Raw genomic sequence first — 143,374 nt, forward strand, 5'->3', positions numbered from 1 at the left:
GGAAAGGCGTGCTGGGGCGTCCTCTCAGCAAGCCAGCTGGCAGCTCCAGATCCCACGTGGCGCCACCCAGTGCTGAGCCCAAGAGCTCCTCCCGTGATGGTCCACGGCGCTCGCCTTTCTGAGCCTCACTGAACTAGTGGAGGGCAAGCCCCCCATGGTTCCCCTTCACACCCCAGCACAGCTGAACTGGGTGTGGCTCTAGGTCTAATTCCCGGCGGGGGGGGGGTACATGCTGCCACCCTCCTCCTAGCCCCAGGGTACACCAGGGACGGGAGGCCTTTTAGAAAAGAAACATGGCTTAAGTCTCTTCAGACACTTTGAGGTCCTGAGACAGTACCACGGTCTAAGTTCCTGCCTTTGCCTCTCAGGTGGCCACAGAGCCAAAATTTCGGTGTCTCAAATAATGGAGCGAATGCACACCATGGTCTCAGAAGGCTCAGGCGTTTCCTGGCCAGTCCCTGCTCTCTCTTATCCTGGCCCAAACTACAAGACAGCTGGTTGGTGCTTATTTCTCTGGACACGCAGCTGGTCACACAAAGGTGTGTTAGAGGACATGCGCTGGGCCAGGGTGGCGAGGGAGAGGCCCAGGAGGCTGGTGAGAAGCACCACACGACTTAAGTGTAAAAAGCTTGGTACCTAGAGGGTGTGCGTCAACTGTCGGGGCAGGCTACAGAGCGGGGCGCACAGCATCAGGGTAACTTCCGGCAGGGCCCACTTCTGTCTCCAGCATTTTCTTAGCATCTGTACAGCGTGCGTGCGCTGCGGGGGCTGGTCGGGCTGTCACAGATATGAGCGGACAACAGAGTTACAGCATTTGAGGGGTGCTTCAGGTGAGCAGTGAGAGGTGGGGACGGGCCCGGAGGCAAGGCCTCGTGTCCAGCCTCTGCCTGGGCTGGAACCTCACAGAGCCCGAGAGACGGCAGCTGAGCGTTATCTATAAAGTATCTTCTCTTTATTTAAGTTAAACAATTTCAAGGATGGTTTCCATCTATAAAATGGACAAAGTACAAGCTCTGTACAGCAGTTCTTTTTTTAAAAATCAACTGGAAAAAAAATTACCAAACTATATTTTGAATTTGCAAAACATACTCACAGATACCATCATTTTCAGCTTCACGGAGACGCAAGGACCACCACAGAAGACGACCACCTTTGCCCGCGTGCGCCCAGAGCTCCTGGAAGGTCTTAGCTTTAGAAACAGGAGTGGCAGGGCGGCACAGACCCGATGATCACAAGCAGTGCAAGCGCGACGGGTCACTTTGGCACACTCATGTAAACATGGCTTGCACGAGGCCCGCCCAGCCCCACTCTGTTCAGAGGCGGGCTGAGCGGGGCCCGGTGGCCAATCAGATGGTGCAGGTGAGGAGACCGCAGGGTGGGGTGGGGTGTGAGTGTGTGGCCGGGCGACTCCACTCACACCCTCGGTTAAAAACAGCCCATGGAGCTTCACATCCATTTTTCACTCTTAGAATGGTGGCGCAGAGGTGCCAGGCTTCATCCGCGTAGACTATGTCTGGACTGCTCCAGCGTGCTCCTGCCTTGTCCTCCACAGCTCTGCACCCGTACCTGTGAGTGACCGTCCTCACAGCCTACCTGGAAGGTGGACATGTGTGGACTTAGACACATGGGCACCTGTCTGTGACAGCGCGTCTTTTGATGGTTGCTTGGCAGGGGTAAAAAGACAGAGTCAGCACCGGGCCGGGCCTTCACAGAGGGTCCGTGGCCCTGGCGTGTGCGCACATGGAGTGCCTCCAGTAGAAGCGTAGCCACACCCCCTCTGGGCGCAGGCGGGACCCTCTGAACACCTGAAGCTCTGGTCCCCATGATCTCTGGGACAGCGGAGATGTGGGCACAATGGTTACCCAGGCATCCCTTCCCCTGCCTGCGCTCAGGTCAGCTCTGTGGCTGACGCCTGCCTAGGTCCTCCGTGTGAGTGCAGGGGCCTTGTGGTCTGAACTCTACCCACAATTCCTGTGGATGTACCTGGGGGTGTTACCCACACCAGGGCTGCAGACATGTGGGGTCCTCCTACACGCTGAAAGCTCTTCAGTGCTCTGTGGCAGCCTGCTTAGTATCAAAGGGTCTCAGCCACTATGAGCCTGGGGAGAGCATGTGACAGCTGTCAGTGTGCCTGGCCTGTCGCCAGGCAGTGGGGTCCTGCTGGCTCACACTGGTTAGAAGCTGTAGGGTTGAGTTTTCCTAAAGAACAGAAATCTAATTTTAAAAGAAAACCCAAAGCAATGCTTGCCAAAAGGGGTAACCTATTTAGGCGGAGAGATGACAATGGGCACTAACGGACGCCTCCGGCTGGAAGAGCAGTGTGGGTGGCTGGTGAGGCTCCGGGGACAGCAATGCCACCTTTGCTCCGGGAGCACAGCCCCTCTGCAGGGCCGAGCTGCGCTGAGGGGTTCACAGGGTGATGTGGGAGAGCACGGGGAGCAGACCATTATTCTTTCTATGAATCTCTAGTTAGTGGCCACACAGGAAAGTCCATGTCCTAACACAGCGAGTATGTCAGCTGGAGAGGGGACCATCGGAGGCCAGCGAGCCCAGAGGTGCAAAGACAGGGACAGAGAGGAAGCCTGCAAGTAAAGGGCAGCTCTCTGGGCATCGCTTTCTTTTGTTTTCCCTGGACAGAGTCTTGCCTGCCTCAGCCTCCTGAGTGATGGACTTACAGGCACTGGCCACCATGCCCGGTTCACACACACAATTTTGGAAAGGTAAAAAAACAAAATGGAGACTGTTGAGTTCTTGCTGTGAGGGCACTTGCCCTGCCCCCTGTCCTCAAAGAAACATGCTTGCTGCTTGTCCACTTGTTCCGACCAGCACTGGGCTGTTCTGCTGGGCGTGAGCAGGAAGTGGAAAGTGGCAGAGTGCGCCAGCCTTGGGAGGGAGCCTCTGTCCTGAGCCCCAGGGGCCCGTTTCCTCTTCTGTACAGCTCACGCCTCGCTGAAGACTTGAGACTTTCAGATCACGATGGAACACTGAGGTATATAGTTTTGCGGAAAGTGTCAGAAACAATGCTGTGATGGCCAAACGTGGCTGGTGTACAGGCAGACGGCGGGGGCCACCTATTGCTGCAGGTTAAGTGAGAACTTCCACTGCTGTGACAGGGCCGGGCCGCACACCTCCACGCTCAGGCCTCCGCTCTTGGCTGTGCGGCTGTCCAGGCACAGGTTGCTGCCCACGTGCCGGAGCTTGGAGTTGCCCTCGATCTGCTCCCACTTCTGCAACAGACAAGAGCACAGATGAGAGCACAGCCAAGGCAACAGACAAGAGCACAGATGAGAGCACAGCCAAGGCACAGGAGCCCAGGGCCAGCGCAGGGCCTGCAGGCTGCTTTGGGCACACACCTGCTGTCTGCACACACCCCTGCTCATGAGTGCCCACTGCCCTCCGTGCCGCTCTTTGGCACACGGTACACCTACAATGCTCTGGGGAACGTTAGCACACCAGAGCCAGCCACAGCCAGCAAGGCCACCAATGCGCTGTGCTGTGCACAGAGCCCTAATGGCCTCAAGAAGCCGGAGGCGCCCTTGTCCTGCTGTTTAACAAGCAACATAAACATCCTCTTTACACATTTATACTTTTGTTTTTTAAATCACACACTTTTTCTCCCCACAGCTCCCCTTTCATTAACAAGGCCTGTGGCTCTAATTTTTTGTACATGCATTACAGCTCCTTGGAGTAAGTATTTCTGAAAAGCCTTCTCACAGGGAACAACATTTTCTCACTCTTGCCTCCTCTCCCCTTAGACTGTGCAAATGCACACATACTCGTGCCTGGAAACTCAAGGCTGCCACTGGTCAGTGTAGCACCACACTGAGGCATGCCAAGGAGCTGCTTCCCGGTGGCAGGCCAGGGGGCAGAGCATGACCCAGGGCACGAGGCTGACCCTCCAGAAGCATGGTGACGTGAGCGGCTCTCGGCCCTGGTTACTTCCCTACCTGCTCGCCCAGTTCCTTGCCAACAGTGTGAGCCGGGGCAGGCGGCCTGAGAGGCTTTGCCGCCGCACTGTCTCCTTCTGTCCTGGGTCCTGATGCTAGCACTTTTCTCATGTCCCCCTCACTGCCACGGAAAGCATGCTTGGAGTCTGCCAAGTCCTCTGAGCTTCCTGACAGCGTGAGGTGAGCAGAACCTGACTCTGGCACGTGCTGAAGCGTCCGCTGGACAGCGGTGCTAGGAAGCAGTGCAGGTGGCGTCCCTGGGGGTGGTCTTCAGCGCTGGCGCCGACCGGATGCAGTGTGCGCTGCATTTACTGAAACGCTTCTCCCTACCCTCAGAGGCGGAGGCTCACAGCTCTGCTCATCACCCAGAAGGACCGAGTGTAGCCCCGTCTTAGAAGCTCAGGTACGGACCCCAAGAGAAACACTGGGGCAGGTGTTTCTACTGCCGCTTACGGCAACAACTTGTTTTCTCTTTTAAAGTTTTAGAGACCAGATAGAGGTCTCACTTTATCACCACCTTATGTCAAATCACCTCAAGGCCTGGCTATGTTCTAAGCAGGTCCAGGGGACAGCGGCCTTCCTCGGTTCAACACTCACAATCTCATCCTACAGGGTATGACTGAAGTCAGACAACTGTGCCAACAGAGATGACACAAGAGAGGGTGAGCACAGGGTGGGCTGGGCTTCTGCAGGACAAGGACAGGGTACCCAGCTATGGGGCCAGAAATGACCCTGTGCAAGCATTTCTCTCGCACCCAGGACCTAACCAGGAACCAGATGCTGGCTGTGCGGCACACCTCCAAGGTGGTGGTGGGTAGGGAAACAAGGCCTCTGCCTCCCTCTGGGAGAGTAGGTGGATGGAAGGATGCTTGTGTGCGGCTCTGGGGGCCCTCACGCCCACTTTCTCCATATACTTGTCTTCTAGGGAGGGAAAGTGGGCAGACTGACCACACGCCAACTGCAGCAGGTTAGAGGGGACCGCCAGGCCTGCACGCTGCCACTAATGCCAACTGTCACCCGAGGGCTCAGAGAGGTGGACTGTCCAAGATCCCCAGGGAATATGTAGACAAAACAAGCCAGCTTCCAATAAGCTCTGCCCCAGTGGAGGAAGTAATCTGGAGACCAGCAGGGAGCTGAGGAGGCTGCTGTGGCCCTGAACCTCAGGAAAACATTATGCTACAAAACTGCCAGCCATGGAGAAGATCAGATTCCCACTTCCTGTTGGGTATGGCCCACTCTGTTGGTAAGTCTATGTGTTAGGTCAGACTCAGCTCTTTAACCATTTAGACTGGAATTTTTGTAAAGTTAAGCAGAAAAAGCAAGTAGTTTATCAATGTTTTTACGAAATCACGTGATTTCACATCAACGTCCTGTGGCCTGAGGAAGGGAATGAGGCTGGGACTGTGGACACGACACCTCTAGTGCAGGACAGCAACTGGCCTTAGGCCCTAGTCACTGTCCCCGCCTCGAAGGCTTGCTCCCGAGTGACACACCTGTCTGCTATCGTTCTCCCGGCAGCCCTGCAGCCTGATGAGGGAGCCAGGCGAGCGGTCCACCACAGTAAGGCACAGGTCCATGTGCTTCACCGACTTCTCCTTCGTCAAGGCCCATTCCTGGAAGAGACGCCAAGTCAGGGCAGGCCTTCGGACTTCACTCAGGACCCCGGGCCGAGCGGAGCCGAGCGCCACAGCCACCCCTGGCTGCTGAGCCCGCCTCGGAGGGAAACGCGTTTGCATACACAGACCCCTGCAGACGTGCACAGTCCTGCGGCCTCAGCTGCAGGCCCTGGCAGCCATGACCAACGGACCCTCCTCCCAATCCAGGGGCCAAAATAAACCCACGTCACTTCTGTCAGGTATTTGGTCACGTTAGCAAGAACAGCAGCTAACACAGTGACCAGAACGAGCTGTTTCAAAAGACTGCCATGGTCAAGACTACAAGCCAGAGATCCAGGTCAGCTGTCCTGCTCTAACCCACAATCCCTCCTACGTTCTTCTGGAACGACTCTGGGCTGAAGTAGGTTGACTTTGTGAAAACTCTATTCTTGACACACTGTAGCTTTCGGCGAGTATGTGCACCGCTGAAGTCTGTGGGAGCTGCCGGTGTTATCAGTCCTCTGAACCTGCAGGAAGTCTGCTCCTTAGCACACAGCACGGCTCCTCCTAACTGGACTCTCCCTATGTGCCGAGCTGTCTCACGCCTCTTCACAGGAGCCACGGGAGGGTTTTGTATGTTACTTTGCAGACAGGAAAACCGGGTCTGAATGAATTTAAATATTCTTGCCTATGCTTTTAGAATTCAGACACGTGTACACGCAGAGGGCAGGGCTGCCAACTACCTCCTTGAACGATAAACATGATCATGTAGAGCCACGGAAGATGGGGGACAGAGGGAGTGCCAGTTATGGTGGCAGCGGCTGGGAGAAGGCCCTATGTAGGGATTCCTAAAGTCACTTAAGAACCCGATCCTTTTAAGGGTTTGGGCAACCCACAGGCCCCCAGGATCTAGAAGTGGAGGCCCCAGCGAGCCCAGTACCCCCTCTGACCTCTGTGTCCCTCAGTGGGAAAATGAAGATGTATGAATGTATTCTGTAAGTGCAACAGGGATTGCATGTTCTCCTCCAGGCCACAGGCAGCGGAGAGGGAGACACGCAGTCACCAGAGAAGCCTGGCTTAACTTTGAGCAATCGTCTGCTGGCAGCAAGACACGGAAACCCAATGAGGCAGAACTCCCACTTCAGGGCTGCCGTGGGGACATGTGGTCTCCACACTCTGAGAAACGCACAGGGTGGGGGTGGGGAGCAGTGGAGGGAAAGAGAAGGGGCTGCAAGGACAGAGGATCTGGTGCAGAGTCACGGAGTAAGCCTTCTGGAGTCTGGCCTCCCCAGCGGATGGTGGACAATGTGACCAGCTTCCTCAGACGCTGTGATGTGCTCCATGGAGCTCGAGTCAAAAGGAACCCTTTCTCTCCTCAGCTGTAGCGGCAGGTGCTGTGTGTGTCTGCTAGATCCAGGGTGCCTGCTTCCAGACGGGCCAGCGTGTGGAGATGCAGCTCTAGGGTGTGGACGCCCGGGACCCTGGCCCACCACACCCTTGTGTGGCCACAGATGCTTATGGTCAGGAGAGTCACCGGGACCTAGACTGTCTCCATGCAATGAGTGTGGAAGATGCTGGGAGGGCCATGGCCGACCAGGAAGGTCACAGGTCACATTGTGTGTTAAGAAGGGTGAGACACTGAACTCCCAAGGTCCGCTTGGCCATGCAAGCAGCAGTGGTGGCCACCTCCGTGCTGGTCCTTCAGCAACCTGAATTTGTAAAATACTTAGGAAGTGCCTTTATGAGCTGCCATCCTTAAAAAGCATGGCCGTCAGTTCTCTCATTTCCTACATGCCACTGAGGCTCAGACACCAGAGCCCCATCCACGCTGCCAGCACTGCCAGGAGGAAATGTCTCCCACCCCATGCACCTGACCCAAAGAGCTTCACTCTGCATCAACTCAGAGGGGACTAGGTCACGTAGGGACAGCTGCTGCTGTCATTTTTGCCTCTGGACCCCTGCAGGCACTGGAGTGCCAGCCATTGCCACACACGGCAGCCCGGATTTAAATTCAGCAGCGTTAAATGAAATCGAAGACCGGATCCCTGGCAGGCCCATCACAGCACCCATGTGCTCACGCTTTTCCATCATGGCACATGTGTCTGTGGACAGCACTGAGGGCCGTGGGGTGAGGTCTCCTGGGTGAGTGGAAAGTTGGGTCAATCACCAAGTTGGCTGAGGATCAGAATCCAGCGTGTGCTGGTCTTCACCATCAGTGGTCCTCCAGCTGAGAAGGCTGAGGCTGAGCACGCGCTGAGCGGGACCAGGCAGTTTATGACGGGAATGCACGGGTGCACACGCGGGCCGGCACAACAGCAGTGATGGCGCCAGCTTCCTCCAGTGAGCCCTGACCTCTGCTGGGCTGCAGAGCTGGGCTGCCCAGAGCAGGCGCGCAGCTCAAGGTCTGTCAGTACCTGCAGCACCCCGGCTGGCTCTGAGATTGCTGCAGCATCGGGGCTCTACAGGAAGAAGCCCAGAACTCTAGCTGAGGACTCCGGGCCTGCAGGGGAACGCACGCTGCCCGCCTACCTGGTTTCCTCCAGCGTTGTGACACTCATAAATCCCAACAACTCCGTCAGCAAAGTGTCACGCTGCCCGCCTACCTGGTTTCCTCCAGCGTTGTGACACTCATAAATCCCAACAACTCCGTCAGCAAAGTGTCCCAAGGTGTCCAGGCAGTTGGTTCCCTGCTGCAAGGCCCCAAAAGCTATGTCCTGGTGGTCTGGAACCCTGAAAGGAATTTCCTGTAAGAGCCAAGGCCTCTGTGGGCCTGCACTTCCTGCTCAGCCCTCTGCACATGGTCTCCACTGAGGCTTCATGTCACTCACACGACGAGGCTACAGCCTCTGATTTCTAACTCTGAAGACTGAGTGGGCCAGGCATGACGGCGTGTGCCTGTGACCCCAGCATTCAGAGGGCTGAGGGAGGATTTCCATGAGAGTTTGAGGCCAGCCTGGGCTAGAGGGTAAAACCCCCTATCTCAAAACAACAAAACCACTGTAAGGGAGCCATTTCCTTGTGCTCTGGTAAGGGAGAGCGCTACCCACAGGCTGGGCTGTTGCTTGCTGTCTTAGAAAGCCTTGTATTTCTCCACAGGCTGAGACCTTGCCTGTGGGGCACAGCTGGCGGGACTACGCCACTCAGTGTGCACGTCCAGATGGGTGGAGGGAGACGAGGTCCGCCTGGCTGGGCAGAGTGTATGCAGGTGTTGGGTGCTCAGGCAGGAGACAAGTTGGCCTTACCTTTGAGAGGCACTGGCTGTGGTCGCCTGATTTTTTTTTTTTCTTTCTTTCTTTCTGTTTTATTTTGACACAGGATTTGTGGTCACCTGATTTTTTCTTTCTTTTTGTTTTATTTTGACACAGGATTTCTCTGTGTGGTCCTGGCTGTCCTGGAACCAGTATGGCCTTGAACTCAGAGATCTGCCTGCCTCTGCTCCTGAGTCCTGGGATTAAGGATATGTGCACCACACCTAGCCTGTGGTCTGCTGATTAAGGGTCACGCTCTAAAACTATTTCTCCTGTGTGGAAATTATTTCAGGGGCATGCCATGAAGACGAAACAACCTGGCAGTACCTGTTACCAGAGGCGCACTGGTCCTCTGCTGGGTCAGAGGTGTTCTTAGGACACAGCTCTGGGCAGCTCACAGGAGGAGCGATGCTGAAGGTTAGGCAGGGCATTTCCGCTATTCTGCTCCTGTAGGAGCTGGTCACTGTCAATCTTACTCTACACTCCCTAGGAAGGTAGCCCTGGGAGAAGACGGAGCAGGAGCAGATGTTGCTCTGGAGACACCGCCTCAAGAGGGGACAGAGCAGACCAGGAGTGCTCCGGGACTCTCCCAGGCTCACGCCGAGCAAGCGGAACTCTGCATAAGCAGGGTACCTGTGGGGTGGGAGCACGCGTCTCCCTGCGAGCCAGCAACCTGGTCATCTTTTCCCCTCAGCCTTCACAAGGCACACTCAGGCCTCCAGGACTTACCTCAGCTCTGGGTAGACATTGTCCAGGTACCACTTGAAGGGCTTGCAGCCCAGCTTTTTCCTGAGCTCCAGCCTGCTCTGAATACTGGAGAAAAGGGGGATAAGATTCAGTCCCAAATTCGGGTGTGAGTGAGGTAGCCTAGTGGTGTGGCGGGGGCTGTCCAGCCTCTGGTGCCCACGACCTGCCCACTCCCACCAGACCCACCAGAGCCTTGCTGGCATGGACTAGAGGCCCCCCAGTGCGCCAGGTCCCCATTAGAAGGGCCAGGGCGGGCAGCACTCACTTTCCATAGGGCACATTTCGGGCGGAAGGCACTGCTGCATAGTAGAAGTTTTTGTACTCGTCCATCCAGACCTCAGCTGCCCGCCGGGTGTTCCTGAAAGCGGAGTAAACCCGCCTGAGCCACAACTCCCGCCCTTCCCCGAGTCACCTGTCTGTGCACGTCTGCCGGAGCGTGTGCAAGGACAGTGGCCGCGAGCATGGCGCCGTGCAGCAGCAGCTGCCTCAGGGTCTGTGGGACGTGCTCACGGTCTCGGAGCCACTGTCACAGCACAGGTTATCAAGAGCAGCTGCACAGCCGCCAACTGAAAACCTGCCCTGCCACGGAAGAGAAGGTGCTGGGAGAGCACAGCACGAGACTCCACCCGCCTTCCACAGCGGGCATGGACGCTGGCATGCCGGGACGGTGAACCAGGCTCCCCTAACTCTGCTTTCCTTCTCAGGGAACCTCAGAGATGACAACGTGGAGAGCTCACGCCCATGACACCCAGGGAAGCCGCTGCATTCACAGTCAGCGGCAGGCCTGCTCAGAGCAGGAAGGGCAACTCGGCAGGGACTGGCCGCCCTGTAGGTGGAGCGCCTCCCTGCAGTAAGGCCTTCTGAATGCTGAAGCTGCCACACAGGTTTCCACCTGGAGCTCACGCTCCCCATAACGTGACACACGTTCCTGTTGTCCCAGAATAGGGGAGGGGCAGGTAACCCCGGAAACTGCCCTCCAGGTTGACAGGACAGGGAGTGAGAATGTCCTCAACTCCCAGTTTGGAGTGGAAAAACGCTGATGAGCTCTGACGCAGCGCGATCACAGGTGTAGACTGTGCCCAGCTGACTGAGACAGACTCTGGGTCTCGTGTGTCACTAGGTCACAGTGTGGTGGCATTACCGGGAGGTGATGAAAGGCTGTCTGCCCTCCACGTCCCCTCGCCCGGCCATGAAGCTTCCACACGACACTCCTACCGGGCTCTGTCTAAACCTCGGACGAGCCTTTAAGGGACACATCTGCTCCCAGCCAGCACCGCCACGGTGGAGCACACCGAGACAGCTTCCTTTCTCGCTGGAATGCCACCTTGCACACTAGCTGCTGCCCCGGTCCTCAGCTTGGGGTCATGCATGTCAAAGGGCACTGTCCCCCACAGTCTGAGCAGACAGAGGCCGGGCGCCGGCCTCTCACTACTTACCGGGCAAAGACAGTGCCACTGCCGCCTGGGAATGTGTAGGGGTGCTGCTTCCGGAACACATGCCCCACACGGCTGCACGGAATGATCTCCAGGCTGCCGCCACACTGCCACACGCGGAATGAGATCTCTGGTAGGAAGGAAACTGGGTAACTATCAGTGTGTCACAGCTGCTGTCCTCGTGGCAGCTGCCCGGCCTTAGTCATCTCCATACCTCCCTCTCAACAGTGAGGCTGCTTCCCAGAACATGATCTGGAGCTTACGGAGGAGCCTGGACAGGCCAGCGCCCTAGCATACCTGAGACCATACATGCTCGGAAAACACGATAGGACAACAGGCCTTCCAGACTAAGTCTGTGCACCCCAGCGACACCACAGCTGCCAGCTACAGACACATGCACAGAGCACATTCACTGTAAACTGAACATGTACCAGGATGCACTGGGCTTTCCTGCCAGGGAAAACAGAGGCCCTGCCTATTGCCCTCATGTGTCAGCAGGTCCAGATGGCAACCAAGTTTCCAGGGTGGGGACCAGGGACAGTCACCTACCCTAAGTTTAGCAAGACACTGTTTTAAACAGGAAGACCAAGTGCCATGTAAGAGCAAGCTTGTCTAGTCTGCGGACACAGTCCTTGCATGGGCTGGTGTGGTGAGGAATCTCCAGAGCTAGCACAGCCACCAATCGGAACAGAGAAAAACCGAGGCAGGATCTTTGTAGACAGTGTGGCTGTGGAGGGCTAAGCTTTCTAGAGCAGTGTGCTGTCACAGAGGCAGGGCAGCCTGAAGCCCTGCCCGGAATGGGGGAGGAGAGGGCAGGCTAAGGCACAGGAGTGATTCCCTTGGGAAGAGCGGCCAGATTCCAATTCCCTTGTGTGGCTAGCACCACCTGAACAGACAGGTGCAGGGTGCTGTTCCCAGCTCTTCCAACAACACTTTGAGAAAGATGTGCCCCGCATCTCAGGAAGAAAACTCAATATGCTGCAGAAGACTCAGCCTGGAGCTTTCGCGGCGGACATCTGCTGAGCCAGCGGGCAGGCTGGGAGCCAGGTGGGCTCAGCCTGGGCAGCCCCCTTCAGCCCCAGGCAGGGAGTGTGCCTTCCACAGCCTCCTTGACAGCATGGGACCACACCGCCAGGGCCCGCCTCAAGGAACAGCTCTGTCCCCAGAAGTCAGGCACCCTTACTCTCCTTTCCATACCACAGCCACCAAGCCTGCGTGGGCTGGGAATGCCAGGGCCTGCATGGCACCAGCAAAAGGAGCTGGGAGCAGAGGTCTGCACCCCCAGGGGCAGACGACATCACACCTCCAGGGAGGGAAGGCCTTCTAATGGTCTGACCTCACCCAGGCCCGAAAGCCTCCTCCATCACACCCGTTCCTCCTGGGCTTCAGGCCAGGTCACCTTAGATGCAGAGCAACCCTGTAGGGTGACACACAGGATGCTGGCTGAGTATGCCTGTCAATTTGTGCTCTCAGAACCACGAGGTTCCTGAGGTGTGGCCTCCTGCGACACATGCTGGCCCACGGGGTGGCTCCAGCCCCTGTAACCTGTTGTGCAGAGGCTCAGGGCCCTCTCAGGCCCGCTACCTCAAAGCCTTTCTTGCTCACGAAACTCCACCCGAGGCCAACACTGCATTGGGACATGGGAAGGAGACTGACTCCTTTGCCTCCCCATGGAGCCAGAGCTTTTCATCACGCTGGGCAGAGGTGTCCAGACGAAATGCCTTCACCAACTTCAAAAGACATGCCCGGACGACAGGCTAGCTGAAGCTGTTCTTTTAAGCTAACAGGAACTATCAAAGTGTCTGTCACAAGAAAAAGTACTCAAAGTGACAGTGGCGTCGTGCTCGCTCCCTCTCCTTGTCCCCGTTCCTCGCACACTTGCGTAAGGACGAGAGAAACTAAACTCTTGATGGTGAGAGAAGTGAGCTCTGAATGACAAACACTTGAAATCAAAGGCTTCAAGTAAAACAAGAAGCAAAGCCCAAACAAGCTGGCTGCAGCCTTCTCATCTGTCTGGTGAGGCCCTGAAGACAGCGGCCTCCATAGACCACCACCTGTGAAGCGGCCGTGTCCCATTCCTGGGCAAACACAATGTTCACGGGTCGTTAAAAACACGATTCCTGAAAGCAGTGGAGAAGGCTCTGAAGACCTTCCACGTGCCCCGCTCTGTGCCATGCGTGACAACATTCGGCCACCCCAGCAGCTGCCCAGCCCCGTCACCATTCTAGTTAGCCAGAGCCCGGGCACAGCTGTGTTTCTGTTTCGGAGGGAGGTGCACATTCCGGGTTCCCCAGGTCAAGGGCGTGACAGCGGCTGGTTTCTGAGCAGGGATGGCTGAACCCTCGCCTCCTCCATCCCGACACCAAGCACACACCTTACTGTCGCCCCTGTGGTCAGGGTGTGTGCCGTGTGCAGGAGCCGGTCTGCCCACTCAACGCCCGCTCGCGGCCTCCCTACTCGCTAACGTGGCAGCGTGCCGCACCCCTCGCCACGGCAGGGCTGGCGGATCGAGGCTGGGGCGTACGTACCGAGGTTCTCGCCCCCCCACACATCCATCATCATGTCGTACTTCCCAAGCTCTTCAAAGTACAGCTTGTCCATCACGAACAGGCCGCCGGCAATCATGGGGGTCCTGACAGGGAGAGGAGAGCCAGCGTTAGCCCACCACCGGCGGCCTCTGCGGTGCTCTGAGGGGCCTTTCTCTCTCCGCTGGCCTCTAGTGACCGTCTAGGACCTTCGACTTTCAGGAACTGCGGGCCTGACCATAGGGACAGCACACCACCCCACTCTGCTCCAGAAAAGACTACATCGTAAACAGGAGGCGACCCAGACCCCCAGCAGACGCCTTGTAAGCAGTCGACTGAGGAGAGAACCTCGGGTCCCGTCACTGTGCAGCACGGGCAGATGCTGGCCTAGGAGCGGCCGGGGAGCGGGGGTGGAAGGCCCAGCGGCCGGGCCTGCACGGCGCGGCACGCTTACTTTATTGGGGCCACCGGGTTTCCCTGGCGCGACCGTCTCTGCTCCGGCGTCATGTAATCCCACTTGAACACCAAGTTCCAGTCAAAACCTGCCGGCCGCAAAACAAACAGTAGTGAGGAGAGACGGGCTCTCACTGGCTGCCGCCCGAGCCGCCTGACCATGAGCACGTCATGAGAACTTGCTGTCACCCAACCTAACGACCGAGGTGAAGGGGTGGGGAGGGGAGAGAAGTGGGGCGGTGGGTGTACGCGGACCTCCGAGAAACCTTCCCAACCCTCCAAAGCAAATGGAGGGCCGAGCTTTCTTCTAAAAAGACAAAACCGCACGTGTGTCTGTGTCTGCGTGTGGCTGTGCACACGGGTGCCAGCGTCCAGGCGACGCTGGAGCTGGAGTCTCACTCAGGTCGCCCGGTCTGAGTGCCGGGACTCCAGGCCACGGAGTGCAGTGTGTGCTCTTCGCCTCTGATCCGTCTTTCCGGCTGCCCTAACCTTTTTTTTATTCCGACATGGGGAACCACTAGGTAGTCTGGTCAGTCTTGAACTTGGAGCACTTCTGCCTCAGCCCCCGAATTTTGGGACTGCAGATATGCTCGACAATGCCTGACCGGATTTTCTGGTATTAAACTGTGTAAAGACAAGTGTGAGGCCGCTGCAGCCACCAGAACTGTGCACACAGACTGGGGGCCGGGGGACGAGTCACAGCTGGCTCCTAGAGCCACGGTGCAGCACAGAGCCCCTCTGGGGACCCACGGCTCTCCAGGCACGGACCAGGACCGTACAGGCCCGTACTGTTGACCTCACAGTAACGCAATCTCCCTCCCACTTGAGAAGCACCAGAGCCTCAATAACTCTTAAGAAGCAAAGGAGAAGCTTGGACAGATTCCTCCAGGGTCCCTGGAGGGGAACCAGAAGGTAATATCTGTAGGCTGTGTGGCCTTACAAGACACTGGTCCATTCACACAAAGGCCACCCGCGGTAAAGCAGGCCGTGTCTCCGTGGCCGGGGAGGAAGGGCCAGTGTCTAAGCTTGAGCTCAAGGTAGGACTGGTGCCTGGTAGGTGGGCTGCGAGGGGTTCAGCAACAGGATGGCAGGACTCCAGGGCATGCAGGCTACAAGAGGAGAGGCTGGAGCAGGCAGAGGAAACAAGGCCGGTTTTGGGCCCAGCCTAAGTCCTCGGCTCTGTCTCGGGCCCTGCCTCCTGCTGGTCATGGCTCTGGAGTCTCTCGGCCCAGCCCCCCCAGTGGGTAGGGAGCCCTCTGTTCCCATCTGCAGGGACAGCGCAAATTCCCCCAGCTTTAGTCATAACATCTCCCAAAGAGAGAGGAATGGGACAACAGGGTGGACAATGAGCTGCTGTTTCTGCCAGGGAAGCAGGTCCAGTCCTTTCTGTGAAGTGCCAGTCCCAGCCCACACTACAGCGTGAATTCTGTGTCACTGTCATGGCCGCTGCAGGACCGCAGCGGTCAGAGGCCTAGCCAGTCACGGACACCTACCCCCCTTGAGGTCGGCAGAGGCGCCCACGTACTGGAAGTTGTCCATGTTAATGACGTCAATGATCGGGGACACCACCCGCGTCCTGTCCTGAGCAGGGACAAAGGGAGAGGTTACGACCCCAGCCAGGCAGGAGCTGCCGTCCCAGCAGGCCTTTCTTCAGACACCACTGTCCCACATGGGCTGGGGAGGGGTGGCATGACAGGGGACAGCTGGCGGCGGGCACCTCGGCTCCATCTTCTCCCGGCCAGAGGCCTAGGCCGGGCAGTGGCTCCAGTCCTGGATTTCACCCCTGGGTAGGTTTCAGTGTCACCAAACCAAGTTCAGCCACATCTGCCTGTCACCCTCTCATGAGCTGCACCAAGGCAGCCCAGGAAGGAACTGAAGTGCCTCCACCACAGAGCCAGGGATGACTTCTGGGGGCAGGTAGTCTGAGATGTTGGGGTCACACACATACAACCACCCCCGCCCGGAGTTGCAGTCTGTCCTGAGCAGAGCTCTCAGAGCCTAACTCGGCTCCCTGGGGAGTCTGCCAGCCCTGCCCACCTCCCATGGACCCTCTTTTTCAGGCCACAGTGCCACTTTGCCGGGACCGGGCACAAGGCCTCTGACCTCCTCGGACCTTCCAACCCCGCGCTGCCTCGCGCTGACAGTTCGCACGAGGGAGGACATGTGGTCCTTGAGTTACTCAGAAAACACCTGTTAGCTGAAGAAAGACCCAGAAGCTCAGCAACAGGCTGGGCAGAGCTCAGGAGCACACAGGGTGCTAGTCCCATCCTGCCTGCTTGCGGGGTGAGGGGGGACACAGCAGTCGCCACCCTGCCTCCCATCAGGCTGGCCCGGGAAGGCTGGGGTCAATCTGCTTTACATTCCTTCTGCTGAGAAGAGTCACAAGAACCCACGTGTTGGCCTGCTCCCTCCTCTGCTGTGGGGCACAGCCAGCCAGCTACGGGCTCAGTGGAGCCGGCATGGCAAGGCCATGTGGTTCTGCATGTTACTAAAGCCCTGGAAGCTGAGTGTCCTCACTTATGAGGTGAGAGGGAGCAGCCAGCGTGCTGCTGAGCCCCATAAGAGGCACAGACAGGCCTCTGGCGCCTTTCGGTCGCTCGGTACTTTGTGACTTCCTGCCTGTTGCTCCTTGTGCCACAGTGGCAGGCAGCACGTGTTCACGCTGCTTCCTTTCATTATGTCTGCTTCACTGCCCCAAGGAAGCACTTTCACAAGCAAAGAAAGTCAGTAAGACAGGCAGAAGGCAAGAAAGATAACACTGGCTAACACAGTGCCAGTGGTGATGCCTCAGGAAGGCAGAATGTGCCCGAGTGCGGTCAAAGACCACGTGGCAAGCCCACCACGGGCGCTGCAGCAGCCTGTCCTTAGCACGGCAGACGACTATCACTGCCAGTCCTATCCTGGACTATCACCCCAGTCCCCCTCCCAGACATCCCACCAGATGGCACTTCCGCTAGCCACCTCGCTGGCCACGTATCTTCCTGTGTGTATGTGTGAGTGTGTGTGGGCTCCTGTGACTTCCTCTATGTCTGTGGGTGTGTGTGGGTGGTGCTCCCATGACTGGCCACCTTTTCCTCCCAGGCTCCTGCCAGCCCCATAAAAACCTATATTCCACTGGTAAAGTGACGGTTCTGCACTGATGGGACAGCATAAAACAAGGCCGAGGGCATCATGTCCTTTCCATGGGTGTGCAGCTCACCCTCTGACCGAGGCTCACCTCAGCGACCCGCTCCAGCAGCGGCTCCAGCCATCGCTCGTTACACTCACAGTGACTGTCCAGGAAGGTCAGGACCTTGGCCTGAGCAGCGTCAGCACCCCGGACCCGAGAGCGCATCAGACCTGTGGAGTAAGTTCAGAGTGCGTGAGGGGCGAGAGCACGCCCGAGAGCCTGCCTGGCATGGCCGGCACCTGTGCCGTGACCCAGAGGGGTTGTGGGCGGGCCAGCACTGCTCCACAGCTACCGTGGTAGACCCCCAGCAGGACTTCATCAGACGCTGGGAAAGACAGCTTTCCTAAGGCTGCTGCCCCTGAGGAAGGCTTCCACCTAGTCCAAAGCACCTTGCTGCCACACTACCGTTCCCACGTGGCTGGGGTGAGGAAGGCACCACTGCCCCCCTGGGAGCTGGTGCCGCCACGTTTGGTGGCCACAACGCCTACAGCTGCACTGCAGACAGCGTTGTCTCTACCACAGGGTACCAGGGCGAAACCAGCCGTGTGGCTGTGACACAAATGTCACTTCCGGCCCCATTCTGCGTGCACAGCTTGGGATGGGTTGTGACATCATCAGCTGTGTCCTGAGCTGTGGGAGACACTACACCTGGACGGGACGCAGTTCTTCCCGACAAGCAAGGACAAGCATTTCAAGTCCCCTTTTACACAGCAAAATGGATTGTCAAAGACTCTTATCAACTGTATGCTCTCAGGCACAGAGAGGAGACGCCCGCTCCATGCCACACAAGCCTTTGCTCAGGTAACAGCTACAGCCGTGTAGCTAGTGCCGACGACGCAGTGGAAGCTGAAAGGGCTTCGAGGAGTCACTCAGAGAAGAAACAAGGGAAGCAGAGCTTGACAGCAGGCGTGGCAGAGTGAGCCGGGCGGGGCTGCACCCACCCGCTTGCCCTCACTGCCCGGTGCCCACCATCTGCTGCGGCGTACTCCTCGCAGCCTGAGGTGTCAGTGGACCACGTGCAGGGCTTCTAGGTGGCTGGGAAGGGAAACGAACAGCCCCCAGTCCTGTGACGAGCCCCCGAGGCCTGTGGCCAGAGAGTCACAGAAGCAGAGCAGCCCAAGGACATCCGTGGCCAGAGGAGCCAAGGCTTCAGCTGCTCTCCACTCCAGTGGACACAGGGTTCGAACTTGAACTCTGCTGAATAAACGGAGTTTGGAAAACACTTCTGCCCTCCTACGGAAATTACAGGATCCCATTTAGGATACACCTGTTCTGTGAGTAAGGGATCCACCCAAAATGCACTTGCCCGAATGAAGTACAGAGAAGCACCTACATCATGCGTAAGGCCCTGGCTTCTGCCAGTGTGTGACAGGGACGCTAAGCCCACGCCCGCCCCATGAAAGCTCGTGTGTTGAAGCCTTGGTCGCCAGCTGGTGGTGCTGAGAGGCAAGAGGACTGTAAGGCTGTCATCTTATCAGTGAGTAAGCCATCGATGACAGAATCATCATTTGGTGGCACTGTGGGAGATGGAGGTGGTGGCAGATAGGTAGGGCCTGGCTGGAGGAAACAGGCCCCTGGCAGGGCACAGCTCCGCAGCTCTTCCCTGCTCCCTGACTTCCCTGACCCGCCACACAGCCTTCTAAACTGTGCTGTTCCACCTGACCTCAGGCCCAACGACAGGACCAAGTGGCATGGACTGAAGGCCCGAAGCTCTGAGAAAAATAAACCTTGCCCTGTAGTGAGAACTGTGGTTTCTTTAAAAACACAGAAATGTTATGTGAAAATGTTTTTGTTTTAATCCCAGGTGTGGGGATGTAGGGCTGCTTCAGATTGTCCACAGCAGCTGACTATGATCTGCCGAGTGCTCTAGCCAGGAATGGTTTTGCCAGCTGCAGACAGTTTATGTTCGGATTTCTGGGGACTCTTCAGAGGGTGTATAAATGCCAAAATCCATGAGAAAAATGGCAGTGGCGGCTGCTGCTGCTGCTGCGACGGGGGCTTTTGCTTGTTGAAGAGATTCTCGCGATGAGGATCAAACTTGCCCAAGGAACTTGACACCCCTCATCAGCAGGAAGAAGTCTACCAATACCAAAGCCCCTTTACCTCTAACGTTCTTTCTCTCCTACCCAGTGTTGGGGGTTGGAAGGGATGGGGTGGGGTAGGGAGGAAGGACAAAGAATGCAATAAAGCATCCGGAAGTCCAGCCACATTTCCCCTGCTATGTTCCTTTTTGTCTCAGAGGAGAAGAACACAGCTGGTAACTGCACTGCCCTGAATATCAAAGGCTAATATTCTCTGGAGAAAAATGAAATGACTCAGAGTATCTACAGTACATCATTCAGAACATCCACCATCCACTGAAACATCAGTAAACAGAAGAAGGAATAGAGAATGTGGAACAAACCCAAGAGGAAAAACAGAAACCTCAACTGAAAGTCACCCTGAGAGGACTCAGATTTAAAAACTTTAAAAATTTTTAAAAATCTTAAAAAAGATTTACGATTTGAGAACTCATGTGAATGACGGTGTTCGTGAGTGAACGGGTGGGAAACCTTAGCAGAAGTGAACGCTGTGAGCACAGTCGAACGGATATCCCACACTGAAAAGTGAGATCACCTCCAGTGGGAAACTCAGAGCTGGCAGGAGACCAGGGAGCCAGAGGAGATCAGCAGAAACAGGTCACCCGGAACTGGAGACAAAAACACGAGGAGCAACAGGCTTAAGTGACTATGCGATGTTACGACGTGGTTATGTGCAGCCAGAACTGAAAAGCGAACTGGAGTCCAGCTGAAGAGATGATGGCCAATCACTTTCTAAATCTGTGAGAAACATCAACTTATACATTCAAGAGGACTCTGGCAAACCTGAAGCAGGATAAATATAAAACAGCGAGGGCTAGGTGGATCAAAGCTGACTGCAGAGACAGCAATAAGGACTCAGGAGGGCTGCTGCCAGCAACCTGTCACATGCAAGGGACAACATGTGTTATGACTATGTTCTGAAAGAAAAGCAGCTGGAAAAATGGCTCAGTGGTTAAAAGCACTCTCTGTTCTTTCAGAAGACGGGGGTTCGGTTCCTAGCACCCCTATCAGGTACTTTTCAACCATGCACATACTCACACACACCATTTGCACACCATACACACAGATAAAACAAAGCAAAACAAAACAGAAGACAGAGGTACACCCCACAGAATTTAAAGGGCTCAAAGAAAACTTTCAGTCAAGTCTCTTTAACAGTAAAGGAAAGAGATTCTCTGACTGAGTCCTGAAAGAACTGTCTGGGCTGAAGGCCAAACACCACCACAGAAATGTGAAGGAGGAACAGACAACTTGGCCAGAGTCTCACCTCTTTTTAATTTCTTTAAAAGATAACTTTTTATCTTTAAAAATAACTTAATTTCTTTCAAACAAATTTAAATGTTTAAAAGATAACTTAGTATTTTTTTAAAGATAAGAGATTTTTAATATTGCATTATGTGCATTATGGGCTTTACAACCTAACAGATGAAGGTGGCAGCCATGGAACAAGACAGGACAGGGGGACCAGATTGGAGACTCCTAGGCACAGGACAGTAGCACCAACGCCAAGATTACCCAGTCTGTGTGCTTCCTTAGAGGAGCTACAGACGTGGCTCCTGGGACCACGGTCTCGGCTGCTAGTTCAGTCATCTGTGCCTGGTTCACAGGCGGGGCTTGAGGTCAGTGTGCATACAAGCTCTGAGCAGGGTGTGCTTTCCTGCTCAGCTGTCACACATGGCCTGTTCCACCCCAGCCATGACCTGGCCTCCGCACTCTGACCACGGACATGGCACAGAGGTGCAGGCTCTTCCCAAAGGAACACCTTAGCTAAAACAATGCAAGAGCTAACGTTTAGGTGTGCTCTTCTGCGTTCTAAGTGACCAAAGCACTGTCTCCAGCTAACGGGATTATCAGTTACCGACTGGCACAGACACGTCCTTTGCTCCCTCTTTCCTCTGCCCTCCACACTCTTGTTTCTTGTCTAAGCTCTTGTTGACCTTTTCCCTTTTCAGGTTGGGAGAGTGTGTGAAAACGGAGTTGAAGCCAGCTGTTCAGGGACGAACTCGGGGAACATCCATCTCTGGTTCACTACCGCTTCAGATGACAATGGCTTCATCATCTGTGTGGTGTGGGCTGCTGGCTGGGGCTGGGTAGCAGTGGGCTTAGCCACAGCACTCACTGGGGTCCAGTGAGCCTTCTGTTGCTTACAGCTGTGCCTGGGCCTTTCTGGTGAGAAGGCCGTCTCCACTGTAGAGCTCACGCCCTTGGTGCCTCCTGAACGAGCCTTCTCTGACTGTCGCTGCTGTGCCCCGAGGCCCCGTGCAGTGACTCATGTGCTGCCTGGTCTTCGTTAGAGCTTCGCATTCGATTTCCAAAATTAAAATGCAAGCTCCCTAGGGCGGGGATAGTAACTTTCACATAACCCTCGTCTATCTAGCACAGCGTAAAGCACAAAGTAATCAGCTAATGAATGTACTTTTTTTGTGGTTGTTATTTTTATTTTTCTAAGATTCTGGGGACTGGAGAGACGGCTTAGTGGTTAAGAGTACTCGCTTTTCTCCCAGGGGACCTGTGTTTGGTTCCCAGCACCCAACCTCCCATACCTCCAGCTCCTAGGGACCTGATGCCTTCTTCTAGTCTGCATGGGCACCTGTACTCATGCAACATACCCACACACAGACGCACACACATATAAAGTTTAAATATTTTTTTTTAAAGAAAAAAAGGTCCTTGCTGGGCTGAGGTGATGGCTGCCCGTCCAGAGGACCTGGGTTTGAACTGTAGCACCCACATGGCGGCTCACAACTGTCTGTAATCCAGCTCCAAGAGACTGGACACCCTTTTCTGGCCTCTGCAGGCACCAAACTCGCATGCAGTACGGGGGCATGCACGGAAGAAAACACACCCAGACACTTTAAGCAGAAAGAGAAAAAGAAAACAAGATCCCACCAGAACACCTCCCTGCCTGGACTGGATCCGGAAGACAGAGTCTTCACTGACTGTGTCACAGAGGCCAACCCAGGTCCACGCCAGCCTTACACAGCACAGTGGCAAGTGTCACCACACTGTAATGCTCGAGGCTGGAAGAGGGTGCGCCCAAACAGCAGCATACCCGAGATGCCCGAGAGGCCTCCAGACCCTGCAGCGGGAAGGCAGTCTCTTCATAACACCCACACTGATGGGCTGGCATCTGCAAAATCACATCAACAAGAAACGACAGCTCTCTCCCCGTGTGGGACAGTTCTCCTTCAGCGGGCTGTCAAACTTGAGTCTGATTATATCGCCTGCCTGGAACACGGCGACGCTGTCCTCCTTATGGCTAAGCCTTAATGTGTTCCCTAAACCTCTGCAGTCAAGCCACTGACGAGACTTTCCTGGCTGTGAGTGAAAGACAGAAGCCAATTTTCCAAGTGTGTAAACACAAATGTGGTTTGAAAATTTGGCCTTGTGTACAAACAATCCCCATCGGTCAAGCCGCGACCGTCCTTTCTGCATCTGCTGGGACGGGGCTCCCAGGTGGCCCTGGTGGAGGGAGGACCACTGCTGTTCTGTGGGAGCACGTCCACCAAGCCAGGAGAGGCGGGTGGGAAGTGGGGTCCCCGAAGAAGCCGTATCTGTGCACAAGGCCATGCTGACTGGCTCACTGACTAGAACTTCATGGGGAGTTTGCAGATCACAAGCCGCTGGCCTTGCTTGTTTTTACTAAAGTTTAATTTTATGTGTATGGGCACTTTTGCCTACTGTATGTGAATGTAGGCACCCAGTGCCTACGCCCTGAGGAGCACAGAACAGGATGTTGCATCCCCTGAAACTGGGGGTTACAAATAGCTGTGAGCTGCCATGTGTGCAGGGATTCAAATGTGGGTCTTCTGGAAGCGCAGCCAGTGCTCCGAGCTGCTGAGGCAGCTCTCAGCCCCACCGGCCTGTCTGCTTCGTACCAAGCACGGCATCTGACCACGCAGCCAATGACCGCCGTCTTCTGCACACCACTGCTACCCACCATCCTACGACCGCCGGTCTCCTGCAGATAAACTGCTATCCACCGACACAGGCTCCTCTGCTCTGCTCTGACTTGTCTAATTAACGTTCCCGCCAAGACACTTGGTAAATGGCATACGGCAATGTGCTCTGTGACTAAGCTCGTGACCCCTCTTCCACAGTGGGTGTCATTCAGAACAGCCTGATGCGGCGTTGCTAGGCCACGGCATTTGTACTCGACTCAGAATAAACCAGTTTTCCCTCTCCTCTGAAACAGGACCAGGGCCCTGCTCTTAACACAGGGTCTAGCCTGTGATGGTCAATCTTGACTGTCACCTTGACGGGACTTAGAATCACCATGGAAACATACCTCTGGGTAAGTCTGAGATGATTTTTCTAAGATTAGGTCCAAAGTGGGTGGCAGCATCTCATGGGGTGGGGCCCTGGACAGTGTAAGAAGTGAGCTGAGCACCAGGGTTCACCTCTGTCTGCTTGCTGCAGGCCCACTGTGTGCTCGCTGCAGGCCCGATGTGGGCAGCTACCTCACATTCCTGCCCCCACAGTGGACTGCATCCCCGGAACTATGAGCCAAAACAAACACTTCCTTCTCTAACTTGCATTTGTTACACAATGAAAAAACGACCAACACACACCATCTCAAAAGCGCCACAGAAAAGGACTTCCCTACCTTCTCGTCGGTCGTTCCTGAGGACCCTCACTTTCTCGATCTTCCCCAAGAGGGCCCCGTCCTCAGCTAAGGAGAGAAAAGAGGCGAAGAATGGTGAACCCTGAGTCTACACAGGGCTCTAGGCCGAAAGGCACACACTCAGTCACCTGTGGGAAGCCCCTCCCCAGAGTCTCTGGAGGACATCTCTCCTTCCCGGGGTCTCTGGAGGATGTCTCTCCTCCCCGGGGTCTCTGGAGGACATCTCTCCCACCCTAGGTGCCTGCATTAGTCATTCCACCCAGACACCCCAAACCAGGCCGGCTGACGCGGTGACTCACGGTCATTGCTGTAATCGTCCACCAGAATTATCTCCTTGATGAGATGGGGCGGGCTCCTCTTAAGGACGCTGAGGAAAGAGAGGGACAGGGCCTGGTAGGGAGGAGCGCTATCCTGAGCCTCCTCTCTCTTTCGGTCCCCAGCCTTGCCAAGAGGAACCAACAGCTCCTCCGTGCCCATGCTTGGCAGCCCAGGTGCCCCAGATCCCCCCCCCCCGGGAGAGGCCTCACCTGACCACCGTCCGCAGCAGGGCCGACCTGGCTTCATTGTGAAAGGTGATCACCACGCTGGTGGCTGGCAGATCCACCCTCCACTGCTTGCGCTGACACCTGAGGAGAAAGAGAGACTGTCCTGTAAACGATGGGCACGACTGAGGGCTCAGCCCTGACTGACGAGGAGAGCAGAACGCGCCGCCAAGACCGGAAGACTGCGCTCAGCCTGCCAGCTGTGGCAGGTTCTGGCCCAGGCGGACATATGGAAGCAGAGGAGACAGCCAGGGAGCTCTGCAAGCTGTATGAACTGAGAACAGATTTGTACCGTGTAAACCACGTGTTCTAAAGCATCGGATTCCTCCTACTTTCAGGAGACACCCCCCAGCCATGCCCCTGCCTCAGGTCTCGGCTGACAGATGCCACTACCTTTTTCTCACCTTGTGTTCTGCCCGTGACAGGCACATGCGGCTTGGGAGACTGGCTCTCTCGGTATCCAGGGACCCCACTGACTTTAGTCCTTCACGCTGCCTGCCAAGCCTGCTCCCAGTAACGCTGTTCACGGAACAGGACTGGCAGGTGTGCAGGCACATGAGGACTAACCCAAGCTTAGGGCTGTTAACGACTCAGGCCCGAAAAGGGGGCAGGTGGCACTGGACCTCTGCATTGGACGCTGTGGATGCCTGTCACAGGAGACTCTGAAGGACAGTTGTAAGGACACGCCCCTCTGGGCCCCTGGCTGAAGACAAGTGCCACAGCGAGGAGGCTCCAGCCAGCAGAATGCATGTGCACACTCCCTCCAGGCCAGTCCGAGGACGCTGGCACAGAACATGTCTCCACACAAGCCCTCGGGAGCACGAGAGGCTGGGGAGAGGCTTGGGAAACTGTTGGCTGCATGTGAGTCCTGAGTCCCAGCAGGGTGGGGAGGGCGGGCTGAACGGAGCAGGAAACCTGTAACCAAGGCTGGCCCAGGCCCTGTCCCCGCCCTCCATGCCCATGGCATCTCTTCAGGTAGCACAGCCTTCTGTGGCCCACACACTGAAGACTCAGTCTACCCTGCCACTCCATCGACTGCAGCTAGTGTGTATCTCGGATGGAGATCGGTGGGAAAGGAGGCACCCTGGAGCTCAGCCACAGCGCAGAGCACCGCGCAATGAGGGGCTGCTGGACGCCAGCAGAGGTGTTCAGAGGGCAGGGATAAGACATGCGCTTCCCCGGGACCGACAAATGAGCTCCGAGCCTCGGAGTCTGAGCATAAGCAAGAAACGCAGTGCAATTACAAAGCAATTAGGCTGGAAATGCAGACAGGGCAACTTTGGTTAATTTTAGTCATTATAGTAAGTTCCTTTTAATTAATCACATACAAAAAATCGTATAACAGTTGTTTGTGGGGAGTGGGAAACAAATTCTTCAGCTAGCATCTGATCTTGCTGTAGATGGGCCTTCATGGACAAGCAAGCTGACAAAAATTAGCAGGAAGTTAGATTTAAAAAGAATCTGCAAAATTTCAACTGTCAATGAATCTCCATCAGGAGGCCAGTCTGTAGTGCTACAAGAGGGAGGGCTCCATGCTTTAAGGCACACCACCTCTGCAGCCAGGAGCCCTCACAGTCTGGTGGGAGAGACTGAGCCAGCAGCTCTGGGTTAGAAGGCTCAATGGGACTTAGCGGGCAGAGAGGGGAGGAATGCAAGAATCATGGAATGGCATTTGCCATTCTTAAATCGCCGGGTTCTGGGCCCGTCCAGTCAAGCCCTGTTCTCCTCCTCCCCTTCTCTGCCGTGAATTCACCCTCCACCTCCCACCCCTGCCCAGGGCTTCCGAAAGTATCCTGCGCCTCTGGAAGCTTTTCTGGAACAAGCAGGCCACTGCTTCACACCATCTTATTAAAACTCCCCTACATATTCATGAGGCATCAGCTCTGCTCTTGGCAATCATGAGGCGTCAGCAGGATCCCGTTCTCAAGGCAGGGAGTAACACGGACAAACTGGAGGATCACCCCTTAGGTTAGAGTGACTGTGCGCACAAGTCCAGATAAGCCTCACACTCAACCGAGGCAGGGCCCCAGGGGAAGCTCTTTAAAAATGGCCCTGAAAGCCTGTCCTGGCTGCCGCAGAGGCAGTGCGAAGCGGTGCCGGAGGATGCTTCCTCCCAGCCATGCTGGACTGCACAGCTGACAGCAAGAGAAGGCCGCAGCTGGGTCTCTTCCCCCAGACACACTCGGGGCCCAGCTTACTTGAGGCTCCAAAGGCGTGGTACTGGCATCACCACTCTGGACATAAGCTTCCTGTCCTTAATTAAAAGGGCAGCTTGACAAGCCAGACACAGATAAAACACACACATACACACACACACACAAATACACAGACACATCAAATAGATTCAGCAGGCTGTATTTACACACATGCAAGTGCGTGCATGTGTGTCTGTGTGTGTAACAATAATAATTAAAGAGAAAGGCCATGGATTTGGGGGGGGGGCAGTGGAGGGGCTGGGAAAGCTACATAAATACAATGACAATTATGAAAATTTAAAAGTAAAATTACAAGGTTTTAAAAAATCTTTAGTTTAGCTATAGTTCTGGAAGAATCCTGCTTCTCAAGGACATGGTTCTCACTCTGCACACAGGCTTTTTACCCTCTCCAACAGCACATCAAAGGCACAGTTGACTCTCCGAGGCAGGGCAATGCTACCTTCACAGGCTGAGTGATCCTAAACGCTGCTGAGCCATGTGCAAAGACTAACACATGTCCTTGGGACCAGGCCTTGGGACCGTGTGACTTACTGGTCCAGGCATTATCCAGGGTATCCTAAGGGTGAAGCTGAGGGCGCACAGTGAGAAATTAATCAGAACACGTCACATGCCTAAGGTGGGGGTCAAGCACTGGGACAGTAAGGTCAGAAGGGTGATGGTGGCCCCTATGTTACCTTACATGACATCAAGACATTGGTAATGTGGTCAGTTAACTGGCTCACGGGTTAATGTGGGGACAGTAACAGGCAGACTACCTTCAGGTTCCGAGCTCTCGAAGGCAACAGTTATCCTTCCGTGCCCTTTCCAACCCTCACTGTCAGGGAGGGAACCATCAGCCCAGATCTGGTGCTCAGTCTTTCCTAGGCATGCCTTTAATGAATCACAGACATAAGGCGATACATACACAGTCCTGTATCAATCTACAGCGACACAGAAAACCACTGCTCGCCTGGCCACACTTTGCCACACAACCCTGCTCTGTGCAGGCCACACTGGGGAGGAGGCCACACTGGGGAGGGTCCCACCAAGGAGCAGAAACACTGTCCCTTCCTCTCCATCGGGAAGAAGGCGCAGCTGCAGCCTGAGTGCCGAGTCACTCCACACTGTCCACCTGTCGAGGTCACCATCTGGCGGCCGGGTCACTCCCAGCTCTGGTCTCCACTGCAGACCTGAGGTTACATGGCCTTAGTTCTCACTCCCACACGCTGACATGCAAGTATGCGCCATCATGCCCAGCTCATGTCTTTATTTCTTGAGTGATTCTGGTAACATCATTTTCCTAGAAAATTACCCATTCACTTTCTTTGCATAGATGCGTGCCTGCTGTTTTCTTGTGATCTTAGCTGCTCTGGGTATCTCTCCACATACTGTTTAACCACATTCTCTGTTTTTGCTAATAGCTACCTTTGGGACATATCTTGGAGATGAAGCTGCACAGTCCTCTGTGTTGTTGCATTTTTCTAGTTTCCTCACCACCCCCCCTTCTACCTTCACAGGCTGAGTGATCCTAAACGCTGCTGAGCCATGTGCAAAGACTAACACATGTCCTTGGGACCAGGCCTTGGGACCATGCGACTTACTGGTCCAGGCATTATCCAGGGTATCCTAAGGGTGAAGCTGAGGGCGCACAGTGAGAAATTAATCAGAACACGTCACATGCCTAAGGTGGGGGTCAAGCGCTGGGACAGTAAGGTTCTGTCAACCTGAGTGGGAATAGAACGGGCTGCCCCATCTAAGGAGCAAAGTTGACTTGAATGAATTTAGTCTTCACCTGGAAACATGGGGAGCTCTGCTCTGTCAGGAGGAATTGGGGGCACCACCCTGGCTCTGTGAAGATGGTGGGGAGCCTTTGCCTCGGTGCTGAGCTGAGGGCTGCTCCTGCAGCCATGCTGGGAAGAGAAGAGGCTGGGAAGCCCGGCCACCCTGACTGCCGCCTTTCCCACTCACCTGACACTTGTACTCATGTGGGCCCCACAACACTGCTAACAGTCAAAAGCCCTGAAAACTGGAAGAACTTAAGTGGCCGCTTCAGCTTCCTGCAGTCAGTCTATCACCTGACACTGCTGTGCTTCTGGCCCAGGTCCCTCAGCCACCTCAGGGGCTGCAATGGCACCTGACACAGTGTTTCCGGAGTCCGGAACAGCCCATTTACCTGCTGTGTGGTGGCCCTCTTGCCCCGCCAGAGCCGACCACTGACTCGGGGGGCTGGAAACAGGCTCCCCCTCAGGAGTTGGCGCCCAGCGTGGGGAGCTACTGGAAAGCCAAGTTCAGCTGAGCACCACACTGCCTGATCTGGCTAGGGATACCAGACTTGTGTGCAGAGCTCAGAAACACGCAGGCACCTGGCTCTGTCATTTCCCTGACCCAAACAAGGCAAAAAGCTCACGCTGGGCTGTAGCAGCTGTCCCTAGATTCATTTTCTTAAATTACTGTTTCAAATTTTCACAGACACATGTATTTGGGCTCAGCTTGCTTCCTACACTTCCTTCACGAGTCTCCTGTGTTCCAAACTAGACAGTTTCATTTCTACTTTCCCATCACACATACAGATATGACTTTATCCATCTATATAAGGTCTAGGATCCACAAATGAGAGAAAATGTGACATCTGCCTTTTTGAGCTGGCTTAATTCACTCGCCACTATCATTCTGAGCTGTTTCCATTTCCCTACAAATGGCATGACTCTGCCCCTTCTTTCTGGCTGAGAACAATCCCAGTTCCTTGCCCTTTCCCATGCTGGTGGCCCATGGTGGCCTATGGACCATGGCTGCTATGAACACCAGGGTGCCAGTGTGTGTGTGAGCTTGGCTTGGATGTCCTCTAGGCAAATTCCCAGGAGCTGTGCGGCTACGTCGTCCAGATCAGTTTTGCCTGTTTTTGAGAGCTCTTCATACCGACATCATTCTAAGAAATGTGTAGGGATGTGACCCATGGCAGCTGTGTCCCGCCAGCCCCGCCTCTGACCACAGCCAGCAGCACGCAGAGCAGACCCAGGCACCATGAGACCTGCGAATGGCCACGCGGGGGACAGTCCCAGCTCATCCTGATCTGGGCAAGGTCTCAAGCTCTTTACTCTGCCCACCGCTAATAGTGATTGCTATGGAATCGCCAAGAAGCCTAGATGAGCAACTGGATACCTTGTGAACCAGGCATGGAGACAGAAGGGAGAAAACAGCGAAGAGAGCCAAACCAGCTGTTACACAATGTTTGCTTAACCAAAATGCTCTTCTGGGCCCCCCAACAGCAGGGGCAGGACACCCAGCCCCTGGCCGGCTCGTAGTCAGCCCCGAGACCTACCCAGGCAGCCAAACCCTAAACTATTTAATGACCTTTGCAGCCTGCTCTGAAATCAAGCTCCTGAAGGTCTGGCTGTGGCAGGCCTGCCGAGCGCTATCCACCCTGGGACTATTCATCTCGCATCACCATCATAGCCTAGAACAGCCTTCCCACGACCCGCAGGCCTGGCACCACACACTCATCACCCTAGGACACAAGACGCAGCCTGTCTTAATGGCTGCTCTGCCTCAGAAAGCTTTGTGCCCTTGGGGAAGCTGAGGGTACAAGACAGAAGCACTCACACACCAGGGCCACCGCCCCGGCTGACACCCTTCAGAAGGACAGCCCTGGAGGTGGTGCCCAGCTCATGGAAGAGGCTCTGCACCTGTGGAGATGCATCAGGAGCTTTCTGCAAGCAGAGCTGTGCTGAGGCAGTGAAACTCTTTCATCAGGGCCACCATCAATCTCTGCAGTCTCCCATGTTCTAGACACTAAATTTTAGCTGACAACTTAGAGAAAATAACAGCCTTGGACGGAGCTCTGTGAGGTGCACTCTCGCCACGCACAGCTCGCCAGCAGTGTGCACTTGCTGGGCTGGGGTCATTTCAGAGTCAGAGCAAGAGCCGTGCCCTGCACTCCTTACTCCTGATGGCACCGCCCTCCCAGGAGCTCAGCCGCAGAGGACCCACAAGCCGCTCCTTCCCTGCATGACCGGACGCCCGCCGCGGTCCTCAGCTGCAGCTACCCTCTTGCTTATTTCCCGTGTGCTCTCTGCCTCCGGCCTCCACACGGCGAGGCTCCAAGGCAACCTTCCCAGGAACTGCCCGGTTGAGTGGCTTACTTTCTCCCCTATGCCTATCTCCTCCGGGCCAAATGCCAGAGGCTCCTGGCTGTGGCAGTTTTTCTTCCTACAAGATCATGGTTCTGCCCAGCAGGTGGTCTGGGAACTGCCTGACCACAGACGCCCTCAACATTCTGTGTTTGGCTTGTTTGGCAAATAGATCAGCTGGCAACTGCAGGCTGTGTTGGCCCCTTTGTCGTCAAAGATGAAGGACAGACAGGCATTTAATCGCTGGGTGTGTGGAGGTGGCTGTGCAGCAGAGGACTGCTGGGCCCCAGACTGTGGATGGACAGCGTCGCTACCCCATCTCCTCAAGCACCGCTGTGACCCGCTAAGCTCTCTTAACCCAGTTGCAGTGAGTGAAGAGCGCGTCTTCTGAGTCTTTGGAAGATCAGCTTCCCTCTGATAACAAAATGGCAAATCACGATGACAGATAAACTAGACCCGGGCTCTGACACCAACAGCTGCTGTCCTTCAGTCCAGTGCTCATCTCTAGCGCACTGGAGGCCTCTGTGTGTCTACACCCCATTCCTAAGGACCCTGATCTGGGAGGGTGAGCCAGTGATCAAAGAAAAGTTCCCTTATTCCCGGGTCAAAAGCAGCCACAGCTGAGGTCTGGCCTAAGGACTATAGCAGAAGTCCTGGGGGCTTTTGAGACAGATCAGCATCCACATCAGAGAAGAGAGCCACTGAAGAAAAGCCCATTTCTGTCCCCTGGTGGCTGATCTGAAAATAATCATGATGTATGGAGCTGTGGCAATCTTTCTGCGAGCACATGGGAAAAAATGATGAGGCAGGAAACCAAACGCTTGGGAAAACACTGAGGAAGGCTGAAGTGTTCCCAGCCCCAAACAGTCTCAGGTGGCCACTTGAAGATTTCTTCCCTGCAAGGTGATAAAGTATCTCATTTCCATCAAGTATCCCCATACCATAAATGCCTGCTACCGGGCTGGCTTCGGGCTTGTCCTGGTAGTATTCAGAAGGGAACAAGGACACAGCGTGGACAGTGCACACCCTACGTCAAGGAAAACCACAGCTTCGGTGACTGCCTGTGCGCTGTGAACAATGTGTTCCCATCAGCTACGGACAGCCAAGGCTCCCAAGCATTCCAGTGATGTGATGAGCCTTCCACAAACCCACATGAAGCTCCAGCCAAAACTGCACAGAGAGCCTGGGCCACAACCAGGAAGATGGCTTGGGTAAAGCCACTTACACCAAGCCTGGCAACTGGGGTTCAATTCCTGGGATCCAGACAGTGGGAAGAGAGAACCATCTCCTGAAACTCGTCCTCTTGATACATGTACTATCATGTGTGCACAGCACACACACAAATAAATTCAAAAGATGTAATAAAAATTTAAAGACGTAATAATAAATAAGTTGGGGCATAAAACAGGAAGAAGCATAAGACTATCTCACCCCAGTGCAGTTTAAGCTGAGTGTACAAACACTTCAAACATTTTAATTACACATCTGTAAGTGTATGTGCAGTGCCCGCAGAGGCCAGGAGAGGGCATCAGCCCTGGAGCTTTCCTGAGCCGCCTGATGCAGACGCAGGGAAATACACCCGGGTCCTCTGCAACACACATGAACTCTTTCCATCCCCAAATAAACATCTCTTAAAAGGTGGCTACAGGGGCTGAAGCGATGGCGCAGTGGTTGAGAGCGCTGGCTGCTTTCCCAGGTGACTGGGGTTCAAGTCCCAGCACCCACGCAATGGCTCCTAACCCACAACCGAATGTACCTGGATGTCAGGCCTCCAGTGGCTCTCACAGTAGTACAAAGACACAAGCACACAAAACACTCAAGCACACGCAATTTAAAAATAAATAAAATCACAAAAATTAAGGTAATTATAATAATCTATCTAATCCCACATATCAAGCAAAACAAAAAGCAGGTAAGATAGAGAAAAGTGTATGTGCTTCTCGTTAAAAACAGGTACACTGTTTTTTAAGCATTTTTTTTTTAAAAAAAAGATTTATTTATTTACAATGTATACAGCTCTCATTATAGATGTTTGTGAGCCCCCATGTGGTTGCTAGGAATTGAACTCAGGACCTCTGGAAGGGCAGCCAGTGCTCTTAACCTCTGAGCCATCTCTCCAGTCCCCATACAAACAGGCACAGTTTTATTCTTACTGTTAAACCAATACTTTTCTAATTACTACTTTTGCTAAAAATGGCAACTAACTGAGTTACAAGTGGAAAACAAACTTTGTTAACCAACCAGAGGGAACAATAAAGCAGAGCATACTTAAAAAGGTAACTAACTTTAAGGTCAGAAAAGAGCAGATCCATGATGTCCAGAGGAGGGAGGGGGAGGCAGGAGGATGGGAGCCCTGCCCACTTTTCCCCCATGGTGACAGGAACTAGGCCAGCCGGATCCCACTGAGGACAGCAGCAGCCCCTCCGTGCTCTTGGGCTAGCAGCCTCCAGACCTACGAGCTGAAGAACTTTCACCTTCAGAACTGATTCAGCTGCAGGTTCTCTGTTACAGGAACGGGAAAAGAACCAAGGCACAGACTCAAGGTAAAATGGCACCCTGAAAAGAAAACAGAAGACCTCACACAGAGCACGGATAAACGGCGGCCCCTGTGGGACAGGCTGCCGAGGCAGAGGGATGGCAAGCTTCGGCTCGGCCTGGCTACAGAATGGGAGCCTCGTGGGCTCTGTTGAAAAATGAAAAGTGAAAACAGAGCTGGGTGTGGCTCAGTGGCCAAGCATGAGCAAACCCTGGCTCAGCCCCGTACAGAGCAGAAACAAAACAAGAACAAAGCAGCCTGTTAGCTCCATGCAGCCCACATCATGCGGCAAAATGAAAATGTCACACAACAGCAACTCTATGTTGATAACGGTACAACCGTGAGTGCACCCTCCCCACGGCAGATCACGGCACTGCCGTCGCTTCAGCAGAGCCCGGGATGAGGTGGAGGCAGGCCTGGATCAAGGTTGCAGGCACACCCAGGCAGGATGCTGCAGCAGGGCTCTCGTGCACTCTGAGACACGTTAAACCCACCTACAAAGTATGTGAGAAAGACGGCACGGGGGCTGGGAGTAGGGCTCAGTCAGTGAAGCGCTTCCACACCAGCCTGAGAACCCAGGGAAAAAGCCAGGAGCGGGTGATCCCAGGATGGAGGGCAGAGCTGTGGAGCTCGAGAGCCAGCTAGCCTAACCAAATCAATGAGCTGCAGGTTAAGGGAGAGACTCTACCTCAAAAAATAAAGTGGAGAAGCACCAAGGAAGACACGCTACCTCTGGCCGATCTAAGTTGAACACGGGTATGTACACACACACACACACGAAGTGAGGGACATGAGGACATGGCCCTGCAGGCAGCCATGTTCACACTGCCCCACCACCCCCCTCACTAGGCTTACTCAGATTCCTGATTCCCAGTGGTCTCACCGACACAATAACAGGCGTGCCGACCCTATAAGCCTGCTGTAGGAGCCACGTGTGATGTGTGCTTCACGAAACATCTGGAGCAAAACCCCCAGCTACAGGGCCAGGGATGACGACACCAAGACCACCAGGACCAGACAAAAGAAAACATCATGAGGCTATAACATCCAACTCCCGAGTGATAAAGGTGGGGAGGGAAAATACCAACAACTTCAGTTTAAACTAACAGTAAGAAAAAAAAACATCCAATTGTGAAACTGCTGCCTAAACACACACTGGATTTAAAAAAACAAAAAGCCCCTCAGAACTCCAGACAAGTGGGAAATAAGATATTTTGGTTATTTTAAAGTAGGCTTAAAAATAACTGCAATGATAACACTGATTTCCTAACACAAGAACACAGGGCTGCAGCTAAACCCCAAGCCAGCACTCAGAGGCTGGCACAGCCCAGTGCGCTGTAACGGAGCTGCCCAAAAAGAAGTGGGCAAACATGGATTCACACCAAATGTGGCCCTGAGGGAAGAGCAAATGCAGCTGGAGAACCAGTGATCTTGGGGTAACAGGGCTGTGGGCTGCTTTTTGGAGGTGACACAACTCAAGAGGTCTCCACCCCTCAACTAACTGCGCATGTACCCTGGCAAGCTGCCCCCTCTCACCCAATACTGAAAGTCTGGTCTTATGAGGGTAGTGATGGCCGCTGTGATGTCAAGGTAACAACACCATGTGAGGACCAGGGGGCAGCTCTGCAGAGGGACACACACAACACAGAGTCTACAGAGAGGCTGCTGAGTAAGTGGGTAAATGCCAGAGGAGCTTGGTTCTCAAGAGTGAGAGAGAGTAGCAGGAAGACGGAGGTTTCACCACAACTGGGGAGCATAGTGCAAGCATGTACAGCACTGTCAGGAGGATTTACAATCTGCTGGCAAGACACTCTCCTGAGCTATTCCTGTAAAACAAAAGGTCACCAAATGCCAGCATCCATGGGCGACCTCTTAAGAGCCAACAAAGGATTAGCATGATTAAAGCAGCCACAGGTACAGCTGAGGGTCACAGATGGCATTTAAGAAACAAGTCCTTTTGCAAAGAATCCTTTCTTAGGCACCGAAAGAGATGTGTGCCTCTGCCCTGCATTCATTTCACAAAGTTTATCACAACCACTAGACTGAAGGAGGAAGGAGGCAAGGGCACTGGCCCCAGAAAGCCTCACTTAGGAGCCTAACTCAGAACTCAGTCACTGGGAGTGTAGGCCCCACGCAGAATGAGTGCTGGGACCCTGTCAGAACCAAGCAGCTTGCTGCCCTTCCACATTCCATCTTCCTGGTTCACCCCCACGAGCTACTTACATGAGCACGAGCTGGCGGCACGGAGGATGGAAGCTACAGCTGCAAAAACCCCTAGGAATGCTCCCCAAGTGAGGCGCAGAGGCAGATGGGCACTGGGCGTCCCTCGCAATGAGCAACAGCAGGATGGGGACAGGAGGGACATCCTTAAGAGCTGTGAGAGCGCTTTAGCTTTCTGATGTGGTTTCCTTTTTGCTTTTTAAAAACACAACAGATGTACCTACTTAAAAAATACACTCTCAAAATAATAATTTAAAAAGCGGTCTAAGAAACCAGGGGTATTTAAAGAAAAGAGGACAAGGGGAGGTTGCAAGGCTCTTCTGTCCAAGACGTAACAGACCCAGCTCCTGTCAGCCAAGAGAAGGCCCACAGCGGTGGGACGAATACTGTCACTGCCATCATCTTACTCTGATTTCCATGGCCTAGCAGCACTAAAGTCAAGCACGAGACAAGCAGTAAACCCTCAGCTGAAGGCATGGAGCCTCTGCCCGAGGACACCACTGTGTGCAGGCCTCCAGGGGGCATGCCGTGACAGAGAAACTAGAGTCCTGGGTGGCTGCAGCACTTTGATGGCAGCCAGCTCCCGAGCTCCCCAGCCACAGAAACAGCCAAAAGCAGGTGGCCTCCAAAGCACAGGCTTCCCAGAGGCTGTAGGCCCCTGAGAGGTGACACTGGCTGTTCTGTATGAAGCAGGGAGATCTTTCCTCACGCACGGTTCCCCCTTCTCATCAGACAGGGGCCCACAGTTTCCCTCTACGACCACAGCACAACAGAGAAAACAAGCCGCGACGGGCAACTCTTCACCCCATCGCAGAGCAGATTCTGATACAGACGCACCAGCAGGGCCTACAGTGCTGGTGAGAGCCCTTCCTATGGAAGCGCAGGCCCAGGCACCGTTGCTCTCACCGGACAGTGTTTCACAGGACCTTTGACCCCTCGACCTTCTGCTTCCCTCTCCTAGAGCACACAGCACCCAGGGTGCCAACCTGGGAGCAGAAACCAGCCCCTCTCCAGACAACAGACCCACAGGCCCTGATCTGTGGTCCTCTGGAATGGAAAGACACACTTCTAACTCCTGGCGAGCACCGCGTTCTGTGACCATGGCATGAATGGGCCTAGATGGGCAGGGCAAGCCGATGTCCCAACAGTGTGCCTCTGGAACTCACTTCCCTATACATGCACAGGCGCCCGCGCGCGCGCGCGCGCGCGCACACACACACACACACACACACGCTCGTGCACACAGTACACGCGTGCACACGGAATGTGTGCACACATTCCGGCCACACTGTACAGGTCTGAACTTCTACTTCTCTAGACTGAAGTGGGGCTCTGGGCAGCCACAGACTGCGAGCAGAGACCACCTGATGCAGAAAGGCAAGACCCTTGCGTCACTGTCACCTTCCTATGCTTCAAATGAGCGGGGCCTGGTGCTATGTTTCCTAAGCCCTGATTCTCAGGAGGCTGAAGCAGAAGGAGGCCAAGTTTAAGGTTCACCTGGGCTACAGGGTGAGTTCAAAGTCGGCTGAAGCCAGCTGGGTGAGACCCTGTCTCAAAATACAAGGTGAACAGAGGGCTGGAGATGCACCCTACGGAGGGGCTTGCCTTGACCGTGGGAGGCCCAGGTTCAATTCCAGTACTACAAACAAACACATCCATCAGGTCACCTCGGGGCAGGGAAGCGAAGGCTTCAAGTGAGCAGCTGACGGAGGAGCTTGCACTGACCTGCTTCGGCAAGCCATCCCACCGAGTCTGGTTTTCCTGCTCTGATTCCCTCAGTAGCAGGCAGGGTCACAGCTTCAAAGGTGTTTCCTCAGACGGCTTTTCTGCTGATCGGCTGCAGAATGGCCCACATACTAACGAAGGGAGCCAGCATACTCAGGGTCAGTCCTCGGGGTTGGCCACACCAGTCAAGTACAAAGCTTCCCAGGGCACAGCTTGGTCTACTCAAACTGATTCACACCAGCCGCCGGTCACAGGCCAGCAATGACTGACACCTGCACTGTTGCCAGGGGCTCACAAGCCTTTTCATATTTTCACAGATGTCTGAGCTTACTGACAGCCAAGAGACAGTCATAGCTATACTGAGACTGCTTTGCAGATAAAAACCCAGGGTCAGAGGTCATCTCCACCTCGGTCTGACAGTAACACCTGACAGAGCTACTACCAAAAGTCACATGGCCCATTTCCGTGTCAGTGACACCTCTGTTTACTCATGCACCCTGTTTACACTGCTGCTCAGGATGAAGTGCGGGAACCCTTCATTTTAGACTGAATTAGGACTTCAAACCAAACACTCAGGTGCTCCTCTGCATTCACTGACAATAAAGTTCTTTGCTCTGGACAAAACTACTCACGGAAAGCAGAGAGGTAGGGATGAGATGCATCAAATGCCTTGAGAGTTCTGAGAGCCGGCATGCAGCCAGGAGCACCAAGAGGGTGGGGCCGGCACTCCTGCTACCCTCCCCTCCCCTGCCAGGCCAAAATACCCAACAGAGCAGTGGCCTTGTGGACAGGAGGCCAACCCTGGGCTGGGGAGGTCAGACCCAAGTCAGGACTGATAACAATGGCATGGGATTAGGGTGGGATCCTAGCTGCTTCCTAGAGGAGAATGACAGGGAACCTTCCAGACACGCCCCCACCCAATCCACTGGAAACCCAGCCTGAGGTTCAGTTCTGCATGGCACAAAAATGACCTACCTATCTTATCTGCAAAGTGTGTCTTCCTTGGAGATGGAAACACCAGGTATAGCCTTCAAATACCTCTGTACCTCTTCACCACCAGAACACGGCAATTCTACGTATTCTCCGTCTACAGACTTAATACTGACACGCAGGAGTCACTGAGCAGGAAGCAGGGTACATGGAGACAGAGGAGTAAAAACAAGAATAGAAGAAGGCAGAGGGCCAGTGGGAATACCCAACAAGAATGTGACCATCTCAGAGTGAGAGGAAGGGCATGCAAGGATGGCAGAAGGGAGCTACAGGGACTCCAACCCCTCAAACCCCAAACAGGCTGAAGTCACAGAAAGCAAAGTCGGCAAGTTCTTACACATTACTAAAAAGTGAATGCAGACACACATTAAAGTGCAACTGTAATCAGACAAACTGCCGATCAGAGAACAAGTCACAGTTAATCTTCAGCAGAAGCAGAGAGTGACTGAAGGGCAAAGAGAGACACAGAAGCCCCCGCATCCAAGAAGGCGGCCCTCTCAGCTGGGAGAGGGACATCTCAAAAATGAAAGTGAAACACATGCCTTCAGACAACAGGATCTACTGCCTGTGAGTTGGTACCAGAGGAGCCACTGTGAAAAGCTTATGGGACAAGGATGGACAACGGTCCCAGGCAGGAAGGGGAAGTACAGCAATCAAGATGGGAACACAGATAACTGGATGACTATGAAGGGTGTTTACTGAAGCTGAGGACACTCAAGGTGTCCTGAACAGTGTTCTCTCTCTCTCTCTCTCTCTCTCTCTCTCTCTCTCTCTGTGTGTGTGTGTGTATGAAAGTGAGAGAGAGAGAGAGAGAGAGAGAGAGTGTGTGTGTCTGTGCACAGAGAACAAGAGGGTAGGGGGGTGTGCTGCTCAAAAATGTTCACTCATCTTGGACTCTGTAGTTTATCACAGTTGAAACTTTAGCTGACAAAGGAAACACCTAGAAGCAGAACAAGAGAAAGGATATGGCAGGCAGAACTTGGAACCCAGTGAGATACTGCCCTTGAACTCAGTTCTCCAGAGCACACATCAAACACACAAGGACTAAATGTCCTCCCTAAGACGAAGCTTGTCAGAGCTTGGACGCCCAGAAGTGAACTAAAGGCTACCTTGTACATTTCACATAGAAGGTTCGAGGATCTGTACAGGAAGCAGAGCCAATGATGGAGATTTCACACAAGTGTGACCAACGGGAAGAAGAAAAGCTGAGCAGCAAATCTCAGACAAAAAGCATGGGATCCAGGTAAGTGTCCAGTGCTGGTCAGCCTTACCAGGTGACAGCTGCTCAGCCATGGGCTGTTCCACCAGGCTGCAGAACCATGGTGGGGTGAGAGATGTGCCCGCTGCTATCATGAAGGCCCAGGACCAATGAAGAAAGGACCAAAGACTAAGAAATGGAATGGGCATTACTGACATACATCACGTACTTCTGCCCAGCCTAACAGGTGGAGAAACTGAGCCACAGGTTGCAGCTGTGCATGTGGGGTATACTTGCTGACAACTGTGGCGGGCACTGCCTCCCTCCAGGCCTTCAGGAAGCTGGCACAGTCAAACTGAAAGGGTCCAAAGGGGAAGGGGCTTGTACAGGAGGAGAACAGTCTGCGGCTGCACCACGAAGGGAACCGAAAGGAAGGACACACTGATGGATGGCAGGCCCTTCCCCTCTGGACTAGAGCCAAAATGGACAAGGAAAGCCAGCCCTCCTCCAGCTTCTCAGGACCCTGCCATCTAAGCCACAGAAGGCAGCTTCCCTTGCAAGCTGGCAATACTCAGTGCTTCTTGATTTTACGGACATGCAGGTCACATGCCTAAAGCTCGGGCCATAAAAGACTCTAGAGCAGGCCAGCAAGGCAGCCACGTCCAGCAGCCAAGCTCTGAGAGGGCAGCAGTGCAGCCGAGAGCTCAGACTCTTAGGGGTGTTGGGGTTAGCCCTGGCATGGTGTTTGTGGTCTTATAAGTGACTTCATAATCCTCTGGCCTCCCAGGGACAAACACTACTGAGATTCAAGATGGTACCCTGACGGTCTCAGCTGCCTGCCCTGGCCAAGACACAGTCCTGCTGGTGGCATTTGTCAGCTGCCCACTACACGACAAAAGAGCCACAGAAATAAACCCAAAGGAGGAAAGGTTTCTTTCGGGCCCTAGTTTTAGAAGCTCCAGCCCCTGGCCACCTGGCCTACCCCTGAGGGTCTGTGGTAAGGCAGATCGAGCAAAGCTGCTCTGCTCACCTTACAGCTGTCCGGACGCACAGGGCACAGAAGGGAAGAGGATTGAGGCAACTCAGTCCCCAGGGCCTCACTTCCTTCAACCAAGCCCCACTTGGTAGGTTCTGTTCCCTCCCAGCAGCCCATTCAACACCCCGACAACGTCAGAGTCCTTGTGACCCAGCCACTTCCCTGTGTCTCCACCCAGCTGTACTGGCCACCAGCCACGCCTTACACATGCCTACTCCAAATCGCTCCAAGGAGGGAGACGGGAAAGCCACTGGGGGGGAGGAGGGGCCGCCCACCAGGACCATCTCCAGTCTGCCAGCCAGGTGAGCCCCAAGTCCAGGGCTTTGGGGAACACAGGGTGAAGTCCCAGACAGATCTACCTACCTCAGACCAGTGTATCCTGATGGAGAAAAACAATGCACATGGGACAGAGAAGGCCTGCTCTGTGCTTCAGCCACACTCACACTCCCTCCCCAGAGGGCATGGTCTCCAAGGCTGGCTGCCCAGCGACATGGGGGGACACACACAGGTGCTTCCCACCCCAGGCGGCGCCTCCCCAGCTGACAGATGTTAGGCCAGCAGTACGCACTCATAAGCTGTGGCAGTCCCAAGGGCCCTCCGTTTCCTCAGCTGCGCTAGGGGCTGGCTGCCCTCACCCAGGAAAGCCGTAAAGCCCCACAATGGCCATCCTGCGAGGGTCTCCCTCTGTGCTGGCAGGCTCCTGTGCCGGCAGCAGAGTTTGGGCTAGACTAGCTCACAGTTCCAGTCATGCCCAGGCCCTCTCAGGACACGGCCAACACTGATGGCCAGAGAGTAAACACACGCAGAACACCAGCACCCAACCAACCTACATCTTCTGGAGGCTGGTGGCCTCCTCAGGAGTGTAAGAGCCTCAGAGGCTGCAAGTGGGACCTGTTTACAGCCAGACCTTCTGGCTGCTGGTTACGTCCGAACTCTTGAAATACCAGCATAACCACAATGCAACCTGAGCACGCTAGACAGCCAGGTCTGTGGGCAGGTGCTCCTCTGGGGACGCACAGGACACCCTCATCTCAGGACCAACTTTCAGTGTGACGTGCAAGCACACTTCAAAGTCCCATTTGAAATTCAAGATAAAAAGAAGCGGGTGCAACTTTGAAACTGACGTAGCGCTGGAAGGCTGAGGGAGTCTGCACCAGACAAGTTTCAGATTTGTGGGATTTAGTGGCGCCAATACGGGGTTGGGGAGGGGTGCCTGGCCAGCAAGGAAAAGAATGCCCTGACAAGGTGTTTCCATGCAGGTTTGCTGGCTCCCCAACAGAAACAACCTTAAAGTGCATCATCTTGGGCTCCTGAGGGAGAGGAGACACCCCAAGCTTCCCGCCCTGTATAAAGCCGGCTGCTGTCCTCACAGAAGCACCTAGTCTAAGGGGCTCCTCGAGCAAAGACACCTGCCTGGCATCAGTGACCCCCACTGCTGAGGGATGTCAGGCAGGCTCAGACACCCACAGACACAGTGACCCCTGAGTCACTCAGGACATGACACCTCCCCCATGGCTGGCCCCTGCCCCAGAGCGGCCTTCCCTGCTATATGCTTCTTTCACACGGGCCTTTCTGTGGTCAAGGCGGGCACTCAGGACGACCTCTCTGGGCTGACAGATGGCCAGCCACCTTCCAGCACGTCCTTGTATGGCCAAGGTGACCATCTCCTGCTCAGTCTCTCTCAGTTCTCCCCTCTCTGCTTTGTCCCTCTGTCCTCTCACTGGATCAGGACCCCATTCTCACAACTTACTTCACCTTAACCGCATCTAATAAAGAACCTATGTCCAAACACAGACACTTTGGAAGCTTGGGACCTCAACATGTCGGTGCACCCATGAAGACCCAGCTTCCATGGCTACTGGCCAGAGGGAGAGGAGCCTTCTAATGGGGTCCCGTGAGGCCAAAGGCTCACAGAGAACCACTGTCCTGTCACTCTGCAGGGGACAGAAGCCACAGACAAAGCACTAAACGGGCCTGGGGCATCAACCAGGCAGACAAGGTTCTGGGTACCTCATCCTGAATCTGCTTTCACTGCTCCACTTCCAGCTCTGTGGTCACAGAAGGCTGGTTTCTGCCATACATGTCTTCAGGGTTAGATGCCAGACCCTCACAGGAAAGAGATCTCAGGGGACCAAGGAGAAAGTTCTCCACTGATGCTGAGAGAGGGGCTCCTGGGGCCAACAAGGACAGCAGCCAACTCTCCCTTCCAGGAGCCTGTCAGGGTCTGCGAAGGATTTAATTTACCCGATCCAACCAGTGGGAAGGCCCCAGCGGATCATTAACACAGGCAAAGGAGGCCATCACAGGCCGGGCAGAAACCAACCCATCCTGGGAGGGATAATCAAAGACTGGTTTGGACAAATAATCATTCCAGAAATATTGGAAGATAATGTGTCTATAGGGACAGAGGGAATCTGAGAAGCACACAATGGTGGTGGCAGCTCAGACCCCATTCCCAGGCCGACAAGCCCCGAATCACACCTTCTCCTGCTCAAGGTGAGAAACCAGCTCAGCACCAGCTGGTGAACACAAAGCTCCACTGTCACACGGAGATCAAGCTTCAGTCGGCTCAGGTGGCCGGGAATGTTTTCACTGTGACTCCTCCGAGCCCTGTTCCCAGGCTGAAACCCTGTATCAGTTATTTCCCTCACTCTGTGGCAACGGCTCTGACGACATGAGGAAAGAAGGGGTATCTGGCTCACAGTGCACTTTAGCGTGGTGGGAAGGCACACGCCAGAAACGTGAGGCAGGTCACGTGACGTCTGCCAGGAAAGCCCAATGTGGTGCTCGGCCTGCTCTCTGGGACTCAGCCGGGGACCCCAGCTCGCAGTTCCAGTCTGCCTACATTTGAGATGAGCCCGCCTCAATGCACCTAATCTAGAAAGCCCCTTGCAAACATGGCCACAGCTTGTATCCTAGGTGACTATAATCACTGGCCTTCCCAGCCTTGTGTCAGTAGCTCCTAGCCCAGTGCCTCTGTTTTTCCCTCTGGGACACGAAGAAAATTTGGGGGAGATGAGTAAGACTATGAGTACCACTTTCCTTGTAAATGGTGGCAGAGTAATCGCCGGTGTGTGAGGATGCCACACGCCGAGTTTGGTGGAGTCAGGGCACCATCTGCCCAAGTCCTGGAAAGCAGAGGAGCGTACGGACGGCCCTTCTCCATTACACCAGGAGTGAAGTGCTCTCCCCTGCCCGCCCGCCTCCTGGCTCTCCTCAACTCTGATACGAAGTTAGTGAAGAGTTCCTCTGGTTTTCCAGAAGGTCCCAACTACAGCTGCCCACTAGCCAGAAGTTCAGGCTTTCTCCCTTCCTCATGAACAGTGTTTCATAAGTGCAGCCTCTAACACTAGAAGGCCAGAAAGTCTGAGGCCCACACAGCTTGCTCCTGACTCCTCTGCTGGCCAGCAGTCCGCTGCCTCTGCAAACCACCAAGGGGCGTGAGCCTCACACTCCAGGGCCCTTCCTGCTTTGGCAACACCACACAGGTTAAGTGCCAGAGTGACAGGACTCTCCAGCTCTCTTCCCCATGCGCGGAGGGACTTACTGGTCATGCCGGGTGTCAGGGATGCTTCTGTCCATCCTTAGCTTGTCGCTCTCCACCTGGTTGAACTTGTTGCGCGCATAGGGGTCCTGCCCAGAGCGAACCATTGTCCCACCAATGTACGCCTCCTGGTTGAAGTCTGGCCAACGAACTTTCCCTGGAAAAGCAGAGCAGAGGTGGTGGGACAAGTGGATACAAGACCAGAGCTTTGTCAGAGATGGGAATAAGTGTTAAGTCATAGAACAGGGTCCTGAGCTTGTTTATAAGATGGCAATTTTAATCAGAAAAGTAGCTGAAGACAGCCCTGAGCATTGTCCTATGGGAAGCTGAGACTCTGTAGCCCGAAAGGCCTGGAGCTCAGGCTCCAGCCAAAGCTTCCCAAGACAGAGCTGGCAACTCGGCACCGGTTCTCTCTGTGAAGGGGAGGGGCTCTGTTCACCTTCCCACGCATTTCAGTCGCGTCCCCAAAGCACCCCAGACAAGCAAAGGAGACAATGTGTGTAAGTTAATAGACTCCTCGACTGTGCAACCTGGCACGTCAAGAATAAATGTTTAGACTGTGTGGGTTGGAGGAGGGCTACCCTGACATGGTACTGAAAGTGCTCAGCAGAGGCAAGTCGAGGCACGTGGGCTACCTCCAGGAGAAGGGCAGCAGGGAAGGTACTGTCAGCGCCTCACACCCTTTTCTTGCCGGCGGCTGGTTTTAAAGACAGTCTCTCAAACTCACCAGGTGGGTAGGGGTGATCTAGCCTCCTGACCCTCCTGCCACCATGGCCAGCTCTGCGTCTGTTCCCTCCCTAGAATCATCACATTCCCTCCTCCCTCCCTGTGGTAAGGGTCCTAAGCCGCTGAACACCGCTGGGCTCTGGGTGTTGTGCTCACTCCTACAACACCCCCCCACACACACACACCTAAACGCGCTCCTCAGGATCCCGCCACGGTCAGCAGATTCACTCACACAGGAGAGAGACACATTCCCACTGTACAGCAAACGCCACCCCCTAAGAAAGGGTGTGTCCCCAGCCTCCTGTGGGGCCTCCTCTAGGCAGCTGTTAGAACGCCTGGCCCTGCAGAGAGGTGCAGAGTGTGGCGGGGAGAGACACCAATGGGCAGACAGGACCCAGCACTCCTCACACATGTCTTCTCCTGGGGAAGAGGTTCAGAAGAGCCTGTCCCTCTCCCAGACATTCATCAGTCTTGCGTCAACCCCTTCCTGTTGGCACGCTCCCTGTAGTGGAGACTCTCATGCCCTCTCTGGGAGTGACACGTGGTCATAGAAAGGGTTTTATGTGGTATGTCAGGCCATGAAACTGTAGGGCAACTCACACCCTTGCCCATGTCTCTGAGGCACTGGTCATATGCTGGCATCATGCTAGACCCATAGACACAGATGAGCAAAGGCAGACTCCAGCCTGGCCCCACTGAAGCAGTCATGTTCTGAGGATGAGGGAGACAGACCAGAAAACCACATCTAAGCCTGGGGACCAGAAGGCCCCACAGAAGGTCCGTCTGAGCTGAGGTCAAGAGCCCCTGCGATACCTCAGCGGCCGCCACTACTCTTTAGCACTCCTCCCTCTGACCACGACCCTCCCAAGACACGCAGCCACTTCCTTCCAGAAAGTGTGGCAGGATGTGAGGAAGCCGAGGGGGCTGCAGAGAGAGGTTCAGCTGTGGCATACGCCACACCACCACTCAGAAGTCAGGAGGCATTCATACGAACAGCTAGAGCCTCACAGAGTAACAGTCATCCACAGGAGAGGGGAGGCACAGCTTCTGTTCTCATGTGGGTGTGACATAAAATTGGCTTTGTCATATAATGATGGTTCGAAACCCGTAATCTGAAAAGCACCGGGCTCAGTAAACCACAAGGATCGGTGTGTGTCATGCAGAATTGTCAGGTTGGAGACTCCTAGGACAGTGACGGGAGAAAGCAGAGGGGGAAGCTCGGGGAACACGCTCTGACTCACCCCAGCCTAGCCCGTGCCCTCTACGCGGGGCCCACGCAGACAGGCAGGCAGCCAGCTGCAGAGAGCTGAGAACTAGGCAGCACAGGCCACAGACAAAACAATGAGCTGAAAATTAAGTCACAGGCCACCTGCACTTCTAACATCTTAAAATGTTCTATTTTGGGAAAGCACAAGTTTCATGAAAAAAAAAAAAATCAATCCTGTGATAGGCTGAGAAAGAGGTTCAAGGAAAAGGCTCCAGTCACTACTCAGAGCTCCTGCCCAACTCCCACCTGGGGGCGATGGCTAAGCCTGAGGTAAGATTTCACAAGAGGAAAATAAAGTGTGCACGTAGACGGCCTGAGAACCACAGGCACAGCCCCTGGGCCTGTGCGGAGCAGGTGCCCGCTGCCAGCACTGTGAACGCACTCCAGCAGGTCTTCTGGAGGACTGGACGCCTCGCAGGCATGGCCTTCACGCTGAGCTGTGCATGCTGTGCATGCTGGGACCCGCCATAAAAACGAGGTGCCACAGGGACCCACAGGCAGTGTCATCTCAGACCACACTGCCTGGCGGGAGCAGAAGAGCCGGCATGTCCTCACCCGCACCTCAGGCAGGCCTGCAGGACTCCTTGCCTCTCCTGAAATCACATACAACCAGGCTAAGGCCACCTCCAAGACCATGTCCTCTGAGGAGCGCTGGCCCAACGGTTCCCGTTTACCCTGGTATTACTCCCATCTTCACATCCCCGTAAGCCAGGATCCCGAATTCCTGGGTCACAGCCCTAGCCACCTGCTGGTTCTTACTCTCACATCCTAGATACCCAGCATACCACAAACCCCTGCCGACCCCTGCTTTACCACTGTGGGCTCACCCTGGACCAAGCAGCCTGAAACCAAGTATAAAGCTGGCCAGATCCTGGCCTGACTTGGAAGAGCACAGCTTCACACTGGCACTCTCTCTCCTGCTGCAGCACACCAGGAAAGGCGGCCGAGGCAGCCAGGAAACAGGAAGCCTAGAACCAAAGCCAAGACTCTTCCTACACAGCCCTTGAAGGCAGCGCCTCCAATGCCATCCCCAGGGACCTGAAATGGATGTGATGGCCTTCCTAGCCTGTCCACTCACTGCTGTCCTGCCTCTGAGGGCTAGTGGAGGCAAGCTAGAGGAAGGGCTGGATGAATACCCCTTGCCCATCATTCCAAGGCCACAGCCCGAAGCATGAACACAAGACCTCAGTCGGGAGAGGGTGCGCCTGGGTCACCACTGCCCCTGGGAGAGAAGGGACGAGCCCTCATGGGCCCTGCAGAGGTGACCCTAGGGAGGTGCTGGCAAGATGGCACCCCAACCTGTCTTCTGGGACATTGTCTACTATCCTGACCCAGCCGCTACCTACAGGCGATGCCACCCTCAGGCTCCCGTGCCTTCCTCCACTCTTTCCCCACAGAAGATGGCCTTATAAGCTTCCTGACACCCAGACTGCAGCAGGTCTGCCCTGAATGCCTGGCAACTCAACATCCTAGCTGGACATGGCTGGGCTCCAGAGAGGCTTCTCTATCCCAGATCACCCTGTGAGGTTCACGTGTCACGCCTCTGGCTGCAACCGTGCATTCCCACGTCAGGTCCACGGCTCCTCACATCACCTGCCCTTGGGCAGGAGGAGCTGCCGAGCGCACCTGCAGGCCTGCTACACAGACAAGCGGAGGACTAGGAGGCTCCCGCCCGGCTTGGGGCATGGGTGCCAGGACAGAGGGCTTCTCAGGGGCAGAGGGAAGTGGATGCCAAGTCTCTAACAATTCATCAATAAACGAAAAGAGCTTATGCTTTTCAATCAGCATGCCCCAGCCTTTACAAGACTCTTATCGACACAGTTTAACTTAAGATAACATAGATTTCTTTGTTAAATTTTTGTTTTTATCGAGGCCACCGGGAAAGAACAACTGCAGCAATCTACACTGAGTTTTCACAGAACGGGCATGGCCGAGGGCACATCTGAGACCAGGCCCTGAGGGCGCATGCGCGTGGTCTTTAGAGGCTTCGGGGTGCAAGGGCAGCGCGCCTCTGAGGACGGGTGCATCTGTCACCACGGGACCCCGCCTCTGAGGACGGGTGCATCTGTCACCACGGGTGTCTGGGGAGACAGGAGTCTGCAAGTCGGAGGCTCTGCGTTCTGCACTGATGTGGATGCCCCAGCAGAAGCAGCTCGAGCAAACGCCAGCTCCCTGAATAGAATGCCAGGTGGAGGGGGCCACCTTCTCCTGCGACAGCCCACAGGCAGAGGCCTGAACTCCGGGGCTGACCTCAAACTGAATTTAACCTTCCTCTGTTTGGAAGAGAAACTTCCTGATGTCCGTGCTGCAGCGAATGCCCAGCAGGGAAGAGAAGGCCAAGACTGCGTTGAAGGCAGACACGCCTGCTTCCCCAACGAGGGGTGCAAATGTGGCTGGGTATCTGGTATGGCAGGAAATCTCCACGGTGAGAAACTTCTCTTGAAAGAAAGCATTCTAAACAACTCATTATTAAATATAAAAAAGCAGGAAATTCAAAGCAATGAAAAGCAATTTATCAATAAATCTAAGGACTTGCCTGATGTTGCGGGGGAGACACAATTTGTTTAGAGTATCGGCGCTATCGCTTTAGCAGTTTCACAGCAATGAGCAGCTGCTCTGCATTCATGAGGTTTGCCAGCTCCAGAGCTTCGTGAATGAATCCTCAAGGAGGAATTGTGCAGGTTCCTTTGTTTGCACGCTTGCTTTGGGAATAGGGTCATCTATGTAGCCCAGGCTAGGCTGCAGTCCATCTTCCCTCCTCCGTCCTCTGCAGAAGCAGCACAGTTGCTGTAGGAGCTCACCCATGCTACCTCCACTGGCTTCAGTCATCACCACCCAGAGTGATGCTAACCCACCAGGATCTCCAAAACCCTGCTCGCGGAGGAGAGCCCTTTGGAGTGTGTCAACGCACAGAGGATGCCTTCCTACGGGCGCCCCACTTCTGCAGGGAGTGCGGACAGTGTCCACTCCCAGCGTGCCATTCTGTGCCCATTCCCAGCATGCAAGTGGGTTCTGGGAGCTCGGTGGCTCCTCAGTTCTGTGACGGGCACCTCGTAACTGTGGGCAGTAAGTGAAAGGAACTGGCTGGTGGAGGACAACAGAAAACAAAACTACACAAGAAAGTTTCCATAAACAGATGCAAAAATCTTCAACAAAATATTACCAGTTCAAATCCAGGAATGTACACAAAGTGTCCGCTGTAGAGGTGGGGCCTGTAACAGCTCTGCATGGTTGTCTAGACAAATAACCACCAACGAAGCACTCGTGACCACATCAAACAATGTACACAGGCCCCTTACAGAACCCAACGCTCCCTTGGGGCGGAGACTCAGCAAACTAAGCTGACAAAGAGTGTCTGAGCTACATCTGCAGTTCAAACAGGAGAATTCAACTGCTACTGAAGAGAAACAAGGTAAGAGGTCCATCCCTCCCACACTGGACGAGAGTCCTAGTTAATGTGATAAGGAAAGGGAACAAAAGTTATACGGACTAGGAAGGAAAAACAAAACCACCTTTGTTCGCAAATGCCGTGCTTATCTGGGTATAGTGTGTGAAAACGACAACAAAACGTCTGGGAGCATTTTCAGTAAGACCGTAAGTCGTGGGACTCATTAATGGAGACAGGCTGGTCGTCCCGCACCAGCAATGCACAGGTGGAATCTGAAGTCAGAAACACGGCACCCTCTACACTCGCGCGCCCCGAAACCAATCCGACACTTAAATCTACACAGCTGTGCCTCGGGCTGTAAGAAGGAGACTACAGAGCTTTGATGACAGACAGCAGAGGAAAAGGGAGTGAGTGGCCGAACAGTTCCTGTCTCTGGACAGAGGACACATTATTGTCCAATGCCAGTTCTCCCGGCCTGATCTACAGAGCCAATGCAGTATCAGTGGAGATCTCAGCGAGCCAGTCTGTGGTCATCAACAAGCAGACTCGACATCTCAAGCGAAACAGCGGAAGATGCTGTTTTTTATGTTGTGCAAACGTCTAAACATTCTACCACTAAGGCAAAGAGTTCAAATTACGAAAGGTAAGCATATAGGCTTATGTTTATCCAAAAGCATTTCCCCTTGCACATTACTGTATTGTTTTGTTCTAAACACACACACACACACACACAGGACTTAAGTGTGAACACTGCATCCGGGTATATATAAAATCTCTAAAAGGTAATTAACAGTAAATATAAAATACAACACCAACCCTTTCACGGGTCACGGTGTCCTGCCTACCAGGTATTTACGTTATGATTTGTAACAGCAGCAAAAAGTACAGTTTTGAAGCAGCAAGGGAAAACTTTCACAGCTGGCAGTCAGCACGGCATGAGGTCGTAAAGGGTCCCAGCGCCAGGAAGGTTGAGAACCACTGGTCCAAAGCAACTCATCGGGAATCTGAAATAAATGGGCTTCAGTTTATTCCCATCTGCTGGTCCAGGCAGAGCTCTGGTGCCAGGACTCTGCTTGCTCAGGTCAAGTTCACCTATTGGTTTTTTGACATGAGCCAGCTTGTTCGGAGCTCACTTGCATCAACATTTTTCTTCATGGTAATGGAGGTCCTCATGAGCGCTGTGGTACTCACTCCAGGCTGGAGAAAGGCGTTTCCACTGTGCGCCTGGTTTAATAAATCCCCAGGCTGCAGTTTCCATCCAGGCATGCAGCTCCTTTCTCATCACACTTAGCACCGAAGTCATCCTTGTAATTCTGGCGTTGCTCACAGGAGATGATAGCAGACATTTACCAAATGATCTGGGAGGCTCCATGGAGTCAGCGCAACCTTCTTCACTGGGATTTGAACTGGAGTTACTCAGCTCGGCAGTTTCTTCTCTGAGGTTCTTCTTTCCCTACATGCTCTCAATCCATGCCTTTTTGTTTGTTTGTTTGTTTGTTTGTTTGTTTGTTTGTTTTTATTTCTTTCTGAGACAGGGTTTCTTGGTGTAGCCCTGGCTGTCCTGGAACTCACTCTGTATGCCAGGCTGGCCTCAAAATCAGAGATCCACCTGCCTCTGCCTCCCAAGTGCTAGGATTAAAGGCATGTGCCACCATCGACCAGTGAAAAAGTAAACTTTCAACAGACACCCAACAGCAAGTCAATCTAGACGGACCCTTCCATCTTCCACAAAAACTACCTCAAAAGGGATTACAGACTTAAGTAAAATTCTAGGAAGTAACATAAAAAATGTTGCAGATCTACAGCCCAAATAATGTCTTGCTGCCTTTAGTCTCCTCACAGCCACGTTCCAACCCCTCCATGTGAAAACCACACCTGACACCCTTGGAGGTGCCCGCTCTGCTGAGCCACCTCCAGCGGCCCTCACTGGTGGGTTTGGGGAACACCTCGCTTCTTTTCCACAATTATAAAATCTCACAATCTCTTCCACGGCAGAACATGTCCTTTAGGGCAACCCAAATCCATGTTCTCAGGCCGTGGAAACTCATTTTGGCTCAGAATCAACCACTGCTTAGTCCCTTTGGAACAAAAGCTATATTCTGCACTGTCACTATTTATACAGTAGCTTTACTCACAACTGGCGAAACATGGAAGCAACCAAGACACCATTCGGCAAGTGAATGCAAAAATAACTGCAGTATATCCAGGTAACAAGTCAGAATTGGCCAGCGAAGGCTGGAGGCTAGCTCAGGGCTGAGGTGTTTCACACTCGTGAAGAGGGCTGGAATTGAGTTCTCAGATACACCCGTGGCTTCCACCACCATGGGGCCAGACACCGTCTTCTGGTCTCTACAGGCATCCATAGACACAGACACAGACACAGACACAGACACACACACACACACACACACGCACACAAATACACACATAATATATGCATATTGGCAAGTACAAGACACCAATCTGCAAACTCTAATCCAATCATATGCCATCCCAGGAAAGGTGGCACAGAATAAAAAGATCTGAGATGTGGAGGGGTTGGCAGAGGGAGAAGCGGGCAGAACACAGGCCAGGATGGTCACGCTACTCACACTCAATGGGTCTCTGATAAAAGTGATGTCAGAACTCACAAGATGTGGGACTTAAGAGACGACTTAAGTGGGTAAGAGTACTGTGCAACCACGAGGACTCACACAAGTTAGGCATCCAACACACCAAGGATGCCAGAGCCTGGGGAATCACAGGGACTTGCTTAGAAAGTGTGGCCCCTGGTTCAGGAAAAGACCCCGCCTCAGAGGAACAGTCTGAGGGTGACAGAGGACACCCAACAACCTCTTCTGACCATTGCACATGTGCTCACCCCCTTCCCATGTTTGTATGAATGCAGGCGTGTGTGTGCACGCACGCATATATACAGTTTCTTAAAAAAAAAAAAAAGAAAAGAAAAGAAAGAAGAAGAAGAAAAAGAATCCTCACAGAACGTGCCCTGCCACCAAGAACGCCCCTCACTGTGAGCTCTGGAGGTGAGCCTAGGTGACTGTAGTTCACCACTTACTCCCAGGGTCCCGTTCTGTGAGGACACAGATGGGTGCGGAGGAGGAGCACTGTGGCATGGGAACATTCTCAATCTTTTACCAATTTTGCTATGAAGCTAAAACTCCTTCAAAAAATCAAGTCATTTGAATTTTTTTCATGAACTAAAACTTTAGATCCTCTTGTTTATACATTATTCTGTTTTCTCTTTTTTTAGAAAAGGTTTATTTTATGTATACAGTACTTTATCTGCATGAGCACCTGCACAACAAAAGAGGGCGCCAGATCTCATTACAGATGGTTGTGAGCCACCACGTGGTTGCTGGGAATAGAACTCAGAACCTCTGGAAGAACAGACAATGCTCTTAACGTCTGAGCCATCTCTCCAGCGTTTTCTCTTTCAATACATTCTGCTGACCACCCACCAACGTCCTGACAGGAAAAGCAGAAGTGTGTTCCTGGGTAGCACCCAGTAGCTTAAGTAATCATTATCTGCCCCTGTCACTGCTCCCAGGGCTACATTCGTCCATCCACAGTCAGGGGCCACGAAGGACTGGCCTCAGATACAGTACCTGGAGGGAGGGTCTCCACGCTCTGCGCTTTCTCATCTCCATTGCTGTGGTGAAGCTCTTTCTTTTTAATGGGGTTGATGTCATTCCAGTCATCCTGAGAAACAGAGACACTGAGTGAGTTGTGTAGCTCGGCTGACTCACCCACATTAGCACTTCCAAGGCTGTGTCTTGTGACTCCATCACTCCAGGGGACTCAAGAGTGGGCAGGGACAATCTTCACAAGCACCCGGGGATCCAGACTGTATCTCTGCAGGGCTCTAATAAGGACCGCAGCAACCAGGTGCTGGCACAGCACTGTTGTGTCAGCTGAGTCATGGAGCCAAGGTAGGCTCTGCGAAATCTCAAGGTTGGGGCCCTCTGAGCTCCTAAGATGTCAGAGGGCCAATTCATCCTACTGACAGTATACCAGGAGCACACAGGATTGCCAGGGAGCCAGGCTGCAGAGCAAGATGGAAGCTCTAGTGGAATTTATCCCACCCATCTGGGCAAGCAACTGGCTGTCATTTACCAACATTAATCAAACTAAATAACAGCCACACAGCTTAATGCTTGTTCTACCACTTCACTCTGATTGGTGTGGAGGAAAAAGTGTTTCTGTGCATAACCCAAACAAGAGACCTCCTGTGGGCAGCCTTGAGGAAGGCCACCTCCTGAGCAGAGGAGGAAGCTGGCAGTGGGAACCTTCCCGTGCCGCCCAGCCCGCTTTCCACGGACCACACCCTGGACTGGCCTGCTGTATGTGGTTTGCTATGTCACTTGCTCGGCCTGTAATCTGCATTTAAGGATAAGCCATCCTGTCCTCCTCTGCCTTCTGCAGCCTTCCCTTCGTCCCCTGCCTCCTGCTTGGGGTGATATGGCTGCGTTTATCATGGGAAGGGCATGCAGGGGTGGGGAGAGAGACAGACAGACAGATGGACAGACCCCGAGCCACATCGCAGGCAGACTGGCTGGCTAGCCACCGCTGCTCAGCCTCCACCAACTCCGGCACTTTTTGCTCCACACAGTGACAAATGTTTGGACCCTATTTACAATTTTTCTTGGAGCCAGAAGATTCTAAAACGATACTTGTAATCAGCTCTTCTGATTATTGGGTTATAAATACACTTTCAGCCACCACTGGTGGTGACTGTGCAGTGACCCTAGACACACAGTAGCAGACTGTGCTGACGGACGGTGGCTCTGCAGCAAAAGGACCAGTTAGGCGCTAACCAGCAGCTCCCGCACAGCTGGGCTACTCAGTGCCATCTTTCAATTAAGAGCCATTTCTATTTCATAGCTGGTTTGTCACACTTTCTGACTAATAATACTTCCCTCCCACAAGGGCCCCAGACCTCTCAAACACTCTGGCTCCTGGATCAGCTCCTGGATCAAGCGATCTCACCTTAAGTAAGAACACTGGTGCTCTCAGGAGCTGGTGGCCTCAATCAAGTCCTGGTCCCAGGAGTCACGTAATCAGCACATCCAGGTCACCTCCCAGCATTTTCCTCAGAACACGCTTTCTCCCCCCCCAGCCACATCTTCCCATCCCCGTCTGCCGCGTCTACCACAACCCTAATTCTGGAGATGGTGGATGAGCAGAGTGCAAGATGGCAGTATGTATGAGACAGCTCAGGGCACCTGCTGGGGCAGGGTCCTGAGGAGGGAAAGACTGCTGAGCAACAAACTGGCAGTCCTCCTGCCTCACTCACATGACTGGAGGTTTCAATTACAGAGGTCACCCAGCTGCCAGAAGCTGCCCCCAACCCTAACCCTCTGTCAAGCAAATCACAAGAGCCTCATTCTGAACATGTCATTAAACCTCAAAAGTACTTTTCTGAGGGTCAAATAGGATGGCTTTGCAATGGCCTTCCACTCAAAATCCCCAACAGTGAGAAGGAGAAAGAGTGTGAACACCACACCCAGGACAGCCATCACCAGCCCTCCCGTCAAGGGCCAAGCAGAGGCCCACTCTGAACCCAGAGCCGGAAGGGGTGGAGGAAGAGAGAGGAGAGCCTAGTGGGAGAGGGATCTTGGAGAGAATAAACCAGACCTAAGATTTCACAAAAAGCAAGTATAATGTGGGAAATCTAAATGTTAGGAAACTATGAGGACTTGGAGGACTTGGAGAAGGCAGTAACTATTGCCCAGCACTGTGCTCTAGATTAACTAAATAAACCCACTCTCTGTGCGGTGATTTGGGTATACAGCTGGTTTAGGATTAACAGCAGCGTTACCAGAAGATATACCAATAGTAAATATTAATCACCACTTACCACAGGGTAGTTTCCCTCTCCACCAACTAAACCACCTAAGTGGAGGGATGTGAGCAGCCCACATCCTAGAATATGCAGGGCCACCTGACAGGCTTACTGACCAACACAGGAGGCAGGTCAGAGTCCCGGGCTGCTGCTCGGCTTCCCAGACACTTCTGCCCCTCGCTCCCCCAAGCCCATCAGTCGTGGCAGGCACAAGAAGCATGCCCTGGCTGTATGGACTTGGCAAGGGCACAGAATCCGGAAGGCACTCTGGGAGGGCTCTAGGAAAGGTGGTGCCCTGTGTACAGAGGCAGATGTCAGGGGAGCCCGACGGGAGAGAAAGGAGGAGAAAGGCATGTTGGTAGCCCCAAACAAACAGAAGACACAGCAGACAGAGGTGCTTTGAGGCTCTTCTAGAAACTCCTCTGTGAGGAGGCCAGGCCTCTCCAGGTGGCCAAGATGAGGACGCAGTACAGAGGAATGGCCCAGGCTGGAGAGACGGCTCAGTGGTTAGGCCACATCCCTTCTGTGTACCCCGGGCAGTGTGGCAAACAGCTGGTGGCGGACGGAGTGGGCCCCACCCTCACTGCGTCACCATTCCCCAGTGACCACGGCTATTGATCCTAACAGCACATCCAGACTGCAGCACAAAAATGCCCTAATGACTCCACATGGGGAAGGCCTGTGCTCACACCCATGTGCCCAGGCCAGGAACCAGGCACTGTGCTCTCCTGCTGTGAGGAAGGAAGACAGAATCTGCTTGGGGATGGGTATGTGCCCGTGAGGGGGGAGAAGCAAGCACACGGCTTGTGCCATGTTTGTAACAGCACAAAAATAGTCCTCTGGAAGAAAGAAGAGGTAAACATGCTGCTTAAATCTCCCCTCCTGAAATACTTCTTGTCGATGCTAAATCACTTCAGCTACTAGACCATATGGTCAGGCACAGAACAAGTCCCCAAAATACTCCTAAAAGTCGGGTTCGTCAATGTCACCTGTCAGCATCACTTATTCAGTAATTATCACCAGGGCTGAGCAGAACCGCAACACTTCCTCTACAAAAAGCCAGGATGCCAGATTCTGGAGGAGGCTTGCTCAGACTGGGGGCCTGTCTCAGAACTCAGCCACTCCAGACCCACTGAGGTACCATTTATCCAGACCTGGGCTCTTGGAGTAGACCATCTCCCAGCTACAAACAGCACCTCTCACGGCCAAGCCTTTCTACGAAGGGACCCACAGGGACCCAGAAACTGTGCTGCTTCTGATTCCTTGGGGTGGGTACTTCACCACGATGGGGCAGAAAAAAACCATGGCTCTCCTGGACACGGTGAGGCGCCTGCACTCAGCAGGCCGCACTTTGACCTGTCTTGTTGTAACCAAACACCCCAATACTCGGTAACGTCGGGAAGGAGGGCTGGTACAGCATACGGCTCCCCAGAAAGCAGATGTGGGGCAGACAGGCTGGTCATCTGCCCCAGGCCTGCACTGTGCAAATGTTCTTCGCCATCCGCTAAAGCTTCTACAACCCCCAAGACAGCGCACCAGCCAACCAACCAAACAGCGCACTTCTGACCCCGGGCAACTCTGGCGGCATCCTTGAGCCTCAGTCTCCCAGGACATGATCGGAAGTCAATATGCTGCCTCCTGTCTCCAGAAGTGATACGCTCAGTGATTGTGACGCATGATGCAAAAGCGTGAGGCACGCTGAGGACCCGCTGGCTGCCTCCGCCTGAGGCACCTGGCTCCTTGCGCAACACCTGCGCAGGCTAGCAGCCGTCACGTTTCCTCCCTTCCTCCCTTGGCTGGATCTTAAAAGGATGCACATGTACCTCCACACACTTCTCTCCCATGACCCCGTGAGGAAAGCACAGCACGAGGGGCGTTCCACAAAACCCTTGCTCACAAATGAACGAGCCAATGATGCATGTAAAGACATCACAGGCAGCAGTGTGAGGAGTATCGCAGCCCAGAGGAAACTAACAGGGCCAGGACTGGGTGCTGGGCCCCGACCACACACACAGCACGGTGCCATGGGAACACACTGCAACACCCCCTGGCTCCCAGTGGGAGCCACCAACTACACGCTGCCCTGTCAAGGCCTGGCTCCTACAACATGGTCCTTGTCTGGGCAGTTCTGTGGCTCAGTGTGACCTGAAGGGCATCTCTGAGAGGAGGAGGCTCCAGGTGACATGCCAGGAGCCCGGGGGCCCGAAACTAGGGGAAAGCACAACCTTACATCCTCTGAGCCTCAACACCGACTCCTCATGAGTCATCAGCATACCTGGGTGTGCGCTCGGACACAGGGACACCTGACCAATGCTACAACCCTGACTGGTAAAATACCCACCCTGGCGTCCTGTGAACACAAGGACTGAATGGGCGTCCATGGGAGCTCCACACGGTACCCAGTGTTCTCCAAACCTAAAGCTTTAAAAATCACAGTAAAATACTCATACAGACCTTGCTTACCTAAAGAGAATGTGGCTTCTAGACCAGTATCTGTCACAGCCTATGTCTGGGGTCCCTGGACATTCTGATGACAGTTTTGAGCACTCTTGCCCCCAGGCCTCTCCAAGGGAGCTAAGACAAAAGTATCTTGGGAAAAGTAATCAACGTGCAGCCTTAGCAGGCACGAGGGGCCTACGAGCCATCTATTTCACACTGCAGCGCTCTTCCCAGGAGTAACTGGTATACCCTAGCCAAGGCTAGTGAAAGCCACAGGAGGCTGGTGTGAGGGCAGAGAAGGCAAGATGTTCACATGAGTGTGACCTCACTGTGGGAACCGAGTAGCTGTGCTGTTCCTGCAGCATCATGATGGAGTTCTGGGATCGGGGCAGAACCTGGTCTTGGTGCCCACGTCCCTCCTCTTCCTGTAAGGAGATCCTGCACAGGCAGCAGGGTGGACAGCCCTTTCTCGGCCTCAGTTCTGTGTGCTCTGGGCCCCAGCTCCAGCCAAGGTAGACCCCTCACATAGCTGAAGTAGCACACGTCAAAAGCTTGCCTGGAAAATGTCTTCCATGTAAGAGGGAGGGATTTTTAGCAACTGCTTTCCCCAGTGACTCATATTAGTCAATCACGTCTTAAAATAAAGTAAAACTTCCAAACAGATGACAGGAGACTGGTGGAAAGGCTCTACCTCAGACAGCAGGCTGTGCCTGTGCCTTACAGACTCTCTGAAGGAAAAAAGTGAGATTTGGGGGACGAGCTAGGAGCCCTTGGGGGCCAGGGGTTAGAAACGTGAGCACAGATCACTCCATTCCTCACACATCATCATGGGACCAGACGTCGTAGACAGTAAAGTCCAGGGAGGCTATCCCACAGTGCAGGAAAGGACAGGTGTTTGCAAATGCCCACTTGTTCCAACAGGACCCTGCTGGCCCTTCCAAAAAGCACCCTCCTCAGAGGACCAGGGCCCTCCCGGTGGAAGCCTCAGTCTTTCCGGATGCTGATGGCCGAGGTGAGCAGTGTCAGGAGGGCAGAGGGGCCATCTCACACTGCTCATGGGGACACAACAGAGCCAGCATATTACAGAGGGCTCACAGCTAAAGAGAAGACATGGGTGTACTTGGCACAGCCTGGCTGTTGTGAACACCGTGATGTCGTGAACACCGTGACGGTCTGCAGCCAGGGGAAGACTGAGAGGAGACATCAACACACTCAAAGCAGAATGAGGGCAGCCTTGGGAGTCTTCCAGCAAGATCAGGAGTGCAGCAGAAGGGCAGAAGCAGGTGTGAGGTAGGCCCTCTACAGCAAGCAGTGACTGGACTGGGAAAAAGACCCCAGTGCCTCAGGGAGGCTGTGAGAGGGGCTTTTCCTAGAGGGGCCTCAGTACATGAAACCTGACACTTAATTTCTTACCTCTAGCCATCCCATCTTATCAGCCTCACCCTGGTCTTCCTTTCACTAAATACAAAGTCTTCATTCACCATGGGTCTGCGGTTCTCTGGCCTCATTTTCCATGTGGGGAAAGTGGCTGATGCAATTTTCAGTGGGAGCAAGAGCTAGCTACCACACCTAACCGCAGGGCTGGCCTCCGGAGTGCAAACTCAGCTGAGTGGCTGTTCTGCTTGGTGTTCACACGTCCTTAAAGGGAGTGAGTGTCCAGCGAACTCCAACCCTGACAGGTGCAGCTCTTTCTAGGGAGCCCTGAGACAGGGCCTCACTCCCTCTCCCAGGTCTAGCCAAGGGCTCCTGCAGAGTTATCACAATGAACTAATCCCAAGTAATTCTGCGCACAAATGCTACAGTATTACTTATACAAGTAGAAAAGAAACTTAAAATATTCTCCACTAAGCAGTTAATTTATGTTACAGCCCCTTAAGAGGATATTATGCATTCATTAAAAATTATAATGTAAAGACCACATCAAATATGCAAAGTGCTTATGTTAAGCAGGAGACCACATTTTACGTACACAATAAAACAACTATCTAAAAATACGCATCCATATGGACTAGCCTGGAATGAGACACGGGGAAGCAGAAAAGCTCTTGCTGGCTGAGAATGCTGGGTGCTGTTTCCACCGCTCCAACTTTCTTTCATGCTCTTAAATTATTCTCATGAATAATTTTAAACCCAGCACAAATATGTTATGGTGGAATTATGAATCTACATGGTACTCAACATCACTGAAGCAGCAGGAAAGCTGGCCAGACCTGTATGGAGAGCTGTTTACAGAAACACTGTGGGCCCAGTCTCTGCAATTCAGGTGTGGTCCACACAGCAGCCCCAAATCCAAAGGTCCTTCGGAACTCAGGTAAGCACCCAGAGACACCCTGCCTGGTCAGCAGTGCTGGGCCTGCCTCTCTGTCTTTTTTTATAAACACCACTTTCCATACTAAACGGATTTTCTTAGAACAAAAACAAACACTGGCCAACAAGTGACCAAAGCAGCCTTGTGAGCACACAGCCACCACCAGGAGCTCATGGCCACTGACAAAGTAAACCTTAGCCATGCTGGGCACGGATGCCCTGTGAGCACAGCCACTGCTGGACTGAGTGTTATGGGTCTTCACAGGAGCCGGATGCTCCCACCTGACGACATATCACTGTTTCCGTGAGTGACGCAGCTGCCTCCCTGGAGCGGACGCTTCCTGTGAACACGCCACCTGTTGGAACTGTATGGTCTCCGTGTGCCCTTTGGTGTGTGGTCTTTACCATACCTGTGGAGCTGTCCCAGCATGCCATTCAAAGGAGAAGAAACTGAGACCCAAGTGACAGGGCTGAGAGCAACAAGCATACAGTGAAATCACAGCTGCCTAGCACAGGGGCCGGCTCTGCCTGCTTCACAGGGGCAGTTCTGGGACATACTGGCTGAGCAGGTACACGGTCACTCCCTGGCACAGGCTGGCCATGGCCTGCTCCACACCTGTTCCGACAGCGCAGGGTCCTGCCCACATCCTCTCATTATTTCCATCAACTCTGGAACTCTGTGACTTACTCATGCCTGTCTTGAAAGCCACCTCTTGTGGTCACAAATTATCATGTTTGATCCTCATGAGACACCAGGGGCAATCTGCTTTATGGCTCTCAGCCCAGAGCCACGGGAGTCATATTTTCCGTCTATGGCGACACTGGAGAAATGGAGATGACACATACGGTGGCATCAGAGGAACGTTAACAAAACCCACTAGCCGAAGCCACAGACCCATATTCTATCACTCACATGAAGCCAGGAGTCTCCCACCCACAGCCTGATGTCTGGCACAAAATCCTGAACTGTGTCATGAAGAGCACGGGTTTGGTGCACTAGGCTGCAGTGGGTTAGAAATGGCCATGGTTTCCTGCCTCCCTCCACGGACAGCTAGGAACAGAGGTTGTATGTGGCCATGGGGCAGGCTGGCAGGGGCGGGGAGTCCTCAGATCCTCAGCTGTGCCATGGCTATCTGGGATGAGCAGCAGGATGACATCACCGACCACACGGCATCCCCACATCTGGGGTGGTCGGCTGAGTGGCACAGATAACCGCACCACTGGTGTGACATGCCACTGTGCAGGATGTCATCGGCCACAGCTGCTCCACAAGCAGACACAGACGCCGGCCCTAGACTGTCAAACAGCCTGCTGGCGTGACAGCCAGGGCCATCCACACAGCTTGAGCCAGGAGCCCCAACCTGGGGGCCGTACTCGTCTATAAATTGGGGGCCCAGGAGAGCGGGTGTGCATGGCGGCTGACAACGGTCCTGACGTGCACATCCCACTGCTCACGTGACCAGCTGAGGAGGCCAGAGACTGCCATCATTCTACTCTTGAGCTGCCAGAGTCCAGGCTGTGCTGTGTGGTCCGGCTACCTTGACACCTTCCCTGAACCTCCTCATGCTGCCAAGTGCAGATGAGGACTAACAGTCACCACACAGGACTTCTACAACCTCCTGTACCACGTGTAAAACGTACCACATGGCAGCAATGCCAGGCAGAGACCCATGGTAGAAGTTCAGCACCACGAGGACCACTCCTTGCTGGGGCACGAGACTGTTGTGAGGAGGCGAGGAGAGCCAGTGGGGGCAGTGGCAGTCTGGGGACACATGTAGGGCACCTGGTGGGTGACTACTGGGCTCTAAAGACATCCATGGGCAGCTCCCCCCTGTGTCTCTTGGCAGTCGTTTTGGGAGGTCGGCCATGTTCTCAGAGCCAGGGTTAGGCTCTGACAATGAGGGACCCCACCCAGAGACAGCTAAGCTGGCGATGCCCCAGTCTCGAGCACTGCCTGCTCAGGAGGAACTAGAAGGAAAGGCAGCCAGCCTGCCGACAGGAAGGTGAGCGGCTCCACCATTTCTCCTCAGACTGGCACATCAGGCCACCATTCACGTGTGACGGTAAATTCATCACTTCAAAGACCAGTCTACCTAGTGGGAATAAGAAAGACACTGGACCTGGTGGCATCCCAGGTCCCAGCACCCCATATCCTGGATGTGGCCCTCAGGGACCAATCGAGAAACAGAGTCGCCTCCCTCTCCCCCATCAGGAAACTCTAGGGACTCCATGTAACCAGATTAGACCCTGACTGGCTTCTTCATACTGTAGGAAGGTGGAACAAAAGGCTACCAGGGAAGCTCCCATCAGCCTTGGGCTCACTCAAGTCCTGAATTCTGCTTCTTCCTGATGCTTCTAGTGAGCTCCAGGGAGCACTGAACATTTCCATCTCAAAGATGGGAAGTTGGGTGCAATAAACGCAGAGAGAAGAGGACTGGTGACACAGTGTGGCCAACTCCTGAGGAAAGGGCTCTCAGGTGACAGCTCAGGACAGCCACAGTGGGGGCACAAGTACGCTGCCCAGGTGGGATCAGAGGGACAGGAGCAGGGGCTGCTCTGGGTGCTGTATGCTTCATCTACTCAGCAGAGGCCTGCCCTGTGGCTCAGCAGATACAGCACGAGACAACATGGCCTCCTGAGCCTGCAGCCCAAGGCTGGGCCTCCTTATCCCTCTGGTCACACCTGTGTAACAATTTAACAAAAATCCCGTGTAACAAAATTGCCCACAGGCTGATGGCAGTCCACCTGTATCCATAGGCAGTGGCAGGCAGCAGCGAATAGGGGCTTCTTGGAAGTGACCAGATGCGGCCTGCAGATGCTGGCTCACAGCCTGACTTGGGTATGTCTGCAGGAAAAATGACCTGGACACCTTGGCAGGCCTCACTGTAAGCATATTGGGAGCAGCCCAAGGAAGCTGCTGCATACTCTGCCCTTCTCTCTACTACTCCAGACTAGCCACAGCTAGTCTCTCTCACACACACATACACACACACCACCCAAAGGGGGCTCAGCCTCCCCATACAAGTCAACAGCCGGCCCTCCATAGGAAACAATCACATGACCTCTATGGTCCCCCAACTGTCACACCCACACACCTGCAGGCCGCCCCCATCATGCTCACACTCCTTCCCCAACTGGCAATTGGTGCCCTCTCACCCAACCCTGGGCTTGCACACAACAGAGAGCCCTTGTCCTGATGCCTACACTCTGGCACAGCTTTCTCAGTGTGTGTGCGTGTTTGTGTGCACACGTGCGTGTATAGGCCAGAGAGCAACCTCACGGTCCTTCCACCTTGTTCTCTGCGACAGGGTCTCTTGGTGACTTGGAGCCTGTCCAGCTGGCCAGCAGACCAGCAATTAGAAAGGGCAGGAGCAGGTGGTGCCACGCTCAGCCTTTTCATATAGGTTCTGGGGACTGACCAAGCACGCTGCCAACCAGGCCATCTCCTCCAGCCTCATGACAGACCAGACCGCGCTTCTGCACATCACCACCCCTTGGGTGCTATTTCTTCAGAACCTGATTGTAAATCTGGGGTTATAAATCGTCTTTTACTTAGAAATGGAGTTTCACAGAAAACCTCAGGCCTCACAGAGCCATGCTCTGCCCACACCTGGGAGTTTTAGTAGCACCACAGAGGAGACTGTGGCTACTGAGCCTGCAACACTTTGGGGAAGGAGCCCTATCCACTACACAACCAAGTACTAAGCTTTTAAAAGAACATGGAACAACTGACAATTTATCCTAACCTCTGGACTAAGTCATACTGATACGTCTCCCGGCTGGATTATATTCTAATCTTAGTTATGGACAGGGCACCTCTGGGCGTGAGGCACCATGACATCTGAGGCCCGTCTCCTACAGGGAGCAACAGAAACCAAGGACCCGACTCAGAGATAGTATCTGGATGGACACCAGAGGGGGCCAGAAATAGCACTCAACTTCCCCACAGAACCTCAGCAAAAGGCCAGGGATTTACACACTACAGAGAGGAGAAGCTTGCTTCCTCCCCGGGACCTGCGCTCAGAAGCTGGACAGAAGAGTCCGGGTACTAGAAACAAAACCCCAAAGGGCCAACCAGCAAAGGCCCTTACACTAGGAGAGGCTGTGGTCACACCAAGTGGTGTAACTACATGGTTCACGTCCTGAGGCTAATTTACAACCCAGGAATTATTGCTGGAATCTGGGGATGCCCTAAAGTGACTGCAATCTGGAAGGGTCAAACAGCAGCAGTGTATCTTTCATAGCTCAGGCATCAGAGGCCTAGGCCTGACAGGGCTGGTTCCTCAGGAGGCTGAGATGTCTGCTCTGGCCCCTCCCTGAGCCTGCAGGTGTCTGCTCCCTGTATCTTCTCATCACCTCCCTCTAGGAGTGTCTCAGTGTCCCTGGTCCCCCTTTTGTAAGGACACCAGTCACACTGGCTTAGAGCCGCCTTAATGACCTCATTGTAACTGGATTTCCTCTGCAAAGACCCTGTCACCAAATATAGCCCCACTCCAAGGCCCTGGGGATTAGGACTCTGGCCTACATTTTTATTTGGAAGAACAACTCTTACTACCCCAGAGACTTTCCTGGGGGGACAGAGTATACGAAAAGAAGGTCCCGGGGACCTGTGTGGGCTTTGGCTTCCTCCCATCCTCAGTGGCTTGATCTTGAAAAGCCTGAGGACTTTGGCTGCAGACCAGCCCTGGGAGGGCAGGTAGAGGCCAGCAGGCCCACTGGCTGAGCTCCGCCTCTGTGTATGTGTGCCCCACTGTGACTAAGGGTCTCCATCCGCTTGATTTCTGCCAGGACTGAACAGTAAAGTATTTAAATGTTCAGAATACACGTCTCTGCTTCAGGAGGAGGTGAGTTCTTGGCCCAAGAGCTCACAGACAGCTACTATTCAGCTTTGAGTCCCAAGAAGCTAATCTGACAGAGACTTATTATTCTCTTCAAATAATGGATGAGAAAGAGCCCATTTTGTTGTCTTTAATAAGTTAGACACTCAGGCAGACAGACCACACAATAAATCTGCATACGTGCGTAAGAGGGGCTGGGTACCAGGGCTTTTATTAACGTATCAATTCCAGACACAAGGCAGAGGCCAAGTGAATGCATACCAGTACCTCTGGGAGCCTGGGCCTCCTCCTAACCCTGCTGTCAGCCGTGCCAGGAGGCCTTGGACAACGGCTGCAATCCATCTCCCAGGGCTGGGGAGCAGCCCAGACAGCCTGACAAAAGGAACCTCAGACAGACCCCTGGCTGGAATCATGAAGGCAGCTGGAAGGAGTCTGGTGATTGGTGGGTCCAGAGGCGTCCTCAGACACAATGGGACATTGTTTTTCAAAAGGACAGAACAGCAAGGTTGCTGTAAGGCCTGGCTCTACGCGGGGGAAGTGCTGCAGGCCTTGTGTTTGCTTTGTTTGTTTCCTCTGATAGGTAGAAATGTGCTTAGAAAGAAAGGAGTGGGTCCAGGGATGAGCTGGACCTGTGCTGTGTGAGACACACACACACACACACACACACACACACACACGTCGAAGACAGCCACAGACACACCCTCCGGTAAGGGAAGGACAGCACCCCCCTGCATCTGTCCCAGGCAGGGCATGTGCTTCTCTTGATTGTATCACTTAATGTTAGCTCATTTAACGAGACTTGAAAGACAGTCAATACTTTTCACGCATGAAAAGAAGGTAACTTTTCCTCACTCCGGGGCACGCGGAGGCAGCAGGCACAGGCCAGCGGATGTCCCTCATCATGGGGAGGAAGGCCCAGGAAGGACAAAGGGCCCTCCTGGGTGTGTAGCTGGAGCAGAGGATGGTGAGGGTGAACATGCCTTCTACCCCAGGAAGGTAGGAGACGTAAGAGACCAGGACTCCAGAGAAGACCCACTGACCGGAGGACCAGCACATGGCTCGCCTCTGACAGCCCATCTCCCCGTCCCCTCGAGATGCACATAACCTTCCAGACTTTTCACCAGTCACAGTAACACAGACCTGACACAGTGGACACATGGAGGGAGTCTCACACTGACCACTTTTGCACACAGACTGTGTACGCCTACTGTCTGTTTTCTACAGTAGTTTCAAGAGCTATGTACTGGGCGGAAAGTTTCATCAGAAAAACTTTGCCCACATGCCTGGATGGAGTGAAGGTAAGAGGCCACACCTGAATCAAGGGAGTAAAGGCCCTGGGTGCATCCGCCCAGGCTCTGCCCAGAGGCGAAGCCATCCTCTGACAGTGGGCTCTGCTCTGGGTCCTGTCAGATGTGCTGGTGGGGGGGAGGGGGAGAACGGGATGGGACGGGACAGGACGAGACAGGGCTGTAAGCCAGGAGCTCTGTAACACTTCTTCCAGGACCCCACACAGTCCTGCCTGTCAAGGAGACTGCTGCTCTACAAAGGTACCGTACCACAAGCTGTCTCACGGCAACCTGTGCTGACATTCCTGAAACAGGAATCATGTGGAGCCTCCTGGGACAGGAGCACACAGAACCCAGCACCCTGACCCAGACCTAACATGCAGAGCTGCATTCAACAGGTGGCGCCAGGGGCTATGATGCAGGGAAAATTCAGTGAGGTCACAGCCCCACTGGGCCTCTATCAGCAAGACGATCCAGAGAGCCTGCAAGTTTTGGGGACAGAGGAACAGAGAAGCTGCAGGCTGACAGCCAGCCTCTGGGCCAGCACCACCGCAGGTCACCGAGGCCCTGTGGCCACCCTCAGGCAGAGAACGTGACAGCACAGGGAGGACAGACACCTACACAGGACGGTCTCCAGGACAGGCCACACTAACCTCGCCTACCTCAGCCGACTGAGTGTTGCTGAAGTGGCAAGCCATCACACCTGATTGCAGGCTGGGTCTCAAAGTCTGACCGTCAGGGAAGCCCCCGAGAGCCCACTTCAGGGGGACTGCTAGCCACCCCCAACATGCCCAGCTGGAGCACTCAAGGGCTCCCAGTCAGCCCTGAGAACAGCGAACTGAAGGAAGGGCAGGCAGCCAGCTCGTGCTTGAACATGGCGCAGCTCCCGCCTCTGGACATAAAGCTGGCCAGCGTGCTCACTGTCTACCCTATCACACACACGCTCCGTCAGGCAGTCTTTCTAGTCCTGTAAATGGAGGCCTGTAGCCAGCTGCTGTACCAAACACGCAGGAGAGCCCAGCACGTGCTCTTCACAGCGCTCACCCCAAATCCTTATAGACACCAGACGTAACTCAGCTCAGGAGCCTCGGAACCGGTGATTCGGGCCCCAGGAACTCCAGAGGCACACCAAACTAGAGCGGCCTCTGGGAGACACAGAGACAGGCCAGGAACCTGGTGGTAGCCCTCCCTCCACTTCACTAACACACCAAACCTGACACTTCACCAAGGTCAGCCCTGGCAGAAAGAGCACGCACTCAAGGCCTCGCCCCCTACTCCAGCAATACGGACAGAGGAGAAACTCTGAAGTCACGCTTCCGTGAAAACCCCATCACATTTGGGGGAACTCACGGGCCTGGGGAGGCACCGCGGATCCCCACTGATGGGCACAGCTGCCACTCTGGAGACCCACCAGCAGTGCAAGGAAAGGACCAGCCCGTTACTGCAGTAGCTGCTTGTGCACAACTCCAGGAGGGATAGAAGCACAGGCAAAGCGAGAACACCAGGGGCAGGCACTGGGCACCACACCATCCTGGACCGGGCAGCTGCAGAGGACCCCCACCTCAGTCGATGACATGGCGGGAGTGTGCACCTCGAAAATATAACCCCAGAGCACTGGGTGAGTGGCACAGAGTGGGGCAGCCTATCTCCCCTGGGCTAGCTCCTTACAGGGGCCTTCTTTCAAATGCAGGATAAGGGCTGGGGGTACAGCTCACCCAGATGCATGAAGCCCCGGGATCTATCTCCAGTGTAACAGAAACAGGGAGCATTTGGGTGGCAGAGGCAGGAGCATCAGAAGTTCAAAGTCATCCTTGGCTACTAGTGAGTATGTGGCCATCCTGGGCTACATCAGAGCCTGTGTCAAAACAAACAAACAACAACAACACACATATATACAAAATGGTTAAGTCTACGGGGAGACAAGGCCAGAGAAACACTACCACTCTATCTGTACACCTCAACCGGTACCCCCATATCCAGGTGATTTCACAACCAAAGGGCTATGGGTGAGATGCTCAGAAACCCACAAGTAACGGAACACTTCTGCCCAAGCTCGGCATAGGTGTGGTGGGTTTCAGCATCCCAAGGGATTTTGGCTCTTAGAAGTTTCATACCAGAGGGAACCCAGGCTGTTTCAGGCCCCATACACCCAGGGGCCCAGAGGACCTGCGCCAGAACAAACGACCTAGGAGCCTGGCTAGCCGGCCGGGAGCACTCCGGGTACCGGAAGCTAGGTTTTCCACGTTGACCTAACCTCACCAAGGATGATTCAGCTGGTTGGACAGAAGCCTGCGCGCAGTCCGCCCGGTGTGCTCTGCGAACAGGGCCCAGAGCCATCCCACAGTGCTCACGGAACTCAGGTCTGCAGCCAACAGCGCCCAGCATGCCTGGGTCTGTGCAGCTGAAAGGAGGCCTGGGATGTGATGGAGCCCCACCCCCACCCCAGACAGAGACACCAGCATGTCAGTAAGCAGCCTGACTTTGGAGGCGACAATGAAGGCTGCTAATGTCACCTTCCCACAGCCACTCTTCCCCAGGCGCAGGTGCCATCTGAAAGCCTTCTGTCCCTGTACCCAGACTTTTTCTTATGTCCTGTTTCTAATCATTTCCATCCTGTTTCCAATGTCACCTGGGGCTGTCCACACAGGGTTAATGATGCATGCCTGTTGGGAGAAGGCATTGGAAGAAGAGGAGCCTGGATTTGCTTCAAAATGCACTTTCCTTCATCAAAAAGCATGAGGGCAGAGGACACATGCCCAAATACCCCAACAACTGCGGGCCACAGGCGGCCAACTGCTCTCAGCCTGCTCTAAGGCCTGACTCCACATCTGGCTGAGGCCCCAGGAACAGAGGCGGGCCTCCTAGGGCTGGTGCCTTAGGACACCCACAGGCCAGAACCTGCCCACACGCAATTTTTGGTTCTGAAACAAACACAGAAAGGGTAATTTATAAATATTCAGGAAACTCAAGCCTTCTCTGCTGGGCCCTCAGGAGGACATGTGCTGAACCAGGAAGTGCACAAATGATCAGCAAACAGCAGGGCAGGCCTGATAAGAGCAGCCCAGCACCACCCATGGAAGCTAAATCTTAGCTCTCTAGCAAGTCTCAGCAGTTACCTGAGCGACACTCACTCTGTCCATCCACCTCACCCATGAGAGAGTGGGTCACTCGAGACAGCATTGGAAGTCCCAAACCACTGAACCCCTCAGCCTACGCCCAGAAAGCACTGGCTCATCTTAAAGACTGCTGGGTGAGCGCCACGCTCAGACCCAGCCGGGCTACAGTGGCGTCACACAGACAGGCTTTTCCTGAGCTCCCAACCTGACGGGGTGCCCACTGCAGAGTGCCCACCACAGAGTACCCACCGCAGAGTACCCACTGATGGGGTACCCCACTGCAGAGTACCCACTGCAGAGTACCCACTGACAGGGTACCCCACTGCAGAGTACCCACTGACGGGGTACCCCACTGCAGAGTGCCCACTGCAGAGTACCCACTGACGGGGTACCTCACTGCAGAGCACCCACTGCAGAGTACCCACTGACGGGGTACCCCACTGCAGAGTACCCACCGCAGAGTACCCACTGACAGGGTACCCACCACAGAGTACCCACTGCAGAGTGCCCACTGACGGGGTACCTCACTGCAGAGCACCCACTGCAGAGTACCCACTGACGGGGTACCCACTGCAGAGCACCCACTAACAAAGTACACATTACAGAGTACCCACTGCAGAGTACCCACTGATGGGGTACCTCACTACAGAGTACACACTGATGGGGTACCCCACTGACAAAGTACACACTGACAGAGTATCCACTAATAAGAGTACCTACTACAGAGTACCCGCTGACAGAGTGCCCAGGACACAGTACCCGCTGACAAGAGTGCCCAGGACACAGTACCTGCTGACAGAATACCCAGGACACAGTACCCGCTGACAAGAGTGCCCAGGACACAGTACCCGCTGACAGAATACCCAGGACACAGTACCCGCTGACAGAGTACCCAGGACACAGTACCCGCTGACAGAGTGCCTAGGACACAGTACCCGCTGACAGAATACCCACTACAGAGTACCCGCTGACAGAATACCCAGGACACAGTACCCGCTGACAGAATACCCAGGACACAGTACCCGCTGACAGAATACCCAGGACACAGTACCCGCTGACAGAATACCCACTACAGAGTACCCGCTGACAGAGTGCCCAGGACACAGTACCCGCTGACAGAATACCCAGGACACAGTACCCGCTGACAGAATACCCCACTTAGACAGTGCCCCACTGACAAGGGTGTCCCAGTGACAGACTACCCCACTGGTGGGCTGGCCCTTGCCAGTGAACAGTCCTCCCATCCAACGCCTCCTTTGAGACACAAGCTGGCTTGTTTGCCTCTTTACGCAGACATCCCAAGACTGTGCAGAATTCACTACCACAGAACCTGCCTCAAATCCATTCAGGTCCAACTGCCCACACAGCCACTTTCCCCGGGTACAAAGCCTGGCCCCTCGGCAAGTGAAAGTCGGTTCAACCGTGCCCATGCGCCCTGAGTGCAAGCCATCTCTACACCCGAGGAAAACAGCCTTGTCCTGTGATATCCTGGTTCTCAGATGCAGGACAAGCATAGGAGAGGGAGGAGACACCCCTGTCTGACAGGTGCCAAGTATGACTGAACAGCACCACAACTCCAGAAAACCCTGGGAAGGATGGACGGCCTGGTCATGAAGATGATTCGTGCTGGACTGACAATGGACAGCGCAGGAGCCCACAGCCACCAACACTGGCAGATGAGGTGTGCACTCCCACAGCACAGGGCCATCCATCCCTAAAGGGGGCCAATCGGACACATGCTATGGCAGTTGAACCCTAAAGATGCTAGCCAGCAAGACACACCCCAGAGAAGGGCAGTGTGTCCACCCACATGAGTGTCTGTGCAGGTAGAGCAAGTCACGGAGGTCCCTGGCAACAGCAATGTGACAGTGGGAATGTATTCTGTGTCAGAGAGCTGCGTGCCTAAAGGCAGGGAAGATGTGTGTGTGAACATCCACACACACTCAAACACACCAGAGCTGGATGTAACAAAGCCACCACTCACATCCACGTGCCTTACATGGTGTTATGGTCTCTTCCTCCAGGTGTAATATTAAGTATCAATACTAGGACATATCAGCTCTTTCCAGTCGCCTGGGCAACCTAATTCCTGCTCATGTACAGCTTCTAGAAACCACGGTTCCCTTGGAAGCGACATCAGAAGCCTCTCCATCCGTACTCTGAGATAGCTCTGTCCTGCCTGAGGTCTGCCCAGGTACATATGAATAGAAAGAGAAGTTAGAATCTTTGGTGACATGGGTCAGAGACCACAGAGCGTGACACAGACCTCGGTTTTCTCCCACAGCACTACCCTCTGGTACAGTAAAGAAAGTCCCAGAAACGCAGGCGGGCACTGCCAGGGGTGGTGAGGGAGGGCACACATTGCTCTCACCCATCCCATTTTCTTATTCTGAAGGACTTACGGGGTAAACACAGGCTGTTCCTAATTACTGAGGGACAGGTAAGAAGGACGCAGGAAAAGACAGGGTATAACCCAGCAGACAGAATGCAGAGCAAGCAAGGGGATGAGATTGTAGCACATTTGCAGAAAGGCCCTAACCTGGAAACCGGCCGCTGCAGGACACCCAGGTGCACTGGCCCTCACTTCTAAATTTCTACAGAACAGGAAGTAACTTCTAATGGGACCCACAGCCACCACTCATTATCTCTGGAAGGGCAGAGTCCAGTCACAGCTACGCAGGCACTCTGTCCTGAACTGATGGTTGTGAACAACATGGCAGCGCCAGGCACTGCCAGGGCAGAAATACACACAGGATGCTTGGCTGAGCCTTTTGGCCACATGCGGCTTCCTGAAGGCAGTGCCATCTCAGGCCTGCAGGGAACCCGCCACACGACACATTCCCTGAGGTACGCTGTCAGGAGACTAACACCCAGAAGGGCAGGAGGGCTGGAAAAATGGCCTTTTGGGATGGATCAGTCATGTGGTCTCTAAGGGCCACCAGACTAATTTGTCTTTCTGGTGTTTTCCAACATGAGCCTGTGAATCCACAATAGCTACAGGCCTCCCGAGCCTAAAGAGAGTCATGCTGAGAAGATATTTCCACAACGACTCAAAGCAATCCAATTCTCCAGAAACCTCAGCTCCACATGAATCCTGCGGGTTTCCCAGCTTTGCTGAGATGCCGAGAAGGGCAGGCTCTTCTCAACCTGCTTCAACATCACGGGTCACGGAGGTGAGTGGGCACATCCCCTCCAGGCCTGGGGGCAGCATTTCCAAGGTGGAGGCAAAGCCTTAGAAGCCTGTGTCATGGGGCGCTGAGTCAGCGCCTCACCCTGGCTGGTGTGGCACAGAGGCTGGACAGGGACCCACAAGGTGGCTTCTCATCTGAGAGGCGCATGGAGGGAAAGGCAGCAGGCTTCCACGGTGCCTCCACCAGGGAAAATGACTGTAACCCAGCAGCAAACACTGTCTCACACAGGGACAAGAAAGGAGGAGGGCAAGTGGCAGGGGTACATGTTCCCATTACATCATCACTGAAGAAAAACCAGGGAGGAAAAGGTAAAAAGGACTCATGAAGGATCAGAATGGGGTGATTCTAAAACTAAGAACATCAGATGGAAGTCTCCATTTTCTCCCTCAACTCAGGGAAGCATACACCTCCACTCTTGTTAGTGAAAGACAATCAAAACTCATCCCCATAGCCGTTCCTGACACAAATGCTGTTCTCACCTCTCTCCTTCTCAGTGCAGGTTGCTGGCTGGCTTATAAAACAGCAATAGCCCCTCCTGAGGGCCTGTGGTGAGACACTGAGCCCAGACCAGTCCTGATGCTGCAACAGGGGGAAGGAAGAATCCATGAGGTGCAATTCACATCTACCCTAAAGATTAGATTCTACTGTGGCCAGCCACCCAGCAGAGACAGGTAACAGGACAAAGGCCAGCAAGCCTGCAGTACCTGTGACAAGGGGCATGGCTGGGCCATGGCCCTTCACCAGGGGGGCATTTGTTGACAAGCCTAACCGAGACTCCCTTTGCAGACTTCCTGTGGAACAGGACTCCCAGGAGTCCAACAAAGCCTGGGACTCCCAAGGGAAAGAAGGTTTGAAACAAGCCGGGGAGGGAAGGCTCTGCCTCTGGTTTGAAGAATGTTTCCTTCCTAAAGAAGCTCCCCAGCACCTTTTGGTGGCTGACAGAGGTCATGTGGGTCACCTCATCACTCCCTCCTTTAGGCCCCAGATCTAACCATTATCAATACCCCGCCCTGCCAAACCCCAGGAGGACACAAGGTGGGCACAGCCGTGCTAGGACCAGCTAGAGGGATAGAGACCCAGCTCCACACGCTTTCCCAGGGCCCTCTCTCCTCTGGAGCAGTGGGAACTGCTTGGGAGCAGAGTATCCACAGAACACTGCTCTCATCAAGTAAGCCCTTTTGTCTCTCTCCAGCCTCCTGCTCTAACGACCAGAGGTTCAGCCTCTAACCCCCATGGGCCCATCCCCACCTAGCCCCTGTCTCCTGACCTGCTCTGCTATTTTTCGGCTGTCCCATGAACTTACAGATGGCTTGGCCAGGGTCTACCAAACCTGACGCTGACACACAGGAACCATTGCTGACACACCCGCATCTGCCTGCGTATGAGTCCCAGAGTCTGCCTCGGTCCCTGTGGGCCAAGCTGCACAGAAGTGCCCGCCTACCTATGCCACTCTGCACAGTTCACCCCAGACAGATGTATGGTTCGTGCTGGCTGCCTCTCCAGTGAAACCAAAACAGCTCTGTATCAACTGCTGTCTCCTGAGGACCTCGCCCAACAGTGGGGCAAAACAGCAGGCTTCTAGATAGATCCTTCACAGCTAAGCGTGGACCCAGTGTGCTCCTGGCTTAAATTACGGCATCCCAGCAACTCAGATACAGGTATTACATGAGCATTCCTAACTGCCAAGGGCGATAAATGCTGATCCCAGGGAAAGCAGCAGCAACCTCCTGATGCAAACCGCACTAACAGGCACTAATGACCACACACACTGCACGGCATATTATGGGTGTGTGCAAGGCGTTAAGATGCTACTATTGCCAGCATGGCCCCCCAGCGGACTTGGAGTCTATTAGGAGGCAGAGGGTGGGGGGACAGGTGAAAGGTTTCTAAGTACAATGGTCAGACTGTTGTGTTTGAATGAGAAGGGCTCCCCAGGCTCCTGTATCTGAACCTTTAGCTCCCAACTGGTGGAACTTTTAGGAGGGATTAGAAGGTGTGGCCTTGTTAGAGCAGTTATGTCATTGGGGATGGGCTCTAAGGTTCCAAAAAGCTCATGTGATTCCCAGTTAGCCTGGCCACCCCTCCTCTGCTTGCCTCCAGGCTGTTGCTTCAACATTTCTTCAGCTGCTGCTCCACTGCCAAGCCTGACTCCTGCTGCCAAGCTCCCTGCCAGGATGGTCATGGTGATCACAAAACGACTTTCTGGAACTGTGAGCCCAAGTTAGAGTCTTCCTTTCTTTCATAAGTTGTGTTGGTCACGGTTCTCTTCTAAGACAACTGTGGTACACAGAAGCCACTAGAGGTGATGGATGACATGAGTCATGATGTGCCCATCTCCCCATTTTACAAGTAGGAACAGAGGTCAGAAAGATCTTTCTACTAGGCTCTGACCAGGGTTGCAATCCCTGCTGTCATGTGGAATCCCAACAAGCAGGTGGCATCTGCCCTCAGGCAGAGGAAACACCCTTCTGCCGAGTCTTGGGCCAGGGAATGTGAGTATCTCTTCACACCCAAGGCTCTGACACCGAGGGACTCACACAGTAGGAAAACCTTCTGGTGCTGGGTATGTGGCCACTGCAGGACACTTGGACTGGCTGCTTCCTTCTGAGAATTCCATGTCTGTATTCGCTCCTCAGTAGTAAGCAGGCATCAGGACAGGAGAGGCAGGCATTTAGAAACAGCAACAGCCACAGCATACCCACACTCAGATTTTGGCTTTGATTCCTGGCAACATAATCTATTTTGAGCATGAGACGAATTTGCTAATTCCAAATGAGCCAGCTTAAAAGCAGACTACAAACGAACAGCAAGCATTCTGTGAAGCTGTGAGAGCGCCCCAAATATCCCTACTTCCCGAGGACTGGAGCAGGGAACAGAGTAAACAGAAGCACTTCATTTGGGTGGCAGGCTTCAGGGGGGTCTTGTTGGAGAGCCCTCCTGACTTAAACACATGCCAGGCTGGGCAGCTGTGGCCACGCGGGCTGGGCCGGGCAGCTGTGACCACAAAGGGCCGGTAGCTATCTCTGGGTGCTTCCCAGGGGCTGAGAAGATGGCTGAGCTGCCAGTCTGAACCCCAGCATCCATGAGAGAAGGTCAGGCTGGTGGCACACTTACAATCCCAGTGCTGGGGACGTGGGGACAGGCAGAGTCCAGGGCCTTGCTGCCCAACCAGCCCAGCCCAAATGACAAGCTCCACGTCCCAGTGAAAGACCCTGTCTCCAAAAACAAAGCGGATGCTGTCCAATTCCTCTGGCATGGAGGAAGCCACACTGTTGCTTCCACGCACGCACACACAAATCCACTTGTGTTAACAGGAGCCGGGTGGGGCCTGTGGGGAACAGAAGCACCTGTGGAGGAGAGCGACGTCCATCGACAACCACAAGCAGCAACCCTGCAGACACTAGAAAGAACTCAGTGGCCAGTCTTGTACCCAACAAATCTGCCATGAGCACCTCCAGAGAAGGCAAGGGCCGCATGCGTGCGTGAACCACCCGCCCCACCATGCCTGCCTCCCCACCAAAGCATATGCTGCAATCCTCAGAGGCCGCTGCAGCGTGGGCTTTGTCTGAGCTGACACGACTTGTGTTCCATGCCATGCAAGCAACACTGCAGTAACAAGGAAAGAGTTATAGCACTGATAATTCACACCTCGAAAAGGTTCCCACACCCAGCAGCGCACACAGGGCAGACGACAAATCGTTCTGATGGATTCTAAACAGCGCATCACCCAGGAACATTACAACGGGCTGCAAGGCGCACAAATACATGCCATTCTTCAACATAAAAGGACCTTTCATCATGAATTTTAAATCAAACTATTAAGACAGCCTCCCAAAGCAAGCAAATAAAGAGAGCCTGGCATGAGTGGAGCCTCAGCCGTGCAGAGATCACGGGAGGATATATGGAGCCTCTCAGCCCTGCAGACACCCTCTTCCCAAGTACAGTCGGGAGGGTCCTGTAGCCCTGCCTCAGCCTCCAACAGGAGACATTTGTTTAACAAATTTTCCCAGTGGTGTGCTGTCCAGTACAGCACAACATACAAACACCTATTCTGAAGAGCAAGAGACATCCCCACCGCCAGGATCTGACCTAGGCCTGTACAGAGGCCCTTCCTCACAGGGTAGGAGAGCCCTTCCTCAAACTCTGCACTTCGTCCCCCTTCCCTGACCACTTCGAACCTTGTCTTGTCTCCACAGCTCAGTCTTCCCATCTGCTCTCAACTGGCTGCAGCCACCCAAGCAGCAAACACATCCGTGTTTTCTACCCTCTCGGGTGGCTCTGGGGTTCATGCTCCAAGCTGTTTCCCTGCTCCTCTCTCACTAAACACCTTACACACCAACCCTTCACCTGGCCTAGCTGTTTCACAGGTGAGTATGCATGTGACTCCATCTGCCTGAGCACCGGAGGCCGCCATCCCTCCCAGCACCTGTCAATTTGGTCCCTGAAACAGTACTAGGGAAACGAACAGGGAAGAGATGAAAGCCCTGCAGGAAGGTGAGCCACGCAGGCTCCAGCTCTGGAGACAAGACAGTAGAGCAGACGTGAATGCCAGAGCAGTTTATCCACTGAGACAGAAGCTGGGCACTGGCTCCAAGCTCTGAGTGTCACCCAGCCCAAGGGCAGCTCTGCTGCCCTTCCCACCAGTCAGTGTTCTGCTGCTGAGGCGGTCACCACGCACTACCAAGCACTCTAACACGCGGCTTTCCTGCTGCCCACCAAAACCCATAACCTGCAAGGACCCTGGACAGACTTAGGCTCTGTGGCACCCCTGACACTCCCCATTGGTGTGACAAACACTGCCCAACACCAGATTGAACACACTATCTTGGCTGAAAGGTTCCTGATCCTAACATGGCAAATCCCTCCTCTCTTCAGTTCATCTTCCTTTGACTTGACACTTGTTATGCTCTCAAACTCAAGCCAACTGGTCAGCCCTCTCAGAGGGGAACTTGCAAACTATGAGGTGGCCTCAAGCAGTACCTTCTGCAACCCCGGCCACGCTGCGTGCCACACCCTCCCCCATTACTCACACTCAGCGGCTTGCAGGCTCCATTTGAGCCCTGACCTCTCCTACACCGCAGTGCCAGGCAGCAGCACACGTGACCTTTTGCCAACTCTCATCTGCTAAGGACAGAAGATGCTGGCTCAGTATGTGCCAGGTCACGGGTTACAGGCTAACCTCCCCAGGCAGGAAGGCATCTGGGAGTCTGGCCGAGAACAGTTCACACAAAGACAGCAGAAAAGTGACCTCCTTGTATAAACAGCAGGCTGTGTCCAGCCATCTCTCACCAAACTAGCCCCGCAAAAGAAAAACCCTGGGTACTCAGGAAGAAGACCAAATCCTCAGACCCACCAGACTGTACTCTGTGCTTTAACAGAGTGAGCTCTGGGGGGACCAAGTGCAGACACAAACCTCCGACACCACTGTGACTGCTGACACACAGGAAGAGTTCAAGCCGAAGGATGCTGGAGTTCCTCATCGCATCCCCCCATCTTGAAGGATCTCAAGGAGCTGAGTGTGATCTCAACACTGGGAAAGCACAACCTCTCTTCAATGCTCTGAAGAAGGCTGTGCACCAACAGCTGGGGACAGCGCTGTCACGTCCCACCATGGCTGCTTCTGAGCGTGACTCATGTCATGGGCAGAATTTGGAGAAAGTCCTGCTCACATTTTTTTTTTTCTGCCTCTTCATAATGTCAGGCTTAGCATAGTGACAAGGGGACGTGTTGGCTTGTTAAAAGCCTAGACTACCCAAAGTAGGGTCACAGCTCCTTCAGCAACATGGTCCACGAGCAAAGTACACACTCAGGTGCTGCTGTCTCCCTCTCCTGCCTCCTGTGTACACCAAAGTTACAAACAGAAACAACAGAAAAAACTCCAGCAAGTACCTGGCAGACCTTGGACTTCACTAGACTCCGTCTGAACCAGGGCCTGGCATTATATGGATCTGGGACAACCAACGTTTGTTTGTTTGTTTGTTTGTTTGTTTGTTTGTTTGTTTGTTTTGGACAATCTCTCTGTATAACTGTGGCTGTGTAGATCAGGCTGGCCTTACACTCAGAGTTCAAGCTGCCGTGCCTCTCCAGTGCTGAGGCTGAAGGTGTGTGCTGCCACACCCAGCAGCCTCTGCCTCTTGGAGCTGCGGCAGCCTGTGAGGACTGCAGGGCACAGAAGCAGAAATTCTCTCGGACCAGCTACCTGTCATCACTGGAGACTTGACTACACGGAGAAGGTGCATCTGGGGCCTAGAGCACACGACGGAGCCAGAACAGCACAGAAGCTATCTACAGTCGTGTGCCTTTTTATTTCCAGAATGCCCGACGGTGGTTTCATATCACGCCTGCCAAGCGCACAGGCCATTTTCACAACTACAGACGCTGAGGGTCTGATAAAACTGCGGCCACTGGCTAGAGTAAAGCAAACCCAAAAATAGCTATTAAAACACTCCTTTGGAGCTGGAATTCGGCTCAGTTAGCAGAACGCTTGCTTAGCATGCATGAAGCCCTGGGTTCCGTGTCCAGCGCTGCATAACCAGAGCTTGGCGATACAAGCTTGTAGCTCCAGCACTTAAAGGAGGCAGTAGGGTCAGCTGTCACTCTCAGCTGTACGGCAAATTCGAGACCATCTTGGGATCGAGACTGTCTTACAGAGGGGTGGAGGTGAGGGGCTGGGGGGGGACAATACAGGAAAAGGATGAAGCCCTCCTGCTGTTTTACAAACACTGCATTTCCCCCTGCCATGAACAGCAGAAACCAGGAAACAGGGCAAAGTAAAGGTTTACCTCCACAGGCGCTTCAGCGTGGTAACGCAGAGGAACAAAAAAAGACAGGACCAGAAATCTGAGGTGAGATCTGCAAGGCTCAGATATCTGAACCCCACTACGTGCGTCACATACACAGACGGATGGTATGAGTCAGGTATCTTCAAACCCTGGAATGCCACAAAGACCTGAGCATCAGCTGTGCCCACCTCGGTGAGTCCTAAGCACTGCACCATGACAGCCATCAGCCACCGAGGTGAGTCCTAAACACTGCACCATGACGGCCATCAGCCACCGAGGTGAGTCCTAAGCAATGCACCATGGCAGCACCATCAGCCACCATGGTGGAAGCTCCTGAGAGGGATGGCCCTGAAGCCAAAACCATGGCTGTTGCTGTCAAAGGTATCCTCATTTTTGGAAATTTCTGTCATCTACCCATAGCTAAGAGCCATGGACACGGAGTAATCAGGCTTGTAACTTCATTTTGATCAGTGAATCACAGAGGAAAAAAACAAGCCAAGCTGCACAAGCTGAACCCAACCTGCTCTGACAGAGCACCAGTGAGCCGGGTGGCAGAGACTTCTCCCAGCAGTGACTCTCCCAAGGCACACCTGCTCTGAGGATGAGACGCAGTCTTCTGACCTCACAGCCACCTCCTGACAAGCTGTCCCTGGACACACCTCCCTGTGCAGCCCCCAATGAGCTGATGAGAGACACTGGGTACCTCAGCCAAGCAAGAGGACTGTGAGCATCAGCCTGCAGAGCCAAGATGCCTGGTCTGTGAGCAGATGCCAGCACTCATGAGTGGGGTTCACATAAATATGCATCACATGTGTGAGGATCTCTCCCTCTCTAACACATACACACACACACACACACACACACAGCTTATTCATCAGCATCAACCTAAATACGAATAACAAATTCATGTTAATAATAGCGAAGACCTTTAAAGCTGCTCTGAAGAAAGCACACGCCTTTCCTTCCTCTGAAGTGCACACACACTCCTGTACGCTGACTGAACAACTGTGACTCCCAGCCTCCCCCTCTCAGCAGGAAAACTGTGTTAAGAGGTACAGCTAGAGTAAGGAAAAATGCAGTTCTCAACCTTGCAGGTAAATGTGCGTTACTGGAAACACTTGTGCTGCGTGGGGTAAAGGTCACGTGGTCTCTCTCTGTAGAAGCTCCGAGATCCAGATCTGCTATCCAGAGTCATTGCAGAAGCCAGGAAAGAAAAAAGGAACCATCGCCAGGGTAGGATTGGGGAGCAGCAGAGAGGGGACTAGCAAGGTACAAGTGATCTAATGGGGAAATGAGAAAAATGGAGCAGCTCCATTTAGGGAGGAGGGGACGGATGAAATAACAGTAACGGTGTCTGAAAAAGTCATAAGGAATCATAACAACTACCTAAAAATACTTGTAGTACATAAGTCCCCCCATGTATCTGTGTGTGTGTAAAATAGTTCAAATGAAATTTTCCCATCTGAGCTGACAATGCTCCTTCTAAGAGCTAGAGAGCACCTAACAAAAATCCCAGCACCAGGCATGAGAAGGCCTCTTGAGTCACTGGTACTGACCTCCTAGGGCTATCATGAGGCCTGACCAAGCACCCTAAAAAGAGTTCACACATAGGACTATGGATATAAGCAGTAACTGCTACAAATGATGGCTCTCAACCTGTCCCTATGACTCTCCTCCAGATGGACAGCACATGAACAGACAGCCACCCACCTTCAGGAAAGTCTGAAACACCTGCCAGGCCCAGGGTGGGCTCTAGTACCCAGCAGTAAAGCAAAGCTTTGCCCAATACACCCCGCTGGGCTCCTGCTGCCTGGCTGAGTACCTGGCACTGGCCAGTACCTCCTTACCAAGATGAAAACTGACAAGAAGAGGCCAAGATCTGAAGCCACACTCCACATAAAAGTCAGAGGAAAGCCCAACAACTGGGCAGGTGGATGGCACAGGGCTATCTACACAGATCTGGCTCTGCATCTTGTCTGAGCCAGAAGCTGGCCCACAGGTGCTTTTCTGGTGCAGCTTTGAGTGGAGTCCAAGGACATCTGAACCCCTTGTATACTCACAGACTCTAGGAAGCACATAGCAGGCACATGCAGGACCACAGCTCGGGGAGAAAGAAGAGAAGCCAAAGCAACAGCTGGCCTGGCACCCAAGAGGGCACAGGTAAATGGCTGCATCCATGTGGCTACATGTTCTTTCTCAGGGCTCTGGGGATTGTCACAGGGGACACAGCACAGGGCAGTAATACGGGTGGTTAAGTCTAAGGGATATTCCCAGCGGCTCCAGAGAGCAAGCAGAGGTATTAACTAGCCTGAGAATAAATGATTCATCTTTAGCCTGGGAGCACAGGGGGCTGTAAGATTCTGCCTAGACTGGAACATTCCATCCAAAGGAAAGCTCTTTAAATGGAAGAGTCAACAACTCAAGATAGCTTCAGGAAGTCCCTGAAACTGACCAGATTCAGCAGGCTCCTTCCTGACAGAGTAAGCAGTAAAAGCTGAGAGTTCCCCTCAGAATGAAGGAAGCTGAACTGCAAAGACACCAGGACCAAGAACAGCTGCCGAGAAGAAGCAGAACCCCTTTGGGCTGCCCGGAAGTGGCTTACAACTGAGTCTCCAACCTGTTGAGCTGCCTGTGGGCGGTGCAGTGTACTCCAGGTTCCCAGCCTTGTGAGCTGTCACCTGTGCTGGGGTGGGCCTTGGTGAGGCAGCTGACTTTGAGGCATTTCTGCTCCTGTAAGTGACTCTTCACCCATATTCCTGTAAGTAACCCCAATAAAACTCATTGGCTCACCAAGGTGGATTTTGGCGTACACTGGTCTTTGTGGACATGTGTCTTTCCAGACAAAGTTCTGTTATACACAGACGCTCACTTTTAAGCCCCTTACACTAGATGGTTCAGCCAGTAAAGGCACTTGCTGTGGAAGTCTTTCGACCCAAGTTCAGCCCCCAGAACCCATATGAAGGTGGGAGAGAAATGACTCTTCTGTGTTCTTCTGAGCTCTACAGTCTGTGCCCCCTGACCACATCACACTCATGTATACAACAGCAACAAGAAGGGGCTTGAAGAGATGGCACCTTGGGCTAGAGCACCACCTGCTTTCAGAGGACTCAGGTTCAATTCCCAGCATCTGCACAGCAGCTCACAACCATCTGTAACACCAACACCTTCTTGCCACCATAGGCACCGGCACACATGCAATGCAGACATGCGTGCGGCAAAATACCCACACACAGAAAACAAGATAAAAACAAACTTTAAACGGCTGACAAAGCCACTGAATGTCTCACTGTGACTGAAGGGTGGAAGCCATCCATGCGAGCAGGGCTGGTCCGGGTGACGAGCGGGGGCCGTAGCCCTGGAGAGGAGTTTTGAAAGGGGCTTGTGTGAGTAGAAGAGCAAGAGGGAGACAGTCAAGGAAAGGACCCCTGAGGAACAGGAGGAGCAAGCGCTCCAAGCCTGTCTCCGTGCAGTTCTGTAATTGAGGTCACGCAAAACAGAAAGAGGGGACTGCAGGGCTCCAGGGTCACCAGACAAAGCCCGGGCCAGAGACTAGAGCAGGAATACTTCAAACCCTGGGAACAGAAATGACCACAACCAGCACAGATGACTCAAAATCAAGTGAAAAGCCTACAGGTCACCACTGTGGGAGCCTGATCAACGACAACAGAGCAGCCAGCCGTGTGCTCACGCCCCTCACAGGCAGGGCTGAAAACACAGCATGGATGGCCGCATGCTCCACAGGTGCTTCCCAGCTGAAAAACTAAACAGCTGTGGACAGAGCTAACACAGTGTCACAGTGCAGGCCTGAGAACAGTCCTCAGGGCTGCCACTGGCACAGGAAGCCACCAGTGCCACAGGGCCTCCGCCCAAGAGAAGACATGTCATGCAGGAAGTAACCCTGCCCACCACTGAGGAAGGGAAAGTAAAATAATAAAATAAACCCTATTCCCAACAAACCTCAAGTCCAATTTCCAACTTGCGTAAGTAAAGAAAGGGTCTGAAGGACCTCAAGAAACTACCCACAAAGGGCAAATGCCAGGTCCCTAAAGAACCCAGCAAAGCTCACCAGCCAAAAAAGCGGCAGGTAGCGAGGGGAAAGATGGCCACAGCTGTGACTAACCACAGATATGAAGTGAATGCTGAGTTAAGAAAAGTATAGAATAAAGGGACGAGGTGTGTGCTCCGACAGCTAATGGTGCAATGATGCTCATTCACTGGCTGGTAAACCCAAATGGCATGTCTTCCACAGATACAATCAGTTTTGAAGTCCACTTCAGAGGGGCAGGAATAGGGTAAGAGTGACCGCCAGCTGCTGGGAGGGTGACCTTCACAAAAACATGACGGCCTTGTTCCTAGAGCCAGATCTTGCATGATGGGGACATGGTGAGACGCTGCCCTCAGAAAGGGAGAATGTGGAAAGGGAAAGGCAGCCAGTCCTTGCATGGCCAAGGCAGGCAGGAGCTGAGGCGTGGGGGAGAGAGCCTGCTGTACTGTCTCCTTCATTCCCCTAGATCTAAAACTACTCTAAAAAACAAAGCCAACTAAAGGTAGGCTTGCACGTTCTGTGCATGTCATGTATCTCTGCCAGTCACACAGGGGCTGCACTACAAAATTCTGTAAGGCCAGAGCTCATTCAGGAGGAAGCACCAGGTAGCACCATCATCACAGGACTTCTGGGCAGCCACATGCCCGGCCAGCATCCCCTCATGCCCTGGCACTGTGCTGCCTACTCCATGGGGAGCTCGCCTGCCTCACAGCACTCAGGCGACAGCAGCAAGGTCAGGGAGGTAAAAACCTGGGACTGAACCCAACGCAGCCCTGAACTAGACCAAGAAATTTACTCTGGGAAAACTCTACCACAGGGAGCAGTTCTGAGATGGGCAGACTAACTGCCCCAGCCAGGAATGGGCAAGGCAGGTTAACCACATATAAAATGTGATCTTCACAGAGGTCTAACGGTGCCACAGACTGAGAACCATGGCACACAGTGAAGCGGGTCAGAACCTAGAGCCGAGGCTGAGTTAGCTCCGCACCAAAGGAAACCCGTGTCAACCCCAGCCTGTCTTCAGAGGAGAGAGGCACCCAGGCTTAGGACAAGGTGAGTGGCCCTCATGTCAGACCTGCAGGGCATGCATCCTGTCTACTGCCCCCATACACGCCTGGCACACGCCGACAATGCTCTGTAAGAAAGGCACGGGGCAGCCTGCCTCTGCGCACATGCTGAGAAACAGGCACCTTCCAGGCTCTGGGCTGCAGGTCATGTGCTACGCCCTCCCCAAGGAGGCACAGAGACAGCGACGTCCTTCATCTGACCAAGCACAACATGCTCACTCACCACTCCCTGGGCCTCAGGATCTCAGCCCAGCACACCTGATAGGGGAAGGGCCTATGGGTACCATTAGAGCCCTGAGAGCTTTCTGGCTCCCCGCCTTCTTGGTGAGGACTGTCCCATCATTTGCTCAACAGATCATACAGATGCTATGCAAACCCATGTATAGACTGTGCCCACAGTGCTCTGCAGCGTCACTGTGCCAGCTTTCAGGGCCCAAGGAAGGCCAGCCCCAGCTTCTCCACACACACGTAGGCATGGGCAGCTCTGTTCTGTGGCCACAAATACAGCCTAGACCTAGTGCCACAAACACAGTGCAAACTGAGTGCTGAGCTGTGAAAGATGGACTTTGGGGATAAGGGGGCTGAAAGAACACAGCTCACCTTGCTGCCTGTGCAGAGAGGGTGGCTGCTCTGAACATCACAGGAATTGTCCCAATAAGGTCTATGTCACGGCTTGGGGCTCTGCATCTCCAGCCAACCATGTGGGACGGACACCTCCTCATGCCAGAAGCACCTTAGAAAGCATGCTTGCAAGTGTGATCAGCAGTAAATCGATGCCATTACTCTGGCTCCCTGGGTGTGGTCATCAGTCAATGTGAAAACCCAAAATGCAGCCAAGACTTTCCTGAGCACTTGTGAAACCGTGAGGGCAGCCTGCTTTCTGGAAAAGATTCTTGTTTGATGTGACTTTTCATCCTGGCCCATAGCCCAAGAGCAGACCAGGGCAAGCCAGGGCTTTATAGGCTTCCTGGCCAGCGTGCCCCACAGGAGGCAAGCTTTGATGGCATCTCAACCGTACAGCACACCTCCACACAGACGACCCCAGGCCGTCTGATGACTGAAGTCCTGTGCTTTAACACCAGCCAATCTGAGAAACACATATTAAATTGGGCTCATGGGTTCCCTCAGGCAGTGGGGACACACAGAAACAAGCTCCCTGAGTAGAAAAAGGGGCAGAGCCACCTGTCCCAGGGCCCAGCACCCAGCCAGGTCCCAGGTCTCAGGTCTCGGGCCTTCTTGCTCTGGCAGCCTCCTCTCCCCTCAGGGGCATGAGACACCCTTCCACCCCAAGCGCTCCCTCTTCTGCTTATGCCTGGCGTAGGCTGCTTTGACTTGTAACCAAGAGGTGCTGAAAGGGAGATACATCAAAAAATAAGAAAGAGCCTGCCATCCTGCTGGCTTCAGGGAGCCCCCGGCTCCAGATCCAGACCCCCAGATTCTGCATTCAGGTGGCCCCACCATCCTCTACAGGAAACCTTCCATTCTTCATCTTGCATAAATTTCCCGAGTGAAACAGTTTTCATTTTAAGAGGCTTTAGTTCCAGGCAACCTGACAATTAATTTAATCCAACGAGCTAATCAAAGCGAGAAGCATAGCAGCAAACATTTCCATTCCAGTGCAGGCGCTGGGACTTAACGGAGTGGAAATGGGAGTTAAGACTAAAAGGATCCCTGGTGGTTTGCGGGGAGAGAAAGCCGGCTCACTCAGACTTCGGTGTAAACAGTGTGGCCAGGCTGTCTCCTGGGGCGCTCGCCTGGAATGTCAGTGTATGCATGCAAACACATGAATCTGAGCATACACAAACTGGCATGTATGTGTGACATGCACACATACATGTGCACAACAGGCACTGTCGAATGCTGGGGACACAAATGAGATATATGAACATGCGTGGAAGCACAAATGGGAGTGCTGAGTTTGTATGCATACATGTATGTAAACGCACTGATGTGTGCCACATATGATTATTCACAAGTGCACGTGTACACCCAAGCACAAACATACACATCACATTTTATATTTCCACACAGAACTACATGCAAATGCATGTTTAGTATGTACTCATTTATGAATGTATACAGTACATATATGTGTACATGTATGTGTATAGAAGCCAAGCATGACCACTCCTGGTTCATTGTGTTTTGCCTGATGGAGATGCCCTCATATTTACAGGAAGAAACCTGAATCGCAGCCCTTCCTAGCTGTCCGAGCCACGTCACTTTCAATTCATGGCCAATACAGCCACATCACTAGTGTTACTTTGGCACAAAAGTCCCCAGAAAAATATAAAAGGATTAAAAAAAAATACCAGAAACCTATAGCTGAGTGGGAATATCAGGTCTAAACACACAAATAATCAAAAGCCCATGTGCACATACACACGCACACAAATGAACACATACACGAGGGACAAACATCCTAGGCTGTCTTCTGGGGTTCTTTCAAGCGTCTGACTGGAACCATTCTTTCGGCAGCACTCCTGCCAAGTCATGGGGTAACTGAGTTCCTGTGGCACAGCCTGGCACAGGCCCTTCACCCAGCATCCCATGCTCAGACAAGCCAGGAGCTCTGCCATGGTGTTGGTCTGAACAACACATCATCCTATCATACCTCACAGAGCAATGTTTACCTTTGTACCTCACAAATGTGGGTACCCAGAAGTCCCAGCTCACCAAGAGGAAACTCCCAAACCCCAGCTGAGCCTAGCACCAGTCTCCTGGCATAACCATCCCGACAACGTAACCTTGCCCCAGCAGTGCTGAGACCGCCGTGCCCGGCTCTCTTCTTCAACCTTGAACTTCCTCAAGGCTAATGAACACTAGCTATGGAGACTGCTGGCTCAATTACTCAGGAAAGAAAACAAAAACCTCCTCCAGCAGCAGCAAGCAGGACAGAAAGTACTCTTAATCCTGGCAGTGTGGGAGTTCAGTGCCATGATTCTTCTTTCTTTAATGAATGGCACACACGTGTGTACGTACACACACACACACACACACACACACACACACACAGCCTGTCAGTGACCTGTTTTTGCCCTCCAGACACCAAGCCTGTTTGCACAGCTGGTTTTCTTGTAGGAGCGTCTCTTCTGGCTGCCAACTAAGACCCCCCCGCCCCCGCAGACCTCAGGCTTCCTATTTCAACACCAGCACTGGGAAGGGACACAGCCTCCTGCAGAGAAGGCCCCACCGTGCTTCAGGAGCCACTTTCTCCGTTAGTCCCAGGTCCTCAGCAGAACCCTGGAGTGCTGCCTGACCACAGGAACTACAGTCAGTGTTGTCACCGGCATTAAATGAGATGACAGACAGGATGGCCTTACTGGTGCCATCCAGGCTGGACACCCATTCCAGCCACCCTGAAGGACGAATGTCAGGCTCTCCTTACTGAGGCAGCAGCTACACGGCCCGCAGCCTGAGGCTCAGCAGGGCCAGGTATGAGCAGCCTCACACCTCCACAGGTCCCAAGCAGCGAGAACAGCACAGGCAGTGGCACCCGTTCCTGTGCAGCACACAGCCCAACGTTACTCATCACTGGAGTGTGTGCTGTGCCTCGCACGGAGGAAATAACTAACTGTACCTGCTGCTGCACGGAGGGCTGAAGCTAAACTAAAGGAAGAGCTCCAACCTCACCACTCCAGGCAATGTGCCAGGCCACTGTGAGTTCCGGGACACTGCAGGAGCCAGAGCTCGGGTGTGCACAGAGATGCACAGCTCTACGGCAGGCACTCTGCCGGTGTTTCCACCCATCCCTTCTTGCTGAAACCCTCCCACAGTGACAGGCCTGGCCATCTTCTGAGGGACTTGACAGGCTGTCTAGAGGCCTGAGAAGGAGCTGTGAGCCAACAACATCCAGGAAACGATGGGTAGAGTCTGGAAATGACACCTCACAGAGTGAGCAACCAAATGTGTGTCCGGGTAGCCACGCGACGAGCCTCTGAGAAGGCAGGCCCCAAGTGCAGGCTGACGAGCTGAATAATCCTACTGGCATTCACTGTGATCACTATGGAGGTCTGGCCGGCCAAACACAGAGAACACACAGGGAGGAAGGGCAGAGGCCTGGAAATGAGGAGCACTGGGGACAGATGTCTGGGATCAGCACCCAGCGTGCACAGAGCACTGATCAAGTTCAGCAGTCAGCGAGATGCTGGCCCCTCGGGAGCTGGGAGACAAATGTCTGGACCATGAGGATGCCTGAGGCACTGGCAGGACCCCTACCGCCTCAGGGCTGCCACCTCTGCCACTCTCTCCCAGGCTGCTGGCAGGCATCAGGAGAGAGAAAGGGAAAGGCAGCTGGTTTCGCTGAGCCCCCAGTACGATGGCTGGAGGGCACGTACCTTCTGGAGCGGCATGTAACAGCAGCAAATCTCAACACCAGCCACTGAAAGAGGCACCACATTCCAGAGGTGCCAAAACATGGGGTGGGGAGTCCCCTGAGAATCTGTGAACCCCAGCAGGAGCCCCGGGGAGCCCTCAACTCAGGCTTCGTTCTTGCCTGGGGAATGTCAAAGCCACAGGGCTCAGTGAGAGGTGGTCCTGAGACAGGCCTCCCTCCTTCATCCCGACCCCCGGAGACCTGCTGCTGACTCGTCTGAGAGCCTCTCACCTGAAGCCACCGGGGTGGGCCTCTCCTTCCTGCTGGCCTCCCTCTACTGCCCACCACTGCAGATGTGCTCTCCGCACTCCCCGCCCAAGGCATCAAAGCACCATCTGGGAAAAGCCAAGTCAACGAAAACAGGCAAATGATAAACAGCCTGAGGCACTGGGGCTACCCTCCTCACCCAGCCTCAGGGCACACCTCAGGAAGGAGCACTGAGAGAAGGCGCGATGGATGGTACAAGCCCTCAGCCCACTAGCGTATGGCGCCTCCTCTGTGATTCACTTTTCCAATCTGTACTTGAAACAGGGACTAAAGGAGCCCTGGGTGGCACTAAATTTGTACTTGAAACAGGGACTAAAGGAGCCCCTCTGGCTCTGAGGGCCTTGGAGAGTGGCTTCCTAAAGAGGCCAGTGGTTGCCAGCCAAGGACTACTTACAACAGGAACTCTAACACTTCTGGGGACCAGATGAGGGAGAAGTGTCCAGCCAGGATCACGAACAGCCAGGGTCAAAGCGAGCGGCTGCACGGCAGTCCTGACCCGCTCCGCACATCACACACTGTACCTCAAGAGGCAGGTATCACTGTCTTGAGGCACAGAGGGAGGGGAGCTGGCAAGGGAAGCCTGGGAGTGAGAAGCAAGACCTCTGGGCTGAAATGACAGTCACTTAGCCGAGGCTGCCAGCTGGCTCTAACAATCTACCCCGTGACAACCGAAAGACTCCCGCGTCCACCATCAGTTCTTTCCAACACAGGACTGTTAGTTTCCAAACCGGCAGTTCTCAGTCTGGGCCGCAACTCCTCTGGAAAACCTCTATCTCCAAAATTATTTACACTACAATTCACAACAGTAGCAAAATTACAGTTACGAAGCAGCAATGAGAAAAATTTTATGGCCAGGCAGTAATGGTGCACACCTTTAATCCCAGCACTCCGGTGAGTTCAAGGCCAGCCTGGTCTACAAAATGAGTCTAGGCCAGCCAGAGCCTACAGAGAGAAACCTTGTTTAAAACAAACAAACAAACAAACAAACAACAAAAAACTATGGTGGTGAGGATGACCACAACATGAGGAACTGTATTACAGGGTCATGACATCAGGAAGGCTGAAGACCGCTGCTCTAGACAGGACCACCCTGTGGCCCAAGAAGGTCTGGGGTCTCCATCTGCGGAAGGTACAGGATCAACAGCTGGAGCAGTACACACCAGCCAGATACAGCAGAGTAATCAGGCCGTCCTTACATGGTCTTTCTTGTGGAAACTGTAGATCAGCGATGGAGAAGGTGCGGTTCCTCCAGAGAGAGCACTGCCAAGGTCAGCCTCAAACCTGGAAGCAGAAACTGCTCAGAGTAAATGGGGGGAGGGAGGAGCACTCCAAGATCGGACAGGGTCCCACAGTCAAGGACCCAATCACAGCGCCGGCTGTACAGAGGAGGAGCGTTCCTATTCTCAGAGCTACCCACCACTGTATTCCCGTAGCCACTTACTGAGCCTGCCCGAGCTTTCTCACAGTCTCCCTCCCTGGCCCTTCCCTGTCTTCAACCATCTCAACAGTCTGAAAATCCTTGCCTTCCTGACTTTGCTCCACTTTGATTCTAGGAAACTTTTCTTACAGTGCAGTGGGCTTAAGCTGGAACCTCAACTTAAACAAGCCTTCCCCATGAGCCACCTCCTCCAGTCTGTCTGTCCTGCTGTTTTGGCTTGGTTTTGACACAAGGTCTCACTAAATTACCCAGGTACCTAGAACTTGCTCTGTAGCCCAGAAGAGCCTTGAACTTGTGATCCTCCTGCCTCAGCCTCCCAACCAGCTAGAAATCACGAGTCTAAGCTGCCACAGTCAACTTTCTGGGAGCAGAGACTCGTCCAGGGAAGTGGCTGTCTGTAGCCACCCACATCTGCCAGAGCCAACCAGACAACTCAGTCTTTCTTCCCAATGCCTGAGGCGAAGGCCAAAACCTGGACACCCACTATTTTCTACAGTCACCATATGCTAACAAGTGTTTTCAAAGACGGAAACCTGCAGGACGAAAGGCTCTCCCAGGGAGAGTGAGCCTGTCTTCAGCAGGAAGGCATCAGTTTTCAGCTCTAGCGAATTCCCCCGGAAATGAATCTCCTCCTGCAGCAGCTTAGGGAGGCACAGTCTGAGGCAGCAGAGGACAGTGCACGCAACGGTCTTCCAGGGTGTGTAGACTGAGTCCCATGAACACCACCTACACGTTCTGGACTCCCTGCTGTCCAAGGAGCAACCTCGAAAGCACGGAAGGCCCACACTTGTGCCTCTGCCCGCAGCCCTTCCCAGCAGCTGCTCTCTGCACAAGGCTGGGTGGGTGGCAAGGAGCCTTCCAGGTCTCCAAGTGCAAACCTAACCTGAGCATAAGACACCTTTCGGGAGGTACATTCCTGGGAAGGCCTCCACGTGACACACGCCAGCATACTGTCACTTCGGCCTTGTCCCCACTTGTTCCTCTTGCTGCCCCTCAACGGGGAGTTCTCTCACCTGCTTTCTCAAGGCAGCCAGCTACTTGCAACCTCCACCACCCAAGCCTCTGCGGTTGCCAAGGATTCTTGGCCGCTGGACCCTCGGGGTGTGACCCCACACACAGAGCCACGTCGGCTCTCCCAGGACCACCCAGACCCTGAAAATGAACGACCACTCCTGACTCTCAACTTCAGACCCACGTCACTGGGTCTCTTGAGGCTGTGGGATGCCTCTGGCAGGAGTTGCTTGTCCTGTGCCCACACCCCAGAGGACCAGGGCTACCAGGCTTCCATGCACGCAGCCAACATGGCAGGTACTGGCAAGAATGGGCACTGAAGATGCCACAGCAAGTGAGTCTGAGCTGTCACTGCAGAGCTTCATCTGCTTGTTTTAAAGGACGAGGTGGCTTATTTTTCAGGAGGGAAAAAAAAAAAACACTAAAGTCTGGAGTCGTGCAAGCTGCTCTGACACATGACTTGCCCTTAGCCCTCCACACAACAGTGGAGGGAGGGTGCAGGTACCAGCAGAGGCACTCCTGAGGAAACAGGGTGGCTGATTTGGGAGGCAGTGCCTTCACTGCAGCCCTCTGCACTTCTTCACACAAAGGGACAGGAAAGAAGGTAAGAAAAGGAGCGCTTAAATCTCACCAAAGACAACTCCCACCACAGAGTAGTCCTCCACCCTCGCAGTCAGGCGCATCAAACTGTGGAGAACGGAGGCCTCCTGCAGGTCTCCACAGGAACAGAAGAACACGAATAAGCACAGGCACCAAAGCTGCATCAAACTGTCACATGCTGTGAAGTCTGCTCCGAAAGGAGGCCCTGGGTATTGCCTCTGACCCAGAGCTGAGCTGCGAGGGCCCTGCACTACTGTACACTCAATGTAAGGAGCCTTTCGCATCAGGATACTTCAGGTTTGGAATCTTGCCCACAGCAACATGCCCTGGACCAGGTGTATCCACGGCGAGGAGCCCTCTGTGGAGACAGGCAACTGAGAGGGTCAGAATCATGGCATCCAGAGGGAGCTGGACACAGTCCAAGGACCTCAAGTCTCCCGAAAGGAACCAGTGGGGGACAAGCAAGACTTACAGTGAGCGTTCCTAGGATGGCAAATAATTAAGTACAAAATACACACACATCCCCGTGCACACCCTGCACTTCCTCAGGGTATCTACATGCCAGTGTGCAGTACCAGGCTCACAGCTGCTATACAGACCTGTATAAGTTCCACCCACCAATTCCTTTGGACCCATTCAAGAAACACTTAAATACACTCAAAAATCTAGACAACATGGAGTGTGGGCAGGCTGCCTGGAATTCCAACAAATTCAAACTGCCAGGACCAGACTCTTCACTTTTTGATCGTCTGCTGGACAACCCAGTTCTATAATCCAAACTTCAAGGACCTGGAATTCACGCGCAGAGAAGCAGGGGTTCTGCCGAGGAGCCTGGGCCTCTGTGGAAGGGGATGCACACATGCTAACTAGTCACTGCATAGTGCCCGACACCGCAGGCCCAGGGAGGGCAGCTCCTCAGGAGACATCTCAGGAGCACCGAGGGAGGAACAGTGTGCGTCCTGCAGGCATCAGGCCCCTAGGAACCATGGTGATGTGCGGGCACCTTCTGGGATTAAGAGTGCCCACCCAACTCTGCACTCCTGGCCATAATGCAGAAGGCTGGGGTAGCCAAATGCCAAGACTGTAAAAGTCAGATAAAATAAAAGCCGGAAGCCCGTGGCTGAGCGAGCCGCCAGGGAGCTCCAACCTCAGTCTATGCTTCTAGACAGAGCAGCTTCAGGTGACGAGTGCAGTCCCCAGCACCTGGAAACTCTCATCTGCCTCACGGACTGGGCTTGGAGTGACAGTCCCTGTGGCTCACCTCACATCTTGGTCAGCCACGTACATGGAGTAGGTGACCAATAAACACATCCCCAGAATGAATACACCCAACTTCCAGGCTATACAGCCTGTGTGGAGGAGGCCCAAGAGAGAGAGCTGCCCTCCTAATGGATGCCATACTTGTAAGGACAGAATTACAATAAAGGAGAAAGACAGCAGGCCACAGTGGTCCTTCTACCCTCCTCCCAGAGGACCCACAGAATTCAGACATGATTTCAAACTTCACTCACAAAAGGTCCCAGAGAGTTTATGGTTGGGCTACACAGAGTATAAAGTACCTCAAGGTTCTGGAATTAAATCATGACATTTCTACTACAAATATTTAGGGAACACAAACGTATCAGGTTGTTATTTGTATCTGGTGTTAATATTCAAAATTAGTCAATTGGTCACCGAAGGTCACCTCGTCACATAGATCCCCATAAGCCGGTACACACCCCTTTTTACACAGCATACTCATATTTACTAATCCATCTGGATCCCTGAACCCCAGATACATAATTAGCTACATTAATTACTTTGTAGAAGGCAAGCTAAAGATTTAGAATATACTTTGCCCTGCGTCACCAACCAGTTTTGTGTTACTGATACAATGTACACTTGGTATATGCTACCTTAATTCTCCAAAATAAAGATAGTATAAAATGTCCTAATATAGAAAGGGCACAGAGCGTCTCACCTTATTGTGAAAGTGTAAGACACAGTGTTAAATGCCCTCTGCCAGCTGACTAAACAAAGGAGCCATTTCCCATCAACAAGACACTGCATTCCTCTTTAGCAAAAACGAACCTAACAAAGGGCCCACGTTCCACCAATCTTCTTAAAGTTAATCTCAGTTTATTTACTCTGTGTATTTACTTTCGCTTCTTCATTTTGTGTGGCTCATGGCATAGCTCTTGCTTCATATGCACAATGACCATTCAATTTCCAGCACGGCATATAATAATAACCATTTGGCGCATATTGTTACTGAAGCCATCTATGACCCTGGGCTAGAACCATGCAATGACCAGCAAGGCCTTTCCCTTGCTGCCACTCTCTGCCTTCTCTATGAACTCCAGACAGCGCTCAGTACGGTTTTGAAACCCTCACAGCAAATGCCACAGTGGGAAGAGCCATTTGTGCGGCCCAACAAGCAGCAGATGCAAGTAGGAGCCACTCGCTGTGGGTGCACTCATGGGCAGGGAGGCGAGGCGGGAGGATCTGGGTGGAGGGACCCAGAGGGAAGCGTGGCTCCAAGGTTCAGCCGCTAGGACCATTCAGTGACTCACTGTACCGACCTCTGAGCGGAGATCTGTCATCAGTGAAGGGGAAAGAGGTCCTGGTGAACAGACAGAAGGGAAGAAGCAGGGGGAAGAGAGGAGTGGAAGAAAGGAGGAAGTGGAAGAGAGAGGCCCAGAATAGAACAAAGGAAAGAAAGGTGGGGTAGGTGGGTAGGGGACAGGAGGAGGGGGAGGAGAGAGAAGTAGGAAGAAGGAGAGGATCAGGAAAAGAACAGAAGGAAACAGGAGAAAGGGAAGAGGGGTGGAGAGGAGAAAGTAGGGCAGGGAAGGGAAAGAGAGATGATAATTAAAGAAAAAAAGAAGGACGAGGGAGAGGAGGGAAAGGAGCAGGAGAAGGGAGCAGGAGAGGCCTCCTCTAGCTGCCCTGCCCGGGGTCCCCTGATTGTGCTTGAACACACTCCTGGTCACTTAGGCAGATGACTAAGCTGCATGAGCAGGCTGTGCTAGTCCTAATCACCACAGATAAGCACCTGTTACTATTTCAGCTCAGTAATTAAAACCTTCTTAAAAGAGCAAATTCTCTCTCACCTACTGAGGCAGGTGCAAGAGGGAGGAGGCTCGAGCAGCAAACTGGGGTCCCTTCTTAAAACAAAGGCCTGCAGGCAGCACCCCGGTGGTGAGAACACCATGTGCCCCACCACAGCCAGCTCAACAAGGTCCCACTCTGCATCTAGGCCTCAGCATAGCCCACAGGAACATCACAGCCGGCAGGAGGCCATTCTCACACACAGACCAGCTTGAACAAAGGTCCGTATCTCAGTTCCTGCTGGGCGAGGCTGGAGTTCGACCCGGGAGCCTGCGGGCGCTGCTACCAAGCCTTTTGTCTGCCTCAGGCCTCAACCCACCTAGCCCTCCTCAAGGCTTCCCTCCCCATTAAAATGGTAGACTGCCTAGGCATGGTAGCTGAGCTCCCAGCTAGTGACAAAGGGCAGCCAGGTCCAAGGTCACACCCATTCTGACACTAAGCTGTTGTCCCAAGTCCATGGGGCTAGGTGTGAGAAGGAGCACTGGGACAGAGTAAGCAGAAAGTGGCATCCCGAAGCTGCAGACAGAACCCCAGGGTCACCACCCTCTGAGGCTAGCCAATCCCCAAGAAAGGCACAGGACTCCCAAGCGCCCCACACTTGCCTGGGATGCAGACCAGACATCACAGTGAGGTGATGTGCAGGCAGGGTCCGCATCCTTCCCTCCTACCACCTGTGCCCTGGGCAATACCAAGAGCCCCCTTCCCTGCTGGCAGCTCTTTCCGTGCATGCCGAGGTCAGCAAGAAGCCTCCCAGGGTTCGGTGTGGTGAGAGATTTTCCTGTGGAGTTTTTGGCTGGGGGCGGAGGGCAGAGCTGAGACAGGGTCATGCTGGCCTGGTACTCAAGAGACTCATCTGCCTCTGCCTACTGTGCTTAGATTAAAGGCGTTTTGGTCTCCATCTGACACCTCATGCTTATGGCCAGCACTTAGCCAAGTTCAGGGCCACTTTTTTTATTATGCCCAAGTACAAAAAGGCCAGCTGTACCCTGTGGCCTACTGGCCACTGCCCACACTCAGAGGCAGCTCTCAGCTCCAGCGGCTACCTCACCACCTGCCAACACTGCACAATCACACATCTGGAGACGCTGAGGGCAATGTGCTGGACACACACCTGAGTGGAGGAGCCAGCCTGGGGCGGCAGAGGCAGTCAGGCAGCCTCAGGTTCTAGGTAACTCTAATCTGTGCCCAGTTTTACCTGCATGGTATCACGTGACCCTTGTGAGGAGCTGTGAGCACACACAGGAACTGGTGGATCAGGATCCGGAACCTACTTCCCATCTGTGAGGAGAGGCCCTGGCCCCTGGCAGCCCAGGCACCCTGGGCAAACAATGAGTTTAAATACAAGCCACAAGACACTGCTGCCCCAAGTCAGTAATTAATGAGCCGAAGGCGTAGAGTTAGGCAGAGAGTGATCTGTGCTGCTCACCAAAGCTTCCTGGCCTCCTAGAGCCAAGGGGCAGTAAGCATCGCCCTGGCCTGAGGCAGAGCTAGAGCAGCAGATCCAGGCCTCTCCTTCACTAACAGGCGCAGGAGCACAGCCTCACTCAGGCCCCTTTATCAACAACCAGCACTGTGCTCCACGACCTTGATTTCAGGACCCACAGAATCTTTATCAAGTTGAAAGGCTACCAAAAAATCTCTTCAAGCCTGGCAGTGGTGGCACACACCTTTAATCCCAGCACTCGGGAGGCAGAGGCAGGCGGACCTCTGTGAGGCCAGCCTGGTCTACAGAGCAAGTCCAGGACAGCCAGGGCTATACAGAGAAACTGTGTCTGGAAAAGATCTCTTCACATGGAGATTTATGCCACATTTTCTGAGAAATCGTGAACTGTGCAGCCCAGCGTGTTGATGTTCTTGTTACGCACATACAACTACGCTTACCTGAAGGGGCTTCTGGCCCTGCTGGCAGACAGGCCAAAGCCAGTGGAGGCCCTCAGACTGCTGACTGCCCTCGGGGCAGCATCTGCGCGCTGGACCGTGCTGAGCAGTGACTGGACACACAAGAAGGAGCAGCAGGACCAGCGCAGGGGCCACAGGAGCTCGGGGCCTTCACCAGCTCTGCACCCTGCTCACACCGAGCCTGCCTGGAGCGCTCCTCCTCTCCTGGTTTGTTCCTAACTTGCATGTACGGTGTGAATTGTGTTACTGTGCGTGTGATGCGTGAGCATGAGTGCACACATGGACCTCAGAGAACTGCTTTCGGGAGTCGACTTTCACCTTCCCACATGGCTTCTGGGAACTGAACTCAGGTTGTGGGTGAGCACAGGCTTGTGCACTGCGCTGGTTAGTTTTTGCCAACCTGACACAAACTAGAGTCACCTAGGAAGAGGGACCCTCAGTTGAGGAACTGCCTCCATGAGACTGGCCTGTGGGTGAGTCTGTGGGGCATCTTCTTGACTGATGGTTGGCTGGGGGGAGGCCTCTGTAGGTGGCACCATCTCTGGGCAGGTGGTCCTGGTTGAGTAAGAAAGTGGGCTAGGTAAGCTATGGGGAGCAAAGCAGTAAGCAGCAGTTCCTCTGTGGTTAAGCTTCAGTTCCTGCCTCAGCAACTCTAGGTGATGGACAAAGCTAAATTAACCCTTTCCATGCCACACAGCTTTTGTCCAGTGCTTTCTCACAGCAAGACCTGGAGCCAGAGCTTTCACACACAGCCAACCTAGATGGCCCACCCCTGGAGTTTACACTATTACTGTTTATTCAGGTACAGTTTTCCCTAACACGCTGCCTGCAGTCTCTTTAGAAACCCCTGTAAACACACCCAGAGATCATCCAACGCTGATGGTGACGCTAACCAAATGGACGCAGGCTCTGGAGGAACGGGCGAATTCATCACTCTTTGAAAGTGAAGGCAAAAGACAACGGATGGTGGCAGCCGTGTGCAGTGACCCTGTCCAGGAGCCCACCCCATCTCACCGAGGCTGGAGAGGAGGACGCTCTGCGACACTCCAGTTAGTCCCATCAGGGGAGCACAGGTCCTGCGAGCACGAGCCGCAGTCTAAGCATGCACAATCCACTACTGTGCACCAGTGCTGGAACGCAGGACACAAACCAGCCCGGATCAGAACTAACAGCGCCAGCAGAGGTTTCCACATCAATGGTCGCCTGGGTAACACTGGTGGCCAGGGCGGCCACAACTGCAGGAGCACCTTCCACCTGTGTGGAAGGAGACCCAGGGAGGTCACACGGCGCCTCTGTACCCCCAGGACTGTGACACTCTGTCTCGGGGGTCCCTGAGATAGAGAGCCACAGGGCGAGGTGCCCCTTTCCTAGGGCTGGCATCTACCAGAGTTGGGGTCAAAGTCTGTTAGTATCAGGGAAACTAAAATCTGAAGCCTGGCTAACACAGGGCCAGCAGGAGCCAAAGAGGAACCAAGTCATCACCTCCCTCTCCCGTCACCTTCCAGTAGGCTTCGACAAAGCTTGGTGTAGCCCTAGCTTCCTGTCACAGCAGGGGCAGGTGGGTTGGGGCAGAGAACAGCAGGACCACGCTGGGACTCCACAGTGAGGTCAGTTCTCTAGGGAAGGAAGCAAGTTCATCAGGGAAGCAAGTTCATCAGGACTCCAGCAATGAGAAGCCAGTAACTGACTGAGGCTTCCACACCAGAAGACTAGACTCGATCCAACAGCACAGCAGCATCATACAGGGCTCTGATCAGCACACGCACAGACATACACAGATGCATGCACAGCACACACACCCCAAGAAAAGGCCTGAGAAATGCCTCCCAGCTGCTCCCCACATGACAGTGCCAGAATCTACACCAGGGCAGTGTGTACAGAAGCACACACACAAGGGCAGACACATCTGCTTGTTACTCAGAGGTGGTCCTGGGCCTCTGGAATTCAAAACCCTGCCCAGGTATTTCTAAGCTCTCACGGACTGAGGACCACAAAACCACTATGGGGGCTAACAGTTAAAGAGCCAAGGGAAGGGCAAGCTGCACAGGGAAATGAAGGCATGGGGTGGGGTTGAGGGAGGACAGAGAAGGGCAGGGAAGGAGTGAAGAGGCTCCTGCTGGTCTCAGGATCCAAGTGCAGGCAAAAGATGGATCCTTCACCCCAACCTCCACCTGGGAAACTCAGTCGTTGGCATTGAGCATTGCTGGATATGGACAAAAGGCCCCAGCAGGCTGGACCCCTGTCCTCTGAGGAGAGCTGCACTAGCTGAAAGGCATCGAATCAATACAGGAGGAGGGTAGATGTCGGCTCAGAGGTGAGACTCATTACCACACTGGGAGAGACCACCACCGGCTTTACAGAGGGCTTTCCTCTGTCTCTAGGTGTCCTGCACAGCTGCTTCCTCAGAGACTGAAACATTCCAACCTGCAGGAAGTTCCTCACACAGGAAGCTAAACAACTCAAGATAGTTTCAGGAAGTCCCTGAAACTAACAAGATTCAATAGGCCCCTCCCTGACAGAGTAAGCAATAAAAGCAAAAGCCTAAGCTCACAAGGAAGGAAGCTGAGAGACCAAAGAATTAAAAATTATGTTTTTTTGAGGTACTGGTTCAAAGTTTAAAGCACAAGCCTGAACAATGGCCAGACAGGTGGAGACATGTCCAGCCACCTGAGAAGAACCAGAACCAGCCTTACTGCATTCTTTTCCTGACCACTAGAGATACAGTTGCTAAGAAACCAGCCCCTCTCCCCTAGGACAGCCAAACAAGGGAAGCCAGACCATTAGTGGTTTGGAGGCCTTCCTATGCCCAATCAATTCAAAATGCAACAGCCACTTTTGTGTTTCAACCAAAAGACACCTGCCAGGCAGGAATCCCCTGCTTTGCACCCACCTAACCTGAGCACAGGGCTCTCGGCTCTCAACCGCTTTGGAGGTACAGGTGTGTGAGCACAAGCTAGTTTGTAATAAAAAGATCCTCATGTGTTTTGCAATGGACTCGACTCCTGGTTGTCTTCTGGGGTCTTGCGAATCAGGCACAACAAAGCCAAGTAGTAAATAAGACTTTGAGGCCAGACCAACTGCCTGAAAGAAGCAGAAACCAGCCAACCTGCCTGGAAGAGGGTCAGACCAACTGAGGCACCTGGAAAGGGCACTCTAACCCGTTCAGCGGCGTTCTGGCTAGGCACTACAGGTTCCCAGCTTTGTGAGCTGTCACCCATGCTGGGATGCGCTTTTGTGATACCGTTGTCTTTGAGTCATTTCTGCCCCTGTAACTGGCTCCTCACCCATATTCCTCTAAGGGACCCCAATAAAACTCACTGGCTCGCCAAGGTGGACTCCGGTGGTGTACATGCTTTGGTCTGTTGTCGGCTCCCTACACTGAGAGTAGAGGTGTGTGCTGTCTCCCCTAGAAAAGTTTTGTCATAGGACACCTGGTTGTCCTCGGCACATGTAGTGATTGCCTCGTGATAAACCGGTGAGCCATTCGGGAGCTCTGAGCCACGAACCCCCGGATCTGCAGCTTACACCTCAATGAAGCAGCTGAGACAAAGGAACTTACGTACAGGATTTGGCTTCCAACTGCTGCTGCTGGGCCTCAGCAGCGGGGGTCCGCTCCTCCGGGCTCTGGCTGAGGGTGAACCCGATTGTGGGCTCCAAGTGCCTCTCATGGTGTCCCCAACATTTCACACACATCCACTCTGTTCTTTACACCGCTGTTCTGTCAACAGTGTCAAGGTCAGCTAGGACCCTGAGGAGTCAAAGGCTCGGAGGGAGCGTCTGTCCTGAGCATAATGAACGCATTTCTGACCTAGGTCTAGCAAACTCCTTGACCCAGCTCAGCATGCTCCTGCCATCTCCCCAGTCAGGGGCAGGGTGCAACTCCACCTACCAACGCTCCCAGATCTAATGGCTTAATGCAAACACAGCTGTGGCAGCCAGTGAAACCTTAGTGAGGGGCGAGAGAGAGCCCTGGTACCCGCGAACCTGTAGAGAAAGCCAGCTTCCCCTCAGAACGATGCAGACTCCCTGCTCCGGCCAGCACTGAGGACCACCTCACACAGCAGATTCCAGTGCACAAGGGCAGAATGACTCAGAGCCCGTCAGCTAGGCCCCGGGAAGGGAAGTACAGGCCACCCAACAGCGCGCACCCAGCACCTGGGAGCTGGCAGGGCCCTTCTCCTGCAGGCTGGCGAATGTGGACAGTAGGGCTGGCTATCAGCCACCCTGTTTGAAAGCTAACAGGCCACAGGACAGCTACCACTCTGGGCCACAGAGCTGCAGCTGGTCAAGTAACGACGGTATCACTAATGTTGAGCACTCATGGCCATTCACTCCCGAGAAAGATGAACCATGAGCACCTCCCGCCACTACAGCATGGGGCAGCCTTCTGAAGGATGGGCCAACGCCTTGGAGCTAGGTCCTAAATCTTGAAAGGTGTCAACACACCGGAAGCACTAGAGGCTGCAGGCCACCCGCTCCTAGCCCACTGCCCTGCTCCGCTGGCCCAGCTGCTGACCGGCCTTTCACTGTGCGCCTTCCCGCCTAAGCTATGGCCTTCTGCCTATCAGCAGGGTGACCAAGTTTCCAGACTGTCAGCTCTTTTTTGGAAAGCCTCCCTTTTGACAGCAGCTGCCAAGCTCCCTTCCTGTTGTCAAACAGAAAATAGGGAAGGTGTCTGAGCCAGACTCTCCTGCAGCTCAACACTGGGACGGGACAAAGAGAGAGCCACCTGGGGGAGGAGGGTGTTGTGTGAACTTCTTAGACAAGGCACTAACAACTGACCATCACGTTAATGTGTTAACTTCCACAGTCAATATGGAAGACCACAGGCAGCTGGGGCAGAATTACATACAGCTAGCTAGGGGGTCAGGTGAGGGTCAGCAACCAAAACTGCTTCTGTGAGGAAAGGTCAAGAGGCCACTCGGAGGTGACCTCAGATGCTCAGGTTAGGATGGCTGTTCCACTGGAATGACTGTTCTACCCTGGGCTCTCAGGGGTGGTTCATGCATTAAGGATCTGGCCAGGGTAGGTGGGGTGACACCTACAGGCGGGGGTGGGGGTCACTACCGAGACAGTCACGGTGCAGAGAATCTCAGGGATGGACCACTGGAGGACCCAAGGTGGGAAAGTGCAGCAGCCTGTCATCTGTGGGGCAGGCCAGACCCTGTTCAGCAGCCACGTAGTCAGCTCACCAGAGCCACCGATCAATGTGCAAGGCCTCTGATCTGCACGGCCCTGGGACTGGCACTGCACTCTGACCTGTGGAAACACCGTAAGACAGGGCCCACGCATGACTGGGAGGTGTCTCGGCAGGTGATGCTAAGATGAGATGTTTTGGGTGCTGCTGATTTGGGGCGGGGTCACCTGTGCTTCAAGCAAGCCCAGTGACACAGCCTCACAGGACCACAGCTTCTCAGTAACAACAGGGACCTTCCTAGACCCCAGACAGCCAAGGTGGCCCAGAGGAGGGAGACAGTCCAGGAAGACAGAGAAAGCCACTACTTCTCATACGACAACTCACCAGTGTCTGCTCCCAGAAAGCCCCTCTCCAGCAGAGGGGCGTGGCTGCTCCACACAACAGAGAATGGGCACAGGTGCACCCGAGAGTCCCACCTCCATCCCTCACACGGCCCACCACACCCCCCTTCACCATGAGCCGTGCAAACATGAACCCAGAGTCACCTGGGGTAATGTGAGGCTGAGTGATGGATGGCCTTTCTTCTGCACACAGCCTCACCAGCATTGACTTTAGATTATTCTTTGCTGGAATCATTAAGAAGTGGAGTTCGTTAATCTGTAATCCAGGAGCGAATCTGTGAACTCTGAGCCAACTGACAGGAGCTGTGCTGTTTTGTCACAATATTAATCTGTCTTGTGTTCAAAGCCAAGCAGAGGGTGAACTAACGAATGAAAAGAGTGTTTCACCCATTAGAACCTGTGGGAGAAGTTTCAGGTAGCATGGAACCCTCAGATAGCAACAACTCAAGATGCTGAAATAACCAAATAACAATTAGTTTTAAAAACGAATTATAGAGCCAACAGTTAAATCGCATATCCTGATACAAGTTTTCAAGACAAGTTACAAGGGATGAAAGGATGGAGTTAGGAAAGCACGTCTGAGAAGTCTAGGAAAGGCTGAGGGCTGTGCACCAGCTCCACCCAGCCTGCCCTCTGCTCTGAGTGAAGAAGGAGCAAGGGTGCAAGGTTCTGTCATCTCTTCCCAAGCAACCCACCCCCACCGTGTGGGACAACATCCCTATTGTCCCTTATCTGGCTCCCACGTGTAACGCAGCACCTAACGCTAACAGCAGTCACAATGCTGAACGTTTGCTGCGTGCACTGCAGGACCAATCCAAACACTTTATACATACTAACTCGCTGCTCACTGGGAAGTGCTGACACAGACAAATGAGGAAACCATACAGAGGGGCTAAGAGGGTAGCCTGAGGTCACAGGGCCACCGGGAAGCCAGAACTCATACACAGGCAGCCTGGCTAAGGCCCAGCCCAGCTATGTCCTCTTTGCCAGAGTCCACTATCCAGGTGATTTCCAACCCCTGCAAGGAGGTCTTCAGAGCTCCTGTGCAACCCTCTAGTGTCAATCTCCAAGCCTCGGGGACCAGGTGGCAGAGAGCCCACTGGGCTGCTCTCAGGCCTCACACTGGACCTGCTCATGGATCCAGGCAGTGTGGAGGCCAGAACAGGTAATCATCAGTGCTGGCCATGTCGTCAGGGAGGAAAACCTCTAAAATAAAACAGTACTGGGAAGGGGAGGTGGCCCATTCCTTCCTAAACAACGGCACGAACTAGATCCTACCATCCCAGGCAGGCGTGGGACCCACACTGCTCCCTGACGCCCACTGCTGCATGGTCCCGGTTTCTCTCTGTCCAGGAATGTGCCACCCCAGCCCTTACTTGCTTCTGTAAGCCCAGTGGTAAGGCTGGGCCTGGTCCTCAGACCACCCAGAGCCCCAGACACTCCTCCTCTGAGCTTTCTGTTCTCCCACATCAGCGGTTTTGATGGAGGATAAGCAGACAATGGCCCTGTAATGAACAACCTCCTGGCCTGAAACTATGGCTGAGCCCAACACAGGGAGACCTGCTATTTGTGCCCCTCTATCAGACATACTGAAAACAGGCCAGACAGAGCTAGATTTCCCACAAAGCTTATTTTAGGCCGCTGCTAGGACCTTAAAGCACCCTGACTTTAAGGTGCATGACCTGGGGACAGACTGGTAACCTTGGGGTTTTCTAGAAATTAAATGTGTGTACAAAGGAAAAACTTCCCAGCCCAGTGCTACCCTAGGCCTACAGAGCCTTTCAAAAGCGCAGACACAAGGCTGCTTTAAACTGAAGTCACAGGAGTCACACCTTACAGAAAACATGCAGAACCACGCCCTTGCCAAAACTACCAGTTACAGATACAACTTAATACTCGGGATTTTTGCAATAACGTCCTGTTGGAGGAACAAAAAGGAATAGTACATATTTATTAATTGTCTCCCATGCCAGCCTCCTGCCACCACAAGGCAAGGCGTTAACACAGATGTACAGGGCAATCAAGAAACCCCACTGAATGGCCACACCAGCCCTGCTGGGTAAGGGGCTGTGATATGCTGATGGCAGCTTAGGTGACAGCGACTCGTGCCTGCCTCGACTCACACTCCACCACCAAGTGCTCCTAGAGGGGTACCAAAGCAGTCAGGTGATCCTTACAGGAAGGACTGAGAAACAAATGGTGAATGCTTTCCTGTCAGGATCTTCCAGGACTTCAAAGCAACGCCGAAAACCTCACTGATTCTGAACCACAAAAGAGATGCCTCTAAATACACTAGCTGCTTGGTAACTAGCATCTCAGTGTAAGACATGACCGCCCCTCTGCAACCTGGCACCCAGGCTGACCTCTTACATGGGTAATACTCCAGAATGTTTTCTCAATGGGCGCACACTCACAGCTGCTCTCTGAAATAACAAGTACCTGTCTATCAGGATTCTGAGGATAGAGTAAACAGAGGCCAGCCTCCTCTGTCAGAGAGACCCAGAGGGCAACTGGGCTCTCATGAGTGACGAAGAACAGGGCCCTGGTCCACTCTGAGATAATCCTTGCCCACGGCTGAACATGAGAAACCAGAGTATGTCTTCCAAAAACCTCCCAAGTCTCCGTGAGCTGGGATGGGGCCCAAAGCAGGCTCAGCATCTCAATCCGCTGGACACACGTCAAAAGCTTAAAAGAAAATCCAAAAACAATAATCCTCACAAATCCCGTCAGGATGAGACGGGGACAGTGAAATGGAGAAGTCAGCAGGATTCCGGGGAGAAGTGTAGAGTCAGAGGCGGCTAGCTGTACAACTACCAAGCTGCCTTGAGGGTCCAGAGCCAACAGCCCTTAGCACGGTTATAGTTCCCTTTGGGAAATGCTGTCACCAACAATCCTGCTAACAAGGTGGATGACTGAGAAAAGCAGAGAGAAGTGGCTGGATTCAGAAAAAGTTTCAGGAACACCTTACCCAAAATATAACACTTACACTTTCCTTTGTGTCTATGTGCAAGAGTGATATATAGAAAAATCAATGTCTAATTAAGTCTGAGGGCTTTTTCAGTGAGTAGAAAATAAAAACGTTAACGGATAAGAAAGCATGTTACTCAACTGGACGTCTTTTTTTTCTTCCTCATGGCACATAAACTAGAGTATTTTACAAATAAGGGAGCCTTGAGTTGATAAAAAAAAAAGGGGGGGTCACAGATGCAGAGAGACTAGTGGTGACCAAAGTGAGATGGGAAGGCAAAGTGCCAAGGCTGAGGGGGGGACAGAGGAGGTGGCCTCAGAAGCAAAGGTTCAGCAAGTGGGTCAAAGGGAAAGCCCAATGCACTCAGGACAGGAAGCCAGGCCTCAGGGCATCCCATGCTGGACAACGCAACCACACACATTCCCAAGTGAGTGTCTACTGCTCCAGACCTAGGGTACGCTTAATTTATAGGCAGCTTCAGGTCCAAGTCTTTAATTTGCTCCAGGCTCCTCAAGCTCCCAACCCAAGTGATTCAGCTGAGAAAGACCTTTCATCCCAGGCCTGATGATTTTCCAAAGCGAGGACTCAAAGGTCACACCTGGGCTGGCCTTCCAGGAAGCTGTCAGAAGCCCACAGCACCCCTGAGCCTGAAGGCCTCCCTGCTGCCTGCCCTGGGCTGCCAAATTCAGGGAGCCCCCATTAACAACCCCTCCCCTGGCTGTCTTGGGACAGGGCTGACAGCCAGCTCTCTCCTGGGGAATCTGGCCCCAGCATCTCCAGGTAGACAAGTCACAGCTTCATCTTGCTTTCTACAAACACCACAAACCCCAGAGTCCCAACAGGGCCTACATGACCAAGCGCCGCCTCTCCAAAGCAGGGCACCAGCAGGCTCTGGCTTCCCTCCCGCACTTGTGAGTAACGACCCCACCTGCACCTCCAGCTGCTCCTAGGATGGAGCAGTAACGGAGAACCTTGGCCACCGCAGGGGCTCAAGACCCAAAGATGACTCCGAGCCCTGACGTGTGGGACAGCTCTGTCAACACGAGGTGTCCTCTCGTAGCACCTAAACCACAAACTGCCACCCTGCCTGCCACCCTGCCTGCCCGCCACCCTGCCTGCCCGCTGCACCTCACAGACTAGCTCAGGAACCCAGAGACTGTCCCACAACTCTGCCTTGCAAGCCTGTCACACACTGAACTGTAGGTGTTTTTGGCAACTGAGGGCCGCAGGAGGGTAAGGGCCGGGGTGTGGCAGGTGCCTTGGCATTCTAACCAGATGCATGTGATAGCTGAGTGAACTGGAACAGAAAGACCAGGCCTCCCTGTGACAGAAGAGCCACTGTGCTGGCAAAGAAAAGGCGATGACCCTGGAAACACTGCCTCATTCTATTCAGTGAGCAGGCGATGAGGCTGGCAGGGAGGCTGGGCACCGAAGAGCCTGGAGGCCTCAGGAGCAAAGGGAGCCAGAGGTCCAGGGCTGCACAGCTCTCACCATGACCTGCACGGCCTCGGCCCCTGTGCACCGCTTTGCCCAGCACTGCTTTCTGCCCCCAGCACAGAGGAGCGCACATCACAGTCTGCTGGGCTGCCGGGAGGGTCCCAGACGCACCTGTGCCAGGCACACGGGAGCCTCTCGAGGAACAGACTCTGGTGTCATCTCCTAGTTTCAGGTCAAGTAAAGCCTGAGGGCAAGAGGGCAAATTCAGCGCTAGACAGGAACAAATCCAAGACAAGGCAAGCAGCCTGCACCTGCCAACAGAGCTCTCCCGGCTACAAGGTGCCTCCCCGGTCACCACCACAGTGAGGGAAGGTGACTACCAATGGAGGAAGGGGACCAGGAGGCCTGGGGAATCAGGCCCACATCCTGTCAACCAGAAGACCTCAGGAGACCCAAGTGACTGTCTGCCCGCAAGCTCTGTGACCCTGAGAGAGCCTCTAGCCTGCCCTGCATTCAGTTTCTTCAACGGTGTCACGCATGCTTTAAGGACGTATCAGGCATGCAGTAGGTGCTAAGCAGGAGTCTATTCAACTTTAAAACTTAGCACTCACGTGAGTAACCCCTAAAGGCAGCCACCACAGACCTCACAGAGGGTCTGCTTCCTTCTTAGAAGGCCTAGGCACGACGGTGCCAGCAAGAAAAGGCAAAACCATTAACAGCTCTCTCAACATGCGGGTCAGTTGTGGCCTGTATACCTCCGAGGTGTGCTGGCACCAGGTGTGCAGAAGCTGGCACTGCTGTGAACTCCACAGCGGACAAGGTGGACCCCATGAAGACGAAGCCTCCAACCATTGCCTCTGCTGAGACACAGCGCAGTCCAACGGCCCCGTCGCACTCATTCGCAGGCAGGTAGCCTGGAGGAGACTGCTTACTCCACAGGCGCTTCCAGGAGGAGGGAACCAAATGGAAGAGGCCACTGACTGGGATGATGGCCTGCAAGGACTGGCAGAGCCATGGGGGCCAGGTCTGGCTTGGGCCCACACAGCCACCCTCCACTGCAGCTTTGTAGAAGTCAGCCTCAGGATGACACACGGCTCCTAAGAAAACTAAAATACGGCCCCACAAATGGGAGTTCAAGTAAGAGGGCCTGTTTTTGAACACACCCAGCCCAGATGAATCACGGCTGTCTGTATGTGAGCATGCTTAGAAAGTCAATCTGTTCTGTACGTGACACACACTTCCTAGGCCCACACTACTGGACAGGACTAAGTGTAGACATGGCAGCTTTACAGTTCAAACCGTGTCAGGAGAAGGCTAGGCAGATCCAGACCTGCTCCAGGCACAGGAACCTAAAACAGCAAAGGGTCCCAGCAGGGGAGCTGACTGATGTTGAAGCCTGGCTCCCCAACCCCCTCCAAACCCACCCTCCAAATGAGCCTGTAGTCTCTGGGGAGTGAGGCAGGGAATGGAATCCCAAGAGAACCTCTGAGCCTAGTCCTGAATAGAATGTCAGGGGCCAAAGGTCAGGGAGTCCTCCTATCTACAGAGAACAAGGTCAAGTTCTGCCTGGGTTGGGAGAGGCTGTGGTGAGCTTCTCTGGTCCACAGAGTAAGGGAGACCTCCAGCTAGGAACGCTGCCTGCCTGGCCCAGCCTGTCCTGGAAGCTCCTTGGGCAGCCTTTGTGGGCAGCAGTACTGGGTTCTTGCATCAAGAGACCTCGGCAGGAAGGAGCCAAGACCATGTGGGAGGAACAGACAAGGCACTTCTGTTCAGGTGAAGGCCAGGCCTCACACTGATAAGACGTACGCGCTCCAGAACTCACTACCTGCCACACCTGTTTTAGCACGACAGGGCAGTGGGCACAGGAAGCCTACTGGGTGACAGGGTTCAAGCTACCGAATGTGGAAGAGGGCCCAAGAGGGAGACCGACATCTCAAAAATACAGGGGTGGTGGGCAGGGAGAGACAAGCCTGAGGGGCTCTCGGTGCTTAAGACAAGGCTGCCATGCTGTCTGGCCTGGCTACATACACGACTCCCCTCTGCCTGGCCAGTGAACCTCAGCAACACGTCATGCCTCGGGGGAGCGGGCTTGGCCGAGGCCCACATCTCTCCCTGGACATTCAACTGGGCCTGCAGGAGGTTGCCCAAGACCTCCCCAGAACACTGGCAGCCTTCCTGGCCTCCGCCTGAGCCTCCATTCAGTGCCCCAGCAGCCAGCTCTGACCAAGACTTTGGGCAGGGGCATCACAGTAGCCTTGGGCTAACATCCTGTGGCAACAGCAGCAGCAGAGAAGCTACAAGCATTCCTGTTTTCCCAACCCCAACCGCTTCTCACAGCCCTCCTTAGATACAAAAGGCAGCAAACAACCGACCCCTCTTAATCACCCACCCCTAACTCCCATCACTCCCTTTCTTCCCACCGGCTTCTCCAGTGTTTGTACCCCACTAGGCAGCCACACCAGAATTCTGGAGCAGGGGACTTTCCTTACCTTCAGGAGGTTTATCTGGCCTTTCTCTGGCAATCCTCCCACCTCCACTACAGTCCCCACTGCTGTTTTGAAGCAGGGTCTCATATAGCCCAGGCTGGCCTAGACTTGAAGGTGGTATGAAGAAAAGGTGACCTTGAACTCCTGACCCTCCTGCTTCACGTGCCAAGTACTAGGATGGCAGGTGTGTCACACTCGGGGCAAATGGCCTCTCTTAAATTGCACACTTATCACTGGTAACCCGCCGACACAGGTAACAAACCGTGCTGTGTGTGTGGCAGCCCCTTGTCAGCCTTCAACAATCCCAGCTCCATTCCTCAGGGATCAGGGAGGAGTGGGGAGGGGCACCCCGCCCTCCCCCCACCATGGACTTCCCTCTCCAGTCACCCGCTGTGGCTTCTGGAAAACCCATTATGACAACCCAGCTGGGTACAGAGCTGGTATGGGTGTCCCCAGGATTTTCCCGTAAGTGGCTCATTAACAGAACTGAAGGTCCCAGTGCAAACCCCTGCAAGACCGATTCCTCGGGACAAATGCAAAGAAGACACCATGGTGCACAATTGGCAGAAACAGGCCTCACAGGATTCTGGCTCACTCCATTTTCGGGAGTCAGAGGATTTTTCTCTGCCTCTTTCTTTCTTTCCTTCATTCTGTATCAGTCATTCAGCTATTACTAACCACATACAATCCTTTAAAAAAAAAAACAAAAAAGGCATGGTGTAAGGATGCTAACCTCCCAACTTCCTGAGGAGAGAAACCCGAGGTGGAGCTGAGCAGAGGGGGGAAGGGGCACTTCGCAAAAGGAAGAAAACCACGGGAGTCCATACCAGGGGCCACCACGCCATCACCTTCCACAGGTGTCTACCTGTGGTAGCGGTTCCCTCCCCATCAGGGGAACCAGTGCACCAACCTGCCAGGGGAAGCTCTCCACAGGACAGCGGAGTCCCAAGTCCTTCTCTGCTTTTACAAGTACTGCTGTCCTGTGCGCATCCCCACCAGACGGCCCTCCCCAACACCTCCTGCAAGAGCCTCAAGGCCAAACACCTGCACCCGAGGCCAAAGCCAGGGTACAGCACAGCAGCCCCAGGAAGAGGGCACCTCCTGGGGCACTCAGCCCTCCACCAAGGGGCCCTGCAGCCCCTCAGCTGGGCTCGCTTGCTGCTCTCCAGCTGGGAACCCTTCCCCTCGCTCCACTTCAGCCAGAGGCAGCTTCCTTTCAACAGCAACCCTCTCCTCTGCTCTGCAGCTCCATCCACTGCCAGCATACCAGGGCCCCAGGGAAACTTAACATGATTAAAATTTGAAAGCATTTAAGATGCTCAAAGGAAAGGCATTCTTGAAGTGCAAATCATCAGTTTGGGGAGAAAAGAGTAAATATGGCAGGGGGAGATACCTATACAAATGAAATGCAATTTTAAACACTGCATAAATCGTTTCAACGAGGAGCCCCAGCACTGCAGAATCAGAGAACACCGAGTCCCGGGTTTTCCAGCAAATGCTGACAGCTGGTTTTCGACTCCTCAGTTGTGAGGTGAACTGACTTTCTGGTTCTGCTAACTGGGGAAGAGCAACAGCAGTTCTAACTGGAGTTGTTTAGCAGGCAGGGCACACAGCACACAGCCTGGTCTGGCTGCTGAAGCAGCAGAAACCCTAACAGGATGCTCTCAGACAATCCCCAAAGCACAGTCCTGAAGCCTGGGGCCCCACAGAAAAAAAACACACCAGAGCATGAAGAAACTAACTGAAGATGGAACAAGAGCCTCTCTGTGAGCAGTACCAAACCCAAGAATAAAAGCTGTCTACTTATCTCTAAAAAGACGACAGGCTTTCAATAACCCCGCGCTTCTTGTTTTCGCACCGGTGCTGCACAAGCTAAACAAACCACACATTTTCCCTTATCATGAGAATGAACTAATGTGGGGAGCCTTCTAGTGTTCAAACCCAGTAAGGGATTCCAGACGGCACTCCATGCCTTTGGGGCACCCTCTGCTTCTCTCGGGTTCCACCTGGCTACCTTAATGAGAGCACTACTGAAATTTCAAAACCTGTCAGCACGCCTCTTCCTCGTCCTACAGATCACTAAAGCATGATACTCCGAGCCGGGATTACGTTTTATGGCTCCCTGACAACTGAATTCCCAGGCCCTCAATCTGAATATAGCGGTTTATTCACCCCCCACTTCTTCTGCAGGGGAGGTCTTGGGCTTTCTTCAAACCTAAAGCTTACCCCTTAGAGGCATCCAGAGGACTTTAGTAGGGACACCAGCTACCAGCAAGTAGAGCAACACCCCAGGGAGGCCATTGGCCACAGGTGCCTTCTTTTTTCACTGTGCTGGTCCGAGCTTTGTCAATTTGCTTTTCTTTGTGTGGATGAGAAAAAGCATTGTCAGCAGCCAGACTATTCCCAAGGCCAGATAAGTCTACTGGGGAAGCCAAGTTGGTACAAACCACACCTGCTCTGAGGCACCACGGTTCTCAGGACTTAAAAACTAGCAGGGGTTCCCAGCAAACCCACCATTCACAGAGCAGAGCTGAGAGTCGGTGCCGACTAACTCCACACAGGCCAAGCACAGGAAGACACTGACTGTTTCCGCTTTCACTACTGCAAACATGAACGAAACATGAAATCCTCCAAGCACTAAAAAGACACCTCCACCTCCCTCCCTCCATAACTACAGCTAGGAATAACTCAAAGATGCCAGAAGGAAAAGGGAATCAGCCAAGCGCCTTTGACATCCAGGGTCTGACTAGAAGTAACGTCACTGACAGTCCTTCCTACTCAGGACCTTATCCCCTAGCTCCTGCCGCTTCTACAGCGTCATCAACACCAAGTGAGGAGGGTTACAGATCTTTGGGAAAGATAACTATGTTTTGAAGCTCATTAGCTAGTAAAACATCACAAACCCCTCCGGAGGGGGATGCAGCAGCCCTGAGCAGACTGCACCAACCACCAACTAAGACCTCACGGTCCGCGTCTACGCGGTACCCAAGCCGAGACGGCTCTAAGAGACCCGTGGTTCCCACGGCCACACCACTCGGTCCTCCGCGCCAGACTCATCAGAAACATCCGAGGAGGAGGGACTTGGGGCTGAGAAATGCAAGCGCAATGGGGTAGGCAGTTCCCGCCGCCGTAAGGGGCCAAGGGCCGAGATGGACAGAGCGGCAAATAGGAAGGAGGTCTGGCAGGGCATGGTCAGTCCTCACTGCCCGGGTGCTGCGAGGGGCATCGGGCGGAATCACGCTGGTGATCACTGGGGTTCTAGCCGGACCAAGATCCCCAAGATCCCGGAGCAAGATGCGAGGGTCGGGCGTTCCAGCTGGGCGGAGTGTGGCTCAGGGAGCACCGGATCTCGGGTGACAACGACCCCCGAGATCTCGAAGCAGGGAGTGGGGATCCCGGGCGAGCTGGGCGGAGTGTGCGGGACAGGGGACAGGGAGTCCGGCGGGATGGCGAGCTCTAGGATCCCGGCAAGGGGAGTGGAGCGCAGCGCCTTCGCCGAGACAACAGTCCCCAAGATCCTTGCGCAAGACGTGGCTCCGGGTGCCCGCGCACCGCGTGCGGGAAGCAAGTCGCCGGAGCCAGAACCCCTGGCAGGCGGCGCAGGGCCGGGGCTCGCGCCGCCAGCCTGAGGGCCCGGAGGAAACTTGACTCGCGCATCCGGCCCAGGGTCCCCGCGGCTGCTGCCCCGAGCCGGGGAGCACCCTCCGTGCCCGGAGCCTCCCCGCCGCAGGCCCGGTCGGCGCGCAGGCCTCGAGGCACTCACCTTCCTGCCGGCGCCGCCCCCGCCCGCGGCCAGCGCGGAGCCGCCCCCCGAGTACATGTAGTAGGCGATGCCCAGCACCCAGAGCAGCGCGAAGCACAGCAGCATCCGCGAGCGCCGCCGCATCCTCGCTCTGGGCGGCCGCCGGGCAGCCTGGCGGCGCGGCGGGCGGAGCGCGCGGCGGGCGGAGCTCGGGGCGGCGGCGCGGGAAGACGCGGCGGCGGGCGGCGCTCGGCGCTCGGCGCCCGGCAGGAAGCGGCGGCCCGGCGGCGGGGTCAGGGAGCAAAGGGCGACCAATCGACGCTGAGGGGCGGGCGCGGGGGCGGGGCCTCGTCTCCATGGCAGCGGCGCTCCGCCCACTGCGCGCGCCCGGGAGTGGCAGGTGGAGGCCGCGGGCGCGGGCGCGCGGCTCCCCGAAGACCTGGAGGGGTCCGGTCTGCAGAGGTCGCCCCGGCCCGGCGGCAACCGTCTCTTTTAATAGTTGGACAACAGTGGGTTCTTGGATTTTTATTATTTTTATTTTTTTATTTTTGCTTTTTTTTTTTTTTTTTTAAATACAAGCTCTCATTCAGTCATCCAGACTGGCCTCGGACTCACCATCTAGCCCAAGCTGGCCTCAAACTCATAGCAGTCCTCCTGCGTCAGACTCCTCAGTCTTGGGGTGACAGGCATGCAGCACCCTGCGGTCTGAACAACACTGAGACAGGGAAGGTAGCTCTCAAGGAACTCGCTTGTAAGAATGACCCTGCCTCCTTTTTTTTTTTTTTTTTTTGCCTGCTCTTAAGAGCAAAACTGTAATGGTTTTAAATAAACATGAAAAAGGGGAGAGACGGGTGGTAATTTATATTTTTAAGTCTTTTCTTTTCCATTGGTTGCTTTTTTGAAGGAATGAGGTGAGCAGGTAGCCGGCTCTCTCCCAGCAGCTCTCTGCTGACTGTAACCTTGTCCGTGCCCTTGTGACTCTCTGAGTCCCCATGTCTGAAAAAGATTACCAGTACTTGAGAGGCTGCAAATATTCCTGAGGTCGCACAGACTGCAGGAGGCAGGGCCTGCCTGAGTAGTAGTCTGCCCAATCCTGAACAAAACAAAGGCACAGACAGCTAGCATTTGCCTGCCAGGATCTGAGCCTCACAGCAACTTCAGACTTCTCAGAAGTGAAGAGGAAGAGCCGCTCAGTTCCGGCAGGCGCCCCACTCCGGCAGACGCCCCGTCCCAGCAGACGCCCCATCCCGGTGGATGCCCTTTACCACAGCTGAGATCTTATGGAAGACAGACTTGTCACCCTATAAGGAATCCCAGCACTGTGCCATCCAGGGAAGAGATCTGTAAAACAATGGAGAAGAGGTTCCAGACTTGAAAAGGCCCAGAGTCTTGGGAAAAGTCAGGTAAGTGGGAACACCTGATGCCCTTCAAGGCCTGGTAGTGAAGGGAATGAAAGAAGTGAGAAGGAAACACGACTAACCCTAAGAAATAATGAGAAGAAGAGGCCGTCCCAGCCCGGCACCATCTTCTTTATTTAATTTTAATTTTTGTATATCAATTACAGTTTAGTTGCTTTGTATCCCAGCTGTAGCCCCTTCCCTCATTCCCTGCCAATCCCACCATCCCTCCCTCATCTCCTCCCAGTCCCCTCTCCAAGTCCTCCCCTTCCATCTGACCCTAGCCTGTCAGGTCTCATTAGGACTGGCTGCATTGTCCTCCTCTGTGGCCTGGTACTGCACCTGAGCGAAGGACAGAAGAGAAAGCACTCACCTGAAGCCCAGCTCCCAAGTGCTCCCTAACTGAAAAGTCAAAAGAGAGGAAAGCTGCTACTGCAAACAGAAAAGTGAGCACACGGCTGAAAAGGAATCCTAGCGCTTCATCGCTAACTCCCAGCCCCAACCTGGCCATTGACCGATGATTGCGTCCACCTGTAATCTCAGCACTCCGGAGGCTGAGCCAGGAGAAGACAGGCAGGTAGGCGGGCAGGGAGACAGAGACAGAGACAGAGACAGACAGACAGACAGACAGAGGAGCAGGAATTTGGTCACCAGGAGCCCACCTGCAAGCAGTGTAGGCTTGGCAGCCTACCTGTGACACAGAGCCTGGGAGGCAGGGGCAGGCGGTCTCCAGGGCAAGCTAGCCTCACAATCTGAGAATCCGCACGCTCTGGGTGTAAGGGACAGACCTCATCTCTGTATGTAAGGTGGAGAACTACCAAAGAACACACCACAGGCCAATCTCTGGCCTCCACACCCATGTATGACATGCGCCCATCCAACAGGAACATATAAGCTCTGGCCTTCACACACACATATACATATATGCACACACAAACTAACTTGTATATACACATGCGCACACTATACACACATTCACACGCCAAAAAAGGAAGCATGGAGAGAAGAAAAGAAAGGAAAGAGGAAGATAAATAAGTGAAAAGGCTCAGACAGAAGTTGTTGGGAGCCCGGAAAGAGGAGTAACGTACATGAATTGGAATCCCTAATGAGGAAACTCCAAAAGCAAAACAAAGTTGATATTAGATTTTAATCTCTGAGCCGGCGGTGGTGATACACATCTTTAAAGTCGGCAGGTGGGACAAGGCTCTGGGTTTGAGCACAGCACCCTCACCACCCAAAAGTACTTTCCAGTTTAACGGACACTTCTCAACACTGCCGTCTGCAGACAAGCCGGGAATAAGGGAACCGTACACTCTGCACCAGGGGCGACTTCTGCTCGCCCCGGGGAAATGCTGAGGAATAACCAGGACATGTGTTAGCATGTCAGTCAGATACCTCTCTCTCACTTAAACCAGCAAAGGGCTGGGTGGCTCAGGAGGTACCAAGCTTGCTGCATGAGCAGAAGGTGCTGAGTTCAGATTCCCAGAACCCACAGGAAGTCACACATGGTCGTTACTGTACTCACAGCTGCTCCTTTGATGAGCTGGGAGACAGGAGAATTCCCAGAAGCTTGAGGCCAGCTAGCAACAAAGAAACCCTGTCACCAACGTGACACCAACCAAGATGTGAGCCACCCAGGACGGTGTCCTCTAACCTTCAGATGCATGCCGTGACACGCACACTTCCATAAACACACATATCACACCACACACAGACACACACACACACACACACACAACCTATTACAATTCAAAGGTAAGAAAGTTAGAAAGATGTAGATGTAGGCAGGTATCACACTTCCTAAGAGAAACGCAAAAAGTAAGGCAAACAAAATGCACTCTCACACACGCAGGGCCGGAGTGCCAGCCAGGGACCCTCCGGGCACATGGACTGCAGATAAACAGGTATGAGCCAACGGCCAAAGTTCAGAAGCCGCACACCTGGTGCTTTTCCTCTGGAGGATCAGCAACTCCCTGCAGGAGAGCCACAGGGGAAACTCAGCAAAGGAAGGATGTGCCGCAGTCTGCAGACTAGAAAAGCCAAAGACGGCTCCTCGCAAAACTACAACCAGGATTAACATGGGCCAGCAATTCCACATGTGGGCATACACGTAAGAGAATGGAAAAGAGGGGCTGGAGAGATCCTCCACAGTTAACAACACTGACTGTTCTTCCACAGGACCAGAGTTCAATTCCCAGCACCCACACGGCAGCTCACAACTGTCTGTCACTCCAAGACCTGACACCCTCACACAGATAAACATACAGGCAAAACACCAATGCACGTAAAAGAAAAATAAAGTAAGATGTTTTTAAAAAAAAATTTTTTTAAATAAAACAGAAGACATGCAAGTCTATAGCAGCATTGTTTACAAAAGCCAGTGTAGGGGTGATGACACCAACAGACAATGGATGGGTAGTCTCCAGTGGTGTGACGTTCACCCCCAAAAGGAAAGGTATACTTGCTATATGCCACCGTGTGGGTGACCCTTGAAGACATTACATTAACGCAGACCCAAAAGGAGAACCGCTATGACGTCACTGATAGAGAGCTGATAGGGAAGTCAGAACCATCAGAACAAAAAGTAGAACGGAGACTGTGAGGGGGAAGAGGTGGGGGCTCGCTGTTTAGGAGGGAAAGAATTTCGGTTTGGGAAGAGGAAGCTCTGAGCACGGGTGGCAGAGAATGTGGATGCTACTGACTGTCACTTGGGAAGGACTTGGGGCTGGGAAGATGATTCAGTGACTCATACAAGCCCTGGGACCTGGGTTCAAATCCCCAGCATCCATGTTTCAAAAATATATATCCCAGGCTGAAGAGATGGCACAGCAGTTAAGAAGGCACACTGCTCTTCGTGAGGATTCAAGTATGATTCTCAGCACCCACATCAGGCAGCTCACTGCCAGTTCAAGGGAATGCAATGCCTCTGGCCTTTGTGGGCACCCATACACACATGCACACGCCTGCACACCCACGCGCTTAAAATAAAATAAATCATTTTTTTTAAATCCAGTGTGGATATGTGAGCCTGTAGTCTGGGGGCTATGTATTTAAAACAACAACAAACCAAGGCCAGAGCTGTAGTTTCAGCTAGTGGAGAGCTTGCCTGGCACATGGAAGTTCCCTCTCAGCACTTCGGAGGCCAGTGCGGTAGCACATACCTATAACCCTTTGCACTGTGCACACAGGAGGCTCGCTGGGGCCTTCCAGCTGCCAGCCTGGCCCCAGGGGCAGGGGGAGACCCTGTCTCAAGGGAATAAGGCAGAGATGATAGAGAAGACACCAGATGCTGTCCCCCTCCTCTGCACACACATGTACCACACACACACACACACACACACACGTTTTTAAAAAGTGATTGAAATGGTCAGCTTTGGCTATGTGTGTCTTACAGAAAATAAAGACACGAACAAATGGCAAATTGAAGGAAATTATGTCCATATATGTAGGTAAAGGAAAGATATTTCTGGTATGTAAAAAAACTTAAAACACGGGGGAGGGGTTCCGTGAGAAATGGGTGAAACTATAAACGATTCCCAGTAACAGTCTAAAAAGAGCCCTGTGTGCAAAATGTTAAACTTCACTCCTTTTCAAATTAAAACTACACACATACTCTTTATCCCTCCACCAACTGGCAAAAACTCAAGAGCCTGACAAAACAGTCAGCAAGACTGTAAAGAAGAATAAGGCAGACTTCTGTGAGCAGATACACACTGATTCCAGGACGTGCTAGGATACAAAAAAAGCAAGTGTCAGAGAGCATTATCATATGCTGCTTTTTTACATTAGAATGAAGAAAATAAGAAAACATAAATATATCTGCTTGTTTGGGCAAAACACACACACTAATGGTGAATCAGAAAACATTAAGATTGGTGAGCCAAAAGCTGGCTATAGTGTCTCATGCCTGTGAATTGCAGCAGTTGGGAGCTAAGGCAGGGGGATTGGGGCTAGCCTGGGCTACATAGTGAATGCCAGGCCAGCATGGGCTATAATGTGAGATCCCTGTATCATTAAAAAAGAAAAAAAAAAGGATTAGCGAGACACAAGGAGTCCTAGAGAAGGGCACATGAGAGGAGGGGGATTTTTCTCCAGATCTTCTCTAAGTTTGGTAATGCTCTACATATTCGAAATAGCAAGGGCTGGGGCAAACCAGCTGGCGGAGCTTGCCTTGAACCATGCCCTGAGCTCCACGCTAGCACCACATGAACCAGCCCTGCTGGTCCGTGCCCGTAATGCCAACACTCAGGAGGTGGAAGCAAGGGAAGCATATCCTTGGCTACAGAGCAAGTTTGAGGCCAGCCTGGGCTACATGAAATCTCGCCTCAGAAAAGAACTGTAAAAAAGCAAAAATAAAGCAATGGAGATGGAAAGAAAATCCCAAACCACAGATCTGAACCCAGCTATGTTGCCAGTGACGAAAATAAAGAGACCAAAGGATGAATGCTTGTCATTATTTATTTGTTGCTATGTAGCTGAGGCTGACCAGGCACTCCCGATCTTTCTGACTCAGGCTTCCTAAATTCTAGGATTGTTGGTATGCACACCATGCATGGCCTTTCTGTGATGCTTTAACAAAGTCCTTGGACTTTACGTCTCAGCCTAGAGAATAAAAGAACTGCAAAGAAGGTTGACCTTCCTTACATTGTCTTTTTTCCTCTGGTGCAATAGATGTAGAAATTAACTACTTTATTCATCATGTCACCCAGCAAGGCAGAAAGCTGTTGTTTGGGAACTAGTAATTTTATTGTTTGAGAAAAGAACTAGAAATGCCATTGTTTAAGAAGAGAGGTGCAACACGGAATAAAGGCAGAAGACGCTCCTGCCGACTAGAGCCAAAGCTGAGGGTGAGGGTGTGAACTCATTTCACATATACCCACCCCTATGCTCAATATGCAAGCAATGTAAATGCCTGTGTGTGCATGTGTGTGTGCATGTGTGCTTTGGTCGGTTGCAGCGGGCAGCAATGAGCACGCCTCCCTCCCTGTGATGGTTGGCTTTGTCAGCTTGACAGATTCTGACCTCAGAGTTCAGCCTCTTGGGATACTGTTATCTTGATTACATTAAATGACGCACTGAGACACATCTTGATTGCAGGCACAATGTCCCCCGGGTGGGGGTCCTGGAGTGTGTAAAGTGGGGAACAGGAAGTGAGAACTAGAACACATTCGTGGCTCTCTGCTCCCTCTAGCTCCTGTGGCTGTGGCTTTGCCTGCCATCATGGCGTCTCACCTGACATGTGAGGCAAACAGGCCCTTCCTCCCTTGAGCTGCCTTCGTCAGAGTATTTTATCACAATAACAACAACAACAACAGAAAGGAAACGACGCGGTGCCCAGAGCTCCATCCCTGCGCTGTGCTGAGCAGTGTGTCTTTGGAGAAATGAGTGGCTCTCCACAGGGAGGGAACCGGGTGAGCCCGGGATGACTGGCTGTGATAGAAAGTCGTGGTGATGTCAGAACACGGAGAGGGTTTGCAGTACCAACCACGGCCACTAAACCTAGGGTACTCCCCTCAAAACAAATATTGCAGCCATCTAAGCCTGCGAGTTCATTCTAGCCAAGACGGGTAAATACATGGGGGAAAGGCACGCTCCCTTTTGATGACACTGGCCCTTGGATGGTGTCACACTGAAGGGGCTGTGGGGCTCAGTGGATAAAGCACTGGCCGCCCTAGCATGAGGACCTCATTTTGGATCCAGAGCATGCACACAAAAGGCCAGACATGATACACACGCCTTCGATCCCAGCACTGGGAAAACAGGAACAGGGAAATCCGAGGGCTTGCTGGCTAGCCGATCTCCTCCGGGTTCATGCGAAAGCCTGCTTCAACAGCTAAGGTGGAGACGGCCGGAGCGCTGGCTCAGTGCTTATGACCACTTGTTGCAGAGGACCCGGATGGAGTCCCAGCACCCATGCTGAGCTTGACAACCACCTGTAGCTCCAGCCTGGGGGATTCTCCGCACATTGTTACAATTTTCCTGTAGTTTTCAAGGCACTTGCTTTGAAAAGTAGCTCCCTTTGCTGGATTTTGACAGTTAGCTTCATTCCAAACGTGCAGAAAATGGAAACCATCCTATTGAGGATGTGCATGGAAACTATCCCGTTAAGGATGCAAGACCGGGCCATCTGGACATGCGTGCACATGCATCCTGTCACACACGGTTTTCATGGTTTGGGGGTCACGCAATGAGCACGGTTGCTTTGCCTCTTAGTCCCCAGCATGGCAGTACCACAGCTGTCATGTACAGTCTAACCTTTTTCATGCCAGAGACACGAAGGGCTTTGCTCCCTGACTGTGTAGCTGTTGGGAGGAAAAAGCTTTAAGTAACACATAAAACACAGAAACATAGCTCCAATACTGCCGTGCCAGCTCACTGGCCACTCTGTTGGCTGAGCCTCGGGATCTTAAAACTGCAGATCAAGAATGACCTCGGAAGCCAGGCAATGGCACACGCCTTTAATCCCAGCACTCAGGAGGCGGAGGCAGGAGGATCTCTGTGAGTTCGAGGCCAGCCTGGTCTACAGAGCGAGTGCCAGCACAGGCAGGGCTACACAGAGAAACCCTCAAAAAGGGGAGGGGAAGTTGGTGGGTGAGAATGAATGTAGAATTCACCAAAAATTTGGCTACAATGGAAGTTTTCAAAATGCACAATGACCCAACATTCAGAATCAAGCGTGTGATGAGTCTGACGTGTTCCTGGCAGTGCTTGCCCGTGTTGCGTCATGAGTCTTCACTGCAGCCTTGGTTCTGGACACAGCATGTGAACTTGGACTGTGTGTTACTTCATGCCGCACAACACCAACCCAGCACTGGAACACCCAGGCTCAGACTCAAGGCTTTGGTGTGCTATGAGCTGAAGTGCATTTTCTGTGCATGCATTATTCTGAGTCAGCAGAAACATGACGATTTAATTACAGGGAACAAAGACTTTTAATGTTTTTCCACCGTCTTTCCCAGCATGTGTCAAACTGATCTCTGAGCTGCATCAGAAAGTTGATTTTAAAAATTGGTGTTTGAGATGCTGAGTAGATGTTCATTTAAAAATTTGTTAAGTGAATTTTGGCTTGGGGTTAGGGCTGAATGTCCAACCACCTCTGAAATGTCTCTACACGCACGTCTCCCATTCTGTGTTTATGTGAAGTGTTTATGTGAGGCAGAGTTCTTAGCATTGTATTATAAAACCAAAGTACTGACCAACTTAGTGTCCCAAAGTATCAAATATTCTGCCAAAATTCAGTCTTTAGTGTAAAAATACACTAACACATTAATCTCGTTAGTATGAACTTTTTCTTCTGTCTTTAATAAATGGTAAAATTATAGATGACAGAATTGTTTTCAAGCAAATGTCTTCATGATTTATTATTAGAAAATGTTTGAGTCGCATACTATTTTATACGTCTAGGCTTGTATAGAAACCTCTCAGACAGAAGGGGCCAGGCATACATGAGAGAAGTTGGAGAAGTCCTTACGTGAACCATGAGGCGCCCTGAATAAATGAAAACTCTTCATCAGAGCCTTTTCATAATGGTTGCCTGAGTTTTTTCTAAGATATTGCCATGAGGAAGTGGATAGAATTATGATTGTGTAAACAGAAACAAAACATTTTGTGGGTATAAAAGTATGTGAGCGCACAGCCGTGTAGCGGCCAGAGGTCAACCTTAAGGTCATTTTCAGGTTCCAGCCACCTTTTTTTCCCCTCTGAGACGGGGTCTCTCACTGGGACCTGGAACTCACCAAGGGGGGTCAGCTGGATGACAGGCACAAAGGTGTCACTAGCCTTCACCGTCCCGGTGCTGGGAGTTCAGGTGTGCTACCACGCCTAGCTTTTTACCCGGTACTGGGGGCACACTCAAGTCCTCACAGGTCACTGACTGAGCCCTCCTCCCAGACTCCAGGACAGAATGTCGAGGACCAATACTGGACAATCAGAATTCTTCCGCTTCAGAATCTAAGCCATGTGTACACAGAGGCTTTTGCCAAGATGCTAAAATGTCCTTCCCAGGTCCTCCCACACTCCCAGGGGCTGCTGTGGCTGGGCTTCATAAAGAGGATACTTAAATGTGTAACTCTCGGTGACACCAGGCATGCCGGTGACCACCCCCCACCCCGTGCCTGCCCAGAAATGTCCTGACTTGTGTCCTGAATGAGAAACACATCACCAGCAGAGTTTAGGCTGAAGAATCCCAGCATCCTGAACCTGTGACACGCTCAGCGCATGCTGCGCCCGCCCGCAGCACGGTTTGTTCTAGTTTGTTGCTGTTGGTGCAGTATGGTGCCAAGCCACCTCAGGAAATTGGCTCTCGTTCTGACCAGGGAGAACTGGAATTGACGCGTGGGTGAGCCCAGAAAGGCCAGTGAGCTGGGCAATGAGGCTGTATGCATCGTCCACACACGAGTCACCATTCAGCAAAAATGGGGATGCCAAAGCCTGCTCCCTTTACTCCAGCGCTCTGGGAAGAGCTTTGAGAACTCTCCACATGGGCAGTTATCCCATCACTGACCCCTGTTCTTGGGGTCCTGTCACTGGAACCATCTGGCAGGGTCAACTGTCACCAGCAGGACCTGTGATCTCCTGGGAGCATGGAAGCCACACTGCTCATGTGTGAGGGCCGTCAGGCCACTAAGGGTGTTGGGTAAGCCCCAAGAGAGGGCTGTCCACTCACCCTGCAGAGCTGCTTTGTCTCCTGGACTTCCTGCCACCTTCCCAAAGACACCCTAGGTCCAGGGCTGTGGGGAAGAAGTGGCTGGAAGCTGGCGGTTAGTGCCATGGTCCCTGTAATTCTGAATTGCTCTTTTCTCACTGAATCATCCAGGCCACAGGTCATAGGGGCTTGCAATGGGAGCCATCCGCAACAGCCCAGCATTCTGGTGACAGAGGGCCGGTCACCAAGAACAGGGCAGAGCAGATGTATCAGAACTTCCTGGGTCCTGGGAGGCTTCAAACTAAGCCTGATTTCTTTGTTTTCATTGACAGGCCTGATTTCTTTGTTTTCATTGTTTCGTTTTGTGATAGGAGCTCAGGCTGCCTTCAAACTCCCTTCTTAGTAGGGACTGACCTCTGACCTTCTTGCTTCCATCTCCCGAGTGCCAGGGTTATACCACCGTGCCCAGTTCGTGTAGTACTGGGAATGGAAACCCAGGGCTTCAGGCATGCCAGCCAAGTACTCTGCCCGTTGGGCTATGTGTCCAGCCTGAAAGTGCCAGGCTGAAGGCCCAGGAGTGTACGCTAGGTTTTATCTTGGCCTCTCTGGGCTGTGTCCCTTCCTCCTGAGCAAGTGGCAGGACCCCTGCTGGAGTAAGGGTCTTCTGCTCTATAACTAGACAAGGTGGAGCTTCAGAGGGTGCACTAGCTCCTGCACGAGAGGGCGCAGGCTTTGGGGGAGGGGTCTGGCCTAAAAAGCTGGCACTTGGCTGTCTCTGGCTGCTTGGAAAAAGCAGGGCTGGGGGACCACAGGGCTACAGACCCCTTCCTGAGCCTCCTTCCTTTAGGTCAACATGCCGCACTTTGAGGTGCTGTAGTCTGACACCCAGCCTGGACATTGAGGTGACCTGCATATCTTTACCCCCCATTCTTGCTCCCTTAGGGCCACGCTCGCTGTGCACCAACGGGTGGTCTTTCTGTCTACTCTCTTCCCAAGACTACCCCTCCTAGCTCTGCTCAGGACTGAGCAAGTTTGCCTCCATGGTTACCTGAGGTCTGGACTGTCATGAACTGGAGTCAGGGTGTCAAGGGGGCAACACCTGGCATGTGTCCACATTCAAGGATGCCTAGCCTGCATGTGCTCTGCCTCTTCTGCATCCGGAAGCAGAGGCAGAGTCCTCCTGGCCACGGGCTGGCATTCCTTCAACATCAGGAGACGATCTACTCACCCTCCTACAGAAGGCCCACGCCCTGGCAGGATGCCCTGAGTTTGCACAGCAACTGCTTCTGGAAACTCAGCCTCCATCTCCAAGAGGATCTAGGTTCTGGATGACTCCTGAGGCTCTGTGGAGGCCTGGACCCTGCTCTGTGTTTTAGGTTCGGTTTTCCCAAAGTGCAGCGTCTCCCTGGAGAGTGAGAAAATGAGGCTCTGTGGAGGCTTTGGGCTACCATTGCAGAAACAACCTACCTGGCTGTGAGCAAGTCCTCCACCAGCCCAGAATCCGAGGATGTGACCGGCCTGTGTAAACGGCGAGTCTGAGATGGGTCCCAGCATACTAGTAGGTTTGTAGGGACCAGAACTGGAACTCAACAGAAGGTCGTCATTATTCAAAAGCAAACTTTTCCAACTGGAGACTAGGTGGGGGCCTATTGGGTTATGTTTTGAGATGATTATTAATTCCTTGGCCGGGCCAATAGTGCTGTGGTCATGCAGAAAATGTCCTCATTCTCGGGGACTGTGTGTCGGCATATTCACGAGTGAGATGTCTTAATGACTGCATCTTACTTTCAAATGACCCTGCAAAAAAAAGTATTTCTATTTGTCGAGAACATTGTGAATACTAAGTAGAGCCAGAGAAAGAAATTTTAAAAAATGCAGGTGGGAAACGTTTATTGTTGAGTCAGGTAGAGAAGAGAATGGAGCCACCTCTAGTCTATTCTTCCAGCCTTTCATCTATGCTGTAAGCATTTCAGAATGAAAGTTAGAAGAAGAAAGTAAGGGACAACTGAGAGGGCTCTGGTGAATAGTTGCAATGAAAATAATTACAATTTTTACTGAAAACAAAAAAATCCCAGACATAGTGGCCAGACAGAAACATCCGGCAAGCCCAGCTGGCTGTCAATCAATCAATTATTTTAACAGGTGTTTATTACTGGTCTGTGCCGGGCCTAGAATGTCTGCAAATAATGAAAGGGAAACAAAACTGCACACTATGGGGTTCTTGTCATTGAAATACTGATGATCAAATTCGTCTCCTAAAAATGCTTTGCTATGTTTGAGGGGCCTTGTGGGGTGGAGAGGACCCACCAGCAAGGCACATCTGTCAGCAAAGCCTCTTTCCCAGAAGCTGTGTAGCCAGAGGAAGAAATTATCCAGGTTGTTTCAGGATGCCAGGCAGAGTTTTACGAGGAAGAGACAGACCCTCAGTCAGATCCTAAAGAGGGCCAGCATGCACAGTACGCCCCGGCGTCTGAGGCAGAGGAAGAACAGAGATGCTCATGGCGACAGGCCAGGCGAATGAAGAAAGTGTTTGGCCTCTGCGGGGGGGGGAGGGGGAGGCAGTGGAGAGCCCTGGAGAGAGGGGCTGGTGAGGTGCTCCATGAAACCAGGCAGTGCCACAGCTGGTTCCAACCTAGGACCAGGCAATGAACAATGAACCCAGGGCCTGTCAGAAGCCTTGGTGAGTAGACTCACCATGTCCAAGCGATTAAGAGACCGGTTCAATGGGGTGATTACCAGGCATGTTTGTTTAAGTGGTGTGGCGAGGGGGCAGTCCCATACCAGGCACTCAGTTGCGTCTGCCAAGACGCTCTGACTTCTCGCTTGGGCCTGTACACTAACTAGAACAGAATGAAGGCCGGCAGTCGTCTTCACTGTAGTGTATCTCCTGTACTTTGGGTCAGCTGCTTAACTCTGTGCAGACACGTCAAACCTAGCTCACCTCCCTTTAAGGCTGACATGAGCCGTTGTCCCAAACCTGCGGTCATCCATTCTAAGAACAGCAGAGCCTCGCAGACATGTAACGCTGCTTTAAGGGCCATTATCAATGAGGGTGAGGCTTCACCAGAAGCAGAAGCAACCGTTTCCCGAGAACGATTGTCCCTTCCAACAATAAGGACTCCCTTAGGTTGCCTGGATGGGCAAAGCTGAGATAATGATGGGGGAATCACGCCTTAACCGTGACTGCTCAGTCCTACAGACCTTCTTCCCTGCCCCAGTTCTTCCTCCAGTTAAACCTACAGCTCATGTCAGTATCTCCAAAGACAAGCTTGGAGGTCAGCAGGCCTTTATTTGTTCGCTCTTCCCACACACATGGATTGAATCTCCCACTTCTGACCTTCCACTGTTCAGCTTGTCTTTTCACTGAAGCAAAGGACAGGTGGCTGAGTCTTGCCAGGTGGCTGCTGGAGTCTGGACTCTTGCCCAGACTCTTTTTTGCTTACAATTCCTGAACATCTCACTGAGTAGCTAATGGTAAAAGATTCAAAGTATAATCTCCATTAAGATAACGCCCAGAGAAACGCAAGAGCAGTTAGTAAGTATCTGTCAAGTTCTAGTCTGTTTTATTGTTAATTTTTAATAAGTTTTTGACTCTGAAACCTGGGCTGGCCTGCAACTAGCTAAATAAACTTGGCTGGGCTCCAATTTTGGGTGAACCTCCTGCCTGGACCTCCCAAGTGCTTAGATTACAGGTGTGGGCTGCTATGCCAGCCCCAAATTTCATTCTGCAAGACAACAATGAATCTATCAGTGAAGAATGCAGAACATAGACTCTGCCTTCCAGCTGTGTCCACAGCAGGCAGGGTGGGTCCAGCTGTGTCCACAGCAGGCAGGGTGGGTCCAGCTGTGTACAGCAGGCAGGGTGGGTCCAGCTGTGTCCACAGCAGGCAGGGTGGGTCCAGCTGTGTACAGCAGGCAGGGTGGGATCCAGCTGTGTACACAGCAGGCAGGGTGGGATCCAGCTGTGTACACAGGATACAGGGTGGGTCCAGCTGTGTACACAGCAGGCAGGGTAGGTCCAGCTGTGTACACAGCAGGCAGGGTGGGTCCAGCTGTGTACACAGGATACAGGGTGGGATCCAGCTGTGTCCACAGCAGGCAGGGTGGGTCCAGCTGTGTCCACAGCAGGCAGGGTGGGTCCAGCTGTGTCCACAGCAGGCAGGGTGGGATCCAGCTGTGTCCACAGCAGGCAGGGTGGGTCCAGCTGTGTACACAGCAGGCAGGGTGGGTCCAGCTGTGTACAGCAGGCAGGGTTGGAGGAGTGTCTAACTAGGAGTTCTAATTCTTCAATAAAGGCTAAAGACAACCTCCCAGATTCACTTACCCTGTAGGAGCCAGGTGCCTGGGAACCAGAGACACACATCTCTGAGATGCTGTTCTGTTGTGGTCCAGGCCAAAGATGGAGAATTTGGAGACTGAAGTGCCAGGGCGAACCCCCAGACTGACGCCCAGTTTATGAGCCAGTGGCTTGCTGAGAACAATAGAAGTGGAACCCCACCCCACCCCCCCATTTTCTGAACAGCATAGTTGACTGTGAAAGAAACGGGTCTCATTCCTGGAAATGTGTAAGGCCCACTCGATGGGCCAGCCCTCCTCTGGAGCTCATGTCCTGGTGCCACAGCTAGAACCTTACAGAAGCACAGATTACGGTGCTGCCTCCGAGTCAGCGCGGCAGAGAGTGTGCGAGTCTTCCAGGGCTGGGAATGTGGCCCTGCTGGTCACACACTTGTCAAGCACACTCTAGGCTTCAGTCCCCATCCATCCCCAGCACTGGGCACTTCGAAAGCCTAAGATCCCAGCTCTTAAAAGATTCGGGAAAGAGGATCAGTAGGTTCAGGGTCATCCCTCGCTACAAAACTAGCTGGAGGCCAGTCTAGACTATATGAGGCTCTGTCTCAGAAACAAACCAAGGGTTGGTGAGGTGGCCCAGCAAGCAAAGGCAACCTGACATGTTTGATTTCCAGGACCCGTGTGGTGGAGAGAGAGCTGGCACTCACAAGCCGCCTTCCACCGTCACATGCTTGCTGTGGCGTGTGTAGCTCCAACCACTTCCACATAAACAAGTGCCATGGAGGTGATGGGGTGCAAGTCAGGTTGCCCCCCGCCTCTCTGAGGGATTTCCCGCTGACGAAGGTGCCACTGCCCTTCACACCTGCTGCGCTGGCCTGGATTTCAGTCAGAAGCTGGCCCGCCACATGGGGTGTGGTCCAGCTGGAGCTGACTTCTGATCAGAGGCCCACGCCACAGGCACTTACTTCTTGCTCAGGTGCCCTCTGCTTGTGGCATCAAGTTTGAAAAGGTAAGCCTGTTCTTTCATTTTGATAGTAGAGGGGGTTCTTTTCCCCTTCCCATGTATTCAGGTGAAGTCACGCATCACTTAGAGATATGGGCTTTAGGGAACACAGCGTGTGTAAGCACCGTCAAGCAGGGCTGGTATGCACTCAGTGCCAGCTCGGCATCATCGGACATAATCTCACAGGGACCACCCTGCTGTGCAGCCCACTGGTGGACCAGTGGCTTCTGGCAGCAGGAGATCAGAGCTGGCTGCCCTGTGACCCTGGGGAGGTGTGTGCTGGGTGTGTGCTCTCACCCACTCCACCTCTGACCTGGGATTTTACGTGGATGTCCAGGCTGCTCTGGTGCTGGAAGAAGAGGGCTGCCCTCCTGCCAGACGAGTGACACCACGAGAGACACCCCAAACCCTTTTCTTTAGTCTTTAGAAAGGTATATATTTATCGAGTTATTCTGCGTGAGTGTACGTGTGTGATTGCACGCGTGTGATTGCACATCCGCCACGGTGTGTGCTTGCAGGTCAGATTCTGTCTTTTTCTTCCACCACTGTGAGTCGTGGGGTTTCACCCCAGGTCATCAGTCTTGGTGTCAAGGTCAAGGCCAACCTACTGTGCCATCTCACTTTTATTTGGTGGGGGGGAGGATTGCCATGAAGTCCTGGCTGGCCTGAAACTCTCCATGTCGATCAGCCTTGAACCTGTAACAGTGCCCCTGCCTCAGGCTCCCGAGTGCTGAGCTTGAACTCGAGTATCTAACGCCTGTCTTCTTTCTCTGTGAGCGTGAGCATGTGTGTGTTCCCGTGTGTGCAGGTGTAAGTACATGTGTGTGCTGGTACACAGGCACCTGCGTCTGCACGCTGCCGTGCTGCCGTGGGTGTTGCTCCTCCGTAGCCGTCCACCTTGTTTTTTGAGACAGAATCTTCCGGTAGCTTAGAGCTCTGATTAGGTTAGGTAGCCAGCCAGGAGAAGCCAGGGGTCATCTGCCCATTTCTGCCTCTCCAATGCTGGGATTATAAACCCAGCCCATCACCCCACTACTGGCTTAAAAAAAAAAAAAAAGATTTTGGGACTCCAGTTGTGCAAGAACTTCACCGTCTGAGCCTTCGCCCCAGATTTCTGTCCTTTAGACAGCGACAGAGTGAAAGATCGAGGATGGCGTCACAGCCAGAGCTGGAATGGTGGGAGATACAGGACCACTCAGGACAATGCCTTCTGGACATCAGTCTTGCTCTGATGTCAGCTCAAAAATATGTCAACAGTGCTTAGTTCTGAATCTCGATGTTATGGCCAAGTGCGTCATTTCAGACCACACTGCTTTCACTCAAGTCCTGTTTTTGGTTGGTGTCTTCACAAGTCTGTGGCTGGCAGTTTGAGGCTCCGGTCCCCTCTCTGTCTAGTCAGGCCTTTTCAAACCCCTGCCTCCTCCAGTGGCCTTTCATCTTCCACACTGCTCTCAAGCAGCACAGCCTCCCACACAGAGAGTAAATGTCACCAGGAAGTGGCTTCTAAGCTTTCTGTTGGAATCCCAGACAGAGGCTGAGGGCATCTCTCTCCCACTCACCCTCTCTTGTTCACAGAAGCCTGGATGGTTTTTGTTTACTTGGTTGGTTGTGAGATAGAGTCTTATGCAGGTCAGGTTGGTTTCAAGCTCCCACACAGCCAAGGATGACCTTGAACATCTGATGTTCCTGCCTCTATCTCCCAAGTGCTGGGATGACAGACAAGAGCTGGGATAGAGCTCAGGGTTTTGTGCATGCTAGGCAAGGGCTCGATCCCCCAACCCCTGCACTCAGCCCTTCAATAGGATTTTTCCCAGTACAGGCTCTCTCTACACAGCTCCAGGCTTGAACGCAGCTCTCCTTCCTCCTCCACCCTCCCTCTCCAGTACTGGCATTGTAGTATGCACAGCCATGCCCAGCATTATGTCTACAAAAGAAGAATATTCTCCACCGGAACAACGGACTTCCTAACCCTGGCCAACCTTCGAGATGCTCTTGTCTCTGCCAATAAACTTTCTCGCCTGTCCTAGGTGTCACCTCTGCCCATGATGAAGTACATGGGGTTGACCTCCCCACCACCCAGCTGAAGAACTGGACAAAAGCGTCATAAACAAAGTTTTGCAGACAGTGGAAAGCAAACAGTAGGGACACTACTCAGGATGGAGCCAACTTTGCAACTGCCCAGCATGGCACCGGGCCCAGTTTGCAGTTATACCATAGGAAGCTCCAGTCTGAGGTCCTGGGGACCCGAAGAGAGATCAGACCTGGAAAGCCAAGGTGGCTAGAACCTGAGGCAGGATCTTTTCTTCCTCCTCTTCCTCCTCCTTCTCCTCCTCTCCCTCTTCCTTCTTCTCTTTCTCTTCCCTTTTCCACCTCTTCCTCCACCTCTTCTTCTTTTGGCTTTTCAAGACAGGGTATCTTGGCTGTCCTAGACTCACTCTGTAGACCAGGCTGGCCTTGATCTCAGAGAGATCCATCCACCTGCTGTGCCTCCTGAGTACCAGGACTAAAGGCCTGTACTGTCACCACCTGGCTTGAGACAGAACCTTAGAAAAAAAACAATAGCAGCAAGTGCAACAAAGAGCATCCAGAGAAAGTTCTGGAAGCCTGTAGAAGGAACCACACAGGTTGCTGGATGAACACTAGTCTTCACGTGCATGTAAGGCTGTGGGGACTGAGCACAGGTCTGCAGTGCAACAGTGCAAGCATTCCTATGCTCACGTGTCAGGGGGAACAACTATGCCCCGCCAACCAAAGAGGTCACTCCTTGTCGCACACAGGGCCTCAGGCGGGGTCCTCTGAGCGGTCAGGATGAATCAGCCTGAGACAAAGGCTGCAGCACAGATGCCTAACAGGGAAGTTAGGAGACAGCAAGCTGCTCAGAGTAATTTGACTCCCTGCCAGCAGGAAGCCTGATACTTGGAAAGGTCATCAAAAAATCCAACACCTCAAAAATATGACTTCCGCAACTGTCTGACATGCTACCAAAATCACTAGGCAAGCCAAAAGCAAAACCATATAAACCCATTATCTGGAGAAAAAAACCATCAACTAAATATAGGGGGAACAATGGGGATGAGGAAAAAAGACACTGTTACATACAACGATATCCATATACTATATAAATATACTCTAATGTATAGGGAAGTAGAGGAAAAGGCAGGTGTAATAAGGCATGATATTAAAGAGACGAGGCCTGAATGGGACTTGGAAAGATGAGAACACAATGTCTGAAATAAAAACACACTAGAGCCTGGCAGTGGTGGCTCACGCCTTTAATCCCAGCACTCAGGAGGCAGGCACAGCTGGACCTCTGGGTTCGAGGCCAGCCTGGTCTACAGAGCGAGTTCCAGAATAGCCAGGGCTACACAGAGAAACCCTATCTTGAAAAAACAAAACAACCACCACCAACAAAACAGCAACAACAATTGTTTTGTCATTAAAGAGGCCAAGGGATCAAAAAGAAGCCATACCCCAGCTTTAGTTTTTAATTTTGTTTTGTTTCTGGTTTTTCTTACAGTGAACGTGTTAAACCTGGAACGGGAACTAGGCAAGCGCCCCTAAATACCTAAAGCTTCAGTGTCTCAGTCATTAACATAGCCAATAGAATAGCTGAAAATGCAGATGACTTCAGCAACACCATCTACCTCTTTTTTGCTATAGCACTCCAACCAAGAACAGCACAGCTTATCCTGTCTTCTGTGGTCTGCAGACTGAGCAAGACTTAAAGCAAAGAAATTAGAACTGGACCTGTTGCTGCAGCCATGTAATCCCAGCAGGAGGGGAGGCCAAGGCAGAAGGACCCCAAGCTCAAGGTCTTCTGGGATACAGACTGAGCTCAAAGCCAGCCTGGGCAACTTTAAGAGACTTCCTGTCTCAGAAATAAAAAAATAAAAAGAGATCTAGGCATGCAGTTTAATGGTAGAACACTTGCCTAGTGAGTGTGAGGCCCCAGAGTTGACCCCCAGGACCTGGAGAGAAGAAAAGAGATATCCTCTGATTCAAAGTTTTAGTTCAAGGTTGAAAGGACACATATTGGACAAGGCCCATTGAGGTCCAGGGCATCACCTTTAAACTAGTATTTTGAGAATTGTTATTTAGAGAATTTAAAGTATATTGGGAAATTCCAATATACTTTAGGGTCAAAGAGTAAATATCAAGAATGAATTAGAAAACTAAAGTCCCAGAAAGTTGCCTCAGCAGGTCAAAGTGCAGTACAAGCTGGCTGATCTGCGTTCAATGCCCGGAACCCATGATAGAAGGAGAAAACTGATTCACAAAAGCTGTGCTTTGGTTGCTCTACCATGCTGTGCTACATACATGTACATACATGTCCACACAGCCATAGTCATACACACATTCACAATTATAATAAATAAAAAAGTTTAAAGATTCATACATGTCAGGCGTGGTGGTGCACACCTGTAATCCCGGCACTCAGGAGGCAGAGGCCCAGGCGTGTCTCAAATTTACTATGACCTGTAATCCCAGTGCTGGGTCTGCAGGGGTGTGGTGACAGACTCTCTGCACGCCAGGCAAGCATTCCGCCGCCTGAGCTGCATCCTCAGTTTCCCGCTCCGGCCTCTAAAGGCAGTCTGTGGACGGCACACCTTCTCAGCTGCCTCTGGGCCACAGCCTCCGCTCCTGTTCCTTAGACTCCAGGTGTTTACACACCCAGAACAACAACGTCAAGCAGAGCGCCACTCTCCTGCATGACTCAGAGCAGCATGTCACCATGAATTTAAGAAAACAATGTCACAGCCCAGAGCAAAGTGGGCTTATCCCAGGGGTGTCCATAAGCCCTTCCTTTCTCTTCGCAGGCTCACACTTTAATAATTTAATGCTGCTTCTGCCTAACAGCAGGGTTTTGTGAAGCAGGGAGAAAGCTGTAATAAGACACAATCTCTCCCTCACCATTTTCACAGCTGTAGATACGGTGCCTTACACACCACCTGGGCAGGGAACGCCCTGGCTGGAGAAGCTGCCTTTTCCAGCCACTGTGCTGGAGGCCTTCAATCCCACCTACAGAGATGGAAGCCCTGGTGCTCAAAAAGTTTATTTAAAAAAAAAAAAAGATGTCTCAGCTCTACTTGAGGTAGTGTGTTTAAGTCCATCCATTCACCCGTCCATCCATCATTCATTCATTCATTCATCATCCAACCATCCATCCATCCATCATTCATTCATCATCCAGCCATCTATCCATCCATCCATCCGTCATCCATCCACCCACCCACCCATCCATCATCCATCCATCATCCATCCATCTATCCATCCATCCATCCATCCATCTATCCATCCATCCATCTGTTTCGTGGTGCTGATGACTGAGCTCAGGGCTTTGTACATGCCAGGCAAACACTGAACATCTTTGCCCCTAACCCCTTTTCATATTTCTTTTCAAACAGGGTCTCACTAAGTTGCCAGTCTGCTTTGAAATCACCCTGTAGCCTTGAATTTACAATTCTCCTGTGGGAGCAGCTGAGTGGATGTGGTTACAGTGTATCAACTGGCCTGGCTTAATTCAGCTCCTTTTAAGTTCTGAAATTCTTACCCCATATACAAAATAACATATAACATTATCAAAACAAAAGGCCTGAATTCCTGGCATGCTGACCGTATAACCATATTCACCATGATGGCCATAGGGACCACCCCTACCCTGTGGCTTTACTAGTGATGGTCAATGTGCCAATTAAATCTACTTATCTGGGAATCTAAAATCAATTTATAAATTTTATTTGATAATGATTAGTGTTGTGTGAGAAGGAAGGGGAGGCAGAGAGAGAAGTGTAGGGAGGGCCCTCATCAGTGCATGTGTGGAAGTCAGAGAATAACTTTGTGAACTTGGTTTCCTCTCTCTGGGGATTTACCTCAGGTAGTCAGGCTTGTCTGGCAAGCACGTTTACTGCCATCTCCCCAATTTTCTTATCTAAAAAGCAATGTATGGGGCTGGAAAGATGGCTCAGCAATTAAGAGCACTGCATGTCCTTCCAGAGGACCCAGATTTAATCCCAGCACCCACTGCCTCTCACGACCATCTGTAACTCGAGTTCTAGGGAATTCTGCAGGCCTCTGCACACATGTGGTACACAGACATACGTGCAAGAAAAACACCCACACACATAAAATAAAAATAAATACATATTTTTAAAGGTGATATGTGTGTACTCTGAAAGTGAAGTTACCGACGCCTTCACTGGTCAAGAACTGCTTTAAGGATTTTTAAATGCAGCTGTTTGGCCTTTAAGCATCTGTTCCCAGTTTTGTGGGTATCCAAGCTCATTCTAGATACGTTACGGTTCACTTCTTTTTGACTTTTTGTTTGTTCGATGGTTTGAGGCTTTTTGTTTTGTTTATTTGTTTGTTTGTTTCTTTTCTTTTTCTTTTTTTTTTTTTTTACAAGGTTTCTCTATATGACCCAGGCTGGCCTCAAACTCTGGGCAATCTTTCTGTCACAGCGTCCTGAGTGCTGAGATTTACAAGTGTGCATGACCATGCCTGGTGGCTGTGTTGTCTTTTTTGAGACAGAGTCTCATGTGGCCTAGCCTGTCCTCAGACCCCTGGCTTTGGCTCCCAAGTGCTGGGCTAAGTCATACACTACCATACCAGGTCTTGTGATGTCTTTGCAGCATTCTATCATAAATCTTGCATTGTTTATACAACCTAGTGCTTTAAATTCAGTGGCTCCTATTCATTTGCTTATAAACAACACATCCGTGTGTGTGTGTGTGTGTGTGTATGTGTGTGTGTGTGTGTGCTGGTTCATCTCTGCTTTCGTAAGACAGATTCTCAGACGTCATACCTGCAGGTCTGACAGCTGACACTGGAGCTTTGCTATCCCCGCAGTTAATTGCCTTGGATTAAAGCCTGACTCCTGGGGGATCCTGTTGTTTGGTGGTGCCTGAGGGAACACAGACTGAATCAGATTTAGTCTTTCTTCTGGTACACTACACACTCACATGCACACATTTCTAGACCTCACAGTGCCCATGGCCCGTGATAGTGCCACAGTTATAAATATGGAAGTAGATACTTGGCAGGTTCAAAGACTGGCTCAGGTAACGCCTCGGTGGTATCCCAGCGCCACGCCTGGCCTGTGACCTCCTGTGGGCTATTGTCCTCTGTGAGCTGCTGTTCTCTGTGTCTGCATTCTCATCAGTGAAATAGAGACAACGGAGTGACAATAACGGTGAGAGGAGAGAGCTTCGTAAGGCCGTAGCAGGTTCCACCACTGCCCACAGCTGCTCAGGCTCGCCGCACTGGAAGCATCCATTCCTTACTTCATCATCCCCGCTGCCGTTATTCTCGTCACTGTGGTTCATCATCACCATCATCACTGTCACCACCACCCCTGTCAGCCATCATTATCATCACAGCTGCTGTTATCAGTTCTTCAAAATTCCAGGAAGGCCAGCCTGTGGTCCGTTTCTCAAAGGTGACTGCACTCCAGGCCCTAAGCTAAGCTTAGCTCTTGCTGTGTCCTCTCTTGGTGTGTTGGTCTCTCCTTGTGGTACTGTCAGCTTTAGGGCCAGCCTGCTCTAAAGATGCTGCAGAGGCGACCCCGCACTGCTGAGCCACCACTCCTCTCCATCCTGTGGCCTCTCCTTCCCCTCATATCGTTGGGGTCTCTCTTGTTCTAGTCCTTGTGCTCCTGCAGGCTTCCTCCTCATCCTGAAGCTCACCTAGGGTGACAGTTGTTCTAGGGACCATCGGGAGGCAAAGGCCAGAATGGAGGAGAGAGAGAACTGTGTCTAATCTCAGCCTGACCCGAGCTCGTCTCGTTCCTACCTCAGGTAATATCTGAGCCTAGCCACTTTTCATGTGTGAAAGGCCAAGCTCCGTGGGTTCTCGGAAAGCCCAGAGGCCTAAGTCCACATATAGGTTTGCACTGGAGCATGGTGTGTGCTCACTAAGGGCCAGTTACCACAGGTTTACACAGGGAGAGGTCCTGGGAGTGGTAGTAGTTGAGGAAAGGATGGGTGAACTCTAGGAAAGGGTGGTTGAATGTGGGTCGTCCTCTCAGTGTGCACACGAAGCCGGGCACACGATCTGGCTCTTCGGTGCTGTTAGCGATTATTCCCCGTCTGAAGTGGTGTTGGGAGTCAGAGTGGCATACCTGCCACCTCTGTGCTGGTGACCCTCCCATCACGTGACAGAGCACCTGGGGTGACGGACAGAGGAAGACGAACATGACCTCAGAGGGCTCAGTCTACGCTCCGTCTCAACTGCTGTGTGGAACACCACGATGGGGCATTGTGCAACCGAGGCACCCCTCCCCCCTCCTGGTGGCAGGAAACAGTGAGGAAGAGACTGGTGCAAAGTAGACGCAGATGCAACCCTCAAAAGCCTACCCCTCCTCTCTACTTCCTCCAGAGAGGCCACACCTTTGAAACTTCCTTAAACTTGCCAAACTGGCACTGTCCGCTGAGGACCAGACGCTGAATAAAGACATTTCAGATCTAAGAAGCTGGGCCTGGCGGCACACTCTCAGGAGGTGGAGGCAGAAAGGTCAGGTGTTCAAGGCCAACCTCAGCCACACAATGAATCTGAGGTCAGCCTAGCCTGGACTCTAAATCAATTAAACAAAATGTAACTGAAGAAAGCATTCTCAGGAGGCCACTGGACCCTTGGGTCAGCAGTCTTGAGCTGTAGTTTCCAAATGGTGACAGACGAAAATGACGGAGACTCTTCAGTCATGAGTGAGGGAGGAAAGACAGCACAAAGGGCCTCCATTCTTACATCCCTTCGTTCCTGCTGCATCCAGCTGTCTCCCGTTCAATACCTAAGATGCTCCTGCAGCAGCCGGCTTGTTCTGCCTTCCACCCGACTAACGGTACAAATTTAATTTAATTTAAAACTTAATCCTGGCAAATCATTGATAAATATGGAAAGCCAGGATTTTCCACCCTGCGTATAAGGCATTCATGAGAATAAAGTATATTTATTAGAATAATTACTAGTTTTGAAAAGTCTAATAATTACTTCGTGCTGGGAACAAGCTCTTGGAGAAAGGAAGGGGGAGGCGGAATTAACTGGGGCAGACAAAGAACATGTCGTTTGTGGCTCGGTCATCAAGCAGAGATGAGCTTCTACTGCTGACCAGAACTTGCTCTGACAGAAGAGAGAAGGGAATCCTGGTGCAATAGGACTGAGTGACCACATTTACCAAAATTCTCCAGAGACACAATCAGCAAGGGAGACCAATGGGTACGGCAGAAGGCTTGCACCGTGAGGGGCTGGGTCACAGGAACAGGGGCTGGGAAACCCCTCCACACCCAGAGAATAGCCAGGCGAATATGGGGCCGGAGACCAGGGTGCCAGCTGTGCCTGTGCCAGGGCCTGAAGCACCTGCGGTGGCATTCTCTGAGCGAAAGCGTGGCTTTCTATTTGGAGCAGAATCTCTGACTTTGAAGACATGGGCATGCCCCCATCCCCCTCTCTGCCCCCACCTCCTGAAGCTACGGGGCTGCTGGCCTCCGGAGTGAAGCTGCATGTGAAGAGTGGATCAAAGTCTGTGCACTGCACAGTGCTGAGATCAGAGCCACCCTTGGAAGCCACTCTGGAAGGTCCCAGAGCCGGGCTAGCTAGGGGAGTAGGAGGCGGCTGGCTGTTACCCTGGTCTGCCTCGGGGACCCTAAGTCAGACTTCCTGGATGGTGAGGAACACATCGGAACGTTGTCCTGATGCCAGTCTCTGGCCTCCGAGTGTGTCTGCACGGCCGAACACATATACATACTCGGCACACACACATCCACGCACGCCCGAGGGAGGAGATGGGGTGCGGAGAAACCGACATCTGCAATTACTTCATAACTGGACTTGCAGGATGTTGTCCCACACTGCCCATTAAGAAACATGACCAGCAGGAGGATCTCCGTGAGTTCAAGGCCAGCCTGGTCTACAGAGTGAGTTCTGGGACAACCAGGGCTACACCAAGAAACCCTGTGTTGAAAAAGAAAAGAAAAGAAAAGAAAAGAAAAGAAAAGAAAAGAAAAGAAAAGAAAGAACAGAAACATGCACAGTGAGCCAAGACAACCTGACCGGAGATTACCATCATATTTATTCCTCGTATCACTATAACCCACCAAAGACTTTTTTCCTTGGCAGTAGGCTGGAATGGATAACCTAAAACTCCTCTGCTTATATGTGAATTAGTGACCAGGAAAGAACAACTCCAAAACCTATAGCTAATCTGTCAAGAGGAAGAGACCCCAGCACCCAGTATGACCCACACCTGTCTCCAGCATTTGGGAAGATGAGGCGGGAGGCTCCCAGGTTCAAGGCTAGCCTGTGCTACCCTTGGCTAAGTTGGGCTAATGACACATGCCATAACCCCAGTACTCAAGAGGTTGGAAACAGGAGGGTCAAAAGTTCGGGCCAGCTTCAGCTAGCTACCTAATCGGTTGCAGGCTGGTCTGGGACAGGTGAGCTCCTGCCTCAAAACCAAACAAGCAAATACACAACCACCTGTAGCTGATCTCTATTACCTGCGGTTTCCCGTTTCCTGTTCACGAACATCTGTGAACAGGCTTGTCGCGTGTTTACCATCACTCTTGCCCCGTGCCGAGTGGTGGAAACTGGAGTCGGTGCCAGCCGATGTCCGGCGGAGTGGCGCTTGCTCCCGTGCCAGCAAACGTGTCCTTTCTGCAAGCCACTCAGTCTGTGCATTCACACTTCTGTGCTTTGTTTTAGCAGCCTCTCTGTCTAAGGTGTCCCCAGCAGGTGCCAAAGTGAGGCTTGGTGCCCTCGCGTGCAGGAGGCTTGCTGTGCCTGACGGGAGAAGCCGTGTGGCTGGACCTTGCTGAGGTGGGATGGCAGCCCTGCCAGCTGTGCTCTAGTCTCCCAGGACTGACAGTCATTACAGACTTCGCAAGCACAAACACATATGGGTCCCTGTCAAGTGCTGGCCAGTCCGATGGGAAAGCAATGCCCGACCCTAAGCCCAGGATTTCCCCGGAGTAGGAGTCAGCGTGGGGGCCTTGGGAACGAGAAGTTCTGGCAGGGAGCAGAGAGAATGGGGAAGATAAATGTTTGAAAGCTGGGATTCCCTAGACTTACCATAAGACACAAATCTCAGATTCACAAAGTGCAATGAGACCCAGCAGGATTGGTAACAGCAGGCCAAAACACAGACTCAGCACACAGACTCAGACCCTGTAGGGCAAACCCCAAATTCAAATCACTAAAGCAAGAAGACAGATGATCTCAGAAGCTCATGCTGTGAGCTGAGGATAGTGGGGCACAGTCCAATCCCAACACCCAGGAGGATGGAGAGCTAGAGGCTAGCCTTGGCTACGTAGAGCTTCTCCAAAGAGAGCAGAGCATATCAAAACTAAAGGAGTGAAAGAAGCCAGAGTTACATCCTGTGAGACGGAGGACGCAATGCAGTTAATCCCAGCATTTGGGAGGCTCAGGCAGGAGGACAACTGAGGTTGGAGGCAATATTTCTGGGCTACAAAGTAAGACCCCATCTCAATAAACCAGAGGGAAAATGGTGGTGTGTATGTATGTTCTCAGATGCATAAAGGTGAAAGCAATTTTTTGCTTTGGAACTCCAGCTGGAAAAAATGAATTCCAAGAGTCAGGAATTGAACTCAGGAGAGGGGCAGGGGCGTGTGTTAGGTTGGTTCCTCGTGCTGTGTTAGAGACTGTGACCAAAAGCAACCTGCGGAGGGAAGGGTCCATTTCAGCTTTTGGTCTACAGTTCATCGGAGAGGGCCGTCAAGGCAGGGGAACCTGGAGGCAGGAACTGCAGCGGAGGCCGTGAGGGGCGCTGCCTGGCTGGTTTCCCACAGCTTGCTCAGCTGCTTTCCTGCACAAGCCAGAGCCACCTGCCCAGGGGTAGCACCGCCCACAGTGGGCTGGGCCCGCCCACAACAATCAACCAAGAAAAAATCCCACTTTTTTTTTTTTCTTTCCTACAGACAATCTGGTGGAGGCAGTTTCTCATTTGAGGGTCCCTCTTCTCAGATGATGCCAGACTGTATCAAGTTGATGAAAACAAGACCAACCCACACCACCACCATCAAAGCGCAATCAGCGGGCGGGTGATGCAGGAAAGGGGCGTTTGGGAGCAGAGGCGTGAGCGAGAACTCTTCCCCAAGTAAAGCAAACACAGACAGAGCTTGAGCAACCTTCTCACCATGCAATCACTGAACAAATATTTGTTCCATTGGCGGTGCACTGGCAAGTCTTACCTGACAGGGTGGAGTGGCACAGGCCCCAGTGTCTGCCGAATGAAGGGTGCTGCTCTGTGGGATGGTTTCTGTGACGGAGAGGAAGGGCGCAGGGTGGGGGCTCGGGACTGCTGAGCATGGTGGTCAGACAAATCTCCATTCTCACACTCAGCCTGACCTGGCAGAGCGCAGCTTGGCTCCTGGGCTGCAGTGGGGGTGCCCAGGGGTGGAGAGGAGAACTGGGCTGCCCTTGTCCACCGTCTCTGACCTCTGACACTATTGCTTCCTCTTGTTTTCCAACTCAGAGAGGTCCAAGAGGGCCGAGGCTCTAGCCCCGTAGGTAAGCTGCTTGCCTGACGTGCATGAAGCACTGAGTTCTGTCAGGACTGCACAAGTCAGGCACGGCGGTGCCCTCCTGCAACCCCAGCATGTAGCAGACAGAAGCAGGAGGGTGAGATATTGTAGTCGAGTCAGGCTCGACTACATAGCCAGTTTGAGGCCAGCCTCAGGCACTAAGGGCCTGACTTTGACTCTCAGCCACCAAATAAGGCTATTGTGTATAATGCAGCAAGCCGCAGGGTCATGGCGCCATAGCCACTTCCCTGAAATCCCTTGAAAGGAACCCCTAGGAGGGGTAATGCAGGGAGTCACGCCCTTTTGGGAATCAGGATCACCACCTACCAATGGAGCGAAGGGTAGTTTGCAGCCAACCCGAACCTCAGCTTTGGAGAAGAGGTATCATATCAGTCTGAAGGAAAGACCCTTGAGAGTGGAGGCAGTGTGCTTGCGCTTTAGCAGTCTCTGTGGGTGAGGGACTGTGGTAAACCGGAGTGCCGCCCCAATTCAGGAAGGTGTGGTTCTAACCCACAGCTGCAGCAGGAGAGAGCAGAAATCGGTGCAGAGGACACAGATTCCCAGCCCATTAGTGCCTCATAACCACCAGTAACTCTAGCTCCTCGGGGTTCTGAGAGCTCGGGTCTCTGCAGGTACCTGCACTTGTGTGCACACGCACACACACACACACACACACACACACACACTCACACACACACACAATTACATTAAATAAAAATGTTAAAGCGAGACACAGAATTTTGGGTTGTGCCCAGGTGTACATTTAAGGCCAGAGGCTTCACAATCCCTAAGTAAGTTCTACATGCGACTTTAAGTTCGGTCTATCCTTCCTGCTGCCCCTCTCCATAAACAGGCTGAGCTGACCGGTGTTCTTGGAACAGTTGTGCAACACCATGGTCCCAGCTCACTGAGCTCCAAGTGGCATGGCTTATAAACAGTGTTGGTTTTCAGTTATGACATTTCCCTGTGCTGTCATCAGGCCTCTGCCGGGAAAGACCCTCCTTCCTGAGCCAGGAGAGGGAGGGTACGCCACTACCCAGCTGGCAGGGCTTTACACACCCGTCACTGACCTCCGCAGAGAGGGGGACTTTTGTAGGTGATGCTGGCATCTGAACAGGGTGTGCAGTGGGACATGAACTCAGTTATAAACAACAGATTTAATCCATGTCTGCAGCTCACGCCTACATGGGATGACAAGGATGATCAACCCAGATGACAAGGATGATCAGAAAGAGAAGGTCCTGGCTAGGTCTAGAGCCGCTAGCTTTTCTGCCCCTCCCCCCACCAGAACACTTGGCTTTCTCTCGAAGAGCTGAACTTGGTTTAGGGTGGTTCAAAAATCCAAGGCCAAGGCCGGCTGCAGATGCCCTAAGGAAAGAGGAGCACCACCCTGAACTGTCCGGAGGCAGTGCCTGGGGTCCCCTCTCCTGGGGGGCGAGGAGAACAGAGAACCCTGAGATGGACACCTGCCATCTCTTGGCTTAGGTCTAGCTTGTGGGTCTGCCTGGCCCTGGCTTCAATCCCACACTTCCTCTCTGAGAGGCAGCATCCTGGAGGAGCACAGTGGCCAGCTGGATGCCGATCCTTTGGAACCTCCACAGACGGAAGGCTGGACATCAGAGACTAACCGGAAGTGTCCCCTTGGGACTTCTACAAAGAAGCCCGGAGAGCTGAGGATGGCAACACACACTACAACCCCAGCAGGAGGGTCAGGAGTTCAAGGTCATCCTCACCTATATGCTAAGTTGTAGGTGAGCTGGGGGTTCCTGGAGACCCAAGATGCCTCCAGATTTTGGTGCCCACTCCGTGGGTCAGGAGCCTGGAGGAGAGTCCAGGAACACGGGCCTTATCAAGTCCACACCCAGGTGAGGAGCCAGGTCAGAGACAACCTGACATAAGGAACCCCCAAAGAGGCCTCCCTCCACCGTTCTGAGTCAAGAGAACCCTTTTCAGCACCTAACTTCCGGACCGATACAGAAAATGAGACAAGACCTTTGGAAGAACGTTTTAGTCACGAAGCGCTGGAGCCGCCAGCCTGAGCCGCTTTCACACAACTGGCAAAGTTGAAAAACGGAAGAGAAAGCCTACAGCCTTGCACCCTGTTGGCGGGAGCATGGACTGGAGAGATGTTTGCGTAGCAATTTAGCGATTTCTGTCAAAATCTTCCCGGAACATGAACTGAGGTTCTGAGGCTTTTGCTCTGTTAGCTGTGTTTGCAGAAGCAAAAGGTAAATATGCATCACAATGGCCCCTGCAGGGCTGTTTATAGTTTCGGCCCAGAGGCAGCCCTACCTTGTCAGTAGGCTGGTCCTGTACTCTGTGGAGCAACCGTGCAGCCATTCTTCCCAGGATGTCAAAGGTCTCTCACTGGCTGTCTCTGGGACATGTTTTGTGGAGAGAAATAAAAAAGCACTTGTATAGTGGGAGTTT

General features: G+C 53.1%; 1 protein-coding gene and 1 long non-coding RNA gene across 2 annotated transcripts in view; both read right to left on the reverse strand.

The window, feature by feature from the left end:
• Positions 1–930: 930 nt before the first annotated feature.
• On the reverse strand, positions 931–113,318 carry Galnt2 (polypeptide N-acetylgalactosaminyltransferase 2). Its single transcript, XM_021650113.2, has 16 exons — positions 113,102–113,318; positions 52,922–53,015; positions 43,939–44,092; positions 24,350–24,448; positions 24,122–24,189; positions 23,805–23,870; positions 17,166–17,287; positions 15,442–15,529; positions 13,950–14,037; positions 13,499–13,602; positions 10,974–11,100; positions 9,803–9,895; positions 9,520–9,603; positions 8,146–8,272; positions 5,441–5,560; positions 931–3,227 (listed from the first exon to the last, which is right to left on the reverse strand). The coding sequence occupies exons 1-16, from the start codon at positions 113,222–113,224 to the stop codon at positions 3,072–3,074; spliced, it is 1,713 nt and encodes a 570-aa protein (XP_021505788.1). The 5' UTR covers positions 113,225–113,318; the 3' UTR covers positions 931–3,071.
• A 24,021-nt stretch (positions 113,319–137,339) lies between these two features.
• The window catches only part of LOC132656787 (uncharacterized), a 6,245-nt gene continuing 210 nt past the window's right edge, over positions 137,340–143,374 (reverse strand). Inside the window, exons 1-4 of the long non-coding RNA XR_009594495.1 lie at positions 143,237–143,374; positions 140,612–140,679; positions 139,473–139,568; positions 137,340–139,184 (exon numbers count right to left, since the gene is read on the reverse strand). The exon at positions 143,237–143,374 is cut by the window's right edge and continues 210 nt beyond it. This is a non-coding gene — a long non-coding RNA (uncharacterized LOC132656787). The remainder of the gene's footprint in view (positions 139,185–139,472; positions 139,569–140,611; positions 140,680–143,236) is intronic.

This window comes from Meriones unguiculatus, chromosome 10 (genome assembly GCF_030254825.1).
Source record: "Meriones unguiculatus strain TT.TT164.6M chromosome 10, Bangor_MerUng_6.1, whole genome shotgun sequence".
NCBI classification, from domain to species: Eukaryota; Metazoa; Chordata; class Mammalia; order Rodentia; family Muridae; genus Meriones; species Meriones unguiculatus.

Excerpts from the sequence above, each read along its gene's own strand:
- Galnt2 (XM_021650113.2), bottom strand. The coding sequence starts at position 113,224 with ATGCGGCGGCGCTCGCGGATGCTGCTGTGCTTCGCGCTGCTCTGGGTG. Across the intron at positions 17,288-23,804 it reads CAGGAACGACCGACGAGAAG|GTCTGATGCGCTCTCGGGTC; the intron begins GTAGGGAAGTCC and ends CTTACTCCACAG. Across the intron at positions 9,896-10,973 it reads AGTGGCACTGTCTTTGCCCG|GAACACCCGGCGGGCAGCTG; the intron begins GTAAGTAGTGAG and ends CTCCGCTTTCAG.